This window comes from Lithobates pipiens, unplaced genomic scaffold (assembly GCF_037356315.1).
Source record: "Lithobates pipiens isolate NorthernLeopardFrog02 unplaced genomic scaffold, aLitPip1_a1.2 Scaffold_13, whole genome shotgun sequence".
Taxonomy (NCBI): Eukaryota; Metazoa; Chordata; class Amphibia; order Anura; family Ranidae; genus Lithobates; species Lithobates pipiens.
The window spans coordinates 251,108,750-251,252,928 of NW_027507718.1; the positions used below are offsets into that span (position 1 = coordinate 251,108,750).

At 42.9% G+C, this 144,179-nt stretch overlaps 1 protein-coding gene across 1 annotated transcript; it reads right to left on the bottom strand.

Annotated features, from left to right (window-relative positions):
- Nucleotides 1-12,340: 12,340 nt before the first annotated feature.
- Nucleotides 12,341-111,273, bottom strand: PARM1 (prostate androgen-regulated mucin-like protein 1). The gene is given in 7 exon segments (XM_077476535.1): nt 12,341-14,749; nt 30,941-31,019; nt 50,085-50,888; nt 110,933-111,039; nt 111,041-111,164; nt 111,167-111,218; nt 111,220-111,273. Coding segments are annotated over 7 exon segments (1,305 nt in total). The 3' UTR covers nt 12,341-14,664.
- Nucleotides 111,274-144,179: the final 32,906 nt, after the last annotated feature.

Consider the following 144,179-nt stretch of genomic DNA (forward strand, 5'->3'; position numbering starts at 1 on the left):
TAAGTGCTCAATTGTTTTATCTGTGGTCTTATGGAGGCCAAGTCTTTAAAAACCTTCTCTAAGGCCTTCTACAAATGGTCGGACATTCCGACAAAAAAAATCAGTTGGATTTTTTCAGACGGATTTTGTCAGAAACTGGGAAACTGGTGTTGCATACACACGGTCGGACAAAGTTGTCGGAAAATCCGATCGTTCGGAACGTGATGACGTTCGTTCATTGCGACGGGACTACGTTGCGGCTATTAGTCAATAGCTTTGGTCTCATAATTTGATTTGAGCATGCGTGGTACTTTGTCCGATCGGAATTCTCTGTCGGAAAATTTTATATCCAGTTCTCAAACTTTATTGGTCGGACATTCTGACAGAAAAAGTCAGATGTAGCCCACACACGGTCGGATTATCCGACAACATGGTCCGTTTGGACCTTTTCTTTCGGAATTTTTGACCGTGTGTACAGGGGCTTATACTTTCCAGTCTTATGAGCACCATCAACTCTTCTTGTGAGGCCATATAAATTCTCTTTTGATTGTGTCATATTGCACTTTTAACAAGTCTGTTGGTGATGGGCAAGTAACTAAAACTGTGACCTGCAGTTTGCTTTCAAGACAATTGAAATGTAGTTCTTGAAAAAGTCAACATTTCTAAAACTCATCCGAACACATTAACATGGGCAGTCTGGTGTAGACAAGCTCTTAAGATGCCCCTTGTGGTGTCTAGTGTGGACAAGCCCTTAAGGTGCCCCCTATGGTGTCTGGTGTGGACAAGCCCTTAAAATGCCTCCTGTGGTGTCTGGTGTGGACAAGCCCTTAAGGTGACCCCTGTGGTGTCTGGTATGGACAAGCACCTAAGGTTTGCCCTGTGGTTGGTGTCTGGTGTGGACAAGCCCTTAAAGTACCCCTGTGGTGTCTGGTGTGGACAAGCCCTTATGGTACCTCCTGTATTAACTGATGTGAACAAGCCCTTAAGGTGACCCCTGTGGTGCCTGGTGTGGACAAGCCCTTAAAGTACCTCCTGTGGTTTTGTGTGGACAATCCCTTAAGGTGTAACTAAAGGCAACACTTTTTGTTTTTTGTTTTGGATAGAGTGGAGAGGGATTAGAACACCTGTCAGCTGTCTGTGTCTCCATTAGGGAGATCCACCCTCTCTATTTGTCCTGTATTAGCATTATCAAAAAAAAAAAAAAGTAAAGGAACATCCCCAATTTTCAGTTGATATCAGAACAGTAATAGGGGAGACATTTTCCAATGGGGACACTAGTTCTGGAGACCCTGGTGACACAGCAGGACTACCTCACTTTGGAGAGATTTCCTCTCACTTCTTGTTTTGGCTATGGGACAGGAAGTGAAGAAAAATCTCAATGGGGACACTGATGGCAAAAAAAACCTGTCAAGGGTAATAATTTAAGGGAATTCCTTACTTTTTCCAACGTGAAAAAAAAGTTTTGCCTTTAGTCACACTTTAAAGTTCCAAATATCTGTGCATAAAGATATGATTAGATAAAATGTGTAGCATTCATGCAGAAAACTAGACAGTTTTTAAGGGTCCAAAAAACATTTTTCACAACCGTTTGACCCCTTTCATACAAGTGCCTCCATTCTATTACAGCTTGGAGATCTGTAATCTGACAGAGAAGTTAATGGCACATATTCCCTATTTTTCTCTTCATCTTGTGATGGAGGAAAAATGGACACTATGGGCGACCAGAGGTAAGCGTGCATTTGTATATATTCGTTTTTATTCTTTCAGGTTCATAAAAGTAGACCTAGATGCTAACTTATTGCATTCAGTCCAATGAACGTGAACATACCCAGATGTAAACGGAAGCAGATCCTTTTATATTCAGCCACTTACTTGGATGGATTGCAGTCTGTTTTTATCATCTGATCATGGGTCAAAAATGGATTGACAAAACACCTGTATAAAAGGGGCCTATCTTGCTTTGAAAGAACATTAAAGAAATGTTTGTATTGTTTTAGAATGTGTTTCCCAGAAGTGGTACAATGGTATACTAATAAGCAAAGAGAGAGATAACTCCTGAATAAATAGCTCAAAGAGCCTAGTCATGCAGCAATACCACATTGTTTGTGAGACTCTATCAAGCTTTATTAAGACTGACATTTTATATACTGCTGCTGTCTATTATTTATGATTAGAAAGGTTTCTGGCTTACAAAATGCAAGTGTCCATTATTTTTCAAACTAAACCTCTGAGAGAGAGCAATTATGCAAATAATACAGCCACGCTGTGCACAGGACAATTAAGATATATAGACCGCTTCATCGCCTGGAAACCAAATCAGGTAGACAAAAACAATTTAGAGAAAGGCACACGGATCTAATTTCGCTTATAAATCAAGCTGTAAAAAAATTTAATAAAATAATATTAAAACAACATTTCTAAGACTTCAGTAATAGTACACCATGTATGCTCCTCTACTGATCTATATGGCCAATAATTATCTCAGCACCAATGTTTGGTGCACTCAGATTTGTTAATGTTTTAATGTACTGTATGTGTTGTTATTGAAGGGGGTAGGGCAGTGCAAAGACCAAAGTGCTAAATCTGCATTTCTCAACCTATTTCAGTCGCAGCAGCCTTTAAAAGTATGCAAAATCTCGAGGCACTCCAATCTAAAATAAAAACATAAATGGTATGTTTATCAATAGGTAACCTAAGCCAGGGAAAAATGAACCCAACTGCCTGGATAAAATGTACTTCACATTAGAAGCCCCCCTTCACATCAGAAGTTCGTAATGACATCAGAAACCCCCCATCACATCAGAGGTCCCCCATCATGTCAGAGTTTCCCCATCATGTCAGAGGTACCCCATCCTGTCAGAGTTACCACGTCAGAGGTCTACTATTGTAGTAGCTCCTATAAATGATTCCCCCATTACATCAGTCCCCTAATCACAGCAGAGCCTCTCAATTACATTAAAGTCCCCCAATCGCAGAGGCCCCCCCCCCCATTACAGTGTCCTTTTGTCATATAGTCCCTTCATCACAGAGCCTACAAATCACACAGCGTCCTCTTCAAATCAGAGCTGTACCCTTTGGCTCCAGTAGGAAAGTGGAGCCAAAGTGGAGGGTGGGAAGTGGAAGTGGAACAGGTTTTTTTGCCATCAGTGTCCCCATTGAGGAGATTTTTCTTCACTTCCTGTCCCATAGCCAAAACAGGAAGTGAGAGGAAATTTCTCCAAAGTGAGGGGGTCCTGCTGTATCACCAGGGTCTCCAGAACTAGTGTCCCCATTGGAAAATGTCCCCCTATTACTGTTCAAAAATCAACCGAAAATTAGGGAAGGTTCCTTTACTTTTTTTTGTTGATAATGGTAATACAGGACAAATAGACAGGGTGGATCTCCCTAATGGAGGCACAGACAGCTGACAGGTGTTCTAATCCCTCTGCACTCTATCCAAAACACAAAATGAAAGTGTTTCCTTTAGTTACACCTTAAGGCTGTCTGGAGGAGGTAGACCTTTATTTTCTACTGAATGTTGGGAGGCCCTGCATACCGCCTGCCCTGATTCAAAGTTATGCATTGCTGTGGCGCGGATGAGATGGCTGCCATCACCAAAGCAATGGATGACGCCATGTGTTTTGGCCCTAAAGTCTCATTGATTTTCTCTGGTGCTGGCGGCCAGCCCTCCCACAACATTGCAACTTATGAAGCTGAGCCAGGGCAAACTGGGTCCTGTGCTTGTGGCCCCATGGGGGACCCAGACATTACCCTGCTTGAGAAAAACTGCACTAAGTGCAAAGTACTGCTCTTTGACTCTAAGGATAGAGGTTAGCACTTCCACCTAGCAGCACAAGGGTCACGGTTTGAATCCCAACCATGGCACTACCTGCCTGGAGTTAGCATGTTCTCTCTGTGCCAGCGTGGGTTTCCTCCAACACTCCAAAGACATGATGGTAAGTTAAATGGCTCCTGGCTAAATTGGCCCTAGTACATATATATATGAATGTGAGTTAGGGACCTTAGATTGTAAGTTCCCTGAGGGCAGGGACTCATGTGAATGTATAATATATATGTAAAGTGCTGCGTAAATTGGCAGCGCCATATAAGTACCTGTTATAAATTCATATTTTTTGTTTATTTGACTTCTAAGCAAGTCTAGATCACACTTGTTATGCTATAAGGAGCATCTCCCTCCCGAGCCACACCACTAATGAGAGAACAGGTCTCCTTAGATCTCTTTAAATTTTTAAGGCCTACTGCAGGCTACTTGGGACCTGGGAAATACAGCCTACTTGGGGTTTTAAGCCACAGTTGTTTTCAATGTACAGCCATCAGCTGTCTGCTGAAAACAGGTCACAGCAGTGGAGAACGAACTGCACTCCCATGATCCACAGGAGAAGTACAGCCAAACAACCTCTGGCTGTACTTCTCCTTTAATCACCACTGTATTTTATATTTTTTGCTATATAAACGAAAAAAAGACTGAAAATTTTGTAAAAAAAAACAAGTTTGCTCTGCTACACTTTTTTTATAAGAAAATACCGTATATACTCGAGTATAGGCCGACCCGAATATAAGCCGAGGCCCCCAATTTACCCCCAAAAAAACTGGCAAACTTATTGACTCGTGTATAAGCCGAGGGTGAGACATGCCTGTCCATCCCTGTGTGTGTGTCCGTCCATCCCTGTGTGTCCGTCCATCCCTGTGTGTCCGTCCATCCCTGTGTGTCCGTCCATCCATCCCTGTGTGTGTGTGTGTCCATCCATCCATCCATCCCTGTGTGTGTGTGTGTCCATCCATCCATCCATCCCTGTGTGTGTGTGTGTCCATCCATCCATCCATCCCTGTGTGTGTGTGTGTCCATCCATCCATCCATCCCTGTGTGTGTGTGTGTCCATCCATCCATCCATCCCTGTGTGTGTGTGTGTCTCCATCTATCCATCCCTGTGTGTGTGTGTCTCCATCCATCCATCCATCCCTGTGTGTGTGTGTCCGTGTGTGTGTGTGTGTGTGTGTGTGTGTGTGTGTGTGTGTCCAGCCTACCTGTGTCCCGAGCCTGTGTCCCGAGCCTCCGTCCCGTGCCTTGCCTCCTTGCCTCCGTCCCGTGCCGTGCCTTGCCTCCGTCCCGTGTCGTGCCTTGCCTCCGTCCCGTCCCGTGCCGTGCCTTGCCTTGCCTCCGTCCCGTGCCTTGCCAGGATCGCCGCTCTTCGTCGGCGCCTCGGCGGCCATTCTAAAATTCAAAAGCCACGCCTCTGCCTTCGCCTGTGATAGGCGGAACACTGAATTTCCCAGCAGCCTGTGTTCCGCCTATCACGGACATCGTCTCATCCTCGTCCGTAGTACGAGGATGAGACGATGTCCGTGATAGGCGGAACACAGGCTGCTGGGAAATTCAGTGTTCCGCCTATCACAGGCGAAGGCGGAGGCGGAGGCGCGGCGTTTGAAGGGTAGAATGTCCGCTGTCTGTCTGCTCGACACGCTGATCGAGCAGGCAGACAGCGATGACTCGAGTATAAGCCGAGGGGGGCACTTTCAGCCTCAAAAAAGAGGCTGAAAATCTCGGCTTATACTCGAGTATATACGGTAACCCAAATCAGAGTATATTATTTAGTCTGTGTGAAAGTTACAGTTTCTACAAACTATGGTATTTATAATTGAAAATTGATCAGCCCTGATTTATTGACGGGCTATCTCATTTCTTGAGGCCCTAAAATGCCAGTACAGTACAAATACACCCCAAATAACCCCTTTTTGGGAAGTAGACAATCCAAGGTATTTCGATTTAGATTTAGGGGATCCCCTGATGAAGTCACATGATTGACGTAACGCATAGTGAGGGACTGAGTCAGACGCAATACTGGAAGTGACGTAAGACTGGCGGAAGACGATAGGAAGTCATTTTTCTTATGTGCTGTTTCCATTGTTTTTTAATGTGAGAGTCTAATCGTTATTTTTAATAAATTGAATCTTCAATTTTTAAAAAAATACTACACTATTGGAGCCTTTTTCCTTTCTCTGTATATTTTATATTGAGTGGTATACATTTGTGGAGGTCGCTGTCTGGTTCCTATTACAGCTGCTACAGGGATGAACGGCTCCCTGGTGGTCTAGTGTGGGTGTCCACATTTTTCAAGCTGCTAACAGTAGAAGACCCCCTGGTGGTAGAGGATAGAACGGATAGAAGATTCGTTCATTTATTTTACTTGATGTGCTGTTCAATCAAGGAGTGGAGGTGAGAGTTCTGAGAGCCCATATTTTTCCGTGCATTTTTTTCACCTTTTGTTTCTCTGACGGGAATTCATTTTAGTGCTTCTGGTGTCGTTTAAGCCATTAAGAGACTTATGTGGATTTATTAATGGTGATTGCTTTCTAATTTTTTATCACATATGTTTATTTAGTTTTTAACAGCACTTGTCACTTTATAGATTTATTATCATTTTACACACTTATTTGTTTACGCAGGATCATTATGGACTCTAATAAACTTACACTATTGCCAGGTGTGCCAGAGGGGGCTGAGGCCGTTATTAGGGTTGAGAGGCAGAGTAATGGACTGAAGATACAGAAGCAGCTCCTTCGGGGGTATTGCTACAAATACAAAAGCCAAAAGCACACTGGATTCTTAGGGAGTATCTAACCAAAACGTAAAGTGTTACTAAACCCAGAACAGTAAAATCAGTCTGTATATGCAATAAAGCATGCTTTTTATACTCACTGTGAAACCTAAGGGGTTCATTCTCTGCATTGTGTAAAAAGACTGTTTGATCCTGTCTTCTCTGATTCTCCCCTTCTCCCACAGTCCCCAATCCATTTCCCGATAGTACAGAGCCTTGGGGGCACTTTGCACATGCTCAGTTTGGTGTGTATTGCAAGAGAGCTTTTTTTTCTTGGGAGGGGATATATGATCAACACAGGGCCAATCAGCACTGTCCAGACAGGGACAGCCAATCCAGTATTAGATCACAAAATCCAGCCAGTAAGTTCCGTTGAAAAAGCTCAAAGAGGTCTCCTCTTGAAAACCAGAGAAACAATAAAAAAACACAAAAATGTTACTGTTGCCAATAGCAGTAAGTTTTCATTTGATAAAAAAACAAAACAAAAACAAAAAACATTGTGAATGGCTGCAATCGGCTCCACTTTTGTACTCATTCTCTTTCCTCAGATTTTTAAAAAATCCCTTTCAAGAGAGTAGCCGATGCTTGGTCTTGTAAACATACAATGCTCTGTGTTTAAACACCACCCTTTTACACTTTATTACTGAAAAAAATCACGGTATCGACTCAAAGCTATTTACCAACCGTATCCTCCTAAAAGATAAACATTGTTTTGCAAACAGGGCCATAAAACTCTGCTAGGTATGTCAAACTGTAGCAATACAACTATGACATTCAGTCATAAATTCCAGCCCAGCACATCTAAAGTCCACAGAATATAACTTAGAAGAGGGATAGACTTTTCACACTGTTTTGTAGCTCCCTGGTGTCATGCACGTGGGCCACCGGGTCCTGTACAAGCATACATGTACTGTACAGTCTCAATAAAATGGCATCACTTCTCCAAATATGCTCTAAAACGTTATTTTCCCCCGGGGCACTGCAACAATGCATAAAGAGTCCAGCTGGACTCCCATTTTATATAATCTTGGAGGTGTATTATTAACTCTGAGAAGAATATACAGTTGGGATACTTTTTGTGACACATTAGGAGAACAGGAAACACCGGGGCAGTTTAATTGTAGGTACTAGCAGTTGTCAGTATGCAGGCTTGGACACTGGCTTCCTAAGCTCTGACCACATCCCAGCAGTGGTATCCACTTGTACTCCCCAATAAAATGTGCTGGATTAGTTCTGGAAAAGTTGAACTGTACCTGTAAAATGTATCTGGCTCATTCTCACCAGTTGTGCCGGGCAACGTGTCTCAAAGCAAGAACAAGGCAATTTGCCATATGTCCTATGGCTTCAGTTCACACCAATGTGCTGCGCTGGCATGTGCTAAAAAAATAAATATATAAACAAAGTGTGTTCCAATTTTGCTCAGCACGTTCTGACATGATGTAACGCATTGCAATATGCTGCAGTACCTAAAAGTTACATACAAGATGTAAAATAAAGAAAAAAAAGGCAGCAATGGGGTTTTAACAACGCATCAAACAGAAGAGTGCCCACATTAACATGCGTGTGCTGGTGTGACTAAGTACAAATTCCACTGTGCAGCCCTTTGGACATGTCAGAGGCATCTGGCATCCTCTAAATTTATCAGGCTGACCGGCACAGATGTAGCTGCTTATTAACGAAGCAAACTATCCAAATTAAAGTGTTACTAAACCCGGGACCCTGCATTTACTATATCTGGTCTCCCACAGTACATAGAACATGGAAATGTAATCATTTTAGTAAATATAAACTGCTAAATACCTTTTCTCATCAGCAGTATATAGCAGTCTTGTGACTTATATCAGTGGCTGGTTAAAGCTTGTAGTAGGAGTTTTCATATGGAACTTGCTGTTCTATCAGGATGCCGTAACCCCTGACCCTCTGTCTGGACAGTGATGATGGGCCCTGTGCTGATCACATGCACTCTCCCAAGAAACAAAAAAACAACTCTAGCAATACACACTAAACTAAGAATGTGTAGCCTGGCTCCATTTACTCAGTCTTATCTGGACATGTTTTGGGGGCAATGCAAGAAGGGGAGGATCTGTGCATAAAGGATCAAACAGCCTTTTTACACAATGCAGAGGATTAACCCCTTAGGTCCCACAGTTAGTATAACAAGCATGCTTTACAGCATATACAAACTGATTTCACTGTTGTGGGTTTAGTAACACTTTAACTAACTAAAGGAGTTCAGAATGACAGAAACACATATGGAAATGCTGCCCCTAGGTGGAGCTGTCATCCATATTGTTAAGTATGATAGATGAAGAAAGCATTCCCGTACTTACCATAATAAATCTTCTATTTTATTGATCCATCAGATCATAAATATATTCCAACCATCAAATGGTTCCTCAATGCTGCTGACCATTTCATGTCCCAGATGCTTTGTGCTGCAGTACTTTATTATTCCTTTACTACTTGCCTATTCACAGACCCAGAACAAATACATATACTTTATTCACGTTTTAGCTCTTCTAACACATCTCTGTATTAATGTTTGTGACTCTTCAGAGATTTTCCAAGTATTAAAGCAAGGATGAGGATAACAACCCAATATGTATCCTTTAAAAACAAGCCAGAAAAGTCAACTTTCCTATTTTTTAACTCTGATATTCTATTTGAAGGGGGTGGATTGTATTTAGATTTTTAGATAAATGATTTGACTATTGAGGAAGTAATGGTGCTTAAAAAAAAAAAAATAAATAAAACAATAAATAAATAAAATAAATAGGCAATAGTGTAATATTAACCTTTTGTAAATCATTTGCAATCCCTCTGCTCTATTAAACAGCTATGTTTAGTTAGTATTGCAATTTGACGTTTTAATTTGCTGTTTCAGCTTAATTTATTGTTCACTTATGGGAATTGTAAATATTCAATCAGACTAAGTAGAGATAATTTGACAAAGAAATCTGAGGTATGACTGCATGTTCTGTATAATATACAACGCAAGTCTACAGTACTGCCTTTTCTTGCATTGGAACACGACTAGAAACAGTGGTAGTAATTCTGGTTTAACAACAGCCAGCAAGTAGTTGTTCTGTTGCCCTTATTTTTTGTTACCCACCACATACTTTCTAATCTTATTGTCATCAGTTTATGTTTTGATGGTATGACATTTGCTACATAATCTTAATTTGCTAATGAGAGTTTCCTTCTAATACAATTAAAGTGGACCTTCAAGCAAACAGCTAAATACACCATTGTATATATTTCTGTATGTATTTCAAGTCAACTCTTGTGTCTTGTGTAGGATTTGTTGGCCAGCCACTTTTGCATACCTCCTAACATCTAAACTTGGAACAGAGGGACAATCTTAATATAGCAAAAATATGGGACACACATATTGAAAAATGTGTGTGGTCGCCTTTTTGCTGCATATTGGACATGGTTCTAAAAAGCAGTGATTAGTAGAAACTAAAGCTGGCCAGACACTATTCAAAATTCTACCGATTCTGCACAGACCTGCTCAATTCTGAGCAGTGTATGGTGGTTCCTGCTCGTTAGAAGTTGATAGCTTGATTGACCTCTATCGAATGGAGATACAGCCGCTGATCAGTGTATTCTGACAGTGGTGGGTCCCGCTGTCAGAGTACAAAGTCCTCGCCAGGAGATTCTGCATCGACCTCATATATGTGGATGAAGTAAATGGCTGAATGAAAAAAAAAACACCTATGGCCAGATTCAGGCCCCTTTCACATGGGGAAAAGATGATCCGCACTCTGGTGATTGCTCTTAAAAAATGTAGTATTTATTAACAAGCCACAGTGACCAAACGCAAATAAGAAATGTTGACGCGTTTCACCCTATAAGGCCTTAGTCATAACCACTTTCACATTTGGGATGATGACTCCACCTGCAGTCCGCTTGCTCAGCAGGGGATCTATCCTCTGATTCCCACTGAGCAGGCAATAGACAGGTCTGTGTCCACCCTGCTTATGCAGAATAGACATAGACACATCTCGCTTATGCAAAGTGCACACAGACAGATCCTGTTCTCTATGGGTGATCGGATGTAAATCGACCGCTTGTCCGTTTACACCTGACTGCCATCTGACTCAGTCCGTTAGACAGAAGGTGAACGGATACCCATCTGCCTGTTTTGGATTGGATCAGATGTAGGCAGGCGTAAACTGACACATGCCCATTTACACCCGCTACTCCATAGAAGAGAATGGAGGTTCTAATCAGGTACGCCTGAAAATCTGCAGTTGAACCTGATCGGATCATTCTTGTGAAAGGGGCCTAAGACAACTTAAAGTACAGGCTGCATACAGTCCTTGAAATTGAGTGAGAGTCTCACAAACATATAATTTAAAGCGAAGGTCCGCCCACCGCTGCAAAAATTAAAAGCCAGCAGCTACACATACTGCAGCTGCTAACTTTTAGTAATTGGACACTTACCTGTCCTTGAGTACAGCATTGTCAGCACCATAGCTGATGTTTCCATCAGTTGTTGGGTGCTCCCTCCTCCATTGTGAGTAAAGGAATGCGGCCATGTAGCCTTACAGCTTCACGCCAGGAACCCTACTGCGCATGCGCAAGGTGCCGCTCCTCTCTCCCACTGGCCCGGCGGCCGGGGTAGGAGGAGGGAGCCCCGCAGTGGCTTTGTTTACTGCCGTTCTGTCATTCTCCCGAACGAACGCAGGGGGCTGGCCCCTGGCCCCACTGATTGGCTCCTGCTGTGCCCAATGACAGCAAGAGCAGGGCTCCGGCAGCATGAGAGCTGATCACGAGAATCACATACAGGTATGTGATTTTGCACTAGAGGGCTGCCCTGCCACAGTATATGTATGTAGGCGGTCCTTAAGTGGTTAATAAAGGAATTGTCAAAAACATGTGTACTATTTTTTTATTTTTGATACTTTTTTGGGTGAATGAGTATGGGTACAATGTACCCATACTCATTCACCCAAAAAAGTATGGTCCAGGAGGGGTGGGGGTGCTCGCTCTCCCCCCTTTCCTGACCTGCAGAGATGCTTGCTCGCATAAGGGTCTGGTATGGATTTTGGGGGGGGCCAATACCGTTTTTTTTGGGCGTGGGGGTTTACTTCAAAATCCATACCAGATCAAAGGGACTGGTATGGATCCTGGGAGGGACCCTACTGTGTTTTTGTTTTCTTTCATTTTGGCGTGGGGTTCCTCTTGAAGACCCTCAGAGCACAAGTCGAACCACAAGTCGGATCATCATGATCCGACTTGGATGCAACTTCTTTTCAATCAACTCTATTCTAATTAATGGACTGAAAGTCGGATCAGTTAAGATGGCTCTCATAGGGAACCATTGATTTTGAATAGAGGCAGAGAAACACTGATAAAAGCTAACATGGCTAAACGTGCGTTTACGGCAATGCTAAAAGCTACTACAGCCGCTTTTTCCTGGCCTTGGTAGTGGCTTTGCAGCTCATTTTTTCTAACGTCCTGTGTGCATGAGGACTTACAGCTGCTATTGACAAATTTGTTGACAAACTACAGTAGCCTGTTGCAGAACCTTGCCAGATTCCTTCTCCATTTTACAGTTATAAATATATTAAAGCTCTTCTTGCTTTTAAACTAATACTCAAACAATTAAAAAATCCACACATACATACTCCCATATGGCCCCTAAACATCAGCATATCCTTCAATACATAGAGTTTAGCAGGTCTATCTGTCTGACCTGGCAAAGAGAACAGTATACTCATATAGGCCTCAGGCTTGGTTCTAAAAAATGATGACCCTTTTTAAATGTTTTAGCATCAATAATTTATTTGCTGAAGTTACCAAACAAATAAGATACAGAAGGCATAATAGATATACATGTCCAGGGTAATGACTTTGCATTCCCTTAAATCCAGTGACTGAAAAGCTTACTTGCCAGTTGCCATCACTATTGAAAAAAAGGTATACATTTTGGAAAGTCACAATCAATCTGCATTAAAAAAAAAAAATAGACAAGGCAAAATATAAATAATTCCTACACTTTTGATCTGTTTTTCAAATCAGTGAAAGATACTGTAACGTGTTGTCAAGCAAATTCTAATAATTAGCATTCACACTTTATTATGAGACAATGCCAGGTATTATTTAGGACATTTTCATTGGTATAAAAAGTGGATATTTGGCAAGCAAGAACATACAGGACACAAAGCTTTGGACCTAATTAATAAAAGCCCTTTTATGAATTCTTCAGTTTATGTTTCTTGAAAAATAGTTCTAATAAAATCACAGTTGAATAATTAAAGGCAGACAGAATCTGATTTGAAATGCAGAAGAAAAATTAAATCATTTTAATATCAGGCCATCATCTACACTGCCACCACATCACAATAGTCCATTCTTTAATTGCAGATCCCAAAATACAATTGTGTGGTCTTCATGTTCAATTATTAAATGTATGGGGTTCTGGTGAGAGCCATCCTCTTTGAGCCCCAAGCACTGCTTGTGGCCCAACCATAAAAGTTGAACATAACTAAACAAACACACATTATTTCTGTCTAGTGGAAATTAGTGATGTTGTGAAACAGATGCTTAGAATAGCTAACTATGGCAGTCTCTAAATCTGTCCCTGATTTAAAAGGCACATCGATGTAATACTTCTTAGTACAATACTTCCACAGTTGCACTTCTATAAACTATCAGTTTATAAAGGCGATTAATTCAATGAGAAAAAATAATTATACAAAATGACAAAAGAGATAACAAAATTTACACTAAACCATGATAAGACAGAAACGTCAAGAACTAAATGATAACTGCACCTTGGGATAAAAAAGCAACTATAAGCACATATGGGTTATCTTGCAGGTAATAGTTGAGTTCCTCCCTTCCTCCAAAATTGCAAGGTGTCTAGCATTGTCATCTTTGCACTAGCATTGAAATGTGCCAGCAGGCTAAAGACTAGTTGGCCTCAGCTTCTATGTCCCCGGCTTGCAAGCACATCAAGGTGCAGTTACATGGGTCTAGCAGCACTGGAGGCTATGCATAAGCTATGCATGGCACCAGTGAAGGGTAAAAAGGTTACTTTATATCTCAAACAAAACCTTGCTCATAAATGCATTGAGGTGTCAATTTGTGAACCCCACCCCCCAAAAAAAGGCAGATAAAAAAAGAGGAAGGGATGCAAAACTGCAAAAAATGGTCATGGTCATTTATTATGCTGGATAGCAGAAAAGGAAATTCCACGATGAAGAGATGACTGGTGGAAGAACAGAGAAAAACCTTCACCTCTATGCCTTTGCTCCATTAGTTATATTTCCTAGGATAAACACCTTAAAAAGCTCTTTTGGCCCTACTTCTCCACTATCAGTTGAAATCACTCAGTTCGGGCTCTGGAGCGATCCTGATTTTAATGTCGGGATCCACCCAAATGCCTAGATTGGCAGCTGGCTCTGCCTCTCAGGCTGAGCCAGCCGCTTGCAAAGTGGCGTTGAGAGGCTGAGCCAGTTGGCTCTTTGCTCACTGAAGACTGAGAACTGAGCGATCAGAAGGCATTGATAGCTCGGTTCTCAGTCTTAAAGGTGGCGGGGAAGAGATGCAGCACTGGACCAATGCTGCATCCACCCAGGTGAGTTTGTATGTTTGTTTTTTAAAGCCTGCACCCCTCTTTAAAGCAAATGTGTTTCTGTTTCAAGCATTACATAGCAAATGTGTTATAAACAGCATATAACATTTACCCATCTATATTCAAATTTACAGTTTCGGCTTCCTTTTAAATGCTGATGCTTACATAAATAACTAAATAAATCAATATTTTATTTGTGCAAAATTTCACTTTAATAATAAAATATAGAATCATTACTTTCCTTCTTGATATCAGGCCTTTTTTTATCTTAACAGTGTGTACAATCATACTGTAGGTGAACGGGCACAGTTCAGGGGTTTAATGAAGAGTGGTGATTGATGATTAGGCTCAATACATGCTCCTTATTTTGTTCAATGCACAGCAGACATACAATTCAGCAGGCCTGAGAGTTCAAAGGTAAAGCGTATTTGTTGGTGTGACCCAGCACAACAGTAAAACAGACAGCACATTTTTGTTCTTCTTCAGAATCAAATTTCTCCTTCAAGAGTCATCATACAATGGATTGTTATAATTTCCTAAAGAGCCATAGTCTGGCTCTTCCCGTAGTCTTCCATAGGATCCATGCCTACAGAAAAGAACATTTACAAAATTAGATGTTTACAAAGGAAAGTAAAACATGCCAAACAATAAATTCAATGTCATTTCTCAGCACTTTCTAAGTTTTGCGAAAGCTTCCAAAATGTTCATCAATGCCTTGTTTCAATATTTATAACGTAAACATTCATATCTGTATGTACAAAAACTTTCAAGAGTGCAAGCATCACTTTGTGTTGATGAATAAGTCGGCGTAAAGTTTTTTTTAGCTCTTTGCTTGTATTGGCACTTCTAATACCAGTCAATAAGAAAACTGAATGACCTGTTCATAAAATGCCTGCCAGGCAATTGTAAAATGCTTATTCTGAATTAACCCGATCATTTATTTTGCATGATATCCCAGAATGCTCCTGGGAAAACCTCAGAGCAGCTAGCTAGCCATATTATGTGGTCAAAGCCAGTTGTAATGGCAAAATCATTGTGCCAGCATTGAGGCCAACAGTTGTGGAGAAGCCTTAAAATATACAACGTACTTCTAAATTGGAGCAGGGCGTGCTGAAAATAGGTAAATATATACATCTTTTTTACACAGGTTAGTCGGCATATGTGTTAGGAGAGGGGAAGGAGCATTTTTAAGACTAGATAGGATTAGCCTGGAATTCTACTTTAATGCTATTCTAATGTCTGTATGAGCTATATAGGCATTGACAAAATCTGTACGTATGAACCCTAAGAAATCACATAATTGACCTCCAATGTAAAAATGATGTATATGTAGATTGCTTTAAGGCTAGAACAAGAGCATGGCCACTCCATCTTCTCGATATGTCTTAGGTGAGCTGGCCTGAACCTGGATGAACTCACCTCACTGAACATGGGACACTTTAAGCCAAATGAGATGGCTGTGCTTGCAGATGATATATGCCTCGGCAGTCATGCAATGTTTAAAAGAAAAATCCAGCCTGATCTTTTTAGGCTGGGCTTCTCCTAAGGGTCACAGGAGTGCAATTAATTTTGCACTACTGTGACCCATTTTCAGCGGAGAGTGGTCTGAAGTCCGCTCTCCGCTGACGTCACTGTCATCAGTCGAGACACCGCGTCATCCTGACTTCCCAAGTCTGGATCCACCAGCTGCCTTGACTGATGGCAGTCTCAGCGAACCACTGAGATGGCCGCTCCCCACCCCGCCACAGCTCAGCGCTCCAATGCATGTGAAGAAGCAGAGGAGAGATGCTGATGACAGTCAGCAGCTCTCCTCTTGGGGAGCTCTGAGAACCAAGCCATTAGCGATGTTCGGTGGCTCGGTTCTCAGTGCAGAGACGGCAGAGGTCTGTCTGATTCTGCATCCACATAATTCTAAAATAATAAAAAAAACTTCTCTTTTAAATATCAGCTTTGGACTGTCTAGGCCATTTCCCATTTGTGAATTTTTTTTTTTATAATGCGGCCTATCTTCAGTAATTATTTCACTGATTATGTTCAGAAAGCTTGTGTCCAAAACACAGAGTCAAGTCAGTCAATACAACTTCACACACTAAAGCCCATTCAGATAACCGGTAATATCTTTATTTTCTCTAATGCTCAGACAGCATAACAAGAAAGGTAAAGGTAATGTGGGCCAAGAGGAAAAAAGCATTGTGCCAAAGTATTTTAAAGTAGAACAAAATCATCATTTGCTTTTAACAATACAGTATTAGATTTTAGTATGTTGTCACACAAAATTCCACAACCATTACCCAGGATTCACATATTTTTCAAACTGGATTTAATTAGAACATGCGAATCCTGGGTGAAAGTTGTGTGAATTTTGTGTGATAACATTTATAAATAGACCCTTTAGTGTAGTGGCTGCTATGTTAACTTTTACAAACTCAATATCTTGTCTTCTTTATAGCAGTATTATTTAGGTGTTATCTGTTATTACTTTTTGAACAATGGGCTTTCTGGGAGATGAAGGAAATTCTGCGTACTCTGCAGTACAGATTTTCTACTTTTATATTTTCTGTCTCACAAAAAGTATATATATTTTTTATACCTAACATAACAAAGAGACAGCGGTGAATGGAAAGTCTTAGAAGAGGGAAGGACAAGTTTTACCAGTTCCTTTAAGTAGAAGATCTGAAATATTTTTGGTTTTTCTAAAATTGAACATCCTCCTTCCCCTTGAGTATCTGCATTAAATGTTGTCAGAGTATTACAAACTGTAGAAATGTTAGCATAAAGGATTTATGAAGGTTCTTAAACCAGAACAAAAGTTTATATTTTTTGTGAAAGGTGAGCACCACTCCACCAAATTTATTGACAGCAAACCCGATTGCATGCTTTCAGCTAGAAGACCTTGAACTACTCCACATATGCACTAAGCATGTAGTGAAGTTGGCCTGGGAGAATCTCAAAGTTTTCTGGGAAGATATTAGTATTGCATGGAAAATGTGAAGCACTTCTATGATACTTAGAAATAAACAACTACATATATCATATGTATGATATATTTATAATTCAAGCATCTTACATGTAAAAAAAAAAAATACCCTTTGCAGCTCCCAAAAAATACTATAGATGCATTACTTTTGAACAAATGCATATTGTAGTTATCATATTCCGATCCAGTCCGCCTGTCAGTTTTTCAGGCCAACCTGATCCGATGTCCATGCACCTTTGTGGAGCGGAGGATGTCAGCGGTGACATGTCCACTGAAATCCATTGCTATCCGATCTGTGAAATCCAGACGTATGGAAACCCATTTTCCATCCGTCTGAAGAATTGGATCGGATGAAGATGGACAGGAGGACAGTTTTCATCCGATCTCCATAGAGGACAGCGGGGCTTTGACAGGTCCATCTCTGCACAGTGAGCGGAGACGGACCTGTTATCTGCCTGCTTAGCGGGGATCAGCGGATTGATCCCTGCTGAGCAAAGCAGAATCCGTACATGGACAAGCCCATGTGAAAGTGGCCTTAATGTTAAAAATAAACTCCTGTGCATGTATTGCTTTTCTCCTGATGTTCAAATGACTTGTACTGTGGCAAAATGTTAAAACCTCTAGCCGCATCCACTCATGCAGACTTTGACAGCTACACTGTCTGCAAAGTTAGAGAGGCTCCTAGTGATGACATATTTCTCAACAAGGAAAGGTTTTAAAAATTAGTAGGGATGGGAACACATAGAGAAGACCTAAAACAGGATAGAAAGGCAACATAAAGTAAATTTGTTACAGACAGAAGATGTTATAACAGCGAGCTTGTGGACCCCTACTCAAATTTAATTTTAAATATCAAATTTAATTTTGAATATCAAATTTAATTTAGAATATCAAATTTAATTTAAGCTATGTTATGAAATGGATACATAAAGATCAGCTGGGAGATCAAATGCCCAGCTTTCCTGGAAAAAAATGCTTTTGTGTTAAATGAAGCATGGAGCAGCATTTTCTTAGGAAAAGATAAGTGTTTTTTTCTGTGTTCATTTTATAAGAAATACAGTCATGTGAAACACCCCATGGAAATCATCGATTTTTTTAAACATATTTGAACAGGCCAACTTTAAATCTTGCTTCAAATAGCACCTATAGATAAAGGTGGAATACTTGAACAATTGATACCTACAGTTGATATGGTATAATCATTTTCATTATCTAGATTTAAGAAAATGTAACTCTGTCATATGGAAAAAGAAAGTACAACTCTACATTTATGACCTCTTCAAATTAATAAAATTAGAGTTGGGTGTTCCAGATTAGGTGTCAATGATTATAACTTAATTAGGGAGTATGTAGGTGGAAACTGTACATTTTAATCCCTAGGGTTTGGTGTTCTTTCCACTATGGACATGTACGGTGTCACCATGCCAAGTTCCACAGACTTCTCTGAGACCCCCTCAGAAAGTAAGCTGTAAATGTGTATGAGTCTGGCAAGGGATTTAAAAAGATCACCAAATGATGTGGTGAATGAAGTGGAGAAGATTTGAAATGACTGCTAATTTATACCAGCTAAGTGAATTCATCCCCAAAAATGTCTGATGCTAAAAAAAAATCTCCAAAGAACCAAAAATATCCCTGTGGGGTGTTGAGGTAACTCTTGCAACAGTTGAAGTAAAAGTGCATGCATCCATGATGGAAATATTGCTCCATATCCCACCCTACGCATTTCATCAGAATCAATTTGATTCCCAGGACTTATACTCAGGGCCGCTGATAGGCCAGTACAACTGGCCCTGTTGTACCGGGCCCGGCCGGCAGGGGGGCCCAGGCAAGCTGAGCAGATAATTAATATAGAAAAAAAATCCTCCAGCCATGGCCAATCAGAGTCCGTCTGAATCAACTGCCAACCGAATAGCCACCACCACCCCCCGGTTATTTTTCCTTTTTTTTTTTTGGTGCAGATAGCTATCCGCAGACTAGGTGGCGGCAGGGGAGGGACTATTTCCTCTATTTCGGGTGCGAAAGAACGCCTCTTCATGGGTGGCACTGTCTGCAGCAGAATATGGCATTGGTGGCACTGTCTGCAGGTAGCACATGCGTTATGGCCCATAAGACATGTGCTGCCTGCAGACAGTGCCACCAATGCCATATTGTGCTGCAGACAGTGCCACCCATGATGCTAATGTCATAACGCATGTGATGCCTGCAGAGACAGTGCCACCCATGCTGCCAATGGCATTATGCCATTGGCGGCATGGGTGGCACTGTCTGCAGCATAATATGGCATTGGTGGAATGGGTGGCGCTGTCAGCAAGTAGCACATGCATTATGCCATTAGTGTCACGGCTGGCACTGTTTGCAGCACGTTACAGCATTGGCGGCACTGTCTGCCGGTAGCACATGCATTATGGCCCATAACGCATGTGCTGCCTGCAGAGACAGTGCCACCCGTGCCGCCAATGCCGTAATGTGCTACAGACAGTGTCACCCATGCCGCCAATGCCATAATGTGCTGCAGACAGTGCCGCCAATGCCTATCACTTGTAGACAAACCTGCACTTTGTTTCAAGGTGGGGTCTGGGGATGGGCCAGGGGCAGGGCGGGGCTGAAGGCGGGGCCAGGGTGGAGCTGAAGGGGCCCCGTCAGGTAAGCTGTACGGGGCCCCATGATTTCTATCAGTGGCCCTGCTGATACTTACTGCATATATGCTTGTTTCAACTAACTTAATGTGAGTAGTTGGTGTTGTTTATCTACAATACATTTTATATACAGTATTCCACTATGGGGATGTTTTTATTTTTACCCATGATATGCTGGATTAATTGTACACCATCCCATATAAGAGCATTTTCTACCTAAATGACTCCTATAACTTAGAGTCCACTCTCTGGTAAGGAGACATTTTTTGTATATGATGGAGGAGCACTGCGGTGATTCACTTGTTGATTTGATATTTATATCCACATTCACAATGCAAGTTGGATCCATATTTGGGCATGGAAATTTCTGTAACTCTTCATCACTTTGAATTTTCACTGGAGGCTCCATCATTGGACTGTGATTATTTATGAGACATTCCATATAATTCAAATTAAATTGTGTAGTCTTTTATCATCTTTTTTCACAGTGCGGCAAATTTTTATTGCTGTCTGTGTCCCCATTAGGGTGACCATGGTCACTGGAACAAAAATTGATGAAAAATTTAATCTTTAACTATTGTTACCAGAACAAAAAGAGACAGAATTTTTTTTCCAATGGGGACACCTGTTTCGACAGTGACAACTGTCTATGTGGGGATTTCCAATTACTTTGGAAATGTTTCCTACCACTTCCACGAAGAAAAGTGAAATCAACCCCAAGGGACACAGACAAAATTTTTTACTCTGACAAAAACAAAAAACTTTGACCTTAGATATACTTAATTTTTTTTTAATGATTTCATCAAAAGTATGTTTTCTTTTTTTTTTTTTATATTTGCCAAGTGCTCCGCTTCAAAAAGTGAATTTCTCCATGTTAACATCCGCAGATAACAGTGTTGGCTCTCTTTCAAAAAGTCAATTAATCCTTCTTTGTTTGACTGTGGATTCTGTCTATGTACTCTATGGCCTTTTGCTCATTTTGTAAATGTAATTACAAATGCAATATGCCTCATTCACATTTCCAGATCACCAGGCTGCCTGTTGAGCTGCCATACTGATTATATGATACAGTTGAAATGCTTACTATAAGTAATCAGAACAGGCAAGTCGAGGTCTTGTTATAGATAACATACAGCTGTTCATAAACCATTTCACAGTGTAATATGTTCTGCCGGTCTGTGAGGATGAAAAGATTGACAGATGCATTTTGTAGAAAACATATCATCCAGGACTGTGAAAGGTAAAAGATGGGCTTCTTGCATACCTCATCATCAGAGGGAGCACAGGGGAACATGATTCATCCAATGATTAAATGTCATTTTTTTCAGATTTCAAAATAAAAAACAACTTTTTTCTGCTAATCTATTTCTATGCACCATCCCTGACACAAATTTCAGGCTGGTTTCATCTCGGTTGTCAAAGAGCTTGTCAGAAGTTATCATGCTGATAACAGAAGTATCAAGCGGCAGAAATACATGGGACTTAGGGGTTTGGAGAGAGATAAGTAAACACTATAGATATATGTGCCCAGGTCAAATTTCATGAATGGGGTTTACATTACCTTTAAGGCCCAAGGATCAGTTCAGAAAAAGAACACCATTGTATTCAGTTCACCCTATGTGTGAGTTTCTTCCAGAATTGAGTGTGTTTCCATCCAGTCTTTTAACTTATGGTTCAGTTAAAGGAAAATTCATTTTCATATATATATATATATATATATATATATATATATATATATATATATATATATATATCATTTAAAATTGCTACACAAGTAATTTTGTAATTTAATCTTACTACAAATTATCTTTCCATTTGAATATGCACTTGCTGTAATTCTCTAAAATTGCCCAAATATACAATTTAGTGCAATGGCAACCTAGAGGTGTTCTTTAGACCATTGGTTCATTGTCACCCCTAAAATTGTAATTTCCTGCTACTGTAATAGGCTGACTGATTTTGTTAGAAGTCCACACTAAAATACAGTAAGTAAAGCTTTAGACATCCCCTGCAATAGGAATTTCATTTTTAGTGGGATACTGCCTAAGACGTGTCTGCTAAAGAGATACCGACTGCAGCTTTCATCATTTAAAAATTAAGTATACATGACAAACTTCCAAAGGCTGACCTTCTGTGAGTGTAGAGTTGTAGGTAGTGGTAGGAATATTAGGCAGCTCACTTAGGAACAAAGATGGATGCGATTGGTTCAAAAAGTGTTATATAAAAAAAAAATATACTGCATATTAGCAAATAATAATAAAAGCATGTATGCTTGGAAATACAGCCAAGATAGGGGCAAGTCCACGCAGTACCTTCTTATCTCATCTCTATAACAATTAATTTTTCTGCTGAGATTGGTCAACCAGAGTTATTTAATAAGTTCTAAAGGAATTTATATAAATTAGGATTGTTGTTCAATAATGCTTATGCATACTTATATTTTGGTAGAGCTACAGGTGAAAAGTAAATTCAACTATATAATTAGTTAAAGTGGTTATAAAGGCTCAAGGTTTTTTACTTTAATGCATTCTATGCAAGAAGGTAAAAGACCTGCTATGTTCAACAGCCCCCCCCCCCAATACTTACCTGAGCCCCATCTCAATGGGAGCTGCTGCTCTCATGCAATGTGCATGAGAGCAACAGCTCCCCGGGTCTCTTTCTCTTCATTGGCTGAGACAGCAGCTGGAACCATCACTGTCAATCACAGCCAATAAGGGGAGAGTGGGGGCGGGGCAGAGTCATGCTCTGTGTGTGAATGAACACATAGAGCAGCAGCTCAGGAGTGAGCTTGCTCGATGCCTCCATAGCAAGCTGCTTGGTATGGGGACACTCGGCAGCAGAAAGGGGCCAGGAGATCTGGCGGGGGACCCAAGAGGAAGATCAAGGCTGCTCAGTGCAAAACCACTGTAAGTATGACATGCTTGTTATTTAAAAGAAAAAAATCTACATTTAATATGACTTTAAACTTTTTTTTTCTTTTGGATAGTGAATGAAAGGCTTGGAATCCAGTGCAAGCCCCTTACTGCTGCCATTATTGAGAAACTTCTTGCTCTCTTGACCATTGGCGTTGTGAATTTTACCAACAGTGGCAAAATAATCCATAACAAGTCCAAACCTTTTCTTACGCTATTAAAAAAAAGGGTATCTGTATTGCTTTGTCCCCATATTTTGCTGCCGAGATTACTCCAAAAAGATGGACACGAGGGGAAATCTTCCCGATGGGGACTTTAGTGTCACTGACAGAGGTTCTAACTTCTTTTCAGTCTATCCAAAGCTAAGAAATGGTGTTTGGGATAGATCCCCACTTTAATCACAAGGTACATTGTGCGGCAAAGCAGCAGCTACAAGTGACAAGGTTTTCAAATGGAATGTCTGCCGACCGAAGGTTCAAGATATATATTCAGTAACAGTTTCATTTCCTTGGTGAGAGCTGACTCATTTCTATTGTTAACATAATAAACAGAAAATTCCTTTCTAATCTCTAGAGCAGCAGTGATATACACAGGGCCAGTGACAGAAAGGAGTAGCCAGGAAGAATAAGAACTTGTTTATCTAGTCCTCATCCTAATGATTATTATTCCACAGAAGTTTTCTCATCTGCTTGAAAAAAACGTATGCTTTGAAATTAAAAAGGAACTGCAGTCAGCTCGCATAATTTGTAATATAAACATCTTTGCCATTCCGAAGCTTCCCTCCAACCACTTTGCCTATTATTTTATATATACCGTGATTCTATACTTGCCAAGTATGCTGCAGAAATCTCCCTCCACTGAGTCTGGCTGCAGCCATTTTAACTGTTGGCAGCTGAAGATGCTGCCTGTTCACTTCCTGGATTTAGACAGACACACAGAGGCACACAGACACACACATTTATATACAGACACACGCACACACACATTTATACAAAAGCACACACACAAACACCATATACAGACAGACACACACATTCACACCACTGCTTGCCTGCACGTTTCTCTCTCTATATGAATATGCATGGATCTCTGCAGTCTCCTGCCATCTCCGCCCTCACCCAGCCCCCTCCAGCTCTGCAGCTCTCCTTGGCTTTCCTATTACTCACCCCTCACCCACTCTCCTGCCTCCCCTTCCTGCCCTCCCTTGCTGGCAAACTCTCACGAGAGTGAGAGAGAGTGCTGTGCATGATGTCATAAGCTTAGGCTAATGAAAAGACAAGAAACAGGAAGTGGGCTGTATAAGGTATTTACTGGCAGAAAAAAATGTTTTACTATCCAAAGTTAAAACAACAAGAGCAGAAGATTTAATAGTTGGAAAGATGAAAAATAACTGAAGGTGCCCACTGATAGCAATTCCATTAGGGAGAATACAAAATTTTAACACCAAATCAGGTCACCCAAATTTGACTAGTCAGGTGCCTCAATCATACAGAGCAATCGCAGACAGTAAGGGAACTCCTGTGATTGTAAAATTGTACCAGCAAACATTGTGCTAAAATGTAAAAAGCCCCTAAACACTCATGGTCCTGCACTATTTTTCACAATGTAGTGCACAGAGTATTTTCATCTGTGCGTTGTGGTGTGCTATAGTGTGCTGTACATGCACGTTGAGTAGGGATGAGCCGAACACCCCCCAGTTCGCTGCAGAAAATGCGAACAGGCAAAAAAAAAGTGCAAACACAATTAAAGTCTAAGGGACACGAATGAGAAAATTCAAAAATGCTCATTTTAAAGGCTTGCTTATATGCAAGTGGTATGGCAGACATGAGGGGTGTGTGGCAGGTGGTATGTGCAGGAGAGGAGTGTGGCAGGTGGTATGTGCAGGAGAGGAGTGTGGCAGGTGGTATGTGCATGACAGGAGTGTGGCAGGCAGTATGTGCATGAGGGGAGTGTGGCAGGTGGTATGTGCATGACAGGAGTGTGGCAGGCAGTATGTGCATGAGAGGTGTGTGGCAGGTGGTATGTGCATGACAGGAGTGTGGCAGGCAGTATGTGCATGAGAGGTGTGTGGCAGGTGGTATGTGCATGACAGGAGTGTGGCAGGCAGTATGTGCATGAGAGGTGTGTGGCAGGTGGTATGTGCATGACAGGAGTGTGGCAGGCAGTATGTGCAGGAGAGGAGTGTGGCAGGTGGTATGTGCATGACAGGAGTGTGGCAGGTGGTATGTGCATGACAGGAGTGTGGCAGGCAGTATGTGCATGAGAGGTGTGTGGCGGGTGGTATGTGCATGACAGGAGTGTGGCAGGTGGTATGTGCATGACAGGAGTGTGGCAGGCAGTATGTGCATGAGAGGTGTGTGGCGGGTGGTATGTGCATGACAGGAGTGTGGCAGGCAGTATGTGCATGAGAGGTGTGTGGCGGGTGGTATGTGCATGACAGGAGTGTGGCAGGTGGTATGTGCAGGAGAGGGGTGTGGCAGGTATGTGCAGAAGAGAATTGCAGAGTGTATGAAAGTGGGCAGTATGTACAGGAGTAAAGTGTGAAGGGTATGACAGTAGGTAGTATGAACAGAAGAGGAGTGTCAGCGGTAGGGTGGCTTGCACTATGTACAGTAGATAAGCATTGAGAGTATGATAGTAAGCAGTATATGAAAGAAATGAGTATGGAGGGTTTTATGGTAGAAGTGTGTGTATGAGAGGAGGGTATGAAAACGGCAGTAAGCGCAGGACAGGGTTGATGCTAGTAACAATTACCTTTCAATTTTAATCTGCAGCCAGTCATAATTCTAATTTATTTTCTTTGCAACCATAGCAAGGGCAATTCAGCAAGTAGACATGTTTTCCGAGAATCTCATCTCTCTGCTCCTATAATCCACTTACTGACTCCCCCAGATGTCTGCACATATCTCAAGACTAAATTACAGACAGCCCACTGCTTGGTATACGGCATCCTTGTAAGTTGCTTAAAGTTTACTACCGGTACATTGAAAATGTCATCATTGATGAGAAAATGAAACAGAAAGCTGCATGTCTAATAAGATCTGGGGGCTGTGGGACTTACTATTTTGATCTTACTATCTCTAATAATATCTTTTGGGTAGCTGTTTTTCAAACCTATTATTTCAGAAATGGATACACTAAAATGAATTTGAGCACACACAAACACAATATAATTCCAATTGAAAAAAATGGAAAAATCAGATCATGTCTGATAAATATATACCAAATATGTCAAGCCTTAAAACTGTGTGTGCCCATGAAACGGAGAGAAAGTACGATATTCAAATTTGTCCATAGGCGACGACTTAAAAAACTTTACATCCTACCAAATTAGAGTTAACCATAAATTATGGAATTATTCCCCCTAACTCGGCGTGTGTGGCGATACCTCATATGCGTTACGCAATCACATCAAATTCTTTAGGAACAGGAATAGAAGAGAACAGGAAACAAAGGGTAATGTGAATAGTTGTTCTGGGTGACAACTAATTTAGTGGCATTTCCATCACAGTTGAGAGATTTCTTATTTCCTGTTGTGTCTACAGGATGGAAAGTGAAAGGACATGGCACACATATGCCAACACAAAACAAAACTAGCAGGTGTTTTAAACATTCTCTACTGAGTCTACTCTATCTGAAGTGACAAAACGTTTGTGATAAAGACATAAGAAAGCTAATGGTAACCTTAAAATGTGCTTGTTATACTCACTGTGGAACATAAAGTGCCTTGCAAAAGTATTCACCCCCATGGCTTTGTAAAATTAGAAAAATATATACATAAAACGATTTTTCAGAAATAAAAAAACTGATAATTGGCATGTGCGTATGTATCACCCCCTTTGTTATGAAGCCCATAAAAAGCTCTGGTGTAACCAATTACCTTCAGAAGTCACATAATTAGTGAAATGATGTCCGCCTGTGTGCAATCTAAGTGTTACATGATCTGTCATTACATATACACACCTTTTTGAAAGGCCCCAGAGGCTGCAACACCTAAGCAAGAGGCACCACTAACCAAACACTGCCACAAAGACCAAGGAACTCTCCAAACAAGTAAGGGACAATGTTGTTGAGAAGTACAAGTCAGGGTTAGGTTATGAAAAAAATATCCAAATCTTTGATGATCCCTAGGAGCACCATCAAATCTATCATAACCAAATGGAAAGAACATGGCACAACAGCTTCCTGCCAAGAGATGGCCGCAGACCAAAATTTACAGACCGGGCAAGGAGGGCTCTAATCAGAGAGGCAGCACAGAGATCTAAGGTAACCACAGAGGAGCTGCAGCGTTCCACAGCAGAGACTGGAGTATCTGTACATAGGACGTCAATAAGCCGTACGCTCCATAGAGTTGGGCTTTATGGTAGAGTGGCCAGAAGAAAGCCATTACTTTCAGCAAAAAACAAAATGACACATTTTGAGTTTGCGGAGAGGCATGTGGGAGACTCCCAAAAGGTATGGAGGAATGTGCTCTGGTCTGATGAGACTAAAAGTGAACTTTTTGGCCATCAAAGAAAACGCTATGTCTGGCGCAAACCCGACACATCACCCAAAGAACACTATCTTCATTGGTCGGGACTGGGAAACTGGTCAGAGTTGAGGGAAAGATAAACACTGAACCCCCCTGCTCATATGTCCCACCACTGTAATCCCCTGCTCATCTGGCCCAACACTGAACCCCCATGCTCATCTGTCCCACCACTGTAATCCCCTCCTCATCTGGCCCACCACTGTAACCCCCTGCTCTTTTGTCCCACTGCTGTACCTTCTTCTCATCTCTTCCACCACTGTAACTCCCTGCACATCTGCCCCACCGCTGTACCCTCCTGACCTTCTGTCCCACCTCTGAACACCTCCTGCTCATTTTTCCCACCGCTGTACCCTCCTGCTCATCTGCTCCACCGCTGTACCCCTTTCTCATCTATGATATGTGTGATATGCAAAGTGGTGAAAGGAAGCAGAGATGAGACACATCTACCTGTCCTGGCACACTCATCCTGCTGATCCACCTCTCGCAACCAGCCCACGTGCTTGTATGTGATGTATGTGATGTCACAAACAAGCATCTGGAATGATGAGCTCAGGTCAGGGGCATTTTCTGAAAGCAGTGGGCCTGTGTGCAGGATCATAAGTTGGTCCCCCGCAGATGAGAATAAGTATGGCGCTCTGCGCCACAGGAAAAGTTGAGTGTTATTTTCATTGTGCTGAATACTGGCTGTGGCTTAAAGGAACACAGAATGCAGGGGTTCAGTAGTAAGTGCCGCAAATGTTCAGGAATAATTTCAACAAAGTTCCCAGAAGCTTAACAGTAATTCCACAAACTGTCACCTGATTGTGGTTTTCTCAATCACAGTGAAATCCCTTCTTTCTGAGATTGGTAGTGGCAACCAAGCGAGCCATCTTCCTCCAGATGGTGGGCGGGGCTAGCAAGACTGTGATTGGCTTTAGCAGTGGCCAATGACAGTCCTCCTCCTCCTGGAAACAGGGACCGCCCCCCCAGCAGAACTGCACCCAATCTCTTCCCCATCACAAAAGCTGACGATTGCAGCTACAGCAAAGTTAGAGAACCAAACAATGTTGCCCATCTTTTCCAATGTGTGGGGGCACAGTGCTTCCCCCTCAGTGCAGGTTCAGTGTGGGGAATTCTTAAATTGGAATGCATTAGTGCTCACTGACACTTCCCTGCACTGCTCTGCTGATGGGGAGGGAGTCGAGTGCCGACAAAGAGGCTTTGAGTGCTGCGGGTTGCCTAGACCTGGCCTAGGCTAATGACCAGACAAGAAACAGGAAGTGTGCTGAATAAGTATTTACTGGCAGAAACAAATGTTTTACTATCCAAAGTAGCAGTGTTCTGTGTTGTCACGTGAACAGATATAATAACATATTTACAAAAATGTGTGTGTGTCGGGGGGGTGTACTCACTTTTGTGAGATACTGTATCTGAGCCTTTTTTGTTTTATTGGAAATAGGAACCATATAGGTTCCCAGATTTATTCTGTGTTTTGAGTTTTCTTTTTTTTTCGTCTGATGATACCTCAAAGATACGGCCCACATATACACGTGTAGCAAAAATAAGGAAAGAGCTGGCACCGGTACTCCTAATGAGTACGCACTATCTGTTCAAATTTAGTTTTTGCCCAAAACTGTAGTAGGTTTTGGGTTTAATTGTGTTAAATTGTACTTTGGCATCAGTTTGGCTGGGCTGTATAGAAGTTCTGCCTGGTCATAGGTGGGGTTGCACACCTGTGGGAGGCTATAGAACGCAGTCTGGTTGGACGCATTGGGTACCAATCTTTATCTCGGAGCCAATCAGTGGGCACATTTGTCTCACCGCGTAATCCAGGAAAGGGTACTTAAGGTGCCGAAGTCACGTGGTTCTGGGTTCCGGTCCAGAAGTTGTTGCTGACTCCATGGTCCTGGTCCTGCTGACCAGCCCCCAGGGCCCCTCATGGCCTGAGGTGCAGATCCATCCGTTTCCGAGCCTCAGAACTGGCTAGTTTGTGGCGCAGTAACTGGAAGGAGGATTCTAAGGTGTTCCGGTGCCATCTCGGGTTTGGAGAGACCCAGCAACTCTACAAGTGACCAGGGGATGACTCTTCAGTAAGAGAGCCACGTGCAAGGCTGGCTGCTCGGTAAGAGCCTGGAAGCTGAGCTGCCATGGACATTGACTGAATCCACAATTCTTACAGTATGGACTGGCTAAAAGATTCTGGTACTTCTACCCTTCCAGTTGTAACTAAGTTTGCAAGTTTCCAACCAAGTCTGTGTGAGAGACTTTGAAAAGCTAGAATTACCTGTTGGCTGCTAAATCCAAAACTTAAGGATTTATCCAACAGTTAAAGAATCCAGTTGCGAGCGGCTGTTCCCTGGATTGTGTACATAGAGAGAGACTTTTATTGAAGTCAGCAGTTCCAAGCACCTGAGCTAAACTTTACCCTGATACCCTCTATTCCCAACTTAGAGACTGAGTTTGCTCAACTGTTTTATGCAAAATAAAAATCCTAACAAGGAATTCAGGTGTCGGTCTCTACAGTTACTGGGTTATCAACCCTGGGAACCCCTGGTCAAGGACGAGTACGAGCTGGAGGAGATAATTGGCAGGCCCGAATCAAATTCAACGGCTCCTTCGAAGGGGTAAGTGCTACATGTGGGGGCTCGTAGTCCGGGATTTGCGGTGACCTCTCGCAAGGAGAAAGACATACATGTGAGTTTGTTACATGTGACTTTAATGGAACAGCGGGTGAAGTTTTGAACTGCGCCACCTTCGCTAAGGAAAATACTTTCACTGTGGTGCGTAAGTGTGGGAGGAGTCCTACAGAAAGCCAGCGAAATTGCGAAAACTGAGAAACCAGTGGGAGGAGTCTACGCATGTTTTGTCTTCCAGCACGAGGCACCGCGTGAGTGTGTCGCAGGAAGAGAGTGGAGTTAGTCACACTTGCTGAACTACAACTATGTTCCATGTCCCTGGTGTGCCGTCTGTTTCAGGACCTAGGATGCCAACGGTCAGAGGTCCTACCAGCATACAGATGCCTGGCACCTTATTGAAAGACACGGGAATCCACCTGCTGCCGCAGGGGCGGTTCATACTCTATACCCCCAGGGAAGTTGAGGCCCTCGGAATACTTTGTGGCGGCCTGATTGCGAGTGCTCGGCCATTTGCTCAATGTCGGAGGTGCGGGGACTATGCTTTTAAAGTGGAGCAGCCTACCGAATCACCTCGGGCCTATCATATGTACTGGGCCACGGGCGTGGTAACTGAGGAGACTATCGTGTATGCTCCAGCTGTGAGGCCTACTGTTCCAGCTTCATCTACCGTTGCTGGTACCTTAAACAAGGACATTGCTTCTTCTCGGGTCAGAGAATCTACCATGCCTGCTCTGGAGAAAGTGGGTTCGTCAAAGCCTTCCCGCAACCGCAAGAAAGGACCACACCCCAGTCTGATTGCAGATCATCAGAGGAAAGCGATCACCCGTGATAAATCAACCCATATTCACTTGATTTTTGAAGATTTGAGGGACAGCGCAGCACTTGATTTATTCATTTATTTATTTAGTACACTGGAAAAGGTACCATTGATGTAAGCTCATTGTTTAAAGTACTGTATTTAGAAAGCAAAACAGATTGATAGTAAATCACACTGTGGAACACTACCAATTTCCACTTTCATTGGCGTCAATCAGACAAGGCTTAGCAATACCTGTGTTTTTAACAGAACATTTTAAAAATACCCCCAAAACACTTCATGTACTTACCTAATTTTCCAGAAAGCTGCTCCTCCAAATATTAATAAGACAAGGACAATGACAACTATCGTAATTGCTGCCACACTACCTGTAGAAAAAAGAAAGAATTGAAAACTTTAAATATAATAGTTACTGTAAATATGTTGAGAAAATCTTATAAAATATAGGCAAAATATTCAAAAAGCACCAGGATTGACTAAACTAGCAGCCTATTCCTTGAGACAAAGTGCTACATGCAATAATTCATAGAAGCCAATCAGAAACCATCTCTGGACTACTCCAGAGATGGTTTCTGATTGGCTTCTATGAATTACTGCATTAACACTTTTAATCAACAGGAAAAAAAAGACCTTTACACTATAAGTATATGTATACGATGATATAAGTGCAGATTAAGTCACATGGTTAGCAGCTAGAAACAAAGAGGGGTCTTTATTATTATTAATATTAATATGATACAGGATAACATTATTATGATACAGGAGGGCAGACAGTTACAATACAATTACGAATACAGGAGGAATCAGAGGGCCCTGCTCATAGAGCTTACAATCTAAATTCCCTTGCAATATACTCTACTCTGCTAAACTATATATTACAGCCAGCAAGCATGGATTTTAGGAGAGCACAATGAGGGTTATTTACTAAAGGCAAATCCCCTTTGCACTACGAGTGCACTTGGAGTCGTAATGGTGGCGATCTGCGATTTTTATTGGGACTGCGACATTATGGCGGACATGGACAATTTTGACACAGTTTTGGGACCACTGACATTTTTACAGCGATCAGTGCTATAAAAATGCATTGATTACTGTAAAAATGTCACTGGCAGGGAAGGGGTTAACACTAGGGGGCGATCAAGGTGTTAATGTGTTCCCTAGTGTGTGTTCTAACTGAAGGGGGGAGTGGACTGTATAGGGGGGAGTGGACTGTATAGGGGAGATGACAGATCGCTGTTCATACTCTGTATGAACAGACTATCAGTCACTTCTCTCCTCAGGGAACCGGAAACTGTGTTTACACACACAGATCCCGGTTCTCCGTGTGCCCCGAGCGATTGCAGGAGCCTGGCGGTGATTGCGACTACCAGGCACTCTCATCGGCTCCGTGGGCGCCCCTAGTGACCTCAGAGCGAAACGACATTACATAACGTAATTTCGCCCAGCCGTGTCATTCTGGTGGCTGGTTGGCAAGTGGTTATCATCCTTGACCACCAGGGGAACTTGTACAGGATTTACATATCATATCATTCCAGCTATTTGAATCTAGGTTTCTGACAGCTGATTTCTTCCTAAACCACATACTCTTCCAAATTTCATCACTTGCACAAGTCCTGTAAACATTGTTAAAATAAGCTATTATTAAAGTGTTACTAAACCTAGGACCCTGCATTCACTATATCTGGTCTCCCAAATGCAATTACTTTAGTAAATATAAACTGCTAGATACCTTTTCTCATCAGCAGTATATAACAGTCTTGTGACTTCTATCAGTCTCTGGTTAAAACTTGTAGGAGGAATTTTTATTCTGCTCTGACTGTCCTATGAGGCTGCAGGACCCCTGACCCTCTATCTGGATGGTGCTGATTGGCCCTGTGCTGATCACATGTACTCTCTCAAGAAAAAAAAAACCTCTAGCAATACACACCAAACTGAGCATGTGCAGCTTGTCCCCAAGGCTCTGTACTATCAGCAGATATATTGGGGACTGTGGAAGAAAGGGAGGATCAGAAAAGACAGGATCAAAAAGCCTTATTTACACAAAGCAGAGGATTAATCCCTTAGGCTCCACAGTAAGTATAAAAAGCATGCTTTACTGCACCGTGTGCACCCCGAAAACACGTAAGCTGTACCCCATGTTCTGTGCATGTCCATGCACTGTGTTTATAGCCTTTTGTCAGTTGCATTTTGTGAGTACCCATTTTTTATATAAAAATGTCTTATTATTAAATTATCTTTGGTAATGCACTAGGTGTGCGCGCCTTCCATTTCTGTTTTTCTTATAGAATAAAATGTGCATACTCAATATATCATACATTATAAAACCTTCTCCAGTTTTTTCCTATACTTGCACTACTTTAGTATGCCCAAAGACCTACAATAGGCTATATGTATTTTGAAGGCTGAACTCCAGCCTTACCTTCAGCCTTGACCAGGTTTACAGGCTCTTCTACTGTACTGAAATGGGTTATTCTGATATCACTGCACACTGTGAGCTTCTTATAGTGTGCATTAGAAGCTGTAGTAAGTCAAATAAATGGCACCCGACTAAGTGTAGCATAAAATATTAATGTCCAGGCTGAAGGACGGCTTAGCATCATCTGATCTGTCTTTTTCCTCCCCAGCCTAACTGTCCCTTGCCCACCTCATTCATTTCACTAATAGTTTTTAAGATTATGGAGGCTCAGAATTTCATGTGAGTATTACATAGGTTGGTCTGCACCCCCGTTGCTCCAGCCCACACCACAACATCACACCCCCCCTGCCAGTTCACTCATCCTGTGCTGACAGACAGCGGCTTCCCCCCTCAGTCTCTCCGTGTCCCGGGATGTGTCTCCTCCGTGTCCCGGGATGCATCTCCTTGACCATACATCTCCTCCTCGTTGGCCTATTAGAACGTCTGGCTCTTATCACGTGCTTCAAAAAAAAAATGCCCCCCCCCCCCGCCTCCCATTGGAATCCATGGTCCAGCTCCCTGTATGTAGATGGGGGGGCAGACGCATAGATGGTTGGGTGGTGCCCGTGCATCCCTGATGGACGGGCCACCACTGTACAGCACCCTGTTTGCCACGTCCACCAGCCATGATCTGCCTGTATTGCAGAGAGAAGCACAAAGACCCAAATGATGGTGTAATTGGGTCAAAAATAAGGTGTGTATTAAAAATGGAAAAGGTAGGGAAGGCAAATCTAAGCGGATTAAACGTTAGCTGTAAACTCAATACTTCTGCTGACCTTATTTAACTGCTAATTCATACCTGTCATATATTTGAATTGGGTGGCTGTGAAATTGTGGTCAGCCCCAGTACACTTATCAGCGATACATGACACATCTTAGTAACTACCATATTTACTTAATGACACGTTTTCCTGAAAGAATAAATTGGCAGCCACTCCCTGAATTTTTTCCCCCACCGATATACTGTATACTGTATGGCTACTGTGTCATATATAAAAGGCTGTGAACACAGTTCCCCATGCAGCCAAAGCAGTACCAAATACAGCATGGTTCTTAAAACATACAGTTGTGCTCGAAAGTTTACATACCCTGGCCGAATTTATGATTTCTTGGCCATTATTCAGAGAATGCGAACACAAAAACGTTTCTTTCACTCATGGTTAGTGTTTGGCTGAAGCCATTTATTATCAAATCAATGGTGTTTATTTTTTTTAAATCATAATGACAACAGAAACTAGCCAAATGACCCTGATCAAAAGTTTACATACCCCTGTTCTTAATACTGTGTATTGCCCCATTTAACATCAATGACAGCTTGAAGTCTTTTGTGCTATTTGTGGATGAGGCTCTTTATATTCTCAGATGGTAAAGCTGCCCATTCCTCTTGGTAAAAAGCCTCCAGTTCCTGTAAATTCTTGGGCTGTCTTGCATGAACTGCGCGCTTGAGATCGCCCCAGAGTGGCTCAATGATGACTGAGATGGCAACTCCAGAACCTTCACTTTATTCTGCTGTAGCCAATGACAGGTTGACATAGCCTTGTGTTTTGCATCATTGTCATGTTGGAATGTCCAAGTACGTCCCATGCACAGCTTCCTGGAATGATTGAATGCAAATGTTCCTCCAGTATTTTTTGATAACATACTGCATTCTCATCTTGCCACCAAATTTCCTGTGCCTTTTGTAGCTCACACATGCCCAAAACATCAGCGATCCACCTCCGCGTTTCACAGTAGGAATGGTGTACCTTTCATCATAGGCCTTGTTGACTCCTCTCCAAATGTAGCGTTTATGATTGTGGCCAAAAAGCAAAATTTTGGTCTCATCACTCCAAATGACTTTGGGCCAAAAGGTTTGAGGCTTGTCTCTGTGCTGTTTGGTGTATTGTAAGCGGGATACTTTGTGGCATTTGCGTAGTAATGGCTTTCTTCTGGAGACTTCACCATGCAGCCCATCTTTCTTCAAGTGCCTCCTTATTGTGCATCTTGAAACAGCCACACCACATGTTTTCAGAGAGTCTTGTATTTCATCTGAAGGTATTTGTGGGTTTTTATTTGTATCCCAAACAAATTTCCTGGCAGTCGTGGCTGAAATTTCAGTAGAACTCCTCATTTTCCACTTCTTGATTAGAGTTTGAACACTGCTAATTGGAATTCCCAATTCCTTGGATATCTTTTTATATCCCTTTCCTGTTTTATACAGTTCTGCTACCTTTTCCCACAGATCCTTTGACAATTCTTTTGCTTTCCCCATGACTCAGAATCCAGAAACGTCAGTGCAGCACTGGATGAAAGATGGAAGGGTCTGTCAGAGTCCAGAAGCTCATTGACCTTTTATACACACACACTAATTACAAGCAAACAGATCACAGGTGATGATGGTTACCTTTAATAGCCATTCAAACCCCTTTGTGTCAACTTGTGTGCATGTTATCAGGTAAAAATTGCCAGGGTATGTAAACTTTTGATCAGGGCCATTTGGGTAGTTTCTGTTGTCATTATGATTTAAAAAGAGTAAACAGAGTTGATTGATAATAAATGGCTTCAGCCAAACACTAACCATGAGTGAAAGAAACGTTTTTGTGTTATCATTCATATTCTCTGAAAAATGGCCAAGAAATCATAAATTCTGCCAGGGTATGTAAACTTATGAGCATGTCAGAAACTATGAATCAGCCCGAGACAGAAGTACAGTTAAATCACACTTGTTTAATAATAACAGTAAATAGAACAAACGTAGTCAAAACATAGCCAAAGTTCGGTAACCGGAACGGATAGCCAGACAAGCCTGAAAGTTAGGGATTAGCGTAGTGGAACAACAAGCAGGATCTGGAGCCAGAAGAAATGTCAGCCAAGCAAGTCTTTAACAGGAACACAGGAGATAGTCTCTGTGATGTTGACCAAGGCAAAGGCAGAGATCCTCTGGGCTGGACGACTTAAGTAGGCAGGACTGACAAGCAGGATATCATCAACCGATTGAGTCACTGTGGAGAGATAAGAGCTGGCAATTAGCCGACAGCTGAGCGACCAGCTCAGAGAAGGCAGGGCTGAGCTCAGCCCTGGCAGTACCCCATCCTCAACTATCCCTCCCCATTGGAGGACCACCAGACTTGAGGGGAAAATGTCTTCTGTAAATCACGGAGGAGGACAGGGGCACGTACGTCAGAGGATGAGACCCAAGAGCGTTCCTCTGGACCGTACCCTTTCCAATGCACCATGTACTGTATGCACCCACGGAACCTTCGGGAGTCAACAATGGACTGCACTTCATACTCCTCATGGTTCTCAACCTGTACAGGGTGAAGACGTGGCACAGAGGTGGTAAAGCGGTTGCAGACCAAAGGATTTAATAAGGAGACATGAAATACATTTGAGATACGCATATTAGAAGGAAGGTCTAACGCGTAGGCCACTGGGTTATTCCTGTGAAGAATATGGAAAGGCCCAATAAACCGAGGTGCGAACTTTAGAGAGGGAACACAAAGTCGGAGGTTGCGGGATGACAGCCAGACCCTGTCCCCAACCTGGTAGGAAGGCACAGGCAGGCGTCTGCAGTCAGCATGAAGTCTGTACCTATCTTTAGCATGTTGCAAAGCCTCCTGGACTTGTGCCCAAGTGGAACGAAGACCACGGAGATGCTCCTCTAGCGCAGGAATACTCTGCAGAATAAATGAGTCAGGCAACATGGAAGGTTGGAAACCATAGTTTGCCATAAACTGGGACAATCGAGAAGCAGAATTCAAGTAAGTAAGAATTCAAGTAAGTAAGTAAGTAAGAGGTCTGACCAGTTGTTGTGATGGTCAGAAATATAGCAACATAGGAATTGCTCCAAGGACTGATTGGCTCGTTCTGCGGCCTCATTAGACTGCGGGTGATACGCAGAGGAGAAAGCAAGCTAAATTCCCAACTGTGCACAAAAGGCTCACCAGAACCGGGAGACAAACTGACTACCCATGTCCGAGACAATCACCCTGGGTAGTCCATGTAAGCAAAAGATCTCCCAAGCAAAAATAGAAGCTAGTTCTTTAGAAGTGGGCAACTTCTTAAGTGGAATACAATGAGATATTTTTGATTACCGGTCAATCACCATAAGGATAACTGTGTTGCCCTGGGAGTTGAGTAACTCCACAATGAAATCCATAGACAGGTGGGTCCAGGGCCTCTCTCCATTGGGTATGGGTTGTAGGAGGCCCACTGGAAGCTGTTGTGGAGTCTTACTCTGAGCACACACAGAATGGGCAGCTACGAAGGGGGTTACAGCAGCACGCAGACTAGGCCACCAGAATTGTTGGGAAGTAACCCAAAGCAGTTGATTCTTCCCAAGGTAGCCAGCAGCCTTGGGAGAATGGTAAGTCTGGAGCACGGCAGTACGGAGACTCTCTGGGACAAAGCAGTGGTCGCAAGGTTTCTCAGGAGGAGCATGGACCTGAGCAGCAAGAATTTTGTCACCCAAAGGAGAAGTGAGACTGGTGTGAACAGTAGCCATTATACGATCAGGAGGAATCACAAGAACCGGAACCGACTACATCTTTGAAGTGAAGGATAATTGTCATGACAAGGCGTCAGCCCTTACATTCTTAGTATCGGGTAAGAATGAGACAATGTCATTGAAACTTGAAAAGAAAAGAGCCCATCGCGTCCTTCTAACACATGTCAAAGTTGCAAAATTGTGCTTAGGCATTAAGATGTGCTTTACCCTTAGGCACAAAGGGGTTAAACCATACCCCCTTAAGCCCTCCCACTAATAGCACAACTTGGCCACAACAAACATGCAATGTAGCGTGCTTCATGTGCCGCTATTATCCCTGTTCCCCACTCTATCCCCAATAAACGTGGGCATGGTCAGAAGGGTGTCCCCATATTTAATATAAAAAATCTGGTCACCTTATTCTTTGCCCCCATTCTATTGTTTATTGTCACATTGATCAGTGTATACGGGAAGGGCTGGGCTCCAGACAGTGCAACCAGCTGCCCTTGTTCTGCCAGCAGTGTGAGTGCTGTTATTGAAGTCTGTGTGACTGGCTGACTGGTATCATATGTTAGTACAGCTGACCTTGTTTGCTTCTCATTTGTCATCTGTCTGCCTTTGTAGCGGCACGCTACACATCAGTCACTTCATGTTTCTTCATAAAGAATTTTAATAACCACAACACTTATCTGGAGACACAGCCAGGATTGAGAGCAGTTCAATAAAATGGATTCTATAATTCTATAGTAGGTCTAGGAAAAATCAGCAAATAATGGAATATGGTATAGTGTCTGCACTTAGATTATTTAGCCCTTTCGCTGCCACGGCAAATTGTGCTTTTTTTTTTTTTGCACGCGTTTAAAACTCTATTTAGGTCTAAAGATTACAAAAAAAAAAACACACATTATATATTTTCTGAAAGCAGACACCCTAGAGAATAAAATAGTGGTAGCTACCATTTTTTTATGTCACTTGATATTACCTCAAAGGTCTAAGAAATGCAAAATTTCAGTAAAAAAAACACACTAAAGTAAATTTTAGGGCAAACACAATAAACTACCCAAAACTTTTGGTAAAATATAAAAGACGAGGTTGCACCGAGTAAATAGATACCCAACATGCCAAACTTTAAATTTGCGTGTGCCCATGAAATGGCGACAAATGTCAAAACCCTATATTTTCTATAGGTGAAACTTCAACGGCTCCTATAGATCAGTTTAGTATTATTGAAGATGTCTTGTGCTAGAGTAATTACACACTGCGGTGTGTGCAGTGATATGTAACATGTGTATCGTAGTCAACGTTTTCATAAATAGGCAACCCCAACATGTGCGTTTACCTTCGTGTGTTTGTATGTGGGGGGCCTAAAAACATTTTTTGGGGGGAGGGGGATTTTATGTACTTGGGTGTAACTTTTTTTTTTCTCTCATCGCAAGTCCCCTATGTGATGATTTTTAGGTGACAGGTTCTCTTTACATCCCTTCCTGGCTGAGCTAGCTGGGGACAATGAGAGGCTGACCATCATACACAACGCTTTCCGGGTCACAGCAAGAAGGGGAGGAAAACGTCCGCTCTTCTGCCTGCCCTCTACCCACCGCCACCCACCAAGTTTTGTGGGGCGACTGCGGCTAGCTGTGGCCAGCTATTCCTGGAAGTGGGTGCAGATACCTGTATTATACAGGTATCTGCACCCCCCTGAAAAGTGCCAATTGTGGAAACAGAGGGGGGGTTCCGATGAGCGGAACTTCCACTTGAGGGTGGAACTCTGCTTTAAAGAGATTTCCCCTCACTTTCTCTGTAGGAGGGAAACATACAACAATAAAAATCTGACAGAGGTTCTAGCCCCCCCTAAGTAACTTAAAAGCAGCACTTTGACTTGTGTCACTGTGCTGCTGGTAGAGATATTTCCCCTCACTTCCTGTCCCAGGAACAACATTTTTTTTATCCAGATAGGAAGTGAAGGAAACTTCCCAATGACAGCAAAACCTGACAGCAGTTCTATTCCTTCTCCGTTCTATTTAAAACTAAATGATTTGACTACAGGAAAAAACTTTAAGCACCTGACCTCCGAAAAATTTGATCCCCTTCATGACCAGGGCAATTTTTGCTATTCGGCACTGCGCTACTTTAACTGGCAATTGCATGGTCATGTAACACTTTGCACAAATAAAATTGCATTTTTTGTACACAAATTTGGTGGTATTTAATGGCCACTGGGTTTTTATTTTTTTTGCGATATAAATCAAAAACGACTGAAAATTTTGAGAAAAACCCCAATATTTTTTATTTTCTGCTATAAAACATATTCAATAAAATAAAAAAAAAATCTATTTTCTTAATGAATTTAGGTCAAAATGTATTCTACTACATGCCTTTGGTTAAAAAAAACAAAATCTTAATAAGTGTATATTATTTGGTCTACATGAAAGTTATAGCATCTGGTATAGATACTGGAATTTGTATGTATTTATTGTTTATACTAGTAATGGTAGTGATCAGCAATTTATAGTGAGACTGGGTATGGTAGGCAATCTGACACTAGCTGGGGGTACACTAATTGACTGACACTGACATCAATAGTGACACTAATACTATACACTGTCACTGTACTAATGACACAGGTCTGGAAGGGGTTAACATCTAGGAGCGATCAAGGGGTTAAATGTGTGTCTGCAATGTGTAATGTGTGTATTATGTGCTGCTTTTACTGAGTGGTCTTGCTGTTTTTTGCCTTGCTTTGCAGGGAATAAAAAAACAGCAAGATCGCCTGTTAGTGTTCAGAGCTCTGTGTGGCATGCTACAGGAGATGGCCAGAGACTGCGGGCATGCTACAGGAGATGGCCAGAGACTGCGGGCATGCTACAGGAGATGGCCAGAGACTGCGGGCATGCTACAGGAGATGGTCAGAGACTGCGGGCATGCTACAGGAGATGGCCAGAGACTGCGGGCATGCTACAGGAGATGGCCAGAGACTGCGGGCATGCTACAGGAGATGGCCAGAGACTGCTGGCATGCTAAAGGAGATGGCCAGCGACATGCGGGCATGCTACAGGAGATGGCCAGAGACTGCGGGCATGCTACAGGAGATGGCCAGAGACTGCGGGCATGCTACCGGAGATGGCCAGAGACTGCGGGCATGCTACAGGAGATGGCCAGAGACTGCGGGCATGCTACAGGAGATGGCCAGAGACTGCGGGCATGCTACAGGAGATGGCCAGAGACTGCGGGCATGCTACAGGAGATGGTCAGAGACTGCGGGCATGCTACAGGAGATGGCCAGAGACTGCGGGCATGCTACAGGAGATGGCCAGAGACTGCGGGCATGCTACAGGAGATGGCCAGAGACTGCGTGCATGCTACAGGAGATGGCCAGAGACTGCGGGCATGCTACAGGAGATGGCCAGAGACTGCGGGCATGCTACAGGAGATGGCCAGAGACTGCGGGCATGCTACAGGAGATGGCCAGAGACTGCGGGCATGCTACAGGAGATGGCCAGAGACTGCGGGCATGCTACAGGAGATGGCCAGAGACTGCGGGCATGCTACCGGAGATGGCCAGAGACTGCGGGCATGCTACAGGAGATGGCCAGAGACTGCGGGTATGCTACAGGAGATGGCCAGAGACTGCGGGCATGCTACAGGAGATGGCCAGAGACTGCTGGCATGCTACAGGAGATGGCCAGAGACTGCAGGCATGCTACAGGAGATGGCCAGAGACTGCGGGCATGCTACAGGAGATGGCCAGAGACTGCGGGCATGCTACAGGAGATGGCCAGAGACTGCGGGCATGCTACAGGAGATGGCCAGAGACTGCAGGCATGCTACAGGAGATGGCCAGAGACTGCGGGCATGCTACAGGAGATGGCCAGAGACTGCGGGCATGCTACAGGAGATGGCCAGAGACTGCGGGCATGCTACCGGAGATGGCCAGAGACTGCGGGCATGCTACAAGAGATGGCCAGAGACTGCGGGCATGCTACAGGAGATGGCCAGAGACTGCGGGCATGCTACAGGAGATGGCCAGAGACTGCAGGCATGCTACAGGAGATGGCCAGAGACTGCAGGCATGCTACAGGAGATGGCCAGAGACTGCGGGCATGCTACAGGAGATGGCCAGAGACTGCGGGCATGCTACAGGAGATGGCCAGAGACTGCGGGCATGGTACAGGAGCTGGCCAAAGACTGCGGGCATGGTACAGGAGCTGGTCAGAGACTGCGGGCATGCTACAGGAGATGGCCAGAGACTGCGGGCATGCTACAGGAGATGGCCAGAGACTGCGGGCATGCTACAGGAGATGGCCAGAGACTGCAGGCATGGTACAGGAGCTGGTCAGAGACTGCAGGCATGCTATAGGAGCTGGTCAGAGACTGCAGGCATGCTATAGGAGCTGGTCAGAGACTGCAGGCATGCTACAGGAGCTGGTCAGAGATTGCGGACATGCTACAGGAGATCAATGCAGCCTCACTGTGCCCAGCAGCCTACCAGTGCCCGCCTGTGCCTCACCAGTGCATATAAACATACACATATAAAAACGCACACACACACACATATAAACATACACACATATAAACATACAACACACATATAACACATACATGCGCGCACACACACATAGAAACATACACACTTAACACACATACATATAAACATGCACACATATCACACACACACATTATATATATATATATATATATATATATATATATATATATATATATATATACATACAACACACACATACAACACACACACACAGAGGCATACAAACATAAATATAGACAGTCTTTTTTTTAAATTGGCAGCTGTAGCTCTGTACATTAATCTCCATGCTGGGTACTGCACTCTAGGGGGAGGCAGAGAGCACAGCACACACTGCTAGACGCCTCTCCTTTGGTTTCACTTTCACAGTAAACATCGTGCCCAGCTCCTGCACAGCCGATTTACACATCGGCTGAGGAGACATATGCAGCCACCGCTGTGGGGGGGGTCTTTACAGCGAGACCCCACAGGCTGACTGCAGCATAGGTGAGGAGGGAGGGGAGGAGGAGAGCTAAAGACAGAATGACACCCCCGTGATGGGCGGCACCGGGGGCAGGGCCAAGCCCCACAAGCCCCGCCCCATTTTCAGCACCAATATCGGCGGAAATTCTCTTTCGGCTTCATGCCGAAAGGGCCATTTTCGGCCGATATGTTTCGGCCGCCGAAATTTCGGTGCATCCCTACCGATCACATATCAGATATGTGAAACAGCGCAGAGCGCCCCCCACACCCGTCACAGTATATCTGCTTGGAGCGGTCAGCAAAAGGTTACAGTACATCTAAACCTGAACTAAATAACATTTAGCTTGTTAACCTCTGGCCATGTAACGCACATGTGCAGCAGCATGTGGACTCTGAAAATGAAAAAGCATACTAGACAACTGACACCTTAGGGGGCCATTAAGACATACATTGGCTGAGACACAGCAGCGGCGCCATTGGCTCCTGCTGCTGTCAATCAAAATCAATTAGCCAATGAGGACAGAGAGGGGGTGGGGACAAACCGTGGCTCAGTGTCTGTATGGACAAACGAGCTGATGCTCAGCTCGGGTGCCCCCATAGCAACCTGCTTAAGGTGGGGTTACTCAACAGGAGGAAGGGGCCAGGAGTGCCGAAGAGGCACCCAAAAAGAGGAGGATCTTGGTGGCTCTGTGCAAAACCATTACACAGAGCAGGTAACTAAAACATGTTTGTTATTTTGAAAGAAAAAAAAAACTAGACTTTAGTATAACTTTAAAGAAGTTCTAAAAGGTTAAACATGTTTACCTTAATGCATTCCCCGCTGCTGTTTCTCCCATCCCATTAGCAGAGAACAGAGCGGGGCCAAGCTGTGTGTGCCAATGGATGCACACAGCCCAGCTTGGGATCAGCCCCCCATAGAAAGCTTGCTATGGGGGCAGACACAGAAAAGGAGGCGTCAAGATTGTTGGTGGGGGACCCCAAAAGAGGAGGTTCAGAGCTGCTCTGTCCAAAACCATTGCACATAGCAGGTATGTATAACATACTTGTTATTTTATTAATAATATTAAAACAATAACAGCCTTTGCAACCACAAATGCAGCTTTGTAATCATTATTAACTGTGGCCATTCTGTTGCTAAGAAAAATGAAATACTCTTGCACATTCATAAAGCACAGAGCTATCTTTTAATAATGTGCTTTCCACAATGAGAATGAATGAGAAATAAAGTGCTTGGAGAAGGAAAGCTGTCAAATGACTTTGACAGGTCATACGACAGTGTTCTCCTATCCCGGAGCAGTGCTATGCAGAGAACACACTAAAGGACTGTGCAGGCCCCACTCTGCACTTCCTAAATACACCATATAATCCAGGTAATATGTAGAGTAACTGCTGTGTTATAAATGGACCCAGAGGAACCCTGTTATAAAACAGTGTTATAGCTGCAGTAAAGTTATATAGAAATGATTAGTTATTTACTAAAGGAAAATCCACTCTGCACTGCAAGTGAACTTGGAAGTACAGTCGCTGTAGATCTGAGGGGAACATGCAAGGAAAATAAAAACAGCATTTTAGCTTGCACATGATTGGATGATAAAATCAGCAGAGCTTCCCCTCATTTCAGATCTACCCCTCAGATTTAGAGCGACTGCACGTCCAAGTGCACTTTCAGTGCAAAGTGGATTTGCCTTTCGTAAATAACCCTCAATGTATTTACTTTGGCAGTACACTGTACTTGCTTTGGAACAACAAAGACCATTCTTTTAAGGAAGGAAAATAAAAAAATAGGTGCAGGAGAGTTCAATGACGTAACCTGTCAAATTCATATGACCAACCTACACCCATGAGACATCACCGGCTCCACACCCATGGCCTACATTTTATAAATAACTCACTTTCATGTCCAGCAATGAGCAGAATTCACTCTCCTCTATGAATAGGCCTTTAGGCTAGCCAAACATGGAGCAAATTTGTGATTGCAGGAAAGAAATTCCCTTGATTCCCCCATCAACACAGACAGTGCTGATGCGGGAATCCCTCCTGCCAGGCTATTGTCTTCTCCCATCGGTGGGAAGGTGGGGGTAGCTGTCCCCACAGGGAGAAGACCATGATTATTGCTAGCAGCTATAGCAGCCACTAGCTATAATCACAGGTAAAAACTGGCATGCTGGTTGTACCCAAGTTGATCGATCAACTTGGTACACAGTCTGCCCATACACCGCTTGAATCTCGGCTGGTTCAAAAAATTCAAACCATCTATGGGTGGCACAGTGGTGTAGTGGTTAGCACTCTCATCTAGCACTCTCATCTAGCAGTAAAAGGTTCACTGGTTCCAATATCAACCATGACACTACCTGCCTGGAGTTTGCATGTTCTCCCTGTGCCTGTGTGGGTTTCCGCCAGGTATACCGGTTTCCTCCCACACTCCAAAGACATGCAGGTAGGTTAATTGGCTTCTGTCCAAAATTGGCCCTAGTATATGAATGGAGACCTTTGATTGTGGACTCCTTGAGGGTAGGGACTGATGTGAGTGTACAGGGATAGGGACAATTGTAGACACTCACTCAGGATGGACTGGTGTCTTTATTCAACCTAACTATGTAACTATGGCCTGCCTTATTCAGCAAAGCATTACAAAAGACCAATAATATTGAGCTAAGAGTGGTAAACTGTCAGCTCAATAATCAGGTTTATTCTGATTGGCTGCCATGAGTATCTTGATTTTTTTAATGGTATAATTGCACTCTGCACTGCTTAAAGAGGAGTTCCAGCCTGGGGGAAAAATAAAATAAAAGCCAGCAGCTACAAAAACTGTAGCTGATGACTTTTAATATAAGGACACTTACCTGTCCAGGCACCTGCGATGTTGGCACCCCAAGCCTATCTGTCTATCGGCTCCGGGTGCAGGCACCGGCATCTTCACTAAGAGAATAACAAGTGAAGCCCTGCAGCTTCACAGCCTGATTCCTACTGCGCATGCGCAAGTCGTGCTATGCTTTCTGAATGGTCCCGCTGTCTTCTTTGACCTGTGTGTCTCCCAGAAGACAGCGAGAGGGAAGGAGAAGGGGCCAGACGTTTACACGAAAGTGGGAACGGATACCTGGTTTTGACAGGTATCCGCTCCCCACTCCCGGCCAAAAGGTGCCAAATGTGGCCGTGCTGGGAGGAGGAAGCAAACAAGTAGAACTTCCACTTTTAGATGGAGCTCCGCTTTATTTTCTGAATTAATATGCAAGGGGAGGCCCGTTTAATTGATTCACACGTAAAGTAGAAAATAATTGGGGCTAAAGCAGTTTTAAAAAGTACACAGACACTGTCGTTGTAGCATGTGACCCTCTAGCTGGTAACTGACTTCCTTTATCAGCGTTTCGCCTACTCAGATCAGATGGACGTGATCCCGGTATCAGATGATCTAAAACTGCAGCAAGGTTATTTCTGTAGTTAAGAATTTCACACACCGTGTGATGTCCTGGCAATGTTTAATAAAGGCATGTTTCTTAGGAAGGAAGATATTCTTTGGTACAGCTCGCAGGCAGTAACACGAACGTGGCATTTCTCCAGAAATCAACATTTATTTTCTATAGCTTGCTAAAAATGGTCTCAGCTTGAAAAAAAATAAAAAGATGAAAACTAATGCAGTCACCATATTGAAGGACTGTAAGCTTCAATATAATATATTTTTGTTTGTCTGGGTTTCGTTATCCTTTAAAACAGAAGAATCTTTTTTCCCTTACCGCAGTCTTGGCAATGTTATAGCACGCATTATGGGGGAATATTTCTTCGTTATTTTCTAGTGTGTGCTCTGGGGGATTGTGAGCTTCTGTGTCTCACCATACTGATTCTTTTTTAATTTGCAGGTTGGTCATCACAGAAGCAGAGTAATAAAAGCCTTGGTGTTTGTTTTATATGACAATAGAGGAAAGGTTCAGTGAAAGTTGCACACTACGCAGTCACACTTTTATTGACTTTGGCACCAGTCCTAATCTACAATATCTACTCAGGAAGATGACAGTTATTAAAAATTTTATATGTCTTGTTTGCAGGAGAAGGGTGCTACTATTGCACCATAAATAAATATTCAATAGGGATTCCGAATCACAAATTCTATCTAATGCTATGAATTGTGGGTGCAAAGTTGTTGTTTTTATGACTACTAAAGAAATGCTTAAAACTCAACAACAGGCAAAACATTTTTTATTTTTTACCAATTGAAGACCGGGCCTTTTTCTGACTTTTTGTTTCAGTATTTTTTAATAGAAAATTACTTAGAACCCCCAAACATGATATCTTTTTTTTTTTTAGCAGAGGCCCATTTACGTATGCAAAGCGCTGCGCAAACTGTTGGCGCTATATAAGTCCTGAATAATAATAATAATAATAATAATGAGGCACCAACGCGTGCGTTTGCCTTTGCGAGCAAGCATGAAAGGGGGGGGGGGGCACTTTAAAATTATTATTATTATTTTTTTATTTCTACACTGTTTCTTTAATTTTTTTGAAATCACTTTTATTGCTGTCACAAGAAAAATAAACATCCTTTGTGATAGCGATAGGCAGTGACAGGTGCTCTTTATGGGGGATATCTGGGGTCTATTGGACCCCGGATGTCTCCTGTGCCCTTTAAAACATCTGTTCACATTGGTGGACAGCCATCTGTTCACATCAACATCGTTGTGATCAGATACTTTCTGAATTTAAAAATGGCGCTGCTTACAACTAGGGAAACCTGAAGTGATGAAAATGCTTGTCGCTTCCAGTTTCCTATACCATACAGCTCATTGGGGACTTGCGGTCCTTGACGAGCTGTAGGGTAAGACGCTGGCTTTCATTCCAGGCTTGCCGGTGGGATGGTAGAGCCTAGAGAGTCACGGTCGACTCCTCCTGCCACCCGTAAAAGCCATCCAGCTGCTAATTAGCTGCTAGGATGACTTTTACATAAAAGCCCATCCCCTGCAGAAAAAAAATCAATACTGGGATGTTGCTTGTAGCTGCAGGCACCATTCCGGTATAACCACTTGAAGTCAATCATCTACATGTACGTGATTTGGCAGCAAGTGTAGGTAGACCTTGTTATGGTCCTAGGCTTGTTACTCTCTGATTGCAACAAAAAGGGAGTTCAGCACATAATAAACTTTTGGTGGATTTCGAGGAGTGCCTAGTACAAAGGTTCACGTTACTCAGAGGTCTTTTTGAAATGTTTATTGGTTAAGAGCAGGTCATAGTGCAGATTTGACAGTATTTATCAAGCCCTAACACAGGTCTCCTATTGCATCTCAATATGGTTCTAATAACATCCACTGCTTAAGCCCTGAGGAAGGGGTAGGGCTTTCCCCCAAAACACATTGGCTGTATTTGATGCTCTTAAACAATACACATTTAAAATAGACCTCTGAGAGATATGAACTTTTGTACTGGGCACTCTCCAATACACATCCCAGAGTTTACTGTCCTAACCAAGAAGAATTCCACTTACCCCAAGTCACCATGACACCAAAAGAAGAAATAAGAACAGTTGTCATGGGGAAAAGAAGATGCAGATGGCATTCAAGACCAAACTAGGTTCTAAACCCACTAGAGAGGCAGCCCCCCACCTTTGTACCTTTGACCCCCCTGTCACTAGGATAGAAAATGAGGGGCAATTCCCCAACGGTGGCACAGTGGTGTAGTGGTTAGCACTCTCACCTAGCAGTAAGAAGGGTCACTGGTTCAAATACCAACCACGACACTACCTGCCTGGATTTTGCATGTTTTCCCTGTGCCTGCATGGGTTTCCTCTGGGTACTCTGGTTTCCTCCCACACTCCAAATTGACCCTAGTATATGAATGGGAACCTTGGATCGTGGGCTCCCTGAGGGTAGGGACCAATGTGAGTGTGCAATGTACAGAGATAGGGACAATTGTAGACACTCACTCAGGTTGGACTGGTGTCTTTATTCAACCTTACTATGTAACATCAATTAATAAAACGTGACAGATGTACTTTCCCACTCTTTCCAAAACTATAAACCAGGGATATGCAATTAGCGGACCTCCAGCTGTTGCAGAACTTCAAGTCCCATGAGGCATAGCAAGACTCTGACAGCAATAAGCATGACACCCAGAGGCAGAGGCATGATGGGACTTGTAGTTTTGCAACAGCTGGAGGTCCGCTAATTGCAGATCAATGCTATAAACGATAAGCATTCTCCGAAAGGCACCTGTGCCGAGTGCCCAACCTTTTGTGTTCACAATGTCTACTTCAGTGATTTCATGTTTCAGGGGCATGGGCCAGGTATAATATCTACATAGGTAGATTGGTCCAAACTGGACACGTGTAATTATGCAAAAGTATATCAGGCATATAATTATTTAGTAGGGACAGCACAGTCTTCAGCAGCTATCAATCTGTTAGGGAGGAAGATGGAAAAGAAGGGAGGAAAAGAGAGGAGGGGAGTGGTTTGGCGTCTAAGATTCTGGGCTGTTCTTCTGTACTGATGCTTACACTGCACTTGGCTCTAGTTCCATCTGGAAGTGCGCATGCAAGGATGGCTGTTCAAGACCATGTATAGGCATTAAAATAGAAGTATGGAATTCTTTATTTTTTTTCATAATCATACTTACTTATGTGGATGCAGCATTGAGCCGATGCTGCATCTGTCCCCAGCTGGCCCTAAGACTGAGAACCGAGCGATAAAACACCGCTGATCACTTAGTTCTCAGAGCTCCCTGAGCAGAGAGCTGGTGACTATCAGTCAGGCCCAGTCTCTCAGTAGCTCGCTGAGAGGCTGAGCCGGGTGCCATTACAGGCACGTGAGTGGATCCCATTATTACGATCTGGGTTGAGCCTGGACCAGTGTTCAACCCCATCAGTACTGGCATGTTTTATTATTTTCCAAAATATTGTGGTAAAAGATGACATCACCTTGAGGTGTCTACTTTCCATGAAAAGGGACACTGTGGGGGTTTTGTACTATTTTGGCATTTTCACAGAAAGAGGAAACTTTTCTTTTTTTTTCACAATGGGAAAAACAGTCGGCTCTCTGCTAATGTCACAGAAGTCGGTCCAGGGTCCGTGTCATCACGACAATGGAAGTCGGGATCCACCAGGTCCCTGGACTGACACCTGGATCAGCATCTAAGCGAGCTATTGAGAGCCTGAGCCAGGCACTCCACTCCCTCTACACCCCAGCACTCCAATGAGCGAGGAGGGGCAGAAAGCTGCTGAAAGTCAGCAGCTCTCTGCTCACAGAGCTGTCAGAACTGAGCAATCAACAGTGTTCGTTCGCTCGGTTCTCAGTGTAGAGATGCGGGGGGACAGATACAGCATCGGACCGAGGAAGCAAGACCTCTGCCTCTGTCAAAATGGCCCCCTCCACACAAGAGACACAATACCTTACAATGCATGGTAAGTCAGTAATGGAAAAATCAGCAGGAGGGAAGGGGCAGGCAATACCCGTGACAAGTCTTTTGCCCTATACTGACCTTTTTTTGGACACAGCTTTCAGAGTTCAGTTTCTATTCAGCATAACACTCACCTGAACTAAGTGCTTTGGCTTGCTCAGCGTTACTTTGGGTTGATGTTGGTTTTTCAGGAGCGTCTTTGTCACTCTCGGTGTTCGGAGAATCAGATGTTTCATTTTTGACTGTTGCTGCAACAGTTGTGCTACTTTTTGTAGTGGTGATAATAGATTTGTCAGGTTCTTTTGTTGTTGCATTTGTTGATGCTGTAAATGCCGTTGTCTGAGATTTGGAAACTGTATCCGTAGATGTATTACCTGTTGTTATGGTAGACACTGTTTCGGATGGATTTGGAGTTGGCGTAATTGGCTTGGTTGATGTTCCTGTATTAACTGTAGTAGTTACAGATTCTGTACTGATCTCTGTAGTTATTGTTAATGTGTTATTGGTAGTTTCTACAACTCCATCTGTTTGATTAACTGACGTTGATGTTTCGGGTGTGCTGGATGAAACAGTTTCTGGTGTTTTCGACTCAAGGAGTGATGTTGTGCTGTCTGGGATATCTGTAGTCGTTTGGACCTCTGAGGTACTTATATTTGTGGTTGTAGGTATTGCTTGGTTTGTAGTTACAGTACTGATATTGCTACTTGCTGTTGTAGTTTGCCCTGGGAGGTCTGACGTATTTCCAGCCAGTATGGATGCTTCTGTCATATTTGTCACTTCCGTAGATAAACTCACAGGTATCGAAACTGATGCAGCAGTGGGTCCTGTTGGTCCTGTTGGTTCTGTTGGCCCTGTTGTTTGCAACTGAGACCTGGTTGAGACCAGCTCTGTGGCCTGTGTTGATGTTGAAATTGTTGTCTCTGTTCCATGGACAAGTCCTGGTAAATAAGAATATTGCAAATTAACAACACAAAACAAATGTGGAGAAAAATAATAACTAAGAAAGCTTACTGTCGGAAGTAAAGAGCATTTCTAATACTTAAAGGGGTTGTAAACCTTAGGCCGCGTACACACGGGCGGACTGTCTGACGGACTTGGTCCGCTGAAACACGTTGGTCCGCTCGTGTGTGGGCTTCAGCTGACTTTTTCAGCAGACAGTCTGGCGGACTAAGTCTTTCGGAATTTCCGTAATATTGTCCGTCCAACTTTGGTTTCAGCGGACAGTCCGCTCGTGAGTAGGCAAGTTGGACGGACTAAGTATGGCGCATGCTCAGAAAGGGTTTACACGGCCGAAGGTTGCATTGCAGTGTATTGGACGTCGTATTTCTAGTCCCGTCGTACGTGCTGTACACGTTATCGCGCAAGCTTTCAGCGGACTGTCTGTTCATCGTGTGTGGTCAAGTCCGTTCTTTCAAAAGTAGGACGGACTGTGGACTGTCTGTCGGATTGTCTGACGGACTTAGTTGGCCAGACAGTCCGCCCGTGTGTACGCGGCCTTAGTGTTTTTTCACCTTAATGCATCCTATGCATTAAGGTAAAAAAAAAACACCTGGCAGTGACCGGTCCCCCAGCCCTCTGTTTTACTAACCTGAGCCCTAGAACTTCACCCGGCAGGGACGCGCTGTCTCTCTGCCTGGGGTTCTTGGCTCTTGATTGGATAGATTGATAGCAGCATAGCCACTGGTTCCCGCTGCTGTCAATCAAATCCAATGACGGGGGTACCAGGGGACGGGGCCGAGTCCTACATTCGGCGTCTATGGACGCCGAATGATGGACTCGGGAGCACGCCCACAAGGTAACCCCCCGGGAGAGGTTCAATCAGCTTATATTTTGCCTTCACTGATCCCCCACATCATGAACATGCTAATGACATTTTCAAATATATCATTTTTAATTTCATATCTTATTTTAGACACAGTGACATAATCATTGGGTCCCTATGCAGCACAGGGAGATCATGGTGGGTGGCCATACAGGGTGCTGTACATGGCTTCCTGAGAACATCACAGCATTCTTCCATGTTACTTCTCTCAAACACTCTCAACACTGATGTAGGCAGAGGGCTGGCTCTTAGAGAGAGTTATGCAAATGAAATAAAATGCTATGCTGGGTGGATGTCATTATGTATATACAATGTACATATTCTCCAGCACACCAGGAATCTTCAGTTATTGTCCAAGGGTTTTTATTGCAAAAAGATCACATCACATATTTGTCAGCACACCAGCAATCTTCAGATATCGTCCAAAGGTTTATATTGCAAAAAGAACACATCACAAAGACAAGTGCAACGTTTCGGAGCCACGCAGGACCCCTCGATCAAGCATGTGACAATAGATCACATGCCTGACCAAGGGTCCTGCGTGGCTCTGAAATGTTGCACTTGTCTTTGTGATGTGTTCTTTTTGCAACATAAACCTTTGGACGATAACTGAAGATTGCTGGTGTGCTGACAAATATGAACATTGACTTGGTGTTTCTGGTATCCAGATGGTAATAGCTGCAGCACCCATTACTGATGAGCCTTGTTTCCAGAAATGTGTGCAATCAGAATATAGACAAGATTATAAATTTGCAGCCATTCCTTGGTATACTGCTAAAGACCTGAAATCCAATGAATGAAAGAGGTGGACCAGGGCCAATAAGGTTAAAGAAGAAAGAGATAGATGATGCTGGATGTCATCCAGCCAAGACATGAGGCAGGCTATATCTGACTAGCGTCAGCTTCTAATGTATACTGTGAGAAACTCACAATGTGCAGCGAAATTGGAGTAAGCTATTTAATTTACAAGACAGCTGTGCAAGACTACAGGTAAGACTTTTAAGCAGAACTTCGGACATTTTTTAGAGAATTTGGGGGTAGAGTCACAAGACACAACTAAGAGTAAAAAAAATAAATCTCTCCAAAGTAAGGGAAAAGCTCAGCTTTGACAGTTGTCACTATCATAAGCATCTCAAAAAGGGGACTTCCCTTCAGTGTCTGTATCAGTGACCACTGTAGAACTTTACATTCTCCCTTCCTATTCTGTATTGGTGACAAGGTATGATAACCATTCGTCACTGTTTCCTGGGGACAATCCCCATTTTGAGAGGTCTGTCTCTGGGAAACAAACGTTTCGCTAAGGTCCATGGCAGAAATGAATGCAAGCCAAAAAAATAGGGACAGTCACTTCTCTGTTGTGTTTCTTTCTCTGCAGCTGCACCAGGGACATCACTGGGACCTATATACTCTGTGTTACATACTAATGACTTCTGCACTCTGCATTGTATACTAATGACCCCTGAACTGTAGGATACACACTCTTGTCCTCTGTACTCTGCATGACATACTACTGACCCTTGAACTCTATGTTACACACTCCTGTCCTCTATACTCTGCGTTACTTACTCCAGACCCCGGAACTCTGTGTTACATACTGCTGACTCCTGCATTGTGCATGACATTTTGTAACCCTTCCCTATTTTATCTCTTGTTTTTTTGTTAAAAATAACAAACATGTTATACTTACCTTCTTTGTGCAGTGGATTTACACAGAGCATCCCGGATCCTTCTCTTCTCGGGTCCCTCTGCTGTACTCCTGGCCCATCCCTCCTGTTAAGTGCCCCCACAGCAAACAGCTTGCTATGGGGGCACCTGAGCCGAGCTACAGCTCCCTGTGTCCATTCATACATGGAGCCACGGCCCACCCCGCCCCTTTCTCTCCTTATTGGCTCACTGACTTTGATTGACAGCAGCGGGAGCCAATGGCGCCGCTGTCTCAGCCAATGAGGAGGGGAGTCTCGGGCAGCCGGGTCTCTCATGCAACATCGCTGGATCTAGATGGCTCTCAGGTAAGTATTAGGGGGACCGAGGGGGGGCTGCTGCACAAAGAAAGATTTTTATCTTAATGCATAGAATGTATTAAGATAAAAAAATCTTCTGCCTTTATAACCACTTTAAATACACTGTAATAAACTGAAACCTTCGGACTTCACAGTGATGGTTTACAACCCTTAAAGTGGCTGTAAACCTCAGAAATGAAATATGAACAAAAGCATACTTGTGCTTGTCTCTCTCCAAAGCACCGAATGTTATTTCTCACTGCTGTTTCATTTCTCTGTTATCTGTATGAGCCACATCTGTCACTCCCAGAGATAACTGGTGATGAGGAAGAGAGCTCCAGCACACAGCCTGTGATTTACAGCCACAGCTGTGCATGTCCGCATGTACTGTGAGGAGGGGTGTGTGTCCCTTCCCTCCAATGAGAGCTCCTCACTGAACTCTGCTCTGTAAGACTTTGTATTCTCTCTCCCCCCCCCCCCCCCCTCATTTTCAGAGCTGAGAGATGCTGTGTAAAATGTGTGTTTTAGAAGAATGGTGAGAAGAGGTTTGTTTTACAAGGATGTAGAGCAGCCTTTCTCAACCTTTTTAACACAGAGGAACCCTTGAAATAACTTTCCAGTCTCAAGGAACCCCTGCTAAAAATGACTAAGTCTACAACTCATGATACATTGGTGTGATGGTCAGTGGTAAGCATGCCCCTTACACTTGTGGTCACTGAGAAGAATTACCCCCTTACAGATAGCTAAAAAGGTCAATGGTGTTACTGGAAACTTATCTGAGAGGCAAAAATTCTAATTTGTCAAGGAACCCCTACCAACCTGTGGAGGAACCCTAGGGTTCCACAGAACCCTGGTTGAGAAACCCTGATGTAGAGGAAAAATGGCAGCAGATAAATAGTACAACTTATGTATGATTCAGCTGAGGATAGTCACTTCACTAAGTATACGTAAGGGTTTACAGTTACATTAAAATTCTTAAAATAGATTTATATTGAGTATGCAATAAAAAATCGGAATGTTCTCATTGTACAACAATCCTATCCTGCAGTAATGAATCTTTATTCAGTTATAGTGGTCTCTCAATACCCCTACCTCTATTGCTTATTATAATCCTTTTAAATAAGTTGAAAATGAGATAAGATAAGGAGAGGATACCCATGACTGCCAGCCACTAGAGCCAGAACTGGGATTTGTGTGTGTAAACACCTAAATCCCCATTCTGACAGGAGAGCAGAGACAGATCTGCTGTTCATAGTAATTAAGAACATCAATATGTCTCCTCCTCCAGTTAGTCTCATGTAGTTAGAAACTCTCAAGAGGGAACACATTTAACCCCTTGATCGCCCCCTTTAGTATTAACCCCTTCCCTGCCAGTGACATTTACACAGTATTCATTGCCTTTTAACAGCACTGATCACTATATAAATGTCAATGGTCCCAAAAAAGTGTCAAAACTGTAAACTGTTGGCGCTATATAAATCCTGTATAATAATAATAATAATAATAATAATAAAAACTGTCCAATCTGTCTGCTGCAATATCGCAGTCCCACCAAAAATCTCAGATCAATGCCATTACTAGTAAAAATAAATAAATAATAAAAAATGCCATAAAAATTCCATAAATCTATCCCCTATTTTGTAGGCGATATAACTTTTGCAGGCAATCAATATACGCTCGTTGCAATTTTTTTTTATGCAATATTTATTATAGTAAAAAGTAAAAATCTATTGTTTTTTTTTTTGTTTTTTTTCATTGTTGCTTTTTTTTGTTTATAGCGCAAAAAAAACAAAACGCAGTGGATCAAATGCAAACAAAAGAAAGCTCAATTTGTGGGGAAAAAAGGTCATCAATTTTGTTTGGGTACAGCATCGCACGACCACGCAATTGTCAGTTAAATCAACACAGTGCCGTATCGCAAAAAATGGCCTGGTCATTAAGGGGGAAAATCTTGAATCTTGAATCGAGTTGAGAGGTCAAATCGATTCAAAATTTCAGCAAATCGATTTTTCTTGTTTCCACCAGGACTGGCGCTCACATCGCGCTGGTCCTGAGGTACTTCGGGCAGGAGTTTTTAGGTGAGGCTGCGGCTTCGGCCTAGTCCGTGAGGCCGGACCTCACCTAAAAACTCCTGCCCGCAGATCCTCAGGACCGGCGCGGTGTCCATCCAAAAAAAAAAAAAAAACTTGATTCGAATTGTGAATCAAGTTTTTTTTTTTAAATCACATAAAATCGCCCAGCTCTAGGCTGAAGTGGTTAAAAAAAATAAAGTTTTCTACCCATTTAAAGATAAAGGTCTCAGCTACACTTGAGGCATATTTGCTCTCACAGCAGCTCCTACACATTGAATATAATTTGGCTGATTTACTCTAATATGTATATTTACTTTAATTATCCAATCATGTGAAAAGCATTTACTTTTAAGAACCCATCAAGTGCAGAAATGTTGTTTTCACGTGATTGGATAATTGAAGGGAATATTCACAACTGTGTGAAGATGTACAACTTTCTTAATAATTCAGCCTCAAACTGTATTGCATCATCAAACCAAAAATAACTTGCCCAAATCAAAGTTTAAATATTTTAAATTAAAACCTTTCTGATCTTATTTAAGTTCAGTGCATGGGAGGAGGTAAATAGAAAGTAACTCTAAGTAACTCTAAGACCCCTTTCAAACTGGGGCGCTAGTTTAGGCGGCGCTTTACCGCTGTTATAGCGGCGCTTTTCAGCCGCTAGCGGGGTGATTTTAACCCCCACTAGTGGCCGAGGAAAGGGTTAATAGCGCCCGCATTTCGGCACTGCTGAAGCGCTTGGCAGGTGTTTCCCATTCATTTCAATGGGCAGGGACAGTGGAGGAGCAGTGTATATACCGCTCCTGCACCGTCCCAAAGATGCTGCTTGCAGGACTTTTTTTCCGGCTCTGCAAGCGTACCGCCCCAGTATGAAAGCACTCCGGCTTTCACATTGGGGTGACTTGAGAGGCGGTTTTCAGGTGCTATTTTTAGCGCTAAAACGCCTGAAAAGCGACTCAGTGTGAAAGGGGTCTAATGCCGCGTACACACGATTGGAATTTTGGTTGGAAAAAGCTCTGATGGTTTTCCCGACGGAATTCTGACGGGATTCCGCTCAAGCTGTCTTGCACACACACGGTCACACCAAATTCCGATTGTCCAGAACGCGGTAATGTACAACGCGTACGACGGGACTAGAAAAAGGAAGTTCAATACCCAGTAGCCAATAGCATTAATCTCGTAGTTGAATCTGAGCATGCGTGAGTTTTTGCACATCGGAATTGCATACACATGATCGGAATTTCCGATAGAAAGTTTTTCCGTCTGGAAAATTGAGAACATGCTCTCAAATGTTTGCTGGAGGGAATTCAGCCAGCTAAATTCCGATGGAGCATACACACAGTTGCATTTTCCGATGAAAAGCTCTCATCCGTCTTTTGCTGGCCGAAATTCTGATCCTGTGTACGCGGCATAAGACTATTTAAATATTATTTACTGGCGACAATATATTGATGACATCATGTTCCTCTGGGAGGGTGATTTACATTTCAAGGAGGAGTCTACAGCAATATTAGTAACAATGATAATATTATTTTTACTCATCAATTAATAAAAATCAAGCAACACATTGTGTAAATTCAAAGCAAGGATTATATCCCTGACAATTTTTTTATTCTTGAAGCACAAAGGGTTCAGGGGTATACATCTTAGGTGCTGGGACTTCAATACGTATTGATACAGAGTGCTGTATTTGTTTCACTGACATAACTCTGCCCCACCTGATTCCTTTGCAAGCAACGTCTCTGGCATCTGCTTCCTTGAGTCCATTCAAATATCTGCAAACATTACTGAGCCCTAAAGAGGGTGTGTGTTTTGTTCCCCAAAATATGCTGACTGTCTTAAAATTTTGGACTCCTTTATGAAAAGTCTAGCATTCCTTCTTTTAGTTTAAGCTCTATTTTATTTTATTTTATTCTATCAAAGTCTCCGCTAGGTAGATTTACTGGTGACTATTGTCACAGAGACAAAGTGGTGGGAAATCAAAAATATTACATTTGTCACCAGAACAGGAGTGATAAAATGTTCCAGTGGGGGAAACTCATTTTGGAGAGATTTCCTATCTTATCCTGTTGCATTGCAAGGGAAGGACATTACTTAAAATCTCCTGTAAAGCTAGCATCTGTCAGCCTTCCTCTCTATCCAAACCAATACATACAATCAAGGCTGGAAATGTATATACTGTACATTATTTGAAGAAATTGACATATCGTTTTTGAAACCAAGGAGAGGGGGAGAGTTTTCCAATAAGGAAGTGACTGCTCTGGGCTTCAACAAAATGGCAGCCTCCATCAAAAAGAAACAGGAGCAATGCTGGAGGGAATTTACAGCACACACTCATTTTGTGAACTTAGTTTTTCTATTCATGTGATGGCAAGACAGTTTGGCTTTTATACAGCATGTACTCATCTATGTATATGTATAATTATGTATCGTCATTGTATACAGTGTATGTGTTCATGGAATATTTTTACAAATATGTCAGCCTTTTTATATGGTTATGTTTTTGTTTTGAAAACATTATCATGCATTGCTAGACTACTGAATTGCATTTAATACAATAAGGCTCGGTTCACACAGGGGCAACACGACTTTTGGAGGCAACTTGGACGTAACTTGGACGTAACTTGGACGTGACTTGGACGTGACTTGGACGTGACTTACAACACTACTTTAAGTCGCCCCAGGCCAGGCGACTTGCCGTGGCCAACCAGAGAATGAGCTCTCAGGGGGGAACTCCTTTTGAGAGCTGATAATTCTCTGAGAGTCGCCTCCATATAGACAGAGATCCGACTTGGAGGCGACCTTCATTAAAATCAATGGGTACCAGTCGCCTACAAGTCGGATTGAAGTAGTACAGGAACCTTTTCTGAAGTCGGAGCGACTTCAGTAGTGTGCATTAAGACAGCTCTCATTCACTTACATTGATTTCTACATGTTGTGCGACCTGAGGTGACTAGGGGCGACTTGAAGTCGGATCTGAGTCGCCCCTGTGTGAACCGGCACTTAAGGTTTTATCATATATGTATTCCATACACAATTGTTTGCAGCAATAAGCCTCATTTAAAGCCCCATTCTTTTTTTTTGCTTCTATTTCATAAAGCCAGGGGTGGAGGCCTTTTACTGTGGACAGGTTAGGTCACACTTTTCTCTTTATATCAAGGTAGGCATGTTTCACACAGTATCATGTGCTTAAGGGGGTTGTAAAGGTAATTTTTTATTTTTTTTTAAATAACAAACTTGTTATACTTACCTCCACTGTGAAGCTCATTTTGCACAGAGTGGCCCCGAACCTGCTCTTCTGGGGTACCTTGGCAGCTGTCTCAACTCCTCCCCGCAAGAACTAAGCACCGTCATGCGAGCTCTCTCGCATGGTGGTTAGTTCTTGTGGGCGCGCTCCCGTGATACAGCCGGCGGCTATAGCCGCTCAATGTATCACTCAGTCCCACCTCCCGGCGTGCCGCGTCATTGGATGTAATTGACAGCAGCACGAGCCAATCAACGGCCAGGCTGAGCAGAGGAGTTCAGGGGCAAGCGCAGCAGGTGAACGGGCTCAGGTAAGTAAAACGGAGGGGGGGGGGGGCTGGGGGGGCCGTATTGTCAGATATTGGATGCATTAAGGTGAAAAAACGCAGACCTTTACAACCCCTTTAATCCCTGCTGGCAATGATTGGAGGACAATCATTGGACAGTGGACAGTGGCCTGGTCCAATGAATCACTTTTGCCTTAACATCATGTGGATGGCCATGTGGGTGTGATGGCACCAGAATGCAGTATAGGATAAATGCAAGCCAGCAGAGGCAGTGTGATGCTTTAGGCAATGTTTGGCCGGGGCACCTTGGGGTCTGCCAATAATGTGCATGTTACTTTGACAGGTGCCACCTACTTAAACATTGTTGCCTACAAAGTACACCCCTTTATGGAAACGGTAAAAGACAAAAAGAAATCATGGTGGCCTTAAAAGTCCACCACCAGGTTTTTTTGTCTTTTAGCTTTAATACTGGATGTGACACTTAACCACTTCAGGACCGCCGTATTGCCATTGTACGTCAGCACAATGGCACAGGCAGGCACAATCACGTACATCTACGTGATTGCCTTCCAGCGGGTGGGGGGTCCGATCGGACCCCCTCCCGCTGTTTACGGCGGTCCGATTCGGTCCAGGAGCGCTCCGTGATGAGGGGATGGCCGTTGGTTTTCGGCCACCCCCTCTGGATCGCTCCTGGCCAATGAGAAGCTTCCTCCCCTGTGTATTGTTTACACAGGAAGGAGGAAGTGATGTCATTCTCCTCGGGGCGGTCTTTTTGACCGGACTACGAGGAGAAGACTAAAAGTAAGTGTGCACCAACACTACACTGACATGTAGGTACACACAGGCACACAAACCCCCCCCCCCCCGATCCCCCCCCCGATCGCCCCCCGATCCCCCCCCGCCCCCCCTCCCCCCCCAGTCACAGTGTCACTGATTGCATTGATCATTTCTTTACTGATCAATGCATTCAGTGTCAGTTGTGACAGTAAAAACTGTCAGGACAGTTAGTGTTAGGTCCAGGGTAGCCCCCTATCACCCCCCAATAAAGATTTAACCCCCTGATTGCCCCTAGAGTTAACCCTTTCACCCCCTTTTGCCAGTGTCACTAAGCGATCATTTTTCTGATCGCTGCATGTGTCGCTAGGTAGCTAGTTATTTTTTTAGGTTCACCGCCAGGTTTTTATATCGCTAGGTACCCCGATATACTACCCAATAATGTTTTTAACCCCCTGATTGCCGCTAGTTAACCCTTTCACCCCCTTTTGCCAGTGTCACTAAGCGATCGTTTTTCTGATCGCTGCATTAGTGTCGCTACAGTCGCTAGGTAGCTAGTTATTTTTTTAGGTTCACCGCCAGGTTTTTATAGCGCTAGGTACCCCGATATACTACCCAATAATGGTTTTAACCCCCTGATTGCCGCTAGTTAACCCTTTCACCCCCTTTTGCCAGTGTCACTAAGCGATCATTTTTCTGATCGCTGCATGTGTCGCTAGGTAGCTAGTTATTTTTTTAGGTTCACCGCCAGGTTTTTATATCGCTAGGTACCCCGATATACTACCCAATAATGGTTTTAACCCCCTGATTGCCGCTAGTTAACCCTTTCACCCCCTTTTGCCAGTGTCACTAAGCGATCGTTTTTCTGATCGCTGCATTAGTGTCGCTACAGTCGCTAGGTAGCTAGTTATTTTTTTAGGTTCACCGCCAGGTTTTTATAGCGCTAGGTACCCCGATATACTACCCAATAATGGTTTTAACCCCCTGATTTCCGCTAGTTAACCCTTTCACCCCCTTTTGCCAGTGTCACTAAGCGATAATTTTTCTGAGCGCTGCATCAGTGTCGCTAGTGTCGCTAGGTAGCTAGTTATTTTTTTAGGTTCACCGCCAGGTTTTTATAGCGCTAGGTACCCCGATATACTACCCAATAATGGTTTTAACCCCCTGATTGCTGCTAGTTAACCCTTTCACCCCCTTTCACCAGCGATCACAGTATAAGTGTCACTGGTGACGCTGGTTAGCCAGTTAGTTATTTAGGTTCCCCGTCAGGTTTTTATATAGCGCCAGGGACCCCCATATACTACCTAATAAAAATTTGAACCCCCTGATTGCCCCTAGTTAACCCTTTCACCACTGATCACCGTATAAGTGTTACGGGTGTCTCTGGTTAGTTTGTTTTTTATAGCATTTTATATTCAAATCCGGAAGGCAGTGCTTGGTTTTCGGGGTCCCGTACGTGGCTAGGCTCCCAAAAAGTCCCCCACATGTGGTATCCCCGTACTCGGGAGAAGCAGCAGAATTTATTTTGGGGTGTAATTTGACTTCTGCCCATAGCATGTGTGAGCAATATATCATTTAGTGACAACTTTGTGCAAAAAAAAAAAAAGTTTGTAATATTCCCGCAACTTTTGGCAAAATATAAAATATTCCATGGACTCAACATGCCTCTCAGTAAATAGCTTGGGGTGTCTACTTTCCAAAATGGGGTCATTTTGGGGGGTTTTGTGCTATTTTGGCATTTTATGGCCTTCGAAACTGTGATAGGTAGTGAGGAGTTAAATCAAAAATTTGCACCCTTAGAAATCCTGAAGGTGGTGATTGGTTTTCGGGGTGCCGTGCGCGACTAGACTCCCAAAAAGTCCCACACATGTGGTATCCCCATACTCGGGAGAAGTAGCGGAATATATTTTGGGGTGCAATTTTTTTTTTTTTTGTCATTATTCAATCCCTTAGGACAAAAAAAATAAATATTCAATGGGCTCAACATACCCATCAGCAATTTCCTTGGGGTGTCTACTTTCCAAAATGGGGTCATTTGGGGGGGATTTGTACTGCCCTGCCATTTTAGCACCTCAAGAAATGAGATCGGCAGTCATAAATTAAAAGCTGTGTAAATTCCAGAAAATGTACTCTAGTTTGTAGACGCTATAACTTTTGCGCAAACCAAAAAATATACGCTTATTGACATTTTTTTTACTAAAGACATGTGGCTGAATAAATTTTGCCCTCAATGTATGACTAAAATTTAGTTTATTCGATTTTTCTTATAACAAAAAGAAGAAAATATCTTTTTTTTTCAAAATTTTCGCACTTTTTCCATTTATATCGCAAAAAAAAAAATCGCAGAGGCAATCAAATACCATCAAAAGAAAGCTCTATTTGTGGGAAGAAAAGGACGCAAATTTCGTTTGGGTGCAATATTGCATGACCGCGCAATTACCAGTTAAAGCAGCGCAGTGCGAAATTGCAAAAAGACCTCTGGTCCTTAAGGTGTTTATTGGTCCGGAGCTGAAGTGGTTAAAAATGCATTAAATTGCCGTTCTATATAAATTTCTTTATGGAAACAGTATTCCCTGATGACAGTGGCCTCTTTCAGCAGGATAATGCACCCATACCTTCAGCGGTCTAGTGACATCCATGCCTTGATGGGCCATGGCTGTTTTGGCAGCAGAAGAGAGAGAGAGAGACTACTATTGCTTGGCCTTCTTCTGATGCCAGGCTGTCCCTGTCTCAATATATGTTATTGACCTGGAACAAGCATGCAGGTTAGAAAATCAGAGTGGAATCCTAATCGGTAATCTTATCCGATTCCCGACCAGCGCACGCCGATGTACGTCGGCAGAATGGCACGGGCAGGCAATTGGGTGTACCTGTACGTCCCTTTAAATTTGCTGCCCTGCCATCGCGAGCGCACCGCCGCCGACACGCTCGCGTGCTGGTCGGGACCCCCTGTGAGTCCGGTCACGGGTCCCGCAGACTCGATCGCCGCGGGCATACCCACGATCGTCTCACGGGGCGGCTGAACGAGGAAATGCCGTTGTAAACAGCATCTCCCCGTTCTGCCTAGCAACTAGGGACGCTGATCTCTGCTCCATGTGATTGGAGCAGAGATAAGTGTTCACTAAATTAAAGCCCAGCCTCCAACAGTTAGTAACACACCCCTAGGAACACTTAACCCCTACACTGCCAACCACTGGTTAACCCCTTCACTGCCAGTGTCATTTACACAGTAATCACTGCATTTATATAGCAGTGATTGCTGTATAAATGACAATGGTCCCAAAAATGTGTCAAAAATGTCCGATGTGTCCGCCATAATGTCGCAGTCACAATAAAAATCGCTGATCGCCGCCATTACTAGTAAAAAAAAAAATTATTAATAAAAATGCCATAAAACTATCCCCTATTTTGTAAATGCTATAACTCTTGCGCAAACCAATCAATAATCGCTTATTGCAATTTTTTAACAAAAAATATGTAGAAGAATACGTATCGGCCTAAACTGAGGGAAAAAAAATGTTTTTTTATATATTTTTGGGGGATATTTATTAAAACAAAAAGTAAAAAATAATGAATTTTTTTCAAAATTGACGCTCTATCGCAAAAAATATAAACCACAGGGGTGATCAAATACCACCAAAAGAAATCTCTATTTGTGGGAAAAAAAGGACGTCAATTTTGTTTGGGAGCCATGTCGCACGACCGCGCAATTGTCAGTTAAAACGACGCAGTGCCGAATCGCAAAAAGTGGTCTGGTCTTTGACCAGCAAAATGGTCCAGGGCTGAAGTGGTTATTCTGGATCAGTAACTCAGAAATTAATGAAGATTTTGGATCAACATGACAATCAGTCATTTTGAATTTTCAGAATTGGCAGCTTTTATACCTCTCAAAGTACAGTTGATCAGTACATTGACACCATACAGCCATTGCCACCATTAGTGTTAATAATTACTCCGAAGTAGCTACTTATGTCAGCAAGTGCTATGATTGGAATGTCAGCTTAAAAAATAGAAAGAATTTGATGAGTCAACACCCGCCATAAGTACATTTGTTTATGCCACTATTACTAGAATGTAACAATAAATTGTCAGATGGCCTTGTTCTGGGATCACTTGTAAGAATATTGAATTGTTTCTACCATGTACTGCTAATAATGATACAGAATTGATGCTGTATATTATTGAATATTCTTCTGCATATATATGTACATATACTGTACACACATATAAAACCTATACAGCTTTAAATTACAGAAATAATATTAGCCACATAAGTGCAGAAATATTTACCAGATCAATGCAGAGAACATGGAGTTCTCTGCATGAATATCTAACTGACAGCACAGTTTTCAAATTGCATTAATCAAAAGTCATGAAATTCTGCCAGCTTTCCTTTATCTTCCTGCCCATTGTAAATATCCTGGAAACGGAGTGCTTTGCATCCATGGTCTCAGAAAAACACTGCATTCACTTCAGATAGCTATGAGAAAAATTGAAAGCAAGAATATAACCCTGTACATAATCAATATCCCATTAAGCTAAAACAGAACCAGGCTCCATGTAGATCACGGTATTTAACGGAATCAATGTTTAATATCATAAACAAATATGTTTATGTTGATCATCAAAAGGTTTCCTGTCTAAAGAAGGCATATGGTGTGTGGTGGTAGACAACATGATACCTAATCTACTGGATCCCTATGGATCAGGGGTCTCCAAACTTTCTAAACAAAGGGCCGGTTTACTGACCTTAAGGTTTTAGGGGGGGGCGGAATGTGGCCACTGGGAGTAGAAAAGGTTGTTTGTCTCAGTGGGAGTAATTGTGCCCCATCATTAGTGCCAGTGGGAGGAATTGTGCCCCATTGTTGGAATCACTTGGAGGAATTGTCCCCTATCATTGGTGTCATTGGCTCCCATTAATGGTGTCATTGGAATCACTTGTTCCCCATTGTTGGTGTCATCGGGAGGAATTGTGCCCCATCATTGGTGTCAATGGGGGAAATTGTGCCCCATGCCCCATGTCACCGGGAGGAATTGTGCTCCATCATTAGTGTCAGTGGGAGGAATTGTGCCCCATTGTTGGAATCACTTGGAGGAATTGTCCCCATCGTTGGTGTCATTGGTAGAAATTGTTCCCCATTGTTGGTGTCATCGGGGGAATTGTGCTCCATCATTGGTGTCATTGGGAGAAAATGTGCCCCATTGTTGGTATCATTGGGGGGGAATAGTGCCCCATATATGGTGTAACTGGGAGAAATTGTGTCCCTTCATTGGTGTGAGTGGGGGGGGGGGGGGATTATGTCCCATTGTTAGTATCAGTAGCTGAAACGTCCCCATAAGGGCCACATAAAAGCAAGCAAAGGGCCCCTATATATATATATATATTATATAGGCTGTATTATATAACACAGCGGGAGAACACTGTACATTTCTATCCACCGCTCCTGTCGTATACCTCTTCCTGGTTTGTCTCTCTAAGGCAGGGGCCTCAAACTGGTGGCCCTCCAGCTGCTGCCAAACTACAAGTTCCATGAGGCATTGCAAGGCTGACAGTTACAAGCATGAATCCCACAGGCAGAGGCATGATGGGACTTGTAGTTTTGTAACAGCTGGAGGGCCACCAGTTTGAGACCTCTGCTCTAAGGAGAAGAGTAAGTGGAGACAGCCATCAAGGATAAAAATTACCAGAAGTGTCATTAGACCTGTTGGGGTCTTCATTTGAGGTGAGAGGCTGGGGCACACCTTTGGTGGATTGCGGATGGTGGAAGCAAGTGTGACGACAGGATTAGATTTGATGTTTTTTCTACACTTGATTTCTGCACTTCTATCAATTATACATTTGTTTGTATTTGCACATTTTTTGTGAGACTTGGAGTTTTATTTATTCGTGCATGCACTTTTTTGAACATATATGAAAATTTGACTTTTTTATTGATTTTGAACTTTTATTTGATTCAAATTGTAATTTGGAGAATTTTATGTATTTGCACTTGCACTTTTTTGCACATTTGTGCATCAGGTTTTCTTAATTGACTAGCGTTAGCGCCCCATTTATTATTTAATTTGTCCAGAGGGGACACTTTTTTTTTTTTTGTTGGCTGCTACTCCCTGACTTTTGGCATTTACCCTGGTTTGCACATTCGTTTTTTACTTTTATAAACTGCCCTGTAATTGATAATGAGGTCTTCCAACAGTACAACCACCCCCCACACAGTTAGAAAGCACTCCCAGAGAATACAGTTAACCCTTTGATCGCCCCTGATGTTAACTCCTTCCCAGCCAGTGTCCTTAGTACAGTGACGGCGCATATTTTTCAGCACTGAACGCTGTATTAGTGTCACTGGTCCCCAAAAAGCGTCAAAAGCATCAGTTAGGTGTCAGATTTGTCCGTCGCAATATCGCAGTCCCGCTATAAGTTGCTGATCGCTGCCATTACTACCAAAAAAATAAAAAATAAAAATATCCCACATTTTGTAGATGCTATAACTTTTGCGCAAAACAGTACGCTTATTGAGATTTTCTTTACCAAAAATATGTAGCAGACTATATCTTGGCCTAAATTGATGAAGAAATTCAATTTTTTTTTTTTATTGGGTATGTTTGATAGCAGAAAGTAAAAAATATTGTTTTCTTTTTCAAAACTGTTGGTTTTTTTTTCTTTATAGAGCAAAAAATAAAAACCACAGAGGTGATCAAATACCACCAAAAGAAAGCTCTATTTGTGGGAAAAAAAGGACAAACTTTTTTATTTGGGTACAGTGTTGCACGTCTGTGCAATGTTCCGTTAAAGTAACGCACTGCCCATCTTCTGGCTTTGCCCGCACATCCGGCAGTTCTGGGTGGGGGTCCTGGACTGCCTTAGGTCAGTCACTACGATCACAATTACACCGTCTATAGAGGTCTGTCTGTTGGGCTTGGTGGACACTTGGCATTGCTTTATAAGGCTCTACCAATGTATGAAGCCACGTATCTCAATAGAAGGGTATCTGATAAGTTCAAAAAGGTGTGGGGTGGTTAGATAGAAAATAGCTGAACAGCATCAGATTAACTGCTTCCTGGTTGAGGGTTATCATATGTGGCAAGCAGTGAGGTTTGTGCAAGCCTGGATGGGCACCTAATATAATTTCTCCTAGTACGGCAGGGGCAGGGAAATTGTACTCCATATAATGAATATGTATTGTGTGTACCCTTTCCTTTCCTTGCTATGATTTACCTCTGGAAGGATCTCTGACGTTTTCTTTTATTTGCTCTGGGAGCTGCATTGTACACTGGTGCTGTTAAATTGTAGTGCTGAATGTTTACTATGACTCTTTTTTTTCTCTATGTGAAAAACCTTTAATAAAAGGAATAATAAAAAAAAAAAAGTAACGCAGTGCCATATCGCAGAAAAGGCCTGGTCATGAAGGGGGGTAAACCTTCCAGAGCTGAAGTGGTTAATATGTATCATGCAATCCAATCGAACCAAATATTTTTTCTCTTTTTTTGTCTAGATCAACAGAGCAATTACCTTTCCTGACCAACTGAGCTGACTGTTTTTTATATTCTAGTGTACTTTTCCTGAGTATCTCATACATATTGCTATCTGTGAGGAGGCAATTCATTTCCTTGATGTAGTCTTTTTTATCAAACACTAGTATCGCACTATTGACTGGTCTGATGACCACATTGTTCTTCTTTTCAAGCGAGCTAATTCCTCTTTTGATGCTATCAAAATGTTTGTTGTTTTTTTTTGAACGTCCTATTTACACAGATCCTCCAAAACCATTTATTTAAATACATCTATATAGTTAGTATCGGAATTCACAGGCTTAAACACTAATTAGTTAGAGAGATTAGAATGTTTAAAGTGGAATTCCACCCAAAAGTGGAACATCCGCTCATTTGTCTCCTTCCCCCACAGGTGCCACATTTGGCACCTTTCGAGGGGGGTGGATACCTGGCAGGTATCCTGTCCCCACTTCCGGGAGATCTCGCCAAGGAGAATGACGCCAGCAGCTTAGCTCCCTTCTTCCCCTGCCGTCAGGCCATAGGAGAGAGGCGCTGGGCCTCACGCATGCGCAGTAGGGTTTCCGGCGAGAAGCCGTAAGGCTACACTGCTGTGTTCCCTTATCCACAATCGTGGCGGCAGGACCTGCAGTGCTGACATCGCTGGTCGCCAGGACAGGTAAGTGTCCTATTATTAAAATTCAGCAGCTGCAGTATGTGTAGCTACTGGCTTTTAATTTTTGCAGGCATGGTGGACCTCTTTAAAATCATCTTAAAAGATCACTCTATTAATCATACTACAAGGAGGTTTGGATAAAAATCCTTTTTTTCAAATTCAACTTCCGAGTGTATCATTGTATGTCAAGATAAACGTATTCAAAGTCTCCCTTGTCTGGAGATAAGGAAGTCTTACTAAGGTAGGCAACCTTTTGAGCACAGTGTGCCGAAAAATATTTTCAAAGAAATTGTGTGCCAATTTGTAACAATTTTTTTTCATAAAGTAAATGCTGTAAACTACTTGAGTAGTAGTAATAAAGTAGTAGTAATAAATTAACATCCTGCACTCACGCCTCAGATCAGCCCCAATTCCTGCAATCCACAGTTCATATCAGCCCCAATTCATGTACCTTCACACCTCAGATCACTGACACCCCTGCAAATCTGTTTCACCACTGTACCCTCTGCACATCTGCCCCACCACTTTAACCCCCTGCACATCTGCCCCAAAACTGTAACTCCCTGCTCACCTGCCCCACCACTGCAAACCCCTGCACATCTGCCCCACCACTGTACCACCCTGCACATCTGCCCCACCTCTGTACCCCTTGCTCATCTGTCCCACCACTGTAACCCCCTGCTCTTATGTCCCACCACTGTACCTCCCTGCACATTTGCTCCACCGCTGTACCCCCATGCTCTTCTGCCTCACCACTGAACCATCTTCTCATCTGTCTTAACACTGAATTTTTTTGCTCATCTGCCCCACCACTGTAACCTCCTTTCTCATCTGCCCCATCAATGTACCTCCTGCACATATGCCCCACCACTGTACCTCCTGCACATCTGCCCCACCTCTGTTCCCCCTACTCATCTGTCCCACCAATGTACCTCCTTTATCCTCTGCCCCGCGAATGTACCCCCATGTACATCTGCTCCACCTCTGTACCCTTGATCTTCTGCCCAACCACTGTAACCCCCTGCTCATCTGTCCCACCAATGCACCTCCTTTCACATGTGCCCCACTGCTGTAACCCCCCGCTCTTCTGTCTCACTGCTGAACCCCCTTCTCATCTGCCCTAACACAACCCCCCCTACTCATTTTTCCCACCACTGTAACCCCCTTCTCATGTGTCCTTTTTCATGTGGATCTGATTCCTGAAAATAGCTGTTAAGCTGTGTTGCGCTCCATTACTAAATCGGCATTATACATTCATAAAAAAATTTTTGGGGGGTAAATCTATGGCCTACTAGAGCTCTATGGAGCGTTGGATGTCAGTGGTGACAAGTCCGCTGACATCCGACCCGCTCCGATCTGAAAAAGTGTGACGGAGGAAAAAGCTATTTTTCCATCCGTCTGCGGATCGGATCGGGTGACGACGGACACTGCAGTCCGTCGTCATCTGATCTCCCATAGGGGATAGCGGCGCTGTGACAGGTCCGTCCCTGCACAGTGTGCAGAGACAGACCTGTCATCTTCCTGCTCAGCGGGGATCGACGGAGTGATCCCCGCTGAGTAAACGGATATCCACGGGGCGGATCAGTACTGATCCGCCCCGCGTGAAAGGACCCTTACTCCCCCACTGCATCTGCTGGATATCAGAATATTGCTCAGGGATGGATCGTGAAGCCTGCAGGATCTCTTACACACTCTCCCGACTCAATAGACTTCGCCCTATGTGTTAAGTCGGAATTACGTTATTAGAGGCATGAATAACGGGGACAACATTTTAAATTTGATGCTCAGACACACTTCTTACGCAAAGATAAATAGGTGGACCAGCTTGCACCATTGAATCTCACTGGCTTACATAGATAGAAACAGGGAAATCCAGACAAATACCAGAGCTGTCATAATGTTACAGTGGATTTGAAAGGTAATGAATGTAATAGGACAGCAAGTGGAGCCGATGATGCTGCTCATCTGAAGTTCTCATCCCCAGAGGGAGACACTTTTTACTGTATGGGCTTCTTTCTTAGCACTGCCCAATGGCCATATATGCAGCTAGGATTTCAAAACGCCTGGGCAAACCCAAGGCATTTTAAAGGAAAATAAGATGTGTTTATAGACACACATACACCTTAAGGGCCGGTTCACACTGGGGGCGATGCGAGGCGACACGACTTGCCTCGCCGCGATCTGACAAGTCGCCCCCGTTCTGTACAATGGAACCGTTCTGAGAGGAGCGACTCGAGTCGCTCCGACTCAGAAAAAAGGTTCCTGTACTACTTTTGGGCGACCTCGGGGCGACTTGCATTGACTTCTATACAGAAGTCATTTGCAAGTCGCCGCTGAGGTCGCGGCAGGTCGCGGCGAGGCAAGTCGGTGTCGCCTCGCATCGCCCCCTGTGTGAACCGGCCCTAACAGTACATAAAAAAAAAAAAAAACTCCCTTGCATTACATATACATTACATAAGCTAACTGGCTTCTTACTTTGGTGGTTCAGCGGCTTTTTAAAAGTTTAGATCCTAACTCAAAGACCAGATGACCTCAGAATAGTGCCTTCACTCTGACAAGGCCTGCAAAGTAATGAAAGCAGATTGTACAACTCTAGAAACAGGCCCAGGGCACAGATGCCCCCCAGTTGCCAGTGGGGAACTTCTAGACCAGGGGTAGGCAGCCTCCGCACTCCAGCTGTGGTGAAACTACAAATCCCATCATGCCTCAGTCTCCAGGAGTCCTGCCTGTGATTGTTTTGCAAAGCCTCATGGGACTTGCCGTTTCCTACCCCTGCTCTAGACAGTAGGGGCCCAGAGGCAATTGCCCATTTTGCTCCTCCTGTAATATGGTCCTTTTATGAAGGCCGATCCATTCTAAAGAGGACATGCTGCTGTTATGGAAGGTACCTTTAACCTGCAGAAGATTTGTTTTTGGCAATATTAACAAAAGTATAATCTTTTTACTTTACAGTTAGCCTTTTGAACTAAAAAAGCATTGATAATCTGTACTACAGATGTGATAAGCATTCTATAAACCAGTTTAAGTAGGATCATATAATGTGGAATAGAAAGCACTTTGTCAATTTATTATAGGTATTTATACAGTGCCGGCAACTGTCCACCTGAGACAATATTAATGCCTCTCAACAATCCTGATCGGGTCTTGAATGCAGTAGAACTGGTTAAAGTGGGTGTGAAACACAAATACGATCAAACTGAAAAGGGTGTTTACGTGGATCTGGGCATCACCTAATGCATTATATTTTAACATTCTGACAGGTGAATATATGGAGCACGATTAACTGACATCCCCTGAGGTTAATTTTAACTAAAGGAGAAGAGAATGTGCTCTTTGTAGAGATAAAGTGGCAGTAAAGGCAGTATTTTGTATTTTTACCTACAGGTAAGCTTATAATAAAGGGAGGTTAAATAAATATCCCCTAAATGTGCACCATTTAGGAGATTTCCTAGGGCGCATCAGCCAAAGATGTCACCAGCGCATGTTCTCTGAAGGAATGGCACAGCCATGCCATTTTTTTAGTCCTTGTACACGGTCGGATATTCCGACAACAAAATCCGTCGGATTTTGTCCAAAACTGGTGTTGCATACACACGGTCGGACAAAGTTGTCAGAAAATCCGATCGTTTGTAACGTGATGACGTTATTTAGTTATGACGGGACTACGTTCAGGCTAGTAGCGAAAAGCTTTGGTCTAGGAATTTGATCTGAGCATGCGTGGCACTTTGATCGGAATTCTCTACCAACGATTGGACAAACTCCGATCTGATCATGTTGTCGGAAAACTTTTATATCCAGCTCTCAAACTTTGTTGGTCGGACATTCCAACGGGAAAAGTCAGATGAAGCCCACACACGATTGGATTATCTGACAACACAGAACGTCCGAACGTGTGTACAAGGGCTTAGAGCCCTGTGCCACGGCTGTGACTCCTGTGCACAGTGTTTCCCCCGAAAATAAGACCTACCCTGAAAATAAAGCCTATCTCGATTTTCTAGGATGGCTGCAATATAAGCCCTACCCTGAAAATAAGCCCTAGTCAAAGTCCTTGTAAAGGTATTTTCTACAATGTTACATAAAAACACACACTGGACATTATATAATCCATTTATTTTATATGGATTAAATGGTTTTACAAGGACTTTAACTAGGGTTTATTTTGGGGATTACAGAGATGATGACTCCTGAGCTGGCAGGGAGGGAGAGGGGCAGAGAAGATAGGAGACAAGTAAGACATCCCTTGAAAATAAGCCTTCATGCATTTTTTGTAGGGCTGTGGAAATTAAAGATTAATTCCTCAATTAATCGATAAATTATTTTCATCGATCAAAATTATTTTGATCGGTACCCACCTCACTTCTCCAGGGAGTTCCGTTGGAGATCCGGTGACGTCATGGACATTGACATCACTGAACTCCTCCCCCCTTTCCCAAGTGCCTCCGTCTGCTAACGAAAGAAAGTGGGGAGGAGTCCAGTGACATCAAAGTTCTGATTGAACGTAACGCATACGGGGGAGGAGCCACGTCACCTGCTGCTGCCCTACGTAACTAACATGATTGTGGGCTTTACATGCTGTGTTTTTATCATCTTTATATGAGTAGTTTGTGTTTGAACACAAAAATTTTATCTTATACTTATGCTGTGAGCACTTAGATCTTTTCTTTCTACCCATGACCTGGCGTCCTTGCTGAGATCTAAGAAGATGTAAGAGATGTTTATGGTTTGTGTTAACCCTTTTGATACCCGCTTGCATGACTACCTGTTTGCACAGGGGTCCATGCCATAAGGTGAGAGTGATTAGACCGGAGGTGGAGGGATTGTCACACTACTGTGGGGAAAAAAAAATACTTATGTCAGTGCTACAGTTTGAATTTAAAACGTATTTGTGTGAACTGTGAAGTTAAGTCATGGATTGTGGAAACGAACTAGTGTCGGGTGATTGTATATAGTGTATACCACACTTACCACTGACTAATGCAGAGTTGCAATGCAAGAAGATCAGCTAAAAGTAGTTGGATCTGTATGTGCGTTATAATTCATGGAAATTAGTCGATTAATTGATTAAAAAAAATCGATTAATCGAACACAAAATTTTTAATCAGTAACAGCCCTAATTTTTTGTAGCCAAAATGAATATAAGACCTAGTGTTATTTTTGGGGGAAACACAGTAGAATGCGATGCATACTAGCACATTATGCCTTTACCTTACAGGGGTTTTTTTTGTTTTTAAAGCCTTTACTATTGCTTTAACCCTTTGAGGGGTGGGATGTATTTGTATTTGTCCCATGTTTTTAATTGCCTGTATCATCTGATTAAGAGCTTAAAATACTTATTTTTTTGGTTTGAGTCAAAATATTAGTTCTTAGCAACAAATGGTTGTCATAATTCCTCCCCCAAAAATGACACAAGTGTGGAAATGGTTTTATTTATTGTTCAAATACATTCTTAAAGGGAAAAAAATATAATTATTTTTATATTGATGACGATAATCTTATGGTCCTCAAAAGGTTAATGTTTATTTAGTTAATTTAATGTTTATTTAGTTAATTAGGTGAAGCTTTATCCACTTTTATTGTCCAATCATGATATCCTTTTTTATTGCACATGACTGGGTATTTAACCACTTCCCGACCGGTGCATGACGATGTACGTTGGCACAATGGCACGGGCAGGCAAATTGGCGTACAGGTCCATTTGTAATTGGCGCCCTGCCATCACAGTTAGTTACACGCCCCTAGGACACACTTAACCCCTACACTGCCACCCCTGGTTAACCCCTTCACTGCCAGTGTCATTTACACAGGAATCAGTGCATTTGTATAGCACTGATTGCTGTATAAATGGCAGTGGTCCCAAAAATGTGTCAAAAATGTCCGATGTGTCCGCCATAATGTCGCCGTCACAATAAAATTCACTGATCCCCGCCATTACTAGTAAAAAAATAATTATTAATAAAAATGCTATAAAACTATCCCCTATTTTGTAAACGCTATAAATTTTGCACAAACGAATCAATAACCGCTTATTGCAATTTTTTTTACCAAAAATATATAGAAGAATACATATCGGCTTAGACTGAGGAAAACTATTTTTTTTTATATATTTTTGGGAGATATTATAGCAAAAGTAAAAAATAATGAATTTTTTTCAAAATTGTCGCTCAATTTTTGTTTATAGCGCAAAAAATAAAAACCGTAGGGGTGATCAAATACCACCAAAAGAAAGCTCTATTTGTGGGAAAAAAAGGACGTCAATTTTGTTTGGGAGCCACGTCGCATGACCGCGCAATTGTCAGTTAAAGCGACGCAGTGCCGAATTCGCAAAAAGTGGTCTGGTCTTAAGCCAGCAAAATGGTCCGGTCTGAAAGGGGTTAAACAAACAAAGCTTCATCTTATTGGAGAATACATCTAAAAGAACATTAACTTTGCAACGTAAATTTTGTAAATCAACCCATATTACATCTATTAAATTCAGTAGCAATCTATTTCAAGGAACAAGATGACTATAATATCATATCACAACATATTGCCTGAGCATTTCTTAGTTCAGTAAGTTAAGTTGAACCAGCAGACATCACATTTATAGGAATGTATCATTATACTGGCTTGGAAGATTGCTGTAGGCAATTAGGGAAGCACAAAGGCAGAAAGCTGCCTGGGTCATACAAGAGCCATCGCAAAGAAGAAAGAAAAGCGAAGCAGACAAATGGTGCCTCTTTGAGAATACAGCAAATTATAAAATATGGATAGAAACAAAAGTGGCAGAGGAGCAAAAGACAAAGCACTTGCGTTGCAAAGTTTTCAGGTCTTTACAAAGTACATGACGTATGCCAACATATTGACCCTATTCTTGATGCCACACGTATTATTATGTCCTTTCGACTAGCTTTTTACAAGAAGAAAAAAAAAGTATTTTTTGGGAAGTGGTTCAAGAATTTTTTTTCTTTCTAGAAAATGACTGTACGCTGATCACAAAAAGAGACAGATAAATGAAGATGAAGGTGAAAAAGTCCATCTAAATTCATTAAATCTGTAGATAGAAAACAACTTTTCCAAAAATTTATCAACGTCTATCATGTAAATTGCTCATTATATGATATTCATTTGGAGATTAGGTCAATTTTGAAAAAACACAAGTTACTACTTGCGCTTGGGTAGTTTAAAAAAAAAAAATTCCTTAGATATGTGATAAGCAGATTCTGTAGCCCCATGAAGACATGAAAAGCTCCGTTTTTAACGACACAAAAATAAAGTATAGTATATGGGAGAGGAGCAGGGTCCAAGCAGGAGTTATTCCATCTAGCAGTGAGGATTATATATTTAACAGTGTTACTTACAAGGATAGCTACGGTGGCTCCAATGTGCAATGAAACCTTCTACAGAGTTTTCCTATAGCTCTCTATGGCCAGTAGGGGCTGACAGCTCAAGCAGACTGTACTTCATTCTCTCCAAACCTGTCTTCATGGACTTCGCTTTGTGCACAGAGGCCAGGGCCGCCATCAGGGGGTAAAGCCGTTACAAATGTAAGAAGAAGGTAGGGCGGGTGAAGGGGATCCGTGCTGTGCAGTATAGAAATGATCTCACTGTTTCTGCAGTTCTCGTGTCATTGATTTTAGACATCAAGCTCTTTACTGCCACCTCTGGCTACTGTGTGCATGTGCACCCCTTGTGTGACAGTGATCTGCCTGTACTATGCTTCTCAGCAACATGTCAGCTTTGTAAAAACAAGCTGGGACCAAGTAGTAAGCTACAAGTAGGGGTGTGTGTGTGGGGGGGCTGACATATATACAGGTGTGTGTGTGTGTGTGTGTGTGTGTGTGTGTGTGTGTATGGGGGGCTGACATATATACAGGTGTGTGTGTGTGTGTATGGGGGGGCTGACATATATACAGGTGTGTGTGTGTATGGGGGGGCTGACATATATACAGGTGTGAGGGGGGCTGACAAATATACAAGTGTGAGGGGGGCTGACATATATACAGGATTGAGGGGGGGCTCAGTGCGTACAGGTGAGGTGGCCGGTGTGCGGATTCGGTAGGATGGCCAATAGGCATGCCCTGGGGAATGTTGATGGTCAGGCTCAGTGCAGCAGTCCTGGAGTTTGAAAACTGCCGTGTTCTTCCTCTCCTTTGCTTAGGGATGTGAGGACAGATCTCTGATCAATCAGAATTTCCCTGATCCATCCCAGCATCCCTAGGTAAATAAGCCCTATTTTCAAACCCCAAGACAGCTGCAATGGTATGCAATGGTATTGCTGGACAGTGAATCTGAATAACCTACAAAGGTAAGTGCAGCAGGAACAGTGGGGTTGGGAAGGATGTTAGTTCATCTTTTCATTTTTTCTGAAAAGGTGAACTAAAACTTTGCCCCTTATTAACTTTTAGTTAACTCGAATCAGCCCTAATTAATTCCTTCCTCCTCTTTTGTCTCTTAGGTATTATTTTTGTTGTTTTTACATTTTTCATTTATACCATTGTTTATTTATTTATTTTTATGCTTGCTATGTGTTCATTTGTTATATCTTTGTGTATAAAGATTACATTTTTACATCCAAAAAATGGACAATATTGTCAAAAAGCCTAGTCTGTCTCCAAAAAAAACAATGTATTACTTTGTTATCTTAAGCAATAACAAATTTATCGCCAAATATACAAGCTTATAGTGGACATGTAAAAATTGCTCTCATCCATTAGGAGTATACAGAAGAGTTGAAAAGATTAAAAATGGAAGCACACATTGCCGCAAATATATTTTTCTGCTAATGTTTTTTAATGAAGATTGCATGGTTATGTGTGTGATTTTATAAATGTGATAGCCAACCAGTTTATATAGTTGGGTTAGCTGGGTGTCCACAAACTTCTGGCCATATCGTATAGAACACAAAGAGTGCAATAAAACAAGACTTCAATTGCCCAAAGGACAGTTAAAAACACTTACAAGAAGGGAAGTATATACAGGCTCATCAGATAACCTAAAATGTCCAACGGGAGCTTGGCTTTAAGGTGTTGCGCAAGCAGGGTGTTTCCTAGCCGGCCAGCGGTGAGGAGCTGTGTGTTAGATATTCAGGAAGAGCCACCATGCTGCTAGAACCAGCGTGGAAGGCAGGTACCTCAATGTGACGTCAAAGAGGGGCGGTGACATGTTTCAGAACATGGGCAATAGCTCCTTCTTCCTGACAGTCATGTTTTATTGCACTTAGAAGCACCTTCTCTGCCTTTGAGTCTGCTTCTCTCTAATGAAGTGCTGCTGAGGTGCACCTCAATACATCTGCCTGCTTTGTCTCATTTTCACCTTTTATCAAATTGTGAATTTATGATCCCAGGAGGGATCGTTTTACCTAGAGCGCCCTATATCCCGCCTTTTCTGGCCATATAGTGTAAGCTACAAGTATCCTAAACACTTTTCTAGTTATACCTTATCAGAAATACAAGGCACGTTCTAAGTGGCTTTTTCATGAATGTCCTTGTAGCACTATTTTGATCGTACTGTCTGGCATTCAGGTAAGTTTACCCTTAAGAGCAGGGATTCTAAACCAGGGTTCTGTGGAACCCTAGGGTTCCTCCCAGAGGTTGCAAGGGGTTCCTTCAGCATTGGGCAATTTCTGCCAGTCAGATAAGTTCCCACTGACACCATTGATCTTTTTAACTATCTGTAAGGAGGTAATTATTCCCAATGACCACAAGTGTAAGGACCATTCTTCCCACTGACTATTGCATTAATGTACTATGAGTTGTAGATTTCTAATTTTTAGCAGGGTTCCCTGAGTGACCGGAAAACTATTTCAAGAGTATCTCTGTGTCAAAAAGGTTGAGAAAGGCTGCTTTAGAGTCTACAAACCTGGATATACAATATCCAAAAGCATCATTCAACACAGCATGAGAAAATTACAGAAAACAAGTAAAAATGTAAAGCCTAGACATATGCAATAGGCTGACTTCTACAGCAAGCCTCCTGTGATACGCAGACTAGCAAATACATGTTTGTTAATATTTTACCATTAGCAACTCCACATCTGCTGACAAGTAGATCTTTATATGAAGATTTATTTAAAAAAATAGTAATAATATGTTATATACACAGTTATTTAGCCTGATCTTTTGACATAACAAGCTTGTGCAAAACTTTCCATCACAGCGTGGTCTCTGTGCTCATTATAGCTGTTTTTTATTGTCAAGAAGCAGAAGGTTTTACCGGCACAGTGTTTTCCTCTCATTAGGAATGTTTTTAAGAAATGTTCTCTTATAAATACTTTTGAGGAATAATCTTTCTCCAGCAAAAACAGAGCAGAGGTCAGGGCAGGTGACACAGTGTGGTGCAGCACATAATTCTTCAAACTGGCAGACCTCCATGTTGCAGGCAGCCTCTGACTATATTACAAACCTCTGTATTTTATATGCCGGTAAAAATAAGTACCTTCCTATGTGAGTCTTTATTATTCACTGATACAAGGAAAATGTACATGGGTATACAGTCTGCAATACACTGAGATCAGTCGAACCTCTCTGCTGGCTTGTATAAAGGTCTATGCAGTAAGTGACTATATGGCCTCCTGCCGAGCAATGTCTCTCTGCCACCAGAATGCAGCGCTTTGCCATTCTGCGTGGGAGGCATAATTCTGCAGGGGCAGTCATTTAGGGGAGGCGCAAAGTGGGTGTTGAAACATGCAAGCTTTAATGGACTCTGGCTTATTACCACTTGGAAGTATTCCCAAATTTCTACCTTTTTTTGCTGCTATGTGGATGATGTTAAAATCACAGCTCAGAACTTCTTTTGTAGGTTTAAATCTTTTGCATTGGGGCTGCGCCTGTACTACAAAGTTTAGCTGCTCATTTAGTCTAGAGAAGAGTAAATGCACTTTACTTACATGATCCTCTGCTTACCTGGCAGACCGTGCTCCCCCATGCTTTGACCGCGAACTGTCCCTCTGCATCACCATTATGGATGCTGCATTAGTCTTGATGACATCCAGATCTTAGCCCTTGTACACACGGTCAGAGATTCTGACGGAATGTGTCCGATCGGACCGTTTTGTCGGATATTCCGACTGTGTGTGGTCTACATCGGACTGTTTCCGTTGGAGTATCCGACGGACCAAGTTTTCCAACTTGTTGGTAAAATTTTCCGACAAAATGCTCCGATCGGAGATACTCCGATCATGTGTAGAGAATTCCGATCGGACAAAGTGCAACGCATGCTCAGATCAAATTCCTACACCAAAGCTATTGGTTACTAGCGTGAACGTAGTCCCGTCGTAACCAAATAACGTAATCACGTCGGATTTTCTGACAACTTTGTCCGACCGTGTGTATGCAACAGTTTCGGACAAAATCCGTCGGACAAAATCCGTGTGTACAAGGGCTTAGACTGCTGGAGCATAAGGGAGAAGATGCTGCTTGGACTGTTCTGGCGGCATGGAGTGGAAAAACAAATCTACTTTAACGGATAAGTTCACTTTTTGGAAAAAAATAAATAAATGCACATTTGTTTGCAAGTAAAATAATGTGAATTTATTTATTTTTTTATTTTGGAGCTTGTAAAGCATTGCACCAGCGATCAGCAGGTCGCTGGTGCCACGCAAGTCTCCTGCAGATCTGCCAGTGTATCTGCTTCCTCATACATCCGGTACACCCTTGTAATTCCCTTACGTGTAAGCAGATACAATCTGACAGGAAGCATGAATGAACTACCACGATGCTCCATAGTGCTATAATAGTTTACTGAAAACTACAAGCCGACAGCCGCAAAAGCTGCCGGACCTTGTAGATTTCAATGTACATAGCCCTGTCAATCAGTGAATGTGGCGGGCCGAGCCCCACTCAGCTACGTTTTTTTTTAAATTGTGACAACTAGCGGAGTGGAAGAAGAGCGCTGCTAGCTGTCACGGTGGGGATTGGGGAGTTGCGGGGTCGGTCTGTTTGTAACATGTTATATGTTACACCCTGAATATGGGTGTAACATGTAACATGTTATAAAGGTGGACTTATCCTTTAACAAGTCCCCTAGACCTAAGTGATTAATGAACACTGGCAGTGCAGGTGCAGCCCTACCGGATCTTTTAGTAAACTGTAAACCTGTAAGACCGCTACCCTTGCACTTATGACCCAAAGTACTATTGTATGCATAGTGAGGAAATTAGAAAGTGAGAAAATTTCCACAAAAAGTACTCTCAATCCACTGCTGAAGCAGGAAGGGTTAATGCTGTCTGTCCCAGTCACTGAAAGGCAGCAACAAGTAGGAGATATCCTGGACCTTGCCAGGAGCCTGCTGGATCTTACAGGAGCTAAGAGATGCAGAAGAAACACACAGGGTTACTGCCCATAAAGTGTGTTGTAGTCCATACAAGGCAAGCGCAACAATTTTAAGTGTTGCGGCACCAATATAAAGTGTCTGTGACATACTGAACAGCACTCGATGTTAACCCTTTAAAAGAAATAAAGGAATACATATAGAAGGGGTGTCAGCTCAAAATGGCAGGGACAAGCCCTGTTACTTACCAGAGGTGGTCTAGATGGGTGAAAATAGCCTATGCAAAGTGGCTGTAAAGTCAGAAGTTTTTTTATCTTAATGCATTCTATGCATTAAGATAAAAAGCCTTCTGTGTGCAGCAGCCCTCCGCAGCCCCCCCCCCATACGTACCTGAGCCCCATCTCTGTCCACGAGTGTCTCGGACGTCTGGGACTCTCCCTCTTGGTTGGCTCCCACTGCTGTCAAAGTCAGTTAGCCAACCAGGAGAGAGAGGGGATGGGGCCGAACTGCAGGATGGACACACAGAGCTGTGGCTCGGCTTGGGTGCCCCCATAACAAGTTGCTTGCTGTGGGGGCACTCGACAGGAGGGAGGGGCCAGCAGCACAGTAGAGAGACCCGAGAAGAGGAGGGCCTTGGATGCTATGTGCAAATCCACTGCAACAGAGCAATATAACATATTTGTTATTATAGAAAAAAAAGAAGGAGACTTTACAATCACTTTAAGCATATACCAGACAAACTTTGTCTCTCTGGAAGACATACTCCTGAAAGAGTCTTCAGGAACAGGATTCCTCATCACGGCCATGAACTTGTAAAGCTCTTATAAAGAAGCTAACATACTCTGTAGAAAAGTGTCTGGACAGTGTCTCAACAGAGCCCAGTGACATAGGTGACAATTCCTCTCAGCGGGGGAAGGGAAGGGTACAGCCTCCATGGCTATGCCAAGAATCAGCCAAACCAGAAAACTGCAAATCATTGGAGAAACAAGCTTGAAGTAAAAGAGTTCTGGTAAAATGTAAAACAAGATAAAGAATAGGTTTTGCTTCTCTCAAAAGATGGCTTCACAGTAAAGCAGTCAGGCATCATTCAGGACTTTACTGCTGTCACTAAACCTAGCGAGCAGAGAGTATGATAAAGAGACCCTGTCACCAACTTTAAAAAAACTGCAGGAAAAATTACAAAAAATAATTTACATGCTTACTTGCAATATTTCTCCTTTCCAAAAATGTTTTTTTATTTACTAGCCTGCAATGCTCATTAATGTATTCTGACAGCAGGGGGACTCTCCCCACTGTCAGAATACAATAGCTTAGGCTGACCACACATGGTCGAATTTCAAAAGAATTTTCCTTCAAAGATCTGAAATTTTGTGCGTTTTGTGATCCGATGGTGCCACCATTGATTTCGAAATTTGACCAACTAAGCCTTCAATTTCACCTCCTGTTGCTACAGAAAAGAGTTTTCGTGGCTGGGAATCTTCCTTTCTTTGCAGGAATTCTCTTTTCTTGTGCTCATGCACATTTCCTTTTTCGATTAGATTTCTCAGACTATTCTCCCATAATTGATTAGAAAATAGTTTTTCAAAAAATTTCCAACATGCCTGATCACTGAAATTCGATGGCAGCATAAAAATCGCCCATTGCTGCAGCCCACTAATGGTGTGAAATTCAAACGCAAATTCTTAGATAAGATTTTCGAAAAATATATATTTTGAAATGTCGACCAGCCTTAGCAAAGAAAAATCCCCATCCATCCTGAATGTGAGGATGTGGGAAATGAGTCAGTTTTTTCTCATTCCTATATGACCTGCTTACATGAAAATTGACGGTCACGGATCTGTAGATCAAAAGATAACAGGCAGATAATTTGACTTTAGGGTGAGTTTGACTCTATCCCGTTCCAAAGCCTACTGGCCCTTTAACATAATGGAAAGCCACAATGACCAATAAAAAAGCTTGAAAGGCACGAGGGACAAGCCTGAATTTTAAAGAAAAAAGTTGAAATAATCTCACTTTAGCTGCCTATATCTCTATATCTACTGATCATATTAACGTGCAATTCTCACTGAAGGCAATGCCAAACTCCAATGCAAGCATTTTTTCACTGCATGTCTACTTTAAATTTGTCCAGCTTTGTGACAGGTGTGCTTTGAGATTTTGGTATGTATTTTGTATATGTGTGTGTGTTTTTTTTTGTAAATGTGTTAATAAGATTATATCGATTTTATAGTGTTTAAAGCTTAAAACACCAACAACTGGCCAGAACCACAAATCTCTTGTCACCGCCAGCTGAGATACAAAAAAAAAATCCGACCGGCATTTATCCTTCATAAATGAAATACTAGACGGTGGTAACTCCCCGTAGCAATATTCAGCATAATAGTTTACAGTACCAACAGATATTAACAGTGGAGGGTTTTAGGGCATGACAGCTGTTGCTGTGATGTAGAAAAAGAAAGCATAAAATATATAGAAACACGATAGCCAAGACAAATTACTCACATTTGCTAAGTGTATAGACTAGCAAGCACAGACACCGCAGCACAATAAATCTAGAAATGAGAGACTGTGTGATTTGTCACCATAGCCTTGGAATTCCAACGGCTAGGTTTAACTTGGTGCAAAATGCAATGTATTATACCGGGGTTGGCATGCAGATCACAAACTACCTGTCTTCCCTACATTATTTTCAGTAATAGCAGGAATCTCACTTCACTGACCTAGTTTTCCTTATTGTCCTTCTTACTTAATTTTTTTTTCTTGATGAGTATTGTTTTAAATGGCTGTTTTACACACTTTCAACATTGTTCCATACACTGGCAAACCCAACTATCGTATCATTAACTACACCAGATAACACACAAGGTAGCTTACTAAAAAGGCCATGCAATTTTCATGTCATTTTGCAATGTGCTAATGAAGGGCAATATAATGTGACGGTGTTTAGCCATGGTGGCTTTCAAGCATAAGGTCCTAGTTTCAAACTTTTTACAGAGACTTTGTATGTTTCCATACTTGTGTGTTCTTCCCCTAATTCGAAATGCTGATAGGTTCATTGGTTTCTATTAAAACTGTCAAGAAAGTGTGTGTATCCGCCAAAGACTAAAGCGGGCCATAGAGTGATTGAAATTCAGCCAGTTCAGCAGGAACTGGTTGAAGTTCGATCAGTGTGTGGCCACCCTTGCTCGACAGAATTCAATTATTTGATCGACTTCTGTCTAAGGGACATGATGGAAGATTTTCTACAATCGAATTGGCTGCAGCTGCTAATCACTGCCGTTGTGAGAATACAATGTGGGGTGAAGATACAGAAAGCAATAAAATGCTATTTTAGGAGGGTGGGGAAAGGTTAGAAAATCTGTCAGGTTTTTATTGCTGCTATTGTTGACTTGGTGACCGTCATTCCCCTAATTTCTTGAAGTGTCCTGATGTTTACAGGGATAAAAAGTGGGGAGAACTCTCACCAATGGAGTCAAAGACAGTAACAACAACCAGATGTTCTATTATCTACTTTATCCAAAAGTAATACGTTGGGTCTTAAAGTGGAACTCTAGGAATACAATTAAATAAACAACTGAAACATATACTGTATGTTTACTGTTATCTGCTTAGGAAATCCGGTTTCTGTTCTATCTTGTGAATATATTATTGAATATACAGAAAAGCACGGACCGCATAGCATCACACAGGCCAGAAGGTGAGGATGGGTGCATGGCCATCAAGGCACCACAGACACAATGGATGATAAATACCAGCACACTAGAGCAGGGGTCTCCAAATTTTCAATGAAAGGGCGAGTTTACTGTCCTTTAAACTTTGGGTGGGGTGGTGGACTGTGCTCACTCGGAGTAAACAATGCCGATCTTTGTTAATAGAGGGAGAAATAGTGGGTGTCAGTGGGAGGGATAGTGCCCCATCATTGGTGTCAGTGAAAGGAATAGGGTCCCATGGGTGTCAATGAAATGAATAGGGCCTTATCAATGTCAGTGAAAGGAATTGGGCCCCATTGTTGGTGCCAGTGGCAGAAATTGGGCCCCATAGTTGGTGTCAGTGGCAGAAATTGGGGCCCCATTGCTGGTGACAGTGGCAGGAATTTGGCCCCATCATTATTATCAGTGGCAGGAATTGGGTCACATTGTTGGTGTCAGTGCAGAAATTGGGCCCCATTTTGGTGTCAGTGGCAGCAATTGGGCTCCATTGTTGGTGTCAATGGCAGAAATTGGGCCCATTGTTGGTGTCAGTGGCAGGAATTGGGCCCCATGGTTGGTGTCAATGGTAGGAATTATGCCTTAGGGGCCAGACAAAGGAAAGCAAGGGTTGTTGCATCTGCACTAGAGCATCACAACAACAGCACTTAAGGGCCTTGCATGATCAGGGAGGTGGTTCAGGAAACAGTAAAACTAATCCAGGAAACAGAAAAGCAGTGTGGTAGAGATGTGGCTTACTTTTAAAATGTATTGTAAATCAGATGTGAAATGAAATAAAAAAAACAAAAAGGGTAATAAATGGAATGGAGTTCATGTAAATTAACGTTAAATTCAGACTGAAATCTCCAACAGGAAGTTGGATCACTGCAGCAAAAAATAAATAAAAAATAAAGGAGATTTGGAGGATCCTGAGAACAATAGAAGGTTGACTTTAAAAATGGTTTTAAACCAGAGTTTAGTGTCACTTTTATCGGCCATCTGATTTATTCCAATGTGAATAAAAGATGGATCCAACATGTTTAGGGCGCCTTAAGATCACCCCTTTTATTTGGGCTTAAAAATGTTATATGCTTGACAGAATGGAGAGGTTGACATTACACAATAATTACAGTACATTGGATGAGTGCAGAGGTCATCAGCAACTGGTTGGGGCAGCCTTCTTCCCTACGACCCATTTTTCTCGTCTGTCTTCCAAAGAAGGTTCGGAATTCATAACAGGGGATTTTGGAATGTCAATGTATGACTGAAAATAGTACAGTTTGGCAATGAGGTTTATGCAGGTATCTACACATTCCAGACAGTTATTCATGTCCGCTCCTGATACTGTTCTGTGGTCTTTTTAAAGGGCCAATGCTGTCTTATCAGTAAACAACACTTATACTTAATTCTAATGATAGTATATTTAAAATTAATGAAATGCCAGTGCTAAACGAGACAGGCTGCAAAGCCCTTAGAGGAACATGTCTTGCTTATTAGTGGGGAGAATAAATATTCGAAAAATGATTTGCGCTCGCTAGAATTCTTTTTTTTTTTTTATATCAGATGCTACTTATATAAATCCCTCTTTCCTTTGTTCAAACATTTAATAAGATCTCCAGACAATTCATTTGGAATTCAAAACACCCTAGAAATTCCTATGCAATATTCATTACATAAAAGAGAGATGGGGGTCTGGCTATTCCTGATTTGAAATATTTTATATTGCTGCTTTGTTGATAAGACTTATAGATTGGACTCTAGCTGATCAAATATGACTCACTATGAAGAAATCCCTAAGTGGAATGGACCTCTTAAAACATTTTAGGATAGCTCCTTCTTATAGAGAGCTATCCCCTAATACCTTCCCAATTACACCTTTGGTGCGACTCAAATGGACACAAATGCAATTATAATTCACCATTAATGCCCATCACTGGGCATAGAATGTTTCTTCCAGGTTTGAAAGATAGTTGCTTCTTAAGGTGGACATAACATCATTTTTTTTGATCGTCCGGTAGTGTTATTGTTGGGAGCACTAACGGAAAGGTGAGGTCTTTTTTGAAGGAGACTTATGGAAGTACGGACAGGTAACACATTTCACACACTCTCTTTCTGAGGCTATCAGGAATACAGCGGATCTAAATCTGGCAGAGACTCTTTAAATAGGCCCTTTTAGCCCCGTATGGGCTCTTTTAGTAGATTATTTTAGTAGGCCCTGATAATGATTTCTCTTGAATATATATCGGGCTATTCTTAAATATAAGGATCCCTATATTTCAAGACTATTTGGATAAATGAGGAAAGGACCTTCGTACTACTATACCTAGCGACAAAAAAAAAATCAAGATTTTAAGGTAATGCCACAGTTATTCTGTAAGTGCAGAATATTAGCAGTTGAATTTTATATTGGCTGCATGTTAGTACCTGTGCCTGGCATCCATCTTTACAGCCTGTTCAAATTGTTGGACAGGATGTGATACAGAAAGGACTACTGCAGATATGTGGTGATTTTATTCAAATATTGGTCCAAAGTAGCAAGTGAAATATCTAACTCCATGGCACTAAGTTCTCATGTAAACATTAACAGAATATTTAAATTCCTCGTTTATTACATTTTTCAAATAATAATCTGTCTTTACACTGGAAGTCATTGTTAGCCCCAGTCATTGGATTTATCATACAATGTTCATGGAGGAAACTAGACAGCGTAGCCAGCAACCTTTGAATCTTAACATGTGGAATCTTTGGAGAGATTTTAAGAATTTTTTTGACTATTTACAGGCTTGCAGTCCCCTAAAAACTTCAGTCCTGGAAGACCTTCATGACCAGGCCATATTTTTCTATATGGTCATGCACAGGGGTTGACAAATTTGCTTGGAATCTAGGAGCCAGCTAAAAAAGTTAGGAGCCAGGTTCGTGACGGCGATCTGGACCTGTCCCTGGCCTGACATGGAGACGAGTGAGGGGAAGATAGCGCCCCCAGCCCCCCACCTGTCTCCAAGTCATTGCCCATAGCTCTTAGAGGGACATTTTATTTCTTTTATTTTTTTCAAATGACAAATATTTTGTTAAATTGCATTTTAGTGTAAATATGAGATGTGAGGTGTCTCTGACCCCAGATCTCATATATAAGAGGACACGTCATGCGTTTTTCCATTACAAGGGATTTTTACATTCCTTGTAATAGTAATAAAAGTGACACACATTTGTTTTTGTTTTTTAAAGAACAGTGTAAAAAATAAAACTAAAACGTTAAAATAATAAGAAAAAATAATAATTTTAAACGCGCACTGTTCCGCCAAGCTTGCGTGCAGAAGCGAACGCATATATGAAAGCGTTGTTCAAACCACACATGTGAGGTATCGCTGCGATCGGTAGAGTGAGAGCAATAATTCTAGCCCTAGACCTCCTCTGTAACTTAAAATGTGCAACCTGTAGAATTTTTTAAATGTCGCCTATGGAGATTTTAAAGGGTAAAAGTTTGTCGCCATTCCATGAGCGGGCGCAATTTTGAAGCATGACATGTTGGGTATCGATTTACTCGGCGTAACATTATCTTTCACAATATCAAAAAAAAATGGGCTAACTTTACTGTTGTCTTATTTTTTTTTTTATTAAATAATTTTTCCCCAAAAAAGTGCGCTTGTAAGTCCGCTGTGCAAATACGGTGTGACAGACAGTATTGCAACGACCACCATTTTATTCTCTAGGGTGTTAGAATAAAAAATATATATATAATGTTTAGACTGGCAGGCAGGGGAAGCTCCATTAGTATTGCTGGTTTGTAATTCCAACGGCCACCACAAGAGGGCGCCAGATTCCAGAAGGAACCATAGGACCGCAGAAGGCCTCAAAGCCGGGGGCTCAATTACCGGCCGCCGGCGGCGCGGCCCAACGCGATCACGCCGGGGGGGTCCACGGAGACAGGATACCCCCAGCTGTGCTGCCCCAGGCGCCAGGTCGCTAATTCTAGTCGCAAATGCGACCTGGCGCCTGGGTTTTGTCGAGCCCTGGTCATGCATATGTACGCAAACAAAATTGATATAATTTTTTTAAAACAGATAAAGCTTCCTTTCGGTGGTATTTGATTACCACTGTTTTTTCTAATGTATTTTGCTATAAACAAAAACAAAATTCAGAAAATGTTGGAAAGAAAAACAAAACAATATTTTTTCTTTTTGCTATAAAACATATCCCATAAAAAAAAAAAAAAAGAATTTAATTTCTTATTAAATTTTGCTCAAAATGTATTCTGCTACATGTCTTTGGTAAACAAAAATCCCAATAAGTGTATATTAATTGGTTTGCATAAAAATTATAGTGTCTACAAACGACAGTATGCAGTATGTCACAAAAGTGAGTACACCCCTCACATTTTAGTAGTGAATGTACAGCTTGTATAACAGTGTAAATTTGCTGTCCCCTTAAAATAACTCAACACACAGCCATTCATGTCTAAACCACTGGCAACAAAAGTGAGTACACCCCTAAGTGGAGTCCTCTTCCACTCCTCCATGCCGGCATCATGGAGCTGGTGGATGTTAGAGACCTTGCACTCCTCCACCTTCCGTTTGAGGATGACCCACAGATGCTCAATAGGGTTTAGGTTTGGAGGCATACTTGGCCTGGAGACACCTTTACCCTCAGCTTCTTTAGAAAGGCAGTGGTCGTCTTGAAGGTGTGTTTGGGGTTGTTATCATGTTGGAACACTGCCCTGCGGCCCAGTCTCTGAAGAGAGGGGATCATGGTCTGCTTCAGTATGTCACAGTACATGTTGGCATTCATGGTTCCATCAATGAACTGTAGCTCCCAGTGCTGGCAACACTCATGCAGCCCCAGACCATGACACTCCCACCACCATGCTTGATTGTAGGCAAGACACACTTGTCTTCGTACTCCACACCTGGTCGCCACCACGCGCTTGACACCGTCTAGACCAAATAAGTTTATCTTGATCTCATCAGACCACAGGACATGGTTCCAGTAATCCATGTCTTTAGTCCGCTTGTCTTCAGCAAACTGTTCGTTGGCTTTCTTGTGCATCATCTTTAGAAGAGGCTTTCTTCTGAGACAACAGCCATGCAGACCAATTTGATGCAGTGTGCAGCGTTTGGTCCAAGCACTGACCCCCCCCCCCCCCCCCCGCCCAACCTCTGCAGCAATGCTGGCAGCACTCATATGCCTATTTTCCAAAGACAACCTCTGGATATGACGCTGAGCGAGCACACTCAACTTCTTTGGTCGATCATGGCGAGGCCTGTTCTAAGTTGAACCTGTCGTGTTAAACCGCTGTATGGTCTTGGCCACCATGCTGCACCTCAGTTTCAGGGTCTTGGCAATCTTCTTATAGCCTAGGCCATCTTTACATAGAGCAACAATTCTTTTTTTCAGATCCCCAGAGAGTTCTTTGCCATGGGGTGCCATGTTAAACTTCCAGTGACCAGTATGAGAAAGTGAGAATGATAACACCAAATTTAACACACCTGCTCCCCATTAACACCGGAGACCTTGTAACACGAACGAGTCACATGACACCGGGGAGGGAAAATGGCTAATTGGGCCCAATTTGGACATTTTCTCTTAGGGGTGTACTCACTTTTGTTGCCAGCGGTTTAGACATTAATGGCTGTGTGTTCAGTTATTTTGAGGGGACAGCAAATTTATACTGTTATACAAGTTGTACACTCACTACTTTACATTGTAGCAAAGTGTCATTTCTTCAGTGTTGTCACATGAAAAGATATAATAAAATATTTACAAAAATGTGAGGGGTGTACTCACTTTTGTGAGATATTGTATAAGCTGGAATTATTTTTTAAATATATACCAGTAATGTTGTCAATCAGTGACTTATAGCAGCTGACAGTGCGATGTGAAAACTGACACTGGGCAGTAACACACTTTGGGGTTGATTTACTAAAGGCAAATAGATATGCACTTTGCAAAGTTGCTCCAGAGCTTAGTAAATGAGCAGAAGCTCTGCTGACTTCCATCATCCAATCATATGCAAGCAAAAATTTGCTTTTTTTATTTTCCTTGCATGTGATTGGGTATTCTTGGCAAAGTGAAGCTTTACCTCATTAAGCTCTGGAACAACTGCACTTGCAGAGGGCAACATTATGTGTGGCCCTTTGGTGATGTCATGGGCCTAATTTGAGGCCCTCTTCAGCTGACAACCACTGATTTAACCAATCAATTTTTGCATCTTCTTTCCAATTCTTTGTCCTTTGGCTGCCTACTTTGTACTATAAGTTTTCCCTCATTCTCATGTCAGAAGCTTGAGAACTATGGTGTTTGCATTGTGCTTTACCTGCCCCTCTGCATATGTAAAGCACCTCCAGCTGCCTACTGTGTGCATTCATGTTGTGGGAATATCTGAGTATGAATCTGCTTGTGTTTGTACAGAAAACATGGGATTGTCCTCCAGTAATATTTAGACATGGTGTATGTTAACAGTTTATAGATTGCTGAGAGGTCCTGGAATAAGGTGGTCATGCATGATAGTGTTAAAATATTTGCTCACTGCTAAATGCCAAGCAGAAGGATTAAAAAGTCAAATATGTTATTCAGCAGGGATTAGCTGATCACACATCAACAAACAACGGTTTTACGAAAATGCAACTGAAGTATCCATATTTAATGAGCGATATATATATATATATATAGAGAAATGATTGTAAACATTTTTGCTCCTGCAGATTCTATGGGTAAATGTTTATAGCAAAATTTTTGTAAAGAGGCCTTGGTCACTCATCATAATGGTACCCACCAGCCTCCCCAGAGAGTTCGGGGGCAACCCTGCCCTATGCATTTGAAGGATGCACTTAAAGTGATTGTAAAGCTTTTTTTGTTTTGTTTTTAAATAACAAACATGTAATACTTACTTCCTCTGTGCAAGAGTTTTGCACAGAGTGGCCCTGATCCTCCATTTCTGCCCCCCCCCCGGGTGGCGCTCCTGACTCCTCCTCTTCACCGAGTGCCCCTACGGAGAGCCGAATTCCATGGGGGCACTCAAGCGGGTGCGCTCCCGAGTCCTGCTGGTGCATCCATTGACACAGGACTTCCATGTCACTGGATTTTCCAATGGCTCCTGCTGCTATCAATCTATCCAATGAGGATCCGAGACAGAGGCTGGAGCTGCTGTGCTTGTCCCCGTCACTGGAATGATCTGGTTCAGGTAAGAAAAGGGGGGGGCTCTGGTGGGGTGCTGAGGTACAAAAGGTTTTTCACCTTAATGTAAAGAATGCATTAAAGCGGTGTCCTGCCCCCAAAAAAATAAACGGCAGCAGCTACACATACTGTAGCTGCTGGCTTTTAAAAATAGGAAACGTACCTGTCCTGGAGTCCCGCAATGTTGGCACCGCAGCTGATGTTTCCATCAGCTGTAGAGTGCTGCTGCCACCATTGCGGGTGAGGGTACTCGGCAGTGTAGCCTTATGGCTTCACGCCGGGAACCATACTGCGCATGCACAAGGCTCTGCTCCTCTCTCCTACTGGCCCGGCGACAGGGAAAGGAGGAGGGAGCCCTGCGGTGATGTCACGGGCCACAGCCCGGACTCCCGGGAGTGGAACAAGATACCTGTCAAAGACAAGTATCCTATCCTCCCTCCTCCCCGAAAGGTGCCAATTGTAGCACCGGAGGGGGAGAGGAGACAAATGAGCGGAAGTTCCACTTTTGGGTGAAAAAAACATGAGGGTTTACAAACCCTTTAAAGTGGAGGTTCAGGCGAAACCTAACTAACGCTAAACCTGCTCTCTGCCACATTCTAAAACTAATCTATCTAATTCTAAAGGTGCAGTTGTCGCAGCTTTAGTACGTACTAAAATAAACTTTAGAGCTGAACTCCAGGATCCTGCTAAATTACGTTTTCAAGATCCTCTCTGCTGGTCCAAATAAACTGCTGCCACATTTTAACAGAAAAGGACATCTTTTTTGAGATCTCTGTTAATTTCTAGCACTGTAACATCATGGCGTTCCACTAAAAACTTCTCTGCTTCCAGATGCCCAGACGAGGACTTTAGATATAGCCAGATGTCACCTCTACATGGGGAAGGAGAGCTACATTTCCCATGACGCTGAGAACAATGTAAGACATGATGGGCACACATGGGTGGAGGGGAGGGCAGAACTGAGGACTTGGGGGGTGCATGCGGACGGTGCTGAGGACATATGCAGATAAAGTGAGCCGATAAGACTGGGGGTCTAAGACCACCTGCTATAGAGTCATGTGTAATTACGTCACTACTCACTGTGCAAATTACTACAGTGGGGAAGCTACAAGACTGGTGGCTGGGGTGAAAAAGGGTAACAGCGATTGGTCTTGTATTATGCTAGTTAAGGGGACAGAGCACTTTATCGTACTAAAGAAAGGATGGCTTTATCAACCCCCAGATGGCAAGCAATGGAAAAAAAGTACAATTTAATTAAGAGCATGGGTGCCCCCTTACAATGATGCAATACTGCTCAGAGTTCTGCTTTAAATCTGAACTTCAAGATAAACAAATGGCATACATGAGATGTGTATTCTTCCTTGAATTCTGGTGTGCTTTATGTTTTTCCCTCAGATCTGTGCAGTGATCCAGTGAGAGACTTTACCTCTGTGCAGGAGCTTCTTGTAATAAAGACCACTCTCTGCTGCTCTCTCTCCTTGTGCACAGTGACTGGTCTTGTCTCCTCCCCTTCCTGTAGTTTTCTGCTGGGCTCCACCCACTACAGGCTTCCTGCAGAAAACTACAGGAAGGGGTGGAGACAAGACCAGTCACTGTGCACAAGGAGAGAGAGCAGCAGAGAGCGGTCTTTACTGTCTGCATCAGCTATGCTTTGCTGTCTGCATCAGCTATTTACAACACAGTGATAATGTAAAGGCATTTGGGGCACACAAAGTTTATTTTTATCATTCGTGGCTATAGAGGAATATACTTAAATACATTTCTTTGTGCCTGGAGTTTAATGTTTTTCCTTTTTTTTTCCCTTGCCACCACAGTTTTTTCTTTACAGTAATTAAAATAGTCTTTTGAAATTCAAAATTTATAGAGCTGCTAGCTGTTCCAAGGACAATCACGGTCTTTAAAGTTTTGTCCTTGAAACTGTTCCTAGTTTTTAAATGTCACTGGATGCATCATGTGACCCTGCTTACTAAATATATACAGTATCTCACAAAAGTGAGTACACCCCTTACATTTTTGTAAATATTATATCTTTTTGTGTGACAACACTGAAGAAATGCCAATTTGCTACAATATAAAGTAGTTAGTGTACAGCTTGCACAACAGTGTAAATGTGCTGTCCCCCTCAAAATAACTCAAAACACAGCCATTAATCTTTAAACCGCTGGAAACTCCTAAGTGATGATGTCCAAATTGGTGTCAATATTTTGTGTGGTCACCATTATTTTCCAGCACTACATTAACCCTCTTGGGCATGGAGCTTCACATGTTGTCACTGGAGTCCTCTTCCACTCCTCCATGATGTCATCACAGAGCTGGTGGATGTTATGCTCCTACACTTTCCATTTGAGGATCCCCACAGATTCTCAATAGGGTTTAGGTCTGGAGACATGCTTGGCCAGTCTCTCACCTTTACCCTCAGCTTCTTTAGCAAGGCAGTGGTCATCTTGGAGTTGTGTTTGGGGTTGTTATCATGATGGAATACTGCCCTGCGGCCCAGTCTCCGAAGGAAGGGGATCATGCTCGGGTTCAGTTTGTCACAGTAAATGTTGGCATTTATGGTTCCCTCAATGATTTGTAACTCCCCAGTGCCGGAAGACCACAATACATGGTTCCAGTAATCCATGTCCTTAGTTTGTTTGTCTTTAGCTCGCTTTCTTGTGCAATCTTCTTAGAGCCTAGGCCATCTTTTATGTAAAGCAACCATTTTTTTTTCAGGCCCTCAGAGAGTTCTTTGCCGTGAGGTGCCATGTTGAACTTCCATTGACCAGTATGAGAGTGGGAGAGCGATAACACCAAATTTACCACACCTGCTCCCCATTCACACCTGAGACCTTGTAACACTAACGAATCACATGACACCAGGGAGGGAAAATGGCCAACTGGGACCAATTTGGACATTTTCACTTTTGTTGCCAGCAGTTTAGACATTAATGGCTGTGTGTTTATTTTGAGGGGACAGCACATTTACACTGTGCTACAAACTGTACACTCACTACTTTACATTGTAGCAAAGTGTAATTTCTTCAGTGTTGTCACATGAAAAGATATAATAAAATATTTACAAAAATGTGAGGGGTGTACTGACTTGGTGACATTTTATCTTCATATTTAGTAAAAAAAAACAGTGTTTATCTTCTGGAAATATTACCATCTCTTGTTTCTAGCTATAGGGTCTGAGAGTGCATGTCAGCAATTGTATTAATTAGTGTGGCTCACTTTCTGCAGAGGTTGGCAAGCCTTTGTTGTGGTCTATATTTACAAGGTGCTGGATGCTGCATGTACATTGTGTGGTGACACAAACATCCTGCCTGCTGTACAAACTTGAACGCTATCAGGTCTTGACATCTCAGTGAACGTGCTGACATCAGTATAAAATCACATACAGGTTTGCAAATAGGTAACTTTCATCTGTTTCCTGCTAAACATGTGGGTAGAGACCACTTTTTACCTTCTCTTTTTCTTAAAATAACGTTAATACATTGTAAAATGATGAATAATTTTATATTGTGTTGGTATGCTGTTGTTTGAGACTAATGCATGTATTAAGACCTGCTATTCACGTTAGTGTGCTTTCTCCAGCTGCCATGTCATGTGTTTATACTGCATTGATGCCATCGGATTAAACACGGCGGTTGTGCAATTGGGATCAATATAAGAAAGTTAGTGGCTTGAGAAACAGGGAAGTTCTTGCCATAAAACAGGAAAAACTAGCTTCTAGCTGGCAGCCTCTATATAGAAGGAGCTCTGAAAAGACAACTCAAGTCTTTAAGCAAAAAAAAAAGGGGGAACCCAGCTTTTGGCCATAATGGAGGAATTATTACCCTTACAAACCACTTTGACCTACAGGTAAGCCTTAATTTATCTATATCTCCTAATCTATATCTCCTAATCTCCTATCTATATCTCCTAAACCTATACGGTTTAGGAGATATTTGCTCGAAGATATTTGCATGCGCCGTAGACAGCGGCGCGCAGGCGCACTGAGCGGGGCATCGTCGATGGCGGCGATGCCATGTAATGCCGTGCGTCTCGGCTCCCGTGCGCATGCGTGGGAGTGACGTCATCGCTGCTCCGGCGAATCACAGCGCCGGTGCAGCGAGACCCACGGAGACCCACCAAGAAGATGGACGCTCGGAACTACAGGGGACAGCGGTGACTTCGCTGGCTCCTGTGTCAGGTAAGTGACACATAATGGAGTACTATGCAATGCACAGTAGTCCATTCTGCTTTACCTTTGCAGGGAATGAAAGAGGAAGTAAACTCATCAGGGTTTACTTCCTCTTTAACAAGAAGTGATGCAAGCACCATGCTTCCATCACTCTTTTAAATATTACAATTGGAGCAACCAATGCTCTTAAAGCAGTATAAACCCGCTTAAAAAAATATAAAAATAAAAATAAAAATAGGCACCAGGCAGCTTAACCACTTCAATACTGGGCACTTCCCCCCTTCCTGACCAGGCTAATTTTCAGCTTTCAGCACTGTCACACTTTGAATGACAATTGTGCGGTCATACAACGCTGTACCCAAACTACATTTTTGTCATTTTCTTCCCACAAATAGAGCTTTCTTTTGGTCATAATCGATCACCACTGGGTTTTTTATTATTTGCTAAACAAATAAAAAAGTCAGAAATTACTTCCATTTTTACTTTTGTGAAGGATTTAGAGCTCTTTCACACAGGCTTTCCAATCAGGTCCCCCTGTCAGTTTTTCAGGCGGACCTGATCGGACCCTCCATTCTCCCCTATGGAGCGGTGGATGTCATCGGTGACCCGTCTGCTGACATCCGCCGCTATCTGATCCTGTCCGCAAAATCCAGACGGATGGTGGTCCTATCTTCCATCTGTCTGGTGGATCAGATCAGATCAGATATGATCGGATGAAAACGGGCAGGTGGTCCATTTTCACCTGATCTCCCTATAGAGGAGAGTGGGACTCTGACAGGTCGACGTGGACCTGCCATCCACCTGTTCAGCAGGGATCAGCGGAGCGATCCCCCGATTAACAAGTGGAATCCATCCAACGCAGGCGCCCATGTAAAAGGAGCCTAAAGCTAAGTACAGTTCTGGGTAATGCTTGTAAGGACATTTCAGGTGTATTTTATTAAGGTATTTTTTTTCTTTATTTGAATAAAACACTGTTAAACATTTGCTAAATTATTGGAGTGCTGGGTTTTATTTCTTTAGTCCCATGGTAAGAAGCAAAAACGTGACAAACTCACAGTAATGAAAGGGTAAAACAAGTTCCACAAGTTTAGAATAAAATGTTTGAAAGATTGCATGTATTTAGTAATAGTCGCTTCTCCGTGTCTCTACATCCATGTGACCACTATATGACAAACACGTTAACATTGTTTTTGATTTACTAGATTTTGATCTGTGAAATTCAAGTTTGACGTATGAATCTAAAATTAGGCAATTTAAGACTTAATTTAGTTAATGTTTAAATGCAGTCATATTGTGCCAATTAGAAGAAACTTGGGTGTGTCATTTGCAAAACGCCAAGGTTTATATTAGATAAAGGAAATGGGTCAGTGACAGTTACTTCTGTACTTTAGCACTTTGACAGTAAAAGCATTCACAAAAGTTTACATAAACTGTATACTAGTCTGTCTTGTAAAAGTTAATAAACAGCAAGCAAAAATAAAAACCCCAGCAATATAGATTAGTTCAAATGTAGGACATGTTGAAGAACCAGTTCGCTCTTCGGAATAATGGGTTATTTTCTGATGGTATTACTAATTCCAGCGGCGTCAGAGTGCACTCAGTATCTTTAATGCCGCGTACACACGATCAAACTATCCGGCGGAATGGTCCGGTGTGTGGGCAGGTCCGCTCGTTCGGAAATTTGGCGGACCTTCCGGCGGTTTGTCCACCAGACTAAGTACGCCGGATAGTCTGATCGTGTGTACGCGGCATAAGGCCTCTACAGCTGCTAAACTGACATCTAGGAGCAGTTGGGTGTTTTTTTCAGCAGCCCCCAAACCCTCCTCTATGTTATCTTATGTGTACATGTACACTCAGTCCTTTATACTAGGAGTTTCGAGACAGTTGAGGTTACAGGCATTTTTTTGAAAGCAGAAAAATCACATTCAGATCTGTAGTTTACTGGCACTTCAAACGCCAAATGCTTGTGACCGCGTTTATGCGCGTTTTTAAAGGGGAACATTTTCTGATCATTTTTAAACATATAAAAACACAAATTTCACCACATGCTGTTGTCTGCATCAATGGATGAGTCCGGTAGCAAAAAAAACTCTGGTCCTCTCACACAATTTTCTGCGTTTTCAGAGCCTCAGCAACATCAGGAGCATTTCCTCACACATGCTCATGATGGGATCCATAGTAAAAACACAAAAAATAAGACAGCTATCTACAAGCACACTGCTCTCTCTGCTGCTGCTCTCTCTTCTCTTATGCCCTGTACACACGGTCGGACATTCCGACCACAAAATCCATCGGATTTTTCAGACGGATTTTGGCCGAAACTAGTCTCATACACATGGTCGCACAAAGTTGTCGGAAAATCCGATCGTTCTGGGTGTGGGACGTACAACGTGTACGACAGGACTACATAGAGGCCAGTAGCCAATAGCTTTTGTCCCCAAATTTATTCTGAGCATGCGTGGAGCTTTGTGCGTCGGAATTCTATACACACGATCGGAAAAAGTCCAATCGGATTTTGTTGTTGGAAAATTTTAGGTCCTGCTCTCAAATTTTTTCCGTCGGAAATTCCGAGGGAAAAAGCCCGCCAGAGCCCACACACGATCGGATTTTCCGACAACATAATCCGATCGGACTTTTCCTGTCGGAATTTCCAACCGTGTGTATTGGGCATAACAGAATGGCTGACATAGGGTTGAAATTTTTTTTTATTTGGAACAACATTGAAAATACTAAATAGTGAAAGAGGTAGCGAGTCTGCTCAATGGCTACCGCCCACAACTAGACTCGTGTCAATCAACAATATCATATAAACATAAAAGTCTGTTGGTAAGAGTCATCAGAGGATACCATATAAAAAGCAATTCAGTTCCGAAGCTCTTATAAGGATAAGAGTAATATACAAAATAAAAAGGTAAATAAAACCAAGAGAGAAGTGTGAAGCAAGGGAAGAGGAAAACAGAGTAAGGGAAAGAGGGTTGGGGAGAATTCTGCTGGGGAATCGTTCCACCGAAAATATGGTATGAAGTAGAGCTGCACAATTAATCATTAAAAAATTGTGATCTCGATTCACCCCCCCCCCCCCCCCCCCCACACAATCTCTATTGCAGACAACAACAACAAGTGGAGAGACTTATCTGCTCACTCAGCTGTCAAAAGAAAACATCCGGGCAGTCTGCCAAGTTTTTAACCTGAAACACTGTAACTAACTCTTCCTTCTTAGATCAAAGGGATAAACTTGTGTGTAAAGAAAAAATCCAGGCAGTCTGCCAAGTTTTTAACAACATGTAAATGCAGGAAGTTTAACCACTTAGATCCGGTTCATACAGGGGCGACTTGTTAGGCAATTTAGCCACCTGACAAGTCGCATTCCACTCTGTACTATGGAACCATTCTAATAGGAACAACTCAAGTCGCTCCAACTTAGAAAAAGGTTCCTGTACTACTTGGGGTCGACTTCATGGCGACTCGCATTGACTTCTATACAGAAGTAGTTTTGCAAGCCGCCCCTGAAGTCGTGTGCAGGTTGCCTTACAGAGTCACGCTGAAAGTCGTGCTGCCTCAGTGTGAACCAGCTCTCAAAGTCTAAATCTATTTCTGACACTTGTTTCTTAAGTTAAAATCAATATTTTTTGCTAGAAAATGACTTGGAACCCCCAAACATTATATATATTTTAGCAGAGACCCTAGGGAATAAAGTAAATTCTAACACTGCTGGAAACAACTTTAGAGTTCCTTTTTTTTAATACTAAATGTAAATGTAATTCTCTTCTGGAAAGCATTGCCAACAATTATGACCCATGGTTATATGGAAACTATTTCCTGCCACTAATTTAGCTAGCTTCATATAGAAAAGAAATCAGAAAATCTCAAGAAAAAACCTCAAGTGATAGGGGATTCATTTAATTTCTGGGGAAGTTTATTTTTTTAATGAGACAAATGGTGCAACTAATATATTATTATAAATCTTACAAATGTTTTCTCGAGAAAAAAAATACACTACTAATCAAATATATACATACTTTACTCCATATCCTTTCTAATGCCATGTACACACGAGCAGATTTTCCATCGGAAACATCTTGGATGGTTTTTCTGATGGAATTCCGCTCAAGCTTGGCTTGCATACACACGGTCACACAAAAGTTCTCTTAACTTTCGACCGTCAAGAACGCGGTGACGTACAACACTACGACGAGCCGAGAAAAAGTTCAATGCTTCTGAGCGAATGCGTCAAATTGTTTCCGAGCATTCATAGGAATTTTGATACAGACAATCGGAATTTCCGATCGGAACTTTTTCCGTCAGAAAAATGGAGAACCTGCTCTCAATCTTTTGCTGGCGGGAATTCGATGGAGCATACACACGGTCGGAATTCCCCACCAAAAGCTCACATTGGACTTTGGCTGACGGGATTTCCGATCGTGTGTATGGGGCATTACTTTTGTTCTGCAGATACTAATAGGAGACTTACCACAAAGTGAATGCTCACTTTAGAAATTGGGTGTAAGTGTAAGAATAAGGTAAAGCTTTGTTCGCCTTAACCACTTCAGCTCTAAAATGTTTACCCCCCCCCCCCTTCCTTCCTGACCAGGCCAGTTTATTGCAATGTGGCACTGAGTTACTTTAACTGACAATTGCGCGGTTGTGCCACTCTGTACCCAAATAAAATTGATGTCCTTTTTTCACACAAATAGAGATTTCATTAGGTGGCATTTGATCACCTCTGCGGTTTACATTTTTTTGCGCTATATATAAAAATAAGAAAATGACAATTGTGAAAAAAAAATACATTTTTTACTTTCTGCTATAAAACATATGCAATAAAAAAATGTATTTTGGGACCATTTACATTTATACAGCGATCAGTGCAATTAAAAATGCATTTATTACTGTGTAAATGTGACTGGCAGTGAAGGGTTTAACCACTAGGTGGCGATGTAGGGGGGTTAAGTGTGTCCTAGGGAGTGATTCTAACTGCGGGGGGGGGGAGGGGCTGTGTGTGACACGTCACTGATCAGCGCTCCCGATTACAGGGAGCTGTGATCACTGAGTGTCACTAGGCAGAACGGGGAAATGCTTGTTTACATTAAAATTGCCCCGTTCTTCCTCTCGGTAAGATGATCATGGGTATCCCCACAGCGATCACTCCCACGCAGCTCCCAGCGGCACGCTCGCAACCTGCCTCTTAAAGGGCAATGTACAGGTACCTGATTCTACCTGTACACGCCCTTCTGCCGCAGTATATCTGCGTGAGGCGGTCGGGAGGCGGTTAAAGAGGTAGTATATGCCTGAATGTTATTTTTTACATACAGGTAAGCTGTAAGCTGTATAATAAAGCTTACCTGTAGGTAAAACGGACTACCAGGATCTATTTTATCCAGCCTGTCACCCAGCCCGGCTGTTGATTGTAGATCACAGGAATCAAAAAGCAGAAAAAAAATCCCAAGGACCAATGGTCCCCAAAGGGAGCCAGGTCCTTCCCCTACACTAGGCAGAAAGAAACTGAGCTGCTGGAAGCAGAGTGAGGGGTTATAGCCAGTAGGACCGCCCCCTGGGCGGTACTGTGCAGTTTTGCTGTTTTTGCATGTTCTGCCTAGTCCCCTCCTAAAGGTGGCGATATAACCCTGAGGTCAAGATTAAAGGTGCTGTGTCTGTTAATAAACGAAAGAGAAATGAATATCTTCTAAACGTCCACTGTTTAGGTGATATTCCAGTGGGCAGCAGCCGGTAACTTCACCGACGCAGGCGCTCTGACGGAACGGCCTACCCGTGCCGTTCCTTCAGCACTGTGTGCCGCTAATGAGATTCCCGTGCACAAGTGACTCAAGCGGGGCGCAGCCTGCGAACCCAGAAGGAAGGGAGGGCGAAGGTGAAATCCTCTGTAGCGGTGACAGTGGGCCGCTGGAGGACTTTGTGCGAAGGTAAGTCTTTCATAGTGCGCTAGTATGCTTTATTTTGCACAGAGAGAATTTTTTTTTTTTTTCGTAAGTTATCTACCGCTTTAACAGAGATCACTTATTTTAGAGAACAATTATGTTTTTGCTCAGATAGAAGAGGCACTCAAATTGCATGACGCAACTAATCAGAATGTGTCCTTGTCTTCTCTATTGTCATGACGTCTGAAATCTGACACATATTGCTGTCTTTGTATTATATCATGAATAAAAAGACCTACATCATAAGGCGAAGCTAATCACTGTCCTGAAAAGAAAAAAAAAAATAATACAAAAAAAAAAAAAAAAAAAAAAAGCTTATTTAAAAAACCCAGCCTTGTGCTTGTCAATATGGGGAGTGATGGCAAACAGAAGAGGATAATGTAGTGAGTGTCACTGATAAATAGTGATCATTCCTCATTTTCCAGCCCGGCAAGCACCCGCCGACAGTTCAGTTCAGTAACAACTCGTTATCAATGGATGACTCCGACTCCAATCTATATTTAGATGTTTTCTGTAAAGTGACTGGGATTCTTCAAGTAAGCATGACGTGGAGCCGCCTATTACTCAGTGTTTGCACATGATTGGATGGTAGAAGTCAACTGAGTTTTTTGAAGTTGTCATTTTTTAACCCGATTTTTTTGAAAATGAAGAAATTTAATAAAATTTGTTTTATTTTCATAAAAAAAAAATATATATATATATATATATATTACATACTGCCACCAGTGCAGTACAGCATCATATAACTGGTATGGTGATAATCAGGGACACTAAATGGTGACAGTATGTAAAAACAAAAGTACATTTTTATTATTCAATTTTTTTAACTTTTTTCTTCCTTTTTAACATTTTCTTTTTCAATTTTTCAGATTTTTTTTTTTTTTTTTACACACTTTTATCACAGTAGTTCAATGGGGGTTATTTACTAAAGGAAAACCCACTTTCAGTGCTCTTTCAAGTGCACTTGCAGTGCAAAGTGCACTTGGAAGTGCAGTCGCTGTAGATCAGAGGGGGGCATGCAAGGAAAATAAAAAACAGCATTTTAGCTTGCATATGATTGGATGATAAAATCAGCAGAGCTTCCCCCCATTTCAGATCTACCCCTCAGATCTACAGCGACTGCACTTCCTAGTGCACTTTTAGTGCAAAGTGGATTTGCCTTTAGTAAATCAACCCCTAAGACTGCTTTCAAATTGGGGTGGGTGTTGACGGTAAAACACTGCTAATTTTAGCTGCGCTTTACCGTCATTTTAGTGGTGCTATTCGGCCGCTAGCGTATCGATTTTAACCCCCGCTAGCGGCCGAATAAAGGGTAAAAATGCGCTCGTGTAGCCTAGCTGCCGAATTGCTTTGTGGATTTGCCTTTCGTAAATAACCCCCAGTGTCACCATAGTAACAATGATCTACTCTGGTGGGGGAATGATCGGGGCTTTTTTTTTACACACTTTGATTGAACGCTTTTCGAGGGCTCAGCACTCCCATCATCCTGTTTTTAGGCCTGATGAAGGGGGAGCCTCCAAAACGTGTTGGCAGGGAGTGCTGAGCCCCCAAAACGCATTGGCTGTTCCAAAAAAAAAAATGTGCCTTTACAATCCAAGCAGCTGCACCATCCTCTTTTTAAGCCTGATAAAGGGGGAGCGCTGAGCCCCCAAAATGTGTTGGCTGTTCCAAAAAAAACCTTTCTAATCCAAGCATCTGCATCATCCCGTTTTTAGGCCTGATGAAGGGGGAGTGCTGAGCCCCCCGAAACATGTTGGTTGTTCTAAAATAAAAATCTTTTAAAAGTCTAAACTCTAGGCAGATGCAAAATACAAATAAATGCTGCTAGATATTCATTACCTATTTATGCTAGACACCAGTGCTTTAAAAAGGCCATGACGCCCGAGGCCAGCAAAAGGTGTTCCTAGTCATGCAGAATTCCGATTACCTGCATTGTGCTGACCTCATTGGGAGCCGGTCCTACCAGCTCCTGATTGTCAGTAGTTCACTGTCTATGACGGCTCACGGTAGGACGGATTCCTGATGACGTCCGTGCAGTGCACACATCACTGGGAGCTCTTGCTGCTGGCCTCAAGCATCACGGCCTATTTAAAGAACAGACATCCTCCGGCGTAAACGAGTTAATGATTACCTAGCTGTGTTTAGTTGTGTTGAATTTGAGATAAAAAAAAAAGAAAAAATATGTTTTCTCCCTTATATGTATTTCATATGTGTATTTGGATTCTGCTTTATTTCAGGTAAATAGGAGACATTGCATATTAATATCACGCAGAATTGTATTCAGCCAGCAACTTTTTTATATGTTTTATATTGCCTCATTACCTCATTTGTTGTCAGAAAAAAAAAAAAAAACACTATTTTCTCAGTGCATTGCAACTATGTAGCAATTTTCTCAGCAACACTGAGCTCAGCCACTGGCAGTGTTCATTTCGTCGACTAAAACAATTTAGTCGACTTAATGAATACTATTTTAGTCAATTAAAATACGACTAAAACAAAAACAATTGCGATTACTAAAATATGACTAAAACCTAAAATGCCATTTTAGTTCTAAGACTAAAACTAAATTGAATTGAAATTTGACTTCAAATTTAACACTGGTCTGTAATGCATGTTTATACCTCAATTCTATAAATAATAACATATTAGATTTTTCACTCCAGCAGTATATAATGAGTTTGGAAATTGTGGATAAATGTTAACTAGTGCATTACAATTTAACTACACACAATCGATTTTAGATGACTAAAATTAGTTTGTGTCGAATAAAATGTACTGGAGATTTTAGTCGACTAAAACATAGGATATTTTAGTCGACTAAGATGTACTGGAGATTTAGTCGACTAAATATGACTAAAACTAAAACAATCGCAGAAGACTAAAATGGGAGTAAAACTAAAATGCCATTTTAGTCCTAAGACTAAGACTAAAACTAAATCAAAATTTGCTGACAAAATTAACACTGGCCACTGGGCTGGGATAGGGGGAGAGAGATGTGCACTGTGCTTGCGAAGCTTTTGAATCAGGGCGCATGGTCGCTCCTGAGATGCTGTGAGCGGGCACCAATGCCTGCAGGAACCATGGCACTACCTACCTGAAGTTTGCATGTTCTCCCTGTGCCTGTGTGTGTGTCCTCCAAGTAGTCTGGTTTCCTCCCTCACTCCAAAGACATACTGGTAAGTTAAAGAGAACGTAAACTCTGATGGGTTTACTTCCTCTTTGTCTTCCTGCAAAGGTAAAGCATAATGGGCTACTATGCATCGCATAGTAGCCCATTATGTGTCACTTACCTGACACAGGAGCCAGCGATGTCACCGCTGTCCCCTGTAGCACGAAGCGTTCATCTTCTTCCGGGTATCGCTGCTCCGCATGCGCATGGGAGCCACTGCTAACGGCGATATGTATGCTCAGTGCACCCGCTCGCCACTGTCTATGGCGTATGTGCATGTAGACAGCGGTGCCTGTCTTTTTGCAAATATATTTAGATTACATATTTATATAGATATTTCATGGACCTACAGGTAAGCCTAATCTAGGCTTACCTGTAGGTCAAAGTGGTCTGTAAGGGTTTACAACCACTTTAAATGGCTCCTGTCAAAATTGGCCTTAGTATGTGTATGTATCAATGTGAGTATTGCTGGCCATACATCATACAATTTTCTTGTTCAATTTCCTCTAGATTTACCTTCAACTATGCAGTGCAAGGGCCTGCCTGATTGCATACAAATTAAAAGTGTTTAGGACTGACCTCATATTATATGGTTTTGGAAAATCTAAAGGAAAATTGTACAAGAAAATTGTATAATGTATGTGCAGCCTCAGGGACCAAAGATTATAAGCTCCTTGAGGGCAGGGACTGATGTGAATGTACTATACTATGTAAAGCACTGCATACATTGATGACTCTAAATAAGTAAGTATAATAGATAAATAAACATTGGGAGTGTTTCAAGCAGGTCATGGGTGACAGAAAATGCCTACAGGTATGGCAGTTACATTAAAGCGGAACTAAACTCTCTCAATCCAATTTAAGGCATCATCCACATAGGATGTTTTGCTAACTCTTCTAGACTCCTTGCCTCCTGGCAGCAGCGTTTTGGCAGAAAAAATGCTTGACGCTTGTAAACGTGTGTAACGCGTTTAGACGCATTAAGCATTATTTATTTTCATTGGCCATTGAAATGACTGAATGCTCGAGTGCTAAACATGCCTAGCATTAACACACGTTTACATGTGTGAAGCGTTTTTTTCTGCCAAAAAACTGCTGCTCCTGGATGCACTGGCAGTGTTTTTCTTTGCCTCAAAGACCCCTTTCACACTGAGGCGCTTTTCAGGCGCTTTCACGCTAAAAAAGCGCATTGAGGAAACCTATTTTTCATTAAAATCAATGAATGCTTTCACACTGGGGCCGTGTGCTGGCAGGGTGGTAAAAAAATGCCTCTTTTCACTGAAATGAATGGAAAGTGCTTCAAAAGCACTTGAAAAGCTCTTCAAAAGTGCTCAGTATTTTACTGGCAGTTTACAAGCGCCTCAGTGTGAAAGGGGCCTAAACGCCTATGTGTGTATGGACACACAGGCTAACATGCGTGGGCAGATGCCCCTGACAGCCACCCATAAAAATGTCCAGTATGCATGAGGCCTAGTGCTTATGCTTATTTCTTCAGTTACTTCCTGGTTTCTGGCCTAAAACCAAAATGATACCTCCCTGGAGTCTTAATGGGCAGTTTTGTTGTGATCCTGCCACAAAACACCTAAGGACAGGTAGTGTGTTCAGGCTACATAACACTGTGTTGGAACTACATAACATCTCCCTCTCTTCTCTATTACAGAGGGAAGTAGTTTACAGTCCACAGTGATAGTAGTGAGCAATGAAGACTGAGAGCAGTCCAGAGGCAGAAAAAAAAACAGGAAGATTTCTGCCTGAACGGACAGCATACGTTATATATTTTTTATTATTACCCTTGAACTGTTTTAGTAAAATTCTTTCAATTCTATATTTAACAGACCAAAGAAGAGCAAATAAGAGAAATTAACTGTTAGAGTTTACACACATTACAGTAAAAGCCCTTTCACACTGCCAGTGCCAGGGCATTGGCGGTAAAGTGGCTTTTAAAACCGTTGTTTTTGAGGCGCTTTTTGGGCACATTTAACCCCCCGCTAGTAGCCGAATAAAGGGTTAAAGGTGCCCGCAAAGTGCCACTGCCGAGACGCTTCCCCGCTGATTTCAATGGGCAGGGGCGCTTTAGGAGTTCATAAAACGCTACAAAGAAGCTGCTTGCAGGAGCTTTTTTTGATGTTCTGCCAGTGCAGCGCCCCAATGTGAAAGCCCTCGGGACTGGGACACACTGGGATTGCAGATGCGGCTGTTTTCAGGTGCTTTACGTGAGCTATTTTTTAGCACTAAAGCGCCTGAAAAACGCCTCCAGTGTGAAAGGAGTCTTACACCCACAGGTCTCCTCCCAATTCCCAACCTTCCTTGAGTCTGTCGGATAGATTTGAAACATGTTTTGTTTCTAGGTCCGTCTGACTTTTGGGTAAAAAAAAGTCCGCTGGAGCCCACACGCAATCAAATGGTCCGCCGGACCAAGTCTGCCGGAAAGTCCGATCGTGTGTACGCAGCATTAGATTCAGTACTTACACTGCTGGCATTTAAGCGTTCATTTGGATAGGCACTGACATGCGTCCTGTGTGCAGGCTTCCTTTGTTATTGCACCTGCACCCGCCCCAGGCTGCATGCGGGCAGACAGAGTGTGTCCGGGGGCCCTGCGCCAGCCCAGCTGTCAAATTGGGAGCAGCGACTGTGTCTGTGCAGCTCCTGAGCCCCAATGGATATGAATGGGACTACCTACACAGGGATGCAAGGAACACCTGCAGGCAAACACAGCCTTTGCACGGATTTGCACTGTGTTATGCCCATGTAAAAGGAACCCTAAGACCCCTTTCACACTGAGGAGTTTTTCAGGCACTTTGGGGCTAAAAATAGCACCTGTAAAGCGCCTGAAAAATGCCTCCCCTGCAGTCCCAGCATGAGAGCCAGAGTGCTTTCACACTGGGACGCTGCGCTGGCAGGATGATAAAAAAAAGTCCTGCAAACAGCATCTTTGGGGCACCGCTCCTGTCCATTGAAATGAATGCAAATCAATTCGGCAGCGGACCTACACAGGGGCATTTAACCCTTTAGTTGGCTGCTAGCGGGGGATATAAGCTCCCCGCTAGCGTGAAAATAACGCCTTTAAAATTACGGTAAAATGCCGCTAACGCTAAACTTTACCTCATTTACTAAGCTGGAGCAACTGCAAAGTACACAGCCTATTTGCCTTTAGTAAGTCAACTCCTAAGTGTCCGATTTGTCCGCCACAATATCACAGTCCCGCTATAAATAGCTGATCGCCGCAATTACTAGTAAAAAAATACAACTTACATAAATATATCCCATAGTTTGTAGACGCTATAACTTTTGCACAAACCAATCAATATATGCTTATTGGGATTTTGTATCAGAATACTGAATAATACAGAATGTGGCCCTCTGATCCCTCCTCTGTTGATTTGTATTGTAAGTGTACTGTCTGCCCTCATGTTGTAAAGCACTGTGCAAACTGTTGGCGCTATATAAATCCTGTATTATAATAATAATAATAATAATAATAATAATAATAATGGCCTAAATTGATGAAGAAATTCGATTTTTTTACATTTTTTTATTGGATGTATTTTAAAGCAGAAAGTAAAAAATATTGAGTTTTTTTTTAAATTGGCAGTTGTTTATAGTGTTAAAAAAAACTCAGAGATGATCAAATGCCACCAAAAGAAAGCTCAATTTATGGTGAAAAAAAGGACATTATTTTTGTTTTGGTACAGTGTTGCACTAGTAAGTGCATAGCCTATTTGCCTTTAGTAAATCAACCCCTAAGGCCCCTTTCACACTGGGGCAGTTTTCAGGCCCTACAGCGCTAAAAATAGCGCTTGTGTCGCGCCTAAAAAAACCGGCCCCTTTCACTCCAGTGAAAGTCGGAGGGCTTTCACACTGGAGCGGTGCGCTGGCAGGACGGTGAAAAAAGTCCTGCTAGCCGCATCTTTGGAGCAGTGAAGAAGCGGTGTATTCACCACTCCTAAACCACTCCTACCCATTGAAATCAATGGGGCAGCGCAGCAATACCGCCGGCAAAGCGGCGCTTTGTGGGCAGTTTTAACCCTTTTTCGACTAAAACAACAGTAAAGTGTTGCTAAAAATAGCGGCGCTTTACCGCCGACGCCCGCACCGCCCCAGTATGAAAGGGGCCTAAGTGTCCAATTTGTCCGCCACAAAAAGAAAAGCTGCGCTCAAAAACAAAAAAGTGTTCTAAATACAAACTTCATGCAATTAATAGCATAAGTGATCAATAATTAATTTTAAATGGACGTGAGTATCAAATGATGTATAATTGGAATTGAATGCAAATATATGAATCATGTAATAAATAAATCATACAAGAGTGATCACCTATGACGTAAAAATCTCATGTAATCAAACCTAACAAGAATCTGCAGATGCAGAAAAGTGAATAGCACAAAATGAATATGTGTGCCCTCATATAATCACACTTCTAAATTCATAATCCACAAAAAACACAAACAAAAGTAAATACAATATAAAGTGAAATAGACAGAAGCAATTAGTCCATTGAAGTCCCAACGGTTGATATTAATCAGCAAGTGATGTTAGTTCATTTAAAGAAAAAAATGGGAAACTGACACCCACATCACTTTGTGAAGAAAGCAATCCAAAAGAAGCACCTCCACCGATAAGAAGAAAAGGGGGGGGGGGGGGGGGCTTACCGGAACTTAAGATCTCAGTATTACCTGAGATCAAAAGGGCACATAAATCAGAGATCTGGCTGAACCATCACAGGAACCACACCGGAATGTCCTCAATGTAGATACCAGGCGGTGAAACGAAAGTGCCACAATTCATATAAACAAAGCAGAGAGAGCTTGCATAGCGTAAAAAACCCTTATTTATTTTAAATAATAAAAGTTAAAACCGATACACTCACATGAATGAAGAAAATATAAACGTTTTTCAAAAACGAGCCGGCCAGCTCTCGACTACCGCCCGCACTTCCGGGTCTTGTGTAAACACGGTGACGTCAGCACGCCGTAACTCCCTACGCGTTTCGTCACTAGACGGACGTGTTCACGGGAATATCGCAGTCCCGCTATAAGTCGCTGATCGCCGCAATTAATAGTAAAAAAAAAAATAAAACCCATAAATATATCCCGTAGTTTGTAGACGCTATAACTTTTGCGTAAACCAATCAATACACGCTTATTGGGATTTTTTCCCAAAAATATGTAGCAAAATACACATTGGCCTAAACTGATGAAGAAATTTGATTTTTTTTACATTTTTATCATTTCTTTTTTTTTTTTTATTGGATGAGTTTTACATTGTAAGCATACATATTCCCTAAGGAACTCCCTGAATAAGTTTGATGTTATCTGGTTTAGATGGCTTCAATCTATCACTTAGGTATTATGTCAACCAATGGGTACTGTGTACTTTGTAATACTGGATATTGTTATTGTTTTTTGTCTGTTCTTCTTTTTTTTTTATGTGTCATATATACTCAGAGTGAGCAGGGGGGCAGGGGCAGGTGTGGTGGGTTTTTTTTTTTGAAGGGGGGTGGTCTGGGGGTTTTTTTTTGTTATTTTTATTTTTTGGTTTGGTGTGATTTTTCTATTTTTTGTGGTTTATTCTGTATCGTGTCAATGTTGTTTTATATAAAAATAATAAAAAGGATTTGATAAAAAAAAAAAAAAAAAAAAAGCTCTAACGAGCAGGGTCCTCTGATCCCTCCTGTATTGATTTGTATCGTAACTGTACTGTCCTTCCCCCCATGTTGTAAAACTGTTGGCGCTGTATAAATCCTGAATAATAATAATAATAGAGCAGAAAGTAAAAAAATATTGTTTTTTTGGGTTTTTTTTATCAAAATTGATGCTGGTTTTTTGTTTATAGCACAAAAAATGAAAACCGTAGAGGTGGTCAAATACCACCAAAAGAAAGCTGTATTTGTGGGGGGGTGTGTCAATTTTATTTGGGTACAATGTCACACGACCACGCAATTGGCAGTTAAAGTGACAAAAGGTCCGGTCAAGGGGGGTAAATCGTCCGGAGGTGAAGTGGTTAAAAAAGAAGATTAAAAGAATTAAAAAGAAGAAAAGTTTTTCTATTTTTTTTTTCTGGGGGTAGTAGATCCCTAATGAAAAGTTAAAGGTCCTGCCTCCCCGTTTGTGAATTGTAATAATAAGTAGTGCTGGTTGTCCATGTGATCATGTCACCCCCATCAGTGATCGCTCACCACCTGCTCTCTTCTCTCCACACTGACAACAAGTTGTGAGTCTGCAGGAAGTCCCCGCAGCACACGACATTACCTGTCACCAGCAACAAGCAGCCGATCATCGCTGTCATACACGTCCGATGACTCCGATCCATCCTTATGGGGAATAAGCACACTCCAATAATGATGTGATCAGCGATCTAGGCGATCCTTCCACAAGGCGAGCACAATGGCAGCAGCACAAGTCCTGTATAAGAGACCTGGGCAAGCATGAGGAGCAGGTGTCACTGAGGAAGGGCTGAGATGACACCGTCTATTGTACAGCCCGCACAGCTACTGCGATCATTTACTTTCCATGCTTCCTTCTTCCCACGCCTCCTTGTCAGCTGCGTGACCACAGGGCGACCCCTCCTGGCCATAACGCTGCAATGTCATGCTCGTATAAAGTCAGACCTGTCACACTACACCTGTCCAGTTAGATTGTGACGTCATCAGACATTCCCATGTGCTGCTCAGCTCCAGGGCAAGTGATACCTAAACTAGATATCCAGGAATGTTTGCTTAACTACTTTAGGATTTACTGACCATTTTTGTTGCGATATGGCACTGCGCAGCTTTAACTGACAATTGCGTGGTCGTGCGACCCAAACAAAATTGACGTCCTTTTTTTCCCCCACAAATAGAGCTTTCTTTTGATGGTATTTGATCACCTCTGCAGTTTTTATTTTTTGTGCTATAAACAAAAAAAAGCGACAAATTTGAAAAAAAATAATTATTTTTGACTTTCTGCTATAAAACATTTCCCCCCTCCCAAAAAAAAAAAAAAAAAACGGAAAGAAAAACAAATTTATTCATTGGTTTAGGCCGATATGTATTCTGCTACATATTTTTGGTAAATAAAATCGCAATAAGTGTTTATTGATTGGTTTTTGCAAAAGTTATCGCGTCTACATAGATTTTCTTTACTAGTAATGGCAGTGATCACAAATTTTTAGCGGGACTGCAACATTGCAGCGGACAGATCGAACACCTAAAAAAAATTTTTTTTTTTACTAGTAATGGCGGCGATCAGTGATTTTTAGCGGGACTGCGGCATTGCGGTGGACAGATCGGACACCTAAAAAAGTTTTTTTTTTTTTTTTACTAGTAATGGCGGCGATCAGTGATTTTTAGCGGGACTGCGACATTGCGGCAGACAGATCGGACACCTAGGACACCTAAAAAAAAATGTATTTTTTTTTTACTAGTAATGGCGGTGATCAATGCTTTTTAGCGGGACTTCGACATTAAGGCAGACAGATCAGACACCTAAAATTTAAATAAATAAATGTTTTACTAGTAATGATGTTGATCAGTGATTTTTAGCAGGATTGCGACATTGTATCGGACAGAACGGACGCATAACTGACATTTTTGACACTTTTCACTGTTCACTTTTTTGACACTCATGATAATGGCAAGGAAGGGGTTAACATCAGGGGCGATCAAGAGGTTAAATGTGTTCCCTGCAGGTGTTTTCTAACTGTATGGGGGGACTGTGTGACTTGAGAAACACACATATCCATCTTCCTGCTTAGCAGAAAGACAAGATCTGTGTGATCTCCCTTGTTTACACAGAGATGGCCAGTGGAAATTGAGTCTGCCAGACATGCTAATTGGCTCCCCCACTAGCCAATAGGAGCTGCTATTGTACTACATACCTCCCAACATTTGGAGATGGGAATGAGGGACACCTACTAGCAAATGTAAGGAGGCATAGGACATGCCCCCTATCACACCCCCTTAAAGGAGAATTAACCCCCCAAAAAGGGTAATTAAATCCACAAGAGCTTTTTTTACCACTGCTATTGCTTTATATCGGCTTTTAAAATGTACAAATGCAGCAATTTAGAAATTGTATGAAAGGTTTAGCGCTGGAAAACACTTTTTGAAAGATTAAAAAGTGCATTTTATATACACCTATATAGATCAGACCAAAATGAGGGACAAATGAGGAGGAATGAGGGACAGAGGGACATTGCTCCAGATCAGGGACAGTTGGGAGCTATGGTACTAATGAAACTGGCAGGGAAGGGGTTAACATTAGGAAGCGATCAAGGGGTTAAATGCTGGGATTCCTGTGTAGCACTAACCACCGAAGGAGCTGCTAGTTTGATTGGGCTTACCGTTACCTTCATCACCTCGATTTGTGTCTAGGGGTTCCCGTGGTAGATGGCTCAGAAACTTTAGAGGGATTTTTATTTGCAAAAAACGTAGTTAATGAACTTATTATAGGATCAGAGGGTTAGGAGGACAAGTCCAGGTACTCTTAGCCCCTGTACACACGGTCGGACATTCCGCCAACCAAATCCGTTGGATTTTGTCCGACGGATTTTGTCCGAAACTGTTGCATACACACGGTCGGACCAAGTTGTCAGAAAATCCGATCGTTCAGAACGTGATGACTTTATTTCGTTAAGACGGGACTACGTTTAGGCTAATAACCAATAGCTTTGGTGTAGGAATTTGATCTGAGCATGCGTGGCACTTTGTCCAATCGGAATTCTCTACACATGATCGGAGTATGTCCGATCAGACCAGTTTGTCGGAAAATATTTCCAACAAGTTGGAAAATTGGGTCCGACGGATATTCCGACGGAATCAGTCCGATGCATATCACACACAGTCGGATTATCCGACAACACGGTCCGATAGGACACATTCCGATGGATTCTCCGACCGTGTGTACAAGGGCTTAGTGTCAACGTCAATAATAAAGAACTCTTACTTTGACTAAATCCAGAGAATAGCCATTCACAGCTGTATGTTCACTCAAGTTGGATAGTCCCTCTCTCACAAGGCCTAGCAGCCAATCAGAAACAAGTCTCTGCTACAGACGTTGTTGTAGAACATGTAAGAATAAGTCTCTGCCCCAGACGTTACGTTGTGTAATACCTGGATCTTTCAGCCAGTTTGGCGATACCCATGAGTTTGGATTCCCTTCACTCACCAGACTCTTGCTAAGAAGCCAACCCGTACGTGGCCTTCTTCTGAAGAGTCCTCTCCTGGAGAGCTACGAAGTTGCTGGGCCTCTCCACAACCGGAGACGGCACCGGACCACCTCGGAATCCTTTCTTTAGTTTCATTGCCTCGGGCTAGCCAGCCCCGAGACATAGCCTTCCTGGGGACTGGTCAGGAGGACCAGGACCATTGAGTCAGAACATACTTCTGGATCGGAACCCCAAACCACGTGACATCCGCATCTTAAGTACCCTCTCCCAGAAAGCCACCTTGTCTGGGTTGCAAGCATTTAAGCAAGCCATAAGCCCCATACACACTATCAGATTTTCTGCTGATTTTTTCCTTCAGATTTACCAAAACCATATAATATGAGGTCAAACCTTAGGAGTTTCAATGTGTATGCAATCAGGCAGGCCCTTGTACTACATGGTTTTGGTAAATCTGAAGGAAAAAATCAGCAGAAAATCTGATAGTGTGTATGGGGCTATAGATTATGTAATATCTCAAATTCCGCCTTCAACACGGACGCATTTCAGGATCGGACAAACCACCAAGAAGACCAATAGGTCTCAACCATACCAACTGTATTGTTTTCTCTTTCTATTTTATGTTCTACCTGGTGATGTATGCACCTAGTAGTTTTTAATAGTTCCTCAATACATTTTTTTTCATTTTTCTACATATATCTTGATCTCTTTATCAAGTTGCCTTAAGAGCCGGTTCACACAGGGGCAACTCAGATCCGACTTCAGGTCGCCCCTAGTCGCCTTAAGTCGCGCTACATGTAAAAATCAATGTAAGTGAATGAGAGCCGTCTTAATGCACACTACTGAAGTCGCTCCAACTTCAGAAAAGGTTCCTGTACTACTTCTATCTGACTTGTAGGTGACTGGTACCCATTGATTTCAATGGAGGTCGCCTCCAAGTCGGATTTCCGTCTATACGGAGGCGACTCTCAGAGAATTATCAGCTCTCAAAAGGGAACTCCACGCCAAATTTATTAAAAAAAATTTAGCGTGGGTTCCCCCTCCGAGAGCATACCAGGCCATTAGGTCTGGTATGGATTTTAAGGGGAACCCCCTACGCCGAAAAAACGGCATGGGGGTCCCCCCAGATCCATACCAGACCCTTATTCGAGCACGCTACCCAGCCGGCCAGGAAAGGGGGTGGGGACGAGCGAGCCCCCCCACCCCAAAGCACCTTGTCCCCATGTTGATGAGGACAAGGGCCTCTTCCTGACAACCCTGGCCGTTGGTTGTCGGTGTCTGCGGACGGGGGGGCTTATCGGAATCCGGGAGCCCCCTTTAATAAGGGGGCCCCTGGATACCGGCCCCCCACCCTATGTGAATGAGTATGGGGTACAATGTACCCCTACCCATTCACCTGTGAAAAAAATGTAAAGAAAAACACAACACACAAGGGTTAAAATAGTTTATTGCACAGCTCCGGCGGTCTTCTTCCGTCTTCGGGGGTTTTCTCGCCGGACTCCTCCGCTATCTTCTGCTCTTTTGCCAGCTTTCTTCTTTGCCGCCGGCCTCTTCTTCCGACTTCGGGGGTCTTGTCCCCCTCTTCGGTTCTTCTTGCCAGGCCACCGCGCCTTCTTCTAGCTCTTTTGCAAGCGGTGGCCCGTTCTTCTGTCGCCGCTGCCGCCGTCTTCTGTTCTTCTGTTCTTCTATTCTTCCTCTGGGACTGTGACATCATAATGGGCGGGGACATCATCTGGTGATGTCCCTATATAAGTCGCCAAGCGCCGCGTGTCCTGTCATTGTGACCGGAGACAGCGATGAGGCAACATCTCCAGAAGAGAAGAACAGAAGATGGCCGCAGCGGTGACAGAAGACCTGGCCACTGCTTGCAAAAGAGCTAGAAGAAGGCGCGGTGGCCCGGCAAGAAGAACCGAAGAGGGGGACAAGACCCCCGAAGTCGGAAGAAGAGGGCGGCGGCGAAGAAGAAAGCCAGGCTCCTCCGCTAGTGAAAGAGCTAGCAAAAGAGCAGAAGATAGCGGAGGAGTCCGGCGAGAAGACCCCCGAAGACGGAAAAAGACCCCCCGCTGTGCAATAAATTATTTTAACCCTGTGTTGTGTTTTTCTTTACATTTTTTTCACAGGTGAATGGGTAGGGGTACATTGTACCCCATACTCATTCACATAGGGTGGGGGGCCGGTATCCGGGGGCCCCCTTATTAAAGGGGGCTCATGGATTCCGATAAGCCCCCCTCCTGCAGACCCCGACAACCGACGGCCAGGGTTGTCGGGGAGAGGCCCTTGTCCTCATCAACATGGGGACAAGGTGCTTTGGGGTGGGGGGGGCCACAGAGCCCCCCCTTCTCCAAGGCACCCCCCATGTTGAGGGCACGCGGCCTGGTACGGCTCAGGGGGGGGCGCTCGCTTGTCCCCACCCCCTTTCCTGGCCGGCTGGGTAGCGTGCTCGGATAAGGGTCTGGTATGGATCTGGGGGGGACCCCCAAGCCGTTTTTTCGGTGTAGGGAGTTCCCCTTAAAATCCATACCAGACCTAAGGGCCTGGTATGCTCTCGGAGGGGGAACCCACACCATTTTTATTTTTTTTTAATTTGGCATGGAGTTCCCCCTTGAGAGCTCATTCTCTGATTGGCCACGGCAAAAGTCGTCGGGCCTGGAGCGACTTAAAGTCGTGTTGTAAGTCGCCCCAAGTCGTGTCCAAGTCGTGTTCAAGTCGTGTCCAAGTTGCCTCCAAAAGTTGCGTTGAAAGTCGTGTTGCCCCTGTGTGAACCGAGCCTAAAAGTCCCATGTTCTTGGGGGTACTTTTTCCTTGAGGGATTAGAATGATTGTCAGATTTTATTGCTGTCTGTCCCCCCCCCTCCCCCCCCGTTAAGGAGCTTCACCCTGTCTATTTGTCCTATTTACCATTGTAGCGCTACCCCCATAGGAGCCATTGGTGAATATTGGTATCTCCCACCCTGCACAGCCAGGCACACACATTTTCCACACACTCTGTAGACAGGAATCAATCCTTTCAGCTTTGTTTTTTGTTTGGGGATTGAACTTGGATTGGGATATTGTTATATGGGATGCCCATTTGATCAACAAAGGAATTCTTCAGGGACACAATATACATCCAGTATATATACACTTCTCTTCTACCTCCAGCACAATCTTGCTTTTAGAACTACATCTCCCAGTACCGGCAGGCACTGACAAATTGATCCAGCACAGACTCGGTCACATCCAGAGCAACTGCCCTCAACACTGAACCAGAAAAACACACCAAGAATGACAATTTACCTACTCTAACACAAAAAAATCGAACTGTAGCACTCTAGCAATGCTAGGGGGTGCTACACCATTATCAGACATGAAAGTAAAAGAAAATCCTGCATTGTGGGCTGACCCCAGAAAAGAAATAGAGGGGAAATCTTCCAATAGGGACACTAGTTCCTGGGGGTCCCCAAGGAATTCCCTTAATATGCAGGGTTTCCTCTCACTTCCTGTTTGGCTGTGGAACAGGAAGTTAAGAGAAATCTCTACAATGGGAAATAGATTGCGTAAAAAAACTGACAGAGGTTATAACCCATACTTACTATATCCAAAATAAAAAAAAATGGTTTTGCCTAAAGTTCTACTTAAATGGCAAGATGAACGTATAGTTTTTTTGCTTTTTTTTGCTCCTGTAGAAGTCTCAGGCTTAGGTCCTATGATAACAATTAGACAATTTCATACTCTATTCACAGATAAGCTGCACTATTATCAATATAAATAAATAGAAAAGGTGTAGTGCTTGCTAAAAATAAAGTTCATCAATAATAAGCTGTTAAAAAGCAATCCAATCAAAGTCCTCCAGTTATGAATCAAGGAATAATGAATAGAACAGCTGCCACCAGCACCCAATAATACTAACTTTATGCCACGTACACACGACCGGACTTTTCGATGGACTAGGTCCAATAGAACAAATCCACCGGACAATTCAATCGTGTGTGGACTTCATCGGACCTTTGCTGTCTAAAAATCAGACAGACTTTAGATTTAAAACATGTTTCAAATTTTTCCGACGGACTCGAGTCTGGACGAAAAATACGTTAGACTGTATGCTAGTCCAACGGAGGAAAGCCGAAGCTAAGGCAGCTATTGGCTACTGGCTATGAACTTCCTTATTCTAGTCCGGTCATACGTCATCATGTTCGAATCCGTCGGACTTGGTGTGCTTGTGTGTGGCCAAGTCTGTTTGTTCGGAAAGTCCGTCGGAACTACACCGAAAGTCCGTCGGGAAGACCGTTGGACCTAGTCTGTCGAAAAGTCTGGTCGTGTGGCATTACCCTAAATAAAAGGGATATAAGCAATGAATAAGATAACACCAATGATCCTGCACAAAGTAGATCCACTTCACCGAGATTGCACTGATCCACTTCCCAGGATTGTATATCCGGGCTCAAGAGACCACCTTTACTCAACCAGGAAATCAATGGACAATCTCCAGCATCAACACTGGCAATCACAGGGATGAAAAGAAGAGAACACTGGTTGCACGGACATCCAAATAAACATTTTATTGAATAAAACAGGCTAATACACTCACATGATAAGAGCTGTAAATAAGCAAGCAGGCATATGGAAACGACCAGCGTTTCCAACCAGTAAGATGGCCGCCGCGTCCTACGTCAGACATCTTATGCTCCACCCAACATTTCGTCATAAGGATGCGTCATCAGGGGCCACTATTATCAGTATAATTTGACTGCATAATTAATTTCTTTATGGACTAATATCATAATGTAATGCTTAATTAAGCAATTACCTGCAGTGTGTGCTAACAAAGCAGTATCACACGTCCAATCTGGCAGTTCCCTAAACATGTATGCTAAGCTGGCAAGGAGACCACAGCAGGCAAGAAAGTTATTGGTTGGAGAGAAAGATAATAATCGGCCAAAACTTTCAAACCTGTAAGATCGGTCTTTTTCTTCAAGGTTTGGCACGGCCAACTTGTTGCTGGCAACCACATAAGACCATCATTTAATCCATCCAAAAACATTCAGAACAAGCAGATGTCATTTGACGTCTATGGTCGGCTTACTCAGATAGTTAATGAAAGATTCATTGTGCATGGTGTCTGTAAAAGGATGCAGGCCAGTGCTCCACATTTTAAGTGCTTTTTAATAATTAAAGAGCTCTGTTCTAGGTTATAATTACTGTATCCTTCTAATTATATGTTATTTTGATCACTGGACAGAAACAGCTGTGACAGATCTCATTGTTTGCTTGACCAGAGGCTAAACGATATGTTGTTAATATAATGCTCATTAGATACTAGGTAGTGGGAAAAAAATGCATGTATATTATGGGTTTTGCATGTTATATGTAATTTTCATTATATATATATATATATATATATATATAGAGAGAGAGAGATAGATAGATAGATAGATAGATAGATAGATAGATAGATAGATAGATAGATAATTATTTATAATCATTCTGTCATACTGGCCACATACTATGCATATTATGCAGTGTTTTGCCAGATGCAGTTAAGAACCCAGTGTTGTTAATCAGCAACAAGCACTTTGGAGTGACAAACTCCCAGGAAATGATAGATTAGAAAAATATTTGGAATGAAATAAGGAGGATACAATACTAAAATATCTATTTATTAAAAAAAAACAAAAAAACACTTTGCAAATGTCTCTGTGCTGAGCCTGTGAGCCTGCGTACGTTGGAGTCGGTACTAGCGGTTCTGTTACTGTTGTAAGTAGAACTCACAGTTTGGTCAGCAAATAAAGTTAGTGGTTTTACACTATTGGAGTATGTCATCTGTTTCTCTTGTCAGCAGGGTCAGATTTAGACCTTAAGGAGCCCAGGCACTTCAGGTTCAGGCACTCCTTATACACAGAGTTGGTTTACATTCTCAATGACAGTCACACATTTTTAAAATGCATGACAGAACGCCATTCTGAAGTCACACATGCCCACACACACACACAATCATGGTGTGGTTTGCTTGAGCCACCAAAATTCATTTTTGAAAAATGGTACAATATACCAGTTTTACAGATGATGGCGGGCAAAATGTTACCTCCAAAGATACATTTAATAAAATAAAGTATGTTTTTTATTATTCATTTCATATATATTTTTTCTTTTTATTATTTTATATATAATATTTTATATGGTTTTATGTCATTTTTTTGTATGGGGGGGCTTTCTTTTTGGGGGGCCCAAGGCAATTTCCCCTTTGCCCCCTTACAAATCCAGCCCTGCTTGCCAGGTGCCATTTTCGGAATGAAAAATAGTTCCTTATTAGAGTCTCCAGTCAATGTGACTCATGGTTTCCTATGGTGGATGATCCATCGCTACAAGGTACATGCAGCTCTAAGCTGTCGATAGACCACCTATTATCTGAGTTCTTTTGTTCTTGTAAGAGGCTGTGTGGGACATGGTGGAGGGACTCACTGGTGGCATTTTCAACAAGTTTTTTTCACGAACAAATGTATGGACATTATTTTACACATAATGTTTAAGGGGTGGTGATTGTTACCTTTATTGAGGATTGTTTGGTATTGAGCACCCTTATTTTTAAAGTGAGCTTCCAGATTTCAATAAGCTTCCTTCCTGCAGACCACTGGGTGAGGGTTATGGGAAAGAGGCTGTTGTTCTCATCAACATGGGAAATCATCAACTGGCAAATTACCCCTCCATGTTGAGGGCATGTGACCTTGTAAGGTTCAGGGAGGGGGGTGCCACATGCTTCTTCCCCCTCTTTCTTGGCCACCCAGTTTACATGCTTGGATAAGGGCCTGGTGTGGGCTTTGGGGGGGATCCCATGCTTTTTTTGTTTGTTTTTTGCATGGGTTCTCCCTTAACCACTTGCTTACTGGGCACTTAAACCCCCCTCAGTCCCAGACCAATTTTCAGCTTTCAGCGCTGATGCACTTTGAGTGACAATTACGCGGTCATACAACACTGTACCCAAATGACATTTTTATCATTTTTTTCCCACAAATAGAGCTTTCTTTTGGTGGTATTTAGTTACAGCTCGGAGTTTTATTTTTTGCTAAACAAACAAAAAAAGATGCAAAAAAAGATGCAAAAAAAAATCATGTTTTAATAGTTTGTTATAAAATTTTGCAAACGGGTAATTTTTCTCCTTCATTGAAGTGCGCTGATTAGGCGGCACTGATAGGCTGCATTGGTGGGCACTGATGGGCTGCATTGGTGGGCACTGATGGGCTGCATTGGTGGGCACTGATAGGCTGCACTGGTGGGCACTGATAGGCATAGTTAAGGCGGCACTAATAGGCACAGATAAGGCGGCACCGATGGGCACAGATAAGGCGGCACTGATGGGCAAAGATGGGCACAGATAAGATGGCACGGATGGGTGGCACGGATAAGTGGCACGGATGGGTGGCACGGATGGGCACTGATAGGTACCACAGATAGATGGGATAGATGGGATAGATGCTGGGCACTGATGGGCGGCACTGCTGGGCACTGATGGGCGGCACTGGGGTGCAGCACCTTTGAGGCAGATTTTGGGTGGCACTGTGGGTGGCACTGCTGGGTGGCACTGTGGGTGGCACTGTGGGCACTGCTGGGTGGCACTGGGCACTGCTGGGTGGCACTGTGGGCACTATGGGCACTGCTGGGTGGCACTGACAGGGGGGCACTTACTTTATTTCAGGATGGCACTGCGGGTGGCAGGTGGGCACTGGCAGGGGGCAGGTGTCCGCTTGAATTGCTGGCCGTGATCGGGACTGATGTCCCGAACATGGCCGCCGGCGATCGGCTTTTTTTTTTTCTCCTCGCGCTGTCAGCGCGAGGAGGAATACTAGCCGATTACCGGCTCCGTTTTATCACATGATCAGCTGTCATTGGCTGACAGCTGATCACGTGATAAGGGGTCGGGATCGACCCCTTACACGGATCGGTGATCAGGCGAGTCTCACGGACTCGCCGATCACAGAGCGCGCCGCGCGCGCCCCTCAGGGGGCGCGCAGGCCGCTCGTAACCGGGACGACGTCAATAGACGTAGTCCCGGCAATCTAGGTCCGCGCTAATGCCGTCATTCGGCAATAGCGCGGATCCCAAGTGGTTAAAATCCCTACCAGACTTTAAAGGTTTGTTATGAAATTTTGTTCAGACCCCATGCTGTATTTTTTTCATGGGGTCCACCTTACAATTCATACCAGACCTAAAGGGCCTGCTATGAATTTTGGAAGGTACCCTATGCCAGTTTTTGTTTGTTTCATTTTTTACATACATTTACATGTGAATGTTTATCCTGCTATTTTCTTACATTTACCTATCAGGAATCCCTGGCTAAGAGCTGAATGTACTGGACATGGATGAATCACTGGTTGTTAGGATGTCAGCAGGTACCGGCTCCCTAACAACCACTGCTAAAGGTTTAGTGAATTCTACTTCTCATGGTCAAATGTTCCTAAGGCTATTTTTCTCTTAAAAATAAATATTCTCACAGGGCTGTCTTTAATAAATGTGTTCAGGGCTGAGTTCCGGAAGAAGCCCTGGACAAAGCAAAATGCATAGAATTCAACTTCTGGTTTCGGTGACACCACAACCAGCCCATGTAGTGCACTCTGTGGCAGCACTTCCGGGTTTGATTAGCAGCATTGGAAACCAATAATATCCAAGTGAGTGCAATGTATATATTTATTAATGTAGAATTGCCCTTGTGAGGGCCGCAGGTTAAATCAGTACCCCTATGGTTGCCCTGACCCTGTAAGTCCTTTGCCACCTCTGCCACCCTGGGTTCATACATTTTCCCTCTTTCGTGACAATAATAAGGAAGTAGGTACAACAGAATTGATTAAACCAAGTAACTTGTTTACTTAGTGAAATGCAAAGGGATTGGAAAGTCAACTCAAATTTACAATTTGAAATGGTATTTCTTATAGGAATGTTATCAATAACTAAATGCCAATCACATATCAGATTTAAACATTTAACAATAAGGACTATAATCTCTGTACACAATGAGGCACATACAATAGCTATGTGAACAGGTTATAAGAGAGCAGAGGAATGGCTCTTGTTGGTGTCAGAACCCTCTCTTCTGTTCCTCAACACACAGATACCGAAAAGTAAATACAATATTATAACCTTTGGCATAAAGAAACTGTATGGAAATTCAACCTGCTCTTTCATAGAGTTCTCAGTGAACTGTAGCCCTGAGAGCTCAGCAAAACAGATACCTGAAGTGGGGAAGGAGGGGAAAAGTAGTCCTGTATTACTGTGTGTGGAAGTCCAGTTGATCTTCAGCTAGCTGGTGATAATAATTGCATGCAAGGAATTTTTAAATGGTAAAGCAAAGCAACCTGAATCAATTGGTGGTGAATAAACAATCTTCGTGCGTTGAACCAACTGTAAATTGATTCACAGTGATCACTGACTTAACGATGATACCTTCTGTAGAACTACAAGTAGAAGCAGGGTGATAAGGGGTAGAGATGTCTGTATATACTGTCTATGATGTTAGGTCTAGATCCTTAACACTAAATCTGATAGAAATTGCAGGATGCAATGGTGTCTATATACAGTGTCTATAAGGTTGGGCTATTGCCCACTCACCACACTAGAACAAAGGATGATGATGATGATGATAGTAGTGGCTGTTTCTTGAGAATGTGGCTCAGGGGATGACGTCCGGCCTCCACTGCACTGTGCCACGGCTCACCTGAATCTGATGTCACCACTGGATAGATGGAATAAGAGTGACCTACAGGCTGCCACCAAACAGCTAAGGGGTACTGCCAGCAGGTGTTCTCCAAATATCGGCTGAATGGTTCTGCTGGTTGAGGCCGCTAATCAGCTGCAGCTTACACGTCACAGAATTCCTGCACACGGATCCACCACAGGTCCCAAGAGAGTGTGCCAGGCCTCTTATAGTCCCTCCTAGCAGTCTGTTCTTCCCCATCAGCCATCTGGTAGTTGCAGTTCCAAATAATTCAGCAAGGGGGCGATTATTATGCATTTGGAATACATGTCCCAAGATGCTTGGCTCTGTCTTGTTTCTGTATCAATTATGCAATAGGTCAGCATCAACTCAGCACTAGAGGGAAACGACTGTTCCCCCCCCCCCCCCCCCCCCCACAGAAAAGCCACACAGTATCTCCTGATTGCTGGAATATATATATACATATCCAGCTCCTGGCTACAGTAACTAAAAATTTTATTACACTGTATTGGATTTTCCTTTCTCTTATCCAAATGTGCATGGGGTGTTAAAAAGCCTGTAACAGATTGAGTGAAAGTGGAGGTCCAGTACAAGATGGTGGAAACTGATGAGCTGTGCAGGAGAATTTAAAGTGATACGGGTCCTCTTATCCATGGCCATGTGGAGCTATTAACCACTTTTCACCCTGGCCAATTACGTTTCTCTCCTACATGTAAAAAAAATCATTTTTCTTTCACTACAAAATTACTCAGAATGCCCTGATCCTAAACAGGGCTGCTCAGAAATTTAGTCTGCTAGGTGGTTACTAGCCTGGCTAATTGTTAAGGTGATCCACTGACTTTTGCCCTAAACTTGAATTTGGTGCACCCCTCTCTCTTCTGTCACTAGGTGGCATTGCTGCCTGTGGTATTAGAATGATAAGGGCATAGTGAATTCGGGTTAGGAGTAGATAGGTTGTCTTAGACAATTGGTAGAAGTCTCTTTGGCCCCATGGACTGCTGGAAGAGCTTATTTATTCGGTAGGAGTCAAGTGATTGGGATTCTGTGCCACCCGGACGGCTCTCTGGGTGGATGTGTGTTGTATTGCTCCTGGTTGCTAGGCCAGAAGCCTGAGAACTATCCAGGACTGTGAGAAGCAGCGCATAGCTGGAGCTTCAGGTCAGGAGCCTAACCAAGTTTCAGAGGTTCATCTGGACGGGGAACCAAATGTGGCCAGGGGTAAAGGAGAGGCAGTTGCCATAGGGGACAACCACTCCTGTTACCAGATGCAAATGAAGATCAAGGTCAGAGGTAAAGGGGAAGCAATTGCTACCAAGAGAGAACCATTCCTGTTATCAGAGGCAAGTGCATGAATTCTGAAGAAATACCAGAGCAGCCTTTTTCACTAGCCGGGGATGGTGAAGAAGTGGGAAACCTTCAGCAGAGTCAAGTAAGGGACCCAGCGGGTACCGTGGGTAAAGCTTAAGAAGTATACAGCTGGTTAGCTGTGGAAGAGCTCAGGGGATCCAGTGGTGGCTGGGATCTTGGAAGTCTAGTGAGAGACTGGGAGCTCAGTGTGAATATCTACAGTGGGATACTGTGAGATGGAAGAGAAGATCTACATTGGGATACTGTGAGTTACGTGTGCAGATCTATATGGACTGTTGAAATTTCAGTTGCTATAGGAGACAGCAGTTCTACTAATACAGTATGCTGCATTCCGCTTAAAGGCCCTTTACCCCTATCGTTGTCTGCCTATTACTATTTACATCTGCCTAAGGATGTCCTGGCCCTAAACCCTCTCTCCCCCAGTTCTTGTTAAGAGACAATAAAATCTTTTTTGTTGCATTCAAAAAGTGACTGGTGCCCATGTTTCCAACTTGCATTACCCCACCATGCCCAATGACCTGCACCATGACTGCTGCACACACCCATATATATATATATATATATATATATATATATATATATATATTTATTTTTAAGCAGAGGCCCTAGAGAATAAAATGGTGGGTAAGACAATTTTTTATGTCACACAGTATTTGCAAAGCAATTTTTTTTTTCAAACTCAATTTTTTTGTAAAACATAAAAGATGATGTTACGCTGAGTTAATAGATACCCAACATGTCACACTTTAAAATTGTGCATGCTCATGGAATGATGCCAAACTAGGGTACTTAAAATTCTCCATAGGCAACCATTTTTAAATGTTTACAGGTTGCCAGTTTAGAGTTACAGACAGTCTAGCACTAGAATTATTGTTCTTGCTATAATGTTTGTGGGGATACCTCACATGTGTGGTGCAAACACCATTTACCATTTCACCATTTCCAGGCCTCAGAGGATCATGGACAGGGACCACCTGGTCCACAACCAACACTATGGTAAACCGGTGGCACTGTGGATCAGATCTCAGGCTCCCGATCGCACGGGAGAATAGCCCGGAATAGCGTGGCAGGTGCTGGTGCTAACCAGCTACTAGGATGGCTTTTACATAAGAGGGAATCGCTGGCTGAAAAAAAAAAGGTACCTGGATAATGCCCATAGCTGCAGTCATCATCCCAGTAAACCCACTTCAAGTCCAGGATGTCATATGATGCCCTACGGGTGGGAAGCGGTTAAAAAGCTGTTCAGACTCTTGAGGATATATATCTGGGAGCCACAACCCTCCGGTGAGTGGAGAAACACTTGAAGGAGAAACACCATCATGTATGGGGAAAAAAATGAGTTAAAGAGGAAATGCAGTCTGCTCACATAATATGTAATAAAAACATCTTTGCCATTCAAAAGCTTCCCTCCAATCACTTTGCACATTATTTTATATATACTGTGATTCTGTACTTGTCAAATATGCTGTAGAAATCTCCCCCCACTGAGTCTGGCTGCATCCATTTTAACTGTGGACAGCTGAAGCTGCTGCCTGTTCACTTCCTGGATTTACACAGACACACAAAGGCACACCTCCAGCTCTGCAGCTCTGATTGTCCCTCTTATGACTCACCCCCCCTCTCTTCCTGGCAAACTCTCACGAAAGTGAGAGAGAGCTGTGCATGGTGCCATAAGCCTAAGCTAATGACCAGTCAAGAAACAGGAAATGGGCTGTATAAGGTATTTACTGGCAGAAAAAAATGTTTTACTATCCAAAGTTAAAACAACAATGGCAGGAGATTTAATAGATGGAAAGTTGAAAAAATGACTGAAGGTCTGCTAAGAAGTGGTTATCTGCAAGAAGCACTACTGAACACTGAGCACTTTAATAAGTGGAATGAACGTTTTTTAACACTGTTGGGATTTTTATTGAGAATTTATGAAATAGGAGTAAAGCGGTGGATCTGCAATAACATTTTTTTTGCACATAGCACTTTATATATAAGATGAATTAGCACTTTGTGATATTCAGTATTAATTGTTTTGTGAAATTGGGGTAAAGTGGAAGTGGTAGATTGACAGAAGATATAAGTCTGAGCACTAAGCACTTTTAAGGATAATATTGTTTAGTTCACACGGTTTTATTAAATTACACATACATTTACTTGTGAGCGAGCACAAATTGGATTTTCGAGGCACAACAAGTTACTTAAAATCACCTTGTTTATTGATTCATATATGATAAAAGGTAAAAAAGTTTTGTACATTATTCCATATATCACACATATAATATACAGAAAAAAGAGAGACATTAAAAAGATACATAAACATTTCTCTGATGCACAATACATCAGTAAAAATCTGCATGTTTAGGTGCAGATGTAGAACATTTTCTTGAAATCTCACTGTGTTTCTAGGATGTAGCCCTCTTAATCAGGGGCTACATATGTGTAATATCATGAAAACACTTCCCTAAATAGAGCCATAAAATAGGATGAGTATAAGGCAATAATTCATGTTACATATTATATTGAAATACATACATAAACATTATAAAGTCCAAATGCACCTGTCAGGCCTTGCACTCATTTGCCTTTTCCATCTGTCCATCAATTTTATAATTTATTAAACCCATTAATAGAGGTTAGCACTGTAAAAATGTTCGTTTTAAGGGAAATTATACCCTGATTAATGGAGGCAGTCCAATTGGAGTAGGCATAGATCACATATGTTCACATATTTATATAGCGCAGGTTTATTTATTTATTCTTTTGTAAATTCTTTTTATTAAAGGTTTTTTAACATAGAAAAAGACACATACAAACGTAGAACATAATAAACATTCAGCACTACAATTCCCAACACCAGTGTACAATGCAGCTCCCATACCAAATAATAACAGACAGCAGAAATCCTTCCATATTAAAACCATAGCAAAGGGGAAAAGAAGGGAAGAGGGAGGACATACACAATGTACATTCGTTATATGCAGTATAATATCCCCCAGTTACAGTAGTAAAAAAGGTTATAGGTTCCCATCTAGGCTTACACAAGCCCAACTACTCGCTACATAGTTCATCCAATCATCAAGAGGCAATTAATCTGATGTAGTTGAATTGTCATCTATCCAACCACCCCACAGCCTTTTTAAACTTATCAGGGCGCAGGTTTATTTTGAAGGTTTTTTTTTCCTATTTCTCTCTTTGGATCACATTTTAGGGAATGTTACATTTGCCCTGCAAATTACACACACATTACAAATTTTATGGGTGTCATTCATTACACTTGCACAAATGATGAGACTTTTTTTATTTTTTATAAATAGACCCTCAAGAGTATTGTATTACAAAAAAATCTTTCTACATTTATTATATTATTTTGCAGTGCTTTTCAAAAGTAAATGTCCATTTCACAAACTTAAAGGTAAAGCTCGTTTGGCTGTACTTCTCCTATGGATCACAGTTAGTCCTGCACTCCTGTGACTCATTTTCAACAGACAGCGTGCTAAAGCTTGATGTTGACTGACGTCGCTGAGCCAGTCCAGGCTCAGGAAGCATTGTGACCATATGACCGGGATCCTCAAACATGCCTGGACCGGTAACCGGCTCAGCTGAGAGCCTGAGCCGGCTGCTCCTGCCCCCGCCCCCACAGCCCAGCGTTGCAGTGAGCATGGGGGGGGGGGGGGTGCAGAGAAGACAGAAGTGACTGACAGTCACTAGCTCTCTCCTCAGGAAGGTCTGCAAACTGAGCGATCAGTGGTGTTTGGCCGTTCGGTTCTCAGTTTTGGAGCCAGTGGGGGGAAGACCTAGGTAAGTATGATTCAGAAAAACCTCCTCTACCATATTTGCAATTTTTTTTTCTTTTTTTTTGAGGGGAGAGCAGGGACCTAGTTTTAGGCTTTTCATTTTAACGGAAGGTAAATAAAAACTGGAAATTTGTAAAAGGTGTCCTAAAGTTTATATTTACCAAACTAAAAAAATGTAGGATATGTATTTTTTTATTGTTCACCATCATGAATATGAATATGCATTTTTATCGTTCACCATAATAAATATGAATATGCATTTTTATTGTTCACCATAACAAATATTAAATAAGCTATAAATCTTCTTTAACTAAATAACCCTGGGTTTATATTGGCAGACTAGGAGTAAAAACCTTATCAAGCGCTTACCTCAAAACTATAAAATGGTATTCTTTCTCCAACTCAGTTAAGGCTCATGTGTTCTGAATCCATGGCAGTTAGCTTGCATACAACTGGGGGATGTTTATCACTAGAGATGGCCTTGCGGTTCGACCGGCGGTCGGTTCGCGGCGAACTTTGCTTGTTCGCGATTCACCAAACCAGTGGACTTCTGGCGCTGTTCGCGGTGGACATATTTGTTTACATTGTGAAGAACTTTGAATGAATGAATTAAATACTTGTATAGCGCACAATGCGAACTGAATCGCCTCTAGGCGCTGTGGCGAGCTTTGATCATCTGCTAAAAGAGGAAGGTCTTGAGTTTTTTCCTAAAAGCCAGGTGATTTTCTTCCAGGCGGATGTTGATTGGTAGAGCATTTCATAGCTGAGGCCCTTGGACAGCGAATCTCCGATCCCCCTTGGATTTATACCGGGCTTTGGGAACGAGGAGGAGGTTTTTGTTGTCTAATCGAAGACTGCGGTTTGATGTGTAATGATTTATTTTCTCCATTAGGTATTGCGGAGCTTCTCTATGCACGCATTTGTGGGTGAGGCAAAGGGTCTTGAACGTGATCCGATTTTTTACGGTTAGCCAATGTAAGCTCCTCAGCGAAGGAGAGATGGATTCCCAGGGTTTTTTTCCTGTTATCAGCCTTGCCACCGTGTTTTGGATCAGTTGTAATCGCGCAAGTTGATATTGTGGTAATCCTATGTTAAGCGAGTTTGCGTAGTCCAGTCGTGAATTAATGATTGTTCCAACTACCACTGCTTTGTCATTCTTTGGGATAAAAGGGATGAGTCTGCGAAGCATACGTAGCAGATGGTGAGATCCACTGACTACAGATCCTATTTGCGCATCCATTGACATTTGTGCGTCTAAAATAATCCCCGAGACTCTTCGCTTTGGTCTTTGGGGAGATAGTCTGCCCAAAGACACATCTATCATGGGGTACAGGACAGCTAATTGAGACATTTCAGCACATGGACATACCCCCTACCTTATAAATAGACCTGCTCTGGCGGCCATTTTATGCTGTGTGGAGCAGGGACAGTCAGTTTAATCACTAGCTATTACTATTAGGTCCACACAAGTCCTTTTAAGGACTGGTATAGATGGATAGTATATAGGGTTGTAATACACTTATAATATACTTTCTTTCAAATATAGAAAGCATATTATAGTGCACTGCAGTGCTGCTGAGTGGTGACCGATTCTGCAGCTGTCTTTTCTCAGTGTAGGGAAGGACAGTTTGGTGTTTGGAGCAGGGACAGTCTGCAATTCACTAGCTACTAGCTAGCTACTATTTGGTCCACAAGGGTCCTTTTAAGGACTGGTATAGGTGTACAGTATATAGGGTTGTAATACACTTATAATATACTTTCTTTCAAATATAGAAAGCATATTATAGTGCACTGCATGCAGTGCTGATGACCGATTCTGCAGCTGTCGTTTCTCAATGTAGGGACAGTTTGGTTTTTGGAGCAGGGACAGTCTGCAATTCACTAGCTAGCTACTAGCTAGCTACTATTAGGTCCACAAAGGTCCTTTAAGGACTGGTATAGGTGTACTATTTGGTGTGCAGTATATAGGGGTGTAATACACGTATAAAATGCTTTCAAATATAGAAAGCATAGTATAGTGCATTTCCACTGTGCAGCATGATGACGTGTCTAGTGATGTCACCTGGGTGCCCACAAGAGAGGAAGAGGAGGGGAGTTCGGAGGGAGATATGGACCAGCAGATAGGGAGGAGAATCAGGCGAAAATTACATTGCACAGGAGGGACAAACCAGACTGCTAATGTATCAGGAACGAGGCATCAACCATGTATGGTCACATCTGGCTCTCCCAGGACGCCGGCACATGGCTCCGCAGTGTGGGCTTTTTTAACGTGTCCACTGCTGACAATAGTGTTGCCATCTGCAGCCTTTGCAGTCAATGCATAAGTCGCGGTAAGCCCAACACTCACCTAGGGACGACCGCCTTAAGAAGGCACATGAGCTGCCATCACCGAGCCCAGTGGGAGCAACGGAACCCACAAAGCCACACTCCAGGCTCCCACCGTCCAGCCTCTTCTACTTCTCCTTCTCCTCTCTCCTCAGAATTGTCCTCCACTCCACCTTCCATCATGCCGTCCTCACGTTTTTCTGGAAAAAGGCAGGCTTCCGTGGGTCAAATGTTCGAGCGTAAATAAATGATGACGCCGGATAGCCCTCTTGCCCAACGGTTGACCGCTGGCTTGTCAGAACTGATAGCCCGCCAACTACTGCCATATAAACTGGTGGACTCGGAGGCCTTTCGAAAATTTGTGGCCATTGGAACACCACAATGGAAGGTCCCAGGAAGGAAGTATTTCTCACAGAAGGGCATCCCAGAGCTATATGGCCATGTTCAGCGGCAAATGAATGTATCTCTGGCACACAGTGTCGGTGCCAAGATACATCTGACCACAGACACGTAGTCTAGCAAACACGGGCAGGGAAGGTATATAACTTTTACTGCCCACTGGGTGAACCTTCTGACGGCCGTCAAGCATGTAACCCGTGGCACCCGTGTAGATTTGGTTTTACCACCATGGATTGCATGCAGGCCTGGCTCTTCTCCTCCTCCTACTCCATCCTCCCTCTCCTCCTCAGCTGACTCCTCCTTTTCTGCTGCTAGCGTCTCTTCCGCTGCACCGCCCAAGATCCCCAGAACCTATTCGACATGCCAGGTGAGACGTTGCCATGCTGTGCTGCGTCTGTTGTGCCTGGAAGCCAAGAACCACACTGGCCCTGCACTCCTTTCAGCTTTGCGTTCAGAGGCAGATCAGTGGCTAACACCGCTGAATTTGACAGTTGGTAGAGTGGTGTGTGACAACGGTGCCAATCTGCTTAGCGCATTGAAACAGGCCATGCATGGCACACATCCTAAACATGGTCATGCAGCGATTCGTTGTCAAATACCCTGGGGCCCAGGACATCTTGCGGCAGGCAAGGAAAAACTCGGCCCATTTCAGAAGATCTTACACGGCCATGGCTCCCCTTGCTGACATTCAGCGGTGACACAATCTGCCGGTCAGACATCTTATTTGTGATTGCCCGACGCGATGGAAGTCAACCTTCTATATGCTTGATAGGCTGCTCCAGCAGAAACGTGCAGTTAACGACTACCTGTATGAACTCTGCGGCAGAACAGGTTTTGGGGAGCTTGGTTTTTTCACTGCGCCAGTGGTTGGTCATGCGCGATGCATGCAGACTTCTGCGGCCATTTGATGAGATCACCAAACTGGTCAGTCGCAGACATGGTGCCATCAGTGACATCGTACCTTATACCTTCTTTATGGAGTGTGCATTGCGTTGTGTCATTGATCAAGCCGTGGAGGAGCAGGACGATGAGGAAGTCGCAATGCTGGATGAATTCCCAGGGGGGGCTACTCTATCTGAGACAAGTCAACAACAGGAGTCTGAAGAGGAGTCAGAGGAGGATGGTGCCGGGGCGGATGAGGAGGTGCAAGAAGAGCATGCTTTAAACCTTTCTGGGATCCCTGTTGTTGTCAGTGGATGGGGAGAGGAGAACGAGGAGGATGACATTATCCTGGATGATGAGCAGGAGCCAGGCCACCACACCGCTTCCAGTTTAGTGCAAATGGAGGCCTTCATGTTTCAGTGTTTTAACAGGGACCCCCGTATAAAAAAGCATAAAGGTCAAGGACCAGTACTGGGTGGCAAAGTACTTAGACCCCCGGTACAAACACAAAATGGCGGAAATGTTACCACCATCACAGAGGGCTGTCAGAATGGAGCACTTCAAGGCCTTGCTTAGAGAAATGCTGCATTCTGCTTTTGCGTGCACTGGCAGAGGAATTCCCACTCCCAGAAAAAGAGTTGCGGGTACCAATCCAACAGCGCCTGCAAGAAGAGGGCGGTTTGAAGATGTGTTGGTGACTTCTGATATGAGATCATTCTTTCAGCCGACACATCGACAGGTGTCATCCGGATCCAGCATCAGGGAATGCCTAGACCGACAGGTGTCCGACTACATCGGGTTAACGGCCGATGTGGACGCTCTGAGAAGTGATGAACCCCTGGACTACTGGGTGGGCAGGCTTGACCTCTGGCCAGAGCTTGCACAATTTGCAATGGAACTGTTGGCTTGCCCCTTGTCCAGTGTCCTGTCCGAAAGGACAGGGGGGATCGTGCAGCAGGGGGGATCGTGACCGATAAGCGTACTCGCCTAGCTCACAACAGTGTTGACTACCTCACATTTATAAAAATGAATGAGGCATGGATCTCGGAGGAATTCAACACATGTGACCAGTAGAACATGTATATGCATAACTCTATAAACCATTTATATAATCTAGCACACAGACCTTTTTTCTACCTTTGGCTCACTTGTACAAAAAAAGCACACCGTACTATATGCCCTTACACTCCTGTTTGAAGAGGTTGAGCGGTGTCATATTTTTGGGTCCCGCAGCGAGTTGCTGGTATCAGTGCTGGTGTCAGTGCTCTCTATTACGGTGCTGGTGTGGTGTCAGTGCTCTCTATCACGGTGCTGGTGTCAGTGCTCTCTCTCTATCTCGGTGCTGGTGTCAGTGCTCTCTCTCTATCTCGGTGCTGGTGTGGTGTCAGTGCTCTCTATCTCTGTGCTGGTGTGGTCTCAGTGCTCTCTATCACGGTGCTGGTATCAGTGCTCTCTATCACGGTGCTGGTGTCAGTGCTCTCTATCTCGGTGCTAGTGTCAGTGCTCTCTATCACGGTGCTGGTGTCAGTGCTCAGTCTCAATCGTGGTGCTGGTTTCAGACAGTGAGGGAGATAGCAGCAGAGAAGCCAATCAGCAGGCAGTGCCAGCACCATGGCTGAGGATCAGCACTGGACTGGCACCTCCCGATCACCGCAGTGGAGCCCTGCATAGGTGGGGGTAAGGACTGGGTAGAGGGATGGGTTCAAGCACAGGTTGGCACACTGGGACACTGGCACAGGACTGCGCTGCCCTGACTGTGGCACTGATCATCTCCTGCACCCCCTTCATAGCCTGGCCTGACCTTGCCTCTCCTCCATGGCCTTCATGCGCTCCTAAATTGTCAAAATTTCCCAGATAAAAAAAAGAATGCTTGTTGTTGTCGATCCCAGATTCAGTTAATACTTTTGTTATGTTAGTGTCCTTGTTGTGGGACTATGTGTGCACAGCTAGTAAGTATTTTGTGGCTGAAAATATGACCTGGAGGTTTTTAAGGTTCGCCTGCCATTAAAGTGAATGGGGTCCGCTGTGAACCGAACTTTTGGCCACGTTCGTGGATCGCGTTCGCGAAATGTCCCGTCGGAAGTTCGTCCATCACTATTTATCACTTTTGTGGCATAGCAACGCAATGCTAAACAAGAGCAGTAAGTTTGTGCAATGGATTTTCTACAAGGTTACTTTTTTTTTTTTACAAGCCCTTTTGGCCATACTTCTCCTGTGGGTCACAGAAGAGCACTTTCTTCATGTCAGGATCCAACCAGATGCCTGAGCAGCATCTGTTTTAGCTTCTCAGTGCACTGCTGTGATCCTGAGCCAACTGTCCCCGTACCCTTCCACAGCCTGGCTTTCCAGTAAGCACTGAAGGTGCAAAGGTGCTGGTAAAGTTGCTGTTGGAGAATTACTGTGAGACAGATGTACAGGAATGCACATGCACGTGACATTCAGGGGCAGATCCAGAGTCTAGTCTCGGGAGGGGCACTGGCAGAAAATCATTTTTTTTGCGGGCAATGTATCGGGGAAATGGCTGGTGTTGGCACTTCAGTCATCACAGCACCATGGTTGATATGGTGTCAGGGTGATTGAAGCACATCATTTCTATTATTACATTGTTATATAAAATGAAATCTTTCAACTCACCATAATGCAGAATCAGTGGGAGAGTGTAATTTGCCACCATCACCTGCCACCAGATGCAGCATGTCACTTCCTAAGTCGTCTGTCACCAGATGCAGATTGTCACTTGCCATGTTGCCTGTCACCAGATGCGGATTATCACTTGCTACATCACATGTCACCAGATGCGGATTGTCACTTGCTACTTCATCTGCCACACGTTGCGGATTGTCACTTGCCATGTCCCTTGTCACCAGATGCAGATTGTCACATGCCACATCACCTACCTCACAGTGCGGATTGTCACTTGCGACACGTTACGGATTGTCACTTGCCACATCGACCTGCTACACATTGCGGATTGTCTCTTGCTGTTTCACTTTCCTGCTAAGGAGGTCTCTTGCTGTGTCCCAAAGTCAGGCAGCAGATTACCAGTCAGACAGCAGAGAGATAATGTCTCTCTGCTTCCCGCGGCTGCCTGCACAGTAAGGACGGAACTGCACTGCAGGGATGCAGGGTGGGCGCCGGGCGGTGAGAGATGTTCTCATCTCTATGCTCTCCCGCCCGCCGGCTCCCAGATTGGCCAGCTTTCCGCTCACCCACTGAGCCGCCCAGCTGCTTGCCTGCCGAGCCTCCCGCCCGCTCACTAACTGAGGCGGCCAACAGCCCGTCCTACCCACTTTCTCACCCACGGGGCCGCCCGCTCTCTCACCCGTGGAGCAGCCCACCCATTCACTCACTCACCTGAATTCTCGTGGGGGCAATTGCCCTGGTGCCCCCCCTGGATCCACCCCTGATGACATTGCCCATAGGATAGTGATGATGTGTATTCATGCATGCGTGCAGAAAAGTGCACCCATAGTGCACATTGGCTCTATTTAAGGATGCTTCTGTCTTTGCTCAGGTGCTGACTGGTCTTTCTGCTCTTCCCTACAGCCTGCGTTCTTCCTGTGTGTTTTCCTTGTTGCCTACTTGGTTTGCCCCTGATCTAATTTTGGATCCTGCTTCCAATTTGTCACTTAGTTCCTGACCCTGGCTCTATTCCTGACTTCAACTCTGCCTATGATTTCTGCCTGAATATTGATGACCCTGGCTCTTCCGGAGACCATGCTTCTATCTCCGATCCTGGCTGTCCATCCTGCTCGAGTGCTCACCTGGCTGTCCGCTGTACCTGCTCTGCATTTCGCTGAGAGCTTTCACGCATCCTGAACCTGCAGCGAATATGGAGTGCCTCTTTTACCTCAATTGGTTTCTTGCATACAGCTTCTGTTCCTGTCCTGATGGTCCACCAGTTTCCCATGATCTCCTTCTCTAGCTGCAAATGCGCCCATCAATATCTCTCTGTTCCACTCTCAGTGGGGCCAGGACTGGAGATATAAGAGAGGCTAACCTCGTCATATAAGTCTCCTATCAGGTACGTGACAGGGGAAGAGCAAATAGTCAGTGTCAGTCACCGATCTCTGCTTACTGAAGATCAAGAACTGAGCAATCAGTGGTTTTTGATCACTCAGCTCTCAGCCTTAGAGGTGGTGAGGGACAGTTACTGCTTTACCTTGGTGTGTATGATTGTTTGTTTTTTATTACTACCATACAATTCCATCCTGCCCCAAGGTAGCTTTGTGACAGAATGAAACTAGCCCGGACTACTTCTTAATTTTACATCTGTTTAAAGTAGAAATATTTCTAATCTTCAATCAATAAAAAATCTGTCTTAGAACTTTGAAAAACTGTTGCACATAGCTGCCCAGGAATACAGACAGCCAGGTCAGTAAACCTGTTAGAGACTTTGCTGAAGGACATGCAGTCTGATTTTTGAATAATTATGATAAATGTCCCCATTATGTCACATTTTAGTGTTTGAGCTGACTTTCAAATAATTGCTGAATGTTCATTAAAAAAATCATTAGCTGATGGTAGTAGTCTCTCATTAGTTAACACTGCTACCTTTCCACAATAAGACCCTGAGTATGACTCTCTTGTCTACATTATGGTTGTATGTACCCCTTTGTTATTGTGTATTTTTTCCTACACAATATGCTTGAGGTGATTGTAGCCATATTAGTGCATTATCGCAGCAAAAACAATTGAGTATTGTCCATGATTCTTTTTTTATTTGCATTCGGATGTTAAAGCATCAGTGTTCTCCAGAACAAACATTTCTCCGATAATTTAACCTTATTATATTCAAACTGACCCTACCAAGTTTATGGCTGTAGAACTATAAAAGCACCACAAGATGTCACCTTTTTCATGTGTAAACGATCTTAGTTCTCTGCTGTTTCAGCCCCTTTCTTGTCGAATCTACTTTACAGGCATACCCCACTTTTAAACATACAATGGGGTTTATTTACTAAAGCTGGAAAGTGCAAAATCAGGCTCTCTTCTGCATAGAAACCAATGAGCTTCCAGGGTTTATTAACAAAGCTTAATTGAACAAGCTGGGGTTAGAAGTTCATTGGTTTCTATGTAGAAGGGAGCCTGATTTTGCACTTTTCAGCTTTTTGTGTACTTAAAAGTGGGGCATGCCTGTACTGAAGTCACAAATGTTTAATGCATAAAATACATATGTTGGCTTTAGGCTGGGTTCACACTGCTGCGGGGGGAGATCCGGATGTGATTCGCACCGCACTGCAGTGCAAATCACATCCGATCTCCGTAGCGATGCGAGTTCAGCCATACAGATAGTATGGCTGAATTCGCATCGCTCCCGCAGCAAACTCGCACAGGACCCTTTTTTTGGTCCGCAGCAGAATCCGATCGCATGGGTGTTCACACCATGCGATCCGATTCCTGTGCGAGTGTGCAGATCGCACTGCGATATGCGGACGGATCTGGGGGTGTCATTAACATATCATTGACACTCCCAGCAGTCCGCATAGGGCAGTGTGAACTGCCGGCGGGAGGCATGCGATGCGGGAAAACGCTGCGGATTCGCGGCGTTCCCGCATCGCTATGGTGTGAACCCAGCCTTAGGAGATTCCAGGTAAGCAAGGAGCCATATTTAAACGTAAAGTGACAGTAAACTCTTGTTTAAAAAAAAAAAAATTATATTCCTAACTCAGAAAAGTACCTTTTATTGCTCTCAATCTTCTCCAGATCTCATTTTTTTTTTTTACTGCTCCCATCAATCATCTTGTTGGAGGGTGGCTACAATCATTCTCCATGGTCCTACTGTATGTAAGAACGTAGCCACCCTCTCTTGTTCATTCTCAATATGGAGTATGGACTATAAACTGTGGGATTTGTAGTGTGCATAGAGAAGTGCATGTGACATCCAATAACATGCATGGGATGCACACCCCATTAACACCCATCATACTATAGGAACATACCTAAAATATTAAATAAAACACACAACAAGGATTGTGGAAATGTTTAGGCTGCAGCCCCTGTATTGGGTTTAAAACAATTTTAATTATGAAATGAACTTTAACCTTTAATACCAAACAGAATCGCTGTTAACCATTAATTAACATGCTTAGTCACTAAGAGTCAAGCAGTAATATCTTATACTAACCAAGTAACAGCGTACCAACCACTGTCCACCCACAAAGTGGGTGACATTACCCACATGAAGAGGAACAGCAACAAGGGGAAATTACAAAGGGGAGGGAGGGTGGGAGAGCAGGTCAAAAGATCCAGAAGGAAGGCTGAGGAGAATCCATAGGTGAGTCCAGCTGACAGACCTGAGGTAAATGCTAACTCCGCCCAGTGACAGGAGAGGATATACAGTAAGTAAAAGGTTACACTTATTGGCTAGATGTTTCCCGCCAAAGGATTTGTCACCAATCCAGTGCTCAGCAGCTGAAGTAAATCTTCCTAGCAACAGCAGGCAGCTTGTCATCTATAACACAAAACAGAAAGAACCAGCAAAGCAGCCATCGAGAGACATGTACTTAACAATTATCATAGCCCTCTATTAAGAGTGAAATTTATTTATAAAACAAATGGGTGTTAGGGGTGACAATCCCATGGGGCCACTTCTCTATTTTATTCTGTCGTGGCCCTAACATTCCAAACAAATGGAAGTGAAGTAGAAAAAGAGAGGTTTGGGAGCTCACAAAGAATGTTACAGGGAGGCAGGAAACACAGTAAGAAACACATTTTTTGAAAAATAAATTACCTAGTTCAGCTCTACCTACGTCCAAAGAGTGAACATTTAATCACAAGCTGATGGTTGTATCAGCCATCAGCTTGCATGGGTTTTGTTTAGCTGGCTCTTGGCTTCAAAGAGAAGGTGATGTGGCAGCTCCATAGTGCCGATGAGTTTCACAGAGCTGGCAGTGCGGTGCGCCACCCCCCCCCCCCCCCTTCTCCGCAGTTCCCGGCCTCACCTGCACCTACCGGAGCCCGGGAACACAACCACAGACTAGGGGAGGGACAGCGCTGTGAGACCGAGGCAAATCCATGCTTTTATCTCACATGCAAACAATGAAACCAGCAGTGATGTCACTTCCTGTTTCAGATGCACCATTTCCTGCCCAGTACATACAGGGGACACATCTAAACAAGCCGATCTGTGTTTGGTTAGATGGTGTGAAGGGCAGGGAAGACATTGAGGTCTATTAGATCCTTAATATCTCCATAAAGAATACCGATCACCTGCCCAATGCTTTCACATAGGGGTTTATCCCTTGTGATAGCAATTAAGTAAACATAAATAAAAATAAAAAATAAAAAAATTGTTATAAAATATATTAAAATTGAAAAACAAAATTGCCATTGCACACCTTTGCAAACGCAAGCCCAGGGTGCGCACCACATACGAGTGTTGCCGAGAACAAAAATTCTAGCACAAGAGATCGTAGTTAAAGAGGGATTCCACCAAAAAAAAAAATATTAAAAGCCAGCAGCTATAAATACTACAGCTGCTGACTTTTAATAAATGGACACTCACCTGTCCCGGGTTCCAGCGATGCCGGCAGCCGAGGCCGATCGATCGCTCGGCTCTCGGCTGCTGTCACCACCATTCTAGGTGAGGGAATCATGAAGTGAAGCGAATCGGCTTCACTTCCCGGTTCCCTACTGCGCATTCGCGAGCCGCGCCGCGCAATAGGAAATCTCCGCGCTGTCACTGGGACCCGTGTGTGTCCCAGCAGACAGCGCGGAAGGGCAGGAAATGGCATAGACTCCCACGGGAGTCTATGCCCGGAAGTGGGTGAAAATACCTGTCTTTGACAGGTATCTCCACCCCCCTCCCCCCTGAAAGGTGTCAATTGTGACACCGGAGGGGGGGAGGGATCCGATCAGCGGAGGTTCCACTTTAGGGTGGAATCCCGCTTTAACTCTAAACTCATGAGCTGTAAAGGCTTTTAGAGCGTCACCTGTGGGGATTTTTGGGCACAATAGTTTTTGCCGATATCGTGGGCGCATGCAATTTTAAGACATGGAATGTTTGCTATCTATTTACTCAATGCAAACTCATCTTTTATATTTTGTCCAAAAATGGGTATTATATTGTGTGTCTTTTCACTAAAATGCATTATATTATATTTTTTTCTAGAAAATTTGCAAATATCATGTGATATGAGATGCTTGCAAATGTCCCCTTTTTATTCTACAGGGTCTCTGATTTCAGACACTATATAATGGTCGACTGGGGGTTTAAGTAATTTTATGCCAAAAATTCAGATTTTTACATGTATGCAAAAAATAAAAAAAAATTGCTCTAGAGCCGAACTGGTTACATGGCTAAGTAGTGGATGTGTATGGATTATTTTTGGAGAATAAGGATATTATTTAAAGCAATTTTTTACTGATTCTTGCTTTATTTAGTAAAGCACTGCAGAAACTGTTGGCACTATATAAATCCTGTATAATAATATTAATAATGTGCATCCCTTAAAGTAAAATCAATTTGCATATTTCACTGAACTTAAGGCAAACATCTAGATACATAATATGAGACCTATGTAGCCTTAGCTTTTGTACACACGGTCGGAGATTCCGACAACCAAATCCTTCGGAGTAATTCCGACGGATTAATTCCGGAAGAGGTCCGGAAGTGATGTTGCATACACACGGTCGGACTAAGTTGTCGGAAAATCCGATTGTACATAACGTGATGACGTTATTTTGTTACGACGGGACTACGTTCAGGCTAGTAGCCAATAGCTTTGGTCTAGGAATTTGATCTGAGCATGCGTGGCACTTTGTCCGTCGGAGTAGGCTACACATGATCAGAATATGTCCGATAGGAGCATTTTGTCGGAAAATTTTACCGGTAAGTTGGAAAACTTGGTCCGTCGGATATTCAGACGGAAACAGTCCGATGCAGACCACACACAGTCAGAATATCTGACAAAACGGTCCGGTAGGAAACATTCTGTCGGAATCTCCGACCGTGTGTACAAGGGCTAACAGATGATTTTTATTTCTGTGCGTCCTGAAATGTGTGGATGTGGAAATCAGTTTCATTTTTTCGTTCAGCACAATGGCTGAACAAAAAAAACGGATCCATGTATGGCCTACTTAACACTTATCACCACAACCATCACATTCTCAATAACAAGATGATAGTTCATATTAGATACACCATATTATCAAAAGTATTGGGACCCCTACCTTTACATGCACATGAACTTTAATGGCATCCCAGTCGTAGTCCGTAGAGTTTAATATTAAGTTGGCCCACCCTTTCTTTGCAGCTATAACAGCTTCAACTCTTCTGGCCCCTAAGTTCCAGTGAAGGGAACTCTTAAGGCGTCAGCATACCAAGACATTTTGGACAATTTCATGCTCCCAACTTTGTGGGAACAGTTTGGGGATGGCCCCTTCCTGTTCAGATCTAGTCTAAAAAAACAATAATTCCATCTTCTAATGCTGGACACCTAAAATAAAAATCTCCAACTATACCATAAACACTCACATAATTGTATCCATTGAAAAACAAACGATTTACACAGAACAAATGTACATGCAGATTTAATAGCTAAGCGATAATTTTTTTTTTTTTCAACAAGCAGACCCCTAATATTCCAAGTGTGTATGAGGGAGATGCATATACTGTAAGTAAAATGGGATCTGACAGATGTAAGTACCAATAAATAAAAGGCGGATAAAAGCGAGATTAAAGCGAGATCCTCATCAGAGAGGTGGAGTAAGACCAAAAGTGGAACTTCCGCTTATTTGTCTCCTTCCCCCCTCCGATGGCACATTTGGCACCTTTCAGGGGGGGGGGGGGGCTGTTTTTGACAGGTTTCCTTCCCCACTTTCGGAGACGGTGCCACAGAACCCCCCTCCTTCCTCCGCTGCCGGGTCAATTAGAAAGCACAGCGTGCTTCACTGCTGGGTTCCCTTATCAGGAATGACGGCAGCTGCACCCAATAGATGATCCGAAGATTGGCTGGGGTGCCGACATCGTGGGCTCCCTGAACAGGTAAATGTCCATATACTAAAAGTCAGCAGCTGCAGTATTTGTAGCTGCTAACTTTTAATTTTTCATGGTGGGGTGGGCAGGCCTCCACTTTACGGGGACACTAAAATTTGGCTTATATTAAAAAATTATATTCAAGTATGTATTCTTAGCTCAGAAAAGTACATTCTATTGCTTTACTTACCCCAAAATCTTCAAGTTAAAGCGTAAATCCACTTTTGTTGAGAAAAAAAACATTCCCCTCTAGGTGATCTATGTACATTACAAAGGATTTTAACAAACTTTGCTGCAGATTCCTACCTCTTGTTATTCTAAAGAAATCACTGTGTTTGTCTGTGTCCATGTGGAAAGTGAATCTACTAGGATGGGTTTCATAATTATAAATCAGCTGCTGCGCTTGCAGGGCTCTTATGAGGGAAGTGGCAGGGTCTGCATCCCTTTAGACATGATTGATTTCCTACTGGGAGTATCTTAATAAAAATGACATTTTTGTTGCAGGGGATGCCTGAAATCTGATTTGTATCTTAGCGTAGACTTCTGGGAAAATCAGTGAGCCAATCACACAAGCAGGAAATTATGTTTTTGACGGGCATTCTGTACACATTACATTCTGTAATCTCCTAGTAGCCATATTACATTGCATTTTCCAAAAAGTTACAGAGCTGCAGATTGAAAAGGATAGGTCATTTTAAATAACATTCAACTACAAAATGACTTGAGTCCCAATTGTATATGCTACTGTATATATTTTTTTCCCCCACTAAAGTGGAGTTACCCTTTGATTTAGATTTTTTGATTTTTTTGGTGCTGTGATCCAACTCTTCCCTTTAGAGGGTGGCTACCATCATTCTCCATGGTCCCACTGTATGTAGGAACATAGCCAGCCTCTCTTGCTTGCTCCTGATATAGGGACAATGGGATGTGTAGTGTGCATAGAGCAATGTACATGACCACAACTAATGTGCAATGCTTGTACCAAACAAATAGAAGCGAGTAAAAGGGCAGAAAAAACACAATAAGAGACAACTTCATGAAAAAAAAATGACAGGGCAATAAAGTAGTGGGTGTGTATGGATATTTTTTGAAAATAAGGGTTTAATTTATTATAATTTTAAAGCTGAATTCCAGAAATTCAGTAACTTTGTAAAAAGTGCAGGCACACAATGAGTTCAACCAGTTAACTGTCACCTCCTGGACTTATCTCTATTTTTTACAGTATATCTTGACAAGGTTATGGCTCTGACAAAGGATACACTCCAGACACTCTGGGCTGTGAGAGAGGAGAGAAGCACATGCAGCAGTTATGTCCACCCCTCCCCTCTGCTGCCCATTCACAGATGCCTTTGTATTTTATGAATGAGTTCAAATAATACAAAGGCTTCTGTGATTAGGCAGTAGGAGGTGGGGTGAGCATAGCAACTAACCACTTCGACAATTTTTAACAGCCCTGCAAGTTAAAGTAAATGTTCTAACGCAAAGGAATTGTCTCTAGACCTCCAACACAGGATAGTATCAGGGCATATATCTGAGGAAGGGTACAGAAAAAAAAATTCTGCAGCATTGAAGGTCCCAATGAGAACAGTGGCTACCATCATACGTAAATGGAAGAAGTTTGGAACCTCCAGAACTCTTCCTAGAGCAGGCTGCAAACTGAGTAATCGGGGGAGAAGGGCCTTAGTCAGGGAGGTGAACAAAAACACAATGGTCACTCCCATACACACTATCAGATTATCTGCTGAGTTTTTCCTTCAGATTTACCAAAACCATATAATATGAGGACAAACGTTAGGAGTTTCAATGTGTATGCAATCAGGCAGGCCCTTCTACTACATGGTTTTGGTAAATCTGAAGGAAAAACTCAGCAGATAATCTGATAGTGTGTATATGGGGCTTTACAGAGCTCCAGTGTTTCTCTGTTGAGAGAGGAG